Source organism: Thermobia domestica, chromosome 7 (assembly GCF_964235325.1).
Source record: "Thermobia domestica chromosome 7, izTheDome1.hap1.1, whole genome shotgun sequence".
NCBI classification, from domain to species: Eukaryota; Metazoa; Arthropoda; class Insecta; order Zygentoma; family Lepismatidae; genus Thermobia; species Thermobia domestica.
In genome coordinates, this window is record NC_137460.1 from 283,524,095 (window position 1) to 283,668,273 (window position 144,179).

At 36.5% G+C, this 144,179-nt stretch overlaps 1 protein-coding gene across 2 annotated transcripts; it reads right to left on the reverse strand.

Moving 5' to 3' along the window:
- Positions 1 to 56,318: 56,318 nt before the first annotated feature.
- On the reverse strand, positions 56,319 to 120,243 carry LOC145690984 (uncharacterized). 2 transcript variants are annotated; one of them, XR_014132315.1, is made up of 3 exons: positions 119,724 to 120,240; positions 63,099 to 63,203; positions 56,319 to 61,411 (listed from the first exon to the last, which is right to left on the reverse strand). XR_014132315.1 is itself a non-coding variant. In XM_081766459.1 (2 exons), exons 1-2 carry the CDS (start codon positions 120,086 to 120,088, stop codon positions 88,202 to 88,204), a joined length of 1,446 nt encoding a protein of 481 aa, XP_081622585.1. In that variant the 5' UTR covers positions 120,089 to 120,243; the 3' UTR covers positions 86,109 to 88,201. The 2 variants fall into 2 exon arrangements, 1 of the variants encoding a protein (XP_081622585.1); XM_081766459.1 differs by lacking the exons at positions 56,319 to 61,411; positions 63,099 to 63,203 and adding an exon at positions 86,109 to 89,282 and having other exon boundaries at positions 119,724 to 120,243.
- Positions 120,244 to 144,179: the final 23,936 nt, after the last annotated feature.

Genomic DNA, 144,179 nt, shown 5'->3' on the forward strand with positions numbered 1-144,179 from the left:
TTATTTTATATACCAACGAGGATCTCATTTATCTTTCGTGAAACAGTTGCAGTGATTTTTCTTGATATCCGATTCCAAAAACTTTAAAGGAATTGCAGGATTCTGAGAGATTGTTCCACTTATAGACCATCCATTTAATTGAAAAGAGACGAATTTCCTTTTCTATTTTCCTCTTGATTTAATTGTATTTCGAAACTTTAACCTTCATTTCATTTTATACAGAAGTAATTAATACTCAATGACTAGCTTCAAAATGCCTGTCCTTAATTTTTCAGCTATCTTTTTCGCATTATTGATTCATAGAATTTACTTAATTCACATAGCATAGATTCTAAGTTTTTGTGCCTTCCAACCTCTCGCCTTACACTTTTCTAATCTCGTCCCATACCACCTCTTCTTTCTTCTCGAAACCGCAATTCTAGCTACAGTCATTGCCTTTATTCATAGTAGAGGTCTTAATTAAAAGGATAGCATATCCTTTTAATCTCCATCATATTAATATGTTTACTTAAACAACATTCAGAATAATTATATTCAATGTCAATATAAGACAATAATTATATTTATTGAGAACTAGCCTTCGGCTGGCTAAGGGCCTTCACCCCCAGACAAGCCCGTATCGACGGGGTGTCTTGGAGCCCGGACTCCCCTACATTTTTGATGCCCCCCTAAAATTTTCAGGTAGACTTGCAAATGAACTATAATACGGTGATAAACTGTAATATGGTTGTATCGGCCCCCCTAACTTCTACCGCCCCCCAACATTTTTAGGCTGGCTGCCGGACTGCCCCCAGATCCCCGCATTTGCTAGGCGTATGGCCTAGTGATGGGTAAATTCCCGGGAAGATATTTTTCGGGAATCTTCCCGGGAAGATTACCAAAGTGGGAATTTATCCGGGAATTTATGTTCAATCAGACAGAAAATTGCATTTTATTATTATATTATGATTTCAAAGTTGAATTAATTTTTATATCAAAACATATGATTACTGTTGTCCACAGTGCATTCTTTAAAATGTATATTCTGAACGGTACAATGTTACTTTATTAACACTTTATTATATTTAGAGAGTACGCATAAATGTATATTTATTTACAATATGTTCTATCAATTAAATATGTGTGAAAAAATTATATACTAACAATTTAAATTTATATCTAAGTGGATTTGCTCAACTTGACTCTATTACGGATATTATAAACATGTTAAATTTATAAATGTTATAAACCAATTTGATTGGGTAAATGGTAGAAGATACATGTCTCACCAATTTGTCAACATTTGCGCATACATATTTATGTTCACAAAATTTGCAAGATACTTACTTATTTTTATATTTTAGCACGAAACATTGCTATACACGACCTTTTATTCTACCTATTTCTCGAAATTCCATACGTTAATTCACATGTAAAAGAAGCCCGAGTACGGTACCTCTTTAGAAATTCGAGTCAGAGAGAGGAGACAGACAGACGTCTATTACTAATGGTGGTTCAGGGTTTATTAACAGTACTTCATCTCTATTTCTATATAATTCTAAATTACTTTACAAAATGGTTCCTTTTCATCATTTGTAAATTAGTACTTTGCTAATTTTGGCTGTTCTTTAGCATTGGGGAGCAGCTTTTGCACCTACATTTTGCGATATTCTATTCCGATGCGGTTGTTTTATGGTTTCATACGTTAAGTTACGTTACCAACATGAAATTCAGACAGCGTTGCAGAGCGAGCGTTAGCGAATGAAGGCGGGTGAGAGCCTCCCATGACACGTTGTTTTCTATCTTCGTTACCAGCAATTCACTTTCTTTTCTCATATAAATCACTTCCACTTACCTTTCCCTTTTTTATAAATCCCCTACTGCCCTAAAAAAAATGTGTTCGATACTTTCTTGACTACTTGAACATCACTATGAATTCATTTCTTTCGTAAATCATCCTACTTTTTGCTAGTTTTACCCCCCTCAATTCTAAACAATTACCTTACTTTTTGGTGCAAATGAAATGGAACTTAAAAATCATATTATTAGTTATATAAAGTACCGTCAAATAATTTTAAATTTTTTAACCTCCATATTCTTTAAAACCTAGAAGCAGGGCCGGATTTAATATTTTGGCGCCCCTAGGCCCAATAATTTTTTGCGCCCCCTAGTCTGGTTAAAGTTACTCTCCTAAAAACCTTTATTAAAAAAATATATCAGGTCTATATGTTAATTGCTTAAACACCTCTCCACGATGCAAATAGTTTAACTTTAACAACAATTATTTGTTCCAATGAACTTCAAAATCAGAATGCTTTATTAGCCTGATGTTTTAAAATCAATTCAAAAAATATGTTAAGTTATGGCTATTTATTTTTATTTCTAGATATTTTTTTATTTTTTTCTCTCGGCCGTGCGCCCCCTGGGAGCTTGCGCCCACAGGCCCGTGCCTACCGGGCCTATTGGGAAATCCGGCCCTGCCTAGAACTAAACCATAATATATTAAAATAAATAATTAGTCATATGGTTCTTATAATTTGGAAGATAAAATAAAGAAATGAAAATAAATTCCTTCCCGGGCATTTATAGGCCAGGGAAAAAAACCAGGGAATATTCTCACTGCCCATCACTTGTATGGCCTAGTGATGGGTAAATTTTCGGGAAGATATTTTTCGGGGAAATTCCCTGGGAATATTCCCGGAAAGTTCCCAAAGTGGGAATTTATGTACAATCACAAAGAAAATTGCATTTTATTACTATATTATAATTTCAAAGTTGAATTCGTTTTTATATAACAGTATATTATTGGTGTTGTCCCCAGACCCACAAAGCAATGAAATATTTTCAAAACGTTTCTAAAACGTGCCATCATTTTCCTTCAGAAAATGTATCCTACTTCCCTTAAGGAAATATATTCAATATGTTGTTGAAAACATTTTCTACATAATACCGAAAATATTCTCTGAATACACTCAAAAACGTCGTAGAAATATTTTATACGCCATTGGAAAAGTTTTCCTAAAAATGTTTCCTGTACGATTTCCAAACATTACTGAAAAACTATTTGAAACGTTTTATACAATGTTAACGGAATGGTTTTTAAAATGTTTCTCATTGAATATTTTAAAATTATTTACCAATAACGCAGGCAATATTTTCCTACATATGCCAAAATATTTTCTTTACATGACAAAATATATTTAGTGAATATTTTTGTATTATCTGTCAGGAAAGTAAATGTACACCTATTTTTCGAGTCTGGCATTCCTGCGCTCCATCCGTGGAGAGTATGAGAATTAAATCAATCAAATGTTTACTGAGGGGCAAAAAGAAAAGTTTAATCTGAATAAGACATTGCAAGGGGCACAAGATATGAATACGAATAGTGCATAGTGTAAATAAAGGACGACACCGAAAGAGAAAGCCGAAAACAGCTGTTAAACTTAGAAAAAAGAGTAAAAATTGTCGAAGTGGGAACATAAAACACAAATACAACAAATACGCCGACAACTAAGCGTTCACCATGCCGTGATCTTGGTGTAGTGGATAAGATGCTGGGTTACAAATGGAAAGGTCCCCAGTTCGGATCCCCGTCAAGGACATTTTTAAAAATTTTTGTTGATAATACACAAAGCTTATGAGAGGGTAAAAGAGGTCGTATTTAGTTTTACTTATTGGTAATGTTTAGTACTGATAATACTTTTTGTCTTTGCGTATTGCTTTTATTCTTTTCTTCATTTCGAAAGAGAAGAATATCCGAACAAATGCCACCAAAATTTCTCTTATTTTGAATGTAAACGCCATTTGCGATCAGTGAAGAATAAAAATTGAACGTTCCGAAGTAGCTGCAAAAAGTAAAAAGAAAAACATGGAAATGGACCATACTCATGGTCATTAAAAATACAATTTCTACATGCCTTACATCTCCCGACCACATTTCTACGTTAGCAAGTAAGAGGCTTGTATTTAGGTTAGGCTGGTCAAAACGTTTTGCAAAGGGGCCCGGTTTAGCTCTGATGCACCACAGGTGCGGGAAGGGAGCAAATCACTTTTTCTCTCTCCCTCTGTGTGTCTATTTATCTATCTATCTGTGCATATATATATAACGCTATTTGTGAATGCCATAACAACCCTAATTTTCAGCGGATTGAGACGAAACTTGGCACAAACAATAATTGTTGAAATATCTTAATGAGTTCGTTAACCAGAATAATCAGATGAAAATGTTCAAAATGGCGGCCTTTCAAACTCTTAAAAAGTTCCAAGGGTACCAAATTTCGCCCATAAATAAGTATTCAGAAAATTTGAATAACTTTTCCTCTTTTACTGAAATATTTGTGTGCAGGGACTTATTGAAATATTGGACCCGATTAATCGCCGAAAGAAGGTTCACGCCCTTTCGCTACGGTCAGGCTTTTTTTTCTTTTTGCAGGAGGGCGTTATTTCGTATCGGAACAAGATGATTATTAGTGATGATAATGAATTGCACATTGAAAGTGAAGTAACTTGTGAAACGTGGTATTTGAAAGAATAATATAATAAATATGCTTTCCTCTAACACAGAGAACTGTAAATCATGTATTTCGAGTTCGGGAACGTGAATGGCGAGGAGTGTTATTTGATTTGCTTTTTAGTAACACTTTTCAATACAAATAAAGGTAGGCAACATTAGTGGTAAGTAAAATAATAATAATAATAATAATAATAATAATAATAATAATAATAATAATAATAATAGGAAGTATTCTACTGTCTGTTTTAAGGAAAATAACTGTAATAAATATAACTGAATATTACGCAACGGTAAGGCATATGATAAACTAATTTTTAGGATATGCAGAAGTAAATATAAAATCTTTGCTACATAATACCTACACAGAGCATAATTTAATGAGCTCTGAAATAGAATGTAACGAAATAGCCTATGAGATTCAGTCTACAGAGCAATTGTTAGTTAAAGAATGGACATACACTATTTCGAGAATCGAGACAAGACGGAAAATGTTTACGATACTTTTCGTCTCGTCTCGATTCTTATCTCCTAAGAGAGACGAAAATTTTGAGTTAGCCTTGACCTGTCTCGAATGTAAAATGCTAATTCTCATGTTATTTTATTTATTTTAGAAACAATATGAGAAATTCCCCTTCTCATGAGCAACATTAAACCAAACCAAAATATTATTTCCAAATGTCACGTTTCTGCTTGTAATGGTATGACCTGAGCGATAATTAGCTCCTAGCTTTTAATCTTCTACGAGATAATAATAACTATTTTTAGTTTATTATTATTACTATTATTATTCCTGAAGATTTGATAGTTCAAGTATTGAAACATCTGAGTATTCAAATATGTGAATATAATAAAACGTATGTTATCGCTGATCAATCGCCATCAAAATTCCTAAAGTAAAAAAAAATTACAACGTGCATTCGCGCAAGTACCTCGACCACAGAACCGCGATCGCTACGCGGTAAACGATTAGTTTTTAGTCTGGTTACGTTAGGTTTCTTTGTCTCCGCTTGCAAACTTGTATGTTATATTTCTTCGATTCAAAATGTCTTTCGTATTTCTTTTATGATGTCGGCAAAGTTTACATTAATAACTTGAGTTGTTCCTAAACCGTTGGTTCACAAGTTTTCGGAAGCGGAACTTTCACTTTCCGGATTTCGGAAAATTATGGAATTCAGTTAAACTCCCTAATACAGAAGAATTCCGGAACTCGTTAAGAATTCGGAATTTAGAAAATTCCGGAGTTGAGAAAAACTTCTTGAATTCCGGAATGTTAACGAAATCAGAAATTTCTAAATTCCGGATTTTTCAAATTCCGGAATAATTCCAAAATCGGAATTTTCCGAATTCCGGAATTTGTCCGGTTTTACTTTCGGGAGTTCGGAAAGTAATAATTCCGGAATTGGCTATCCTTAGTTTATACACAAACTTTCAGAACACTAAGCTAGTAGCTGTCTACAAAGAAACAAGTAATGCAAACCATTTTGTATTCTGCAATACGTCATGTATTAAAATCCGACAGAAGTTTCAGTATCTAACCAGAAATTGCATATATCTAGCTACTGGAAGTTGAGTTATGAAGAATTGTATTGTGTCTTATACAACCCTGCAAACCACTGAATATCTAAACGGCTTCGTTAAATCCAAGTTGTAGTACTCACAGTTACATCCATTTGTGTCTATATGATCGTGTTACTAAAGCTTACTATATGTTAGCGTCAGTAAGTCTTTCTCTGCTCTCCCGTAAAGTTGTGATACGCTCTACTACAGAATAAAGAACCAATTATCAATTTAACCAAGTTGTTATATTACTACACATCTGCTTCCGCCTCTGTCAACTCTAGTCGGTCTCGTTAACGCGACATATTTGCTTTTTTATACCCCTTTCTTCGTTTACTGAACTAAACACTAACTATTCTGAAATATACTACTGCGCATGCCTCGTAGATAAATATTTCTGATGCCAATAGTTTCCATTTTGTCCAAGGAATGTTCTTTTTCTTATTCTCAGCATGACCCTTTTATTACATTATATGAAGAGCATGTAGGTCTAACTACCTCATGTCTTACATAGATAGTAGGTTTAACTCTTCCACCAAAGAAGAAACATGTGATCAGTATACAACCCACAGAAGTGATAGCTGGCAATACAGTGGACGTAATCCCTAACGACACAGAGAGTGAGCGATGCCCTCCCCGCTGGTCTAGTGACTAGCACGTGCGCCTTTGGTGTATGGTGTCCCGGGTTCGATTCCCGGCAGGAGAGAATCTATGATTTTTAACTGTTCTCGATGTTTCTGTGTTCGTGTCCCTGTCTTTATAAGTTATTAGATAAGCAAGTTAAACGAGTGAAGCAATTAAAATTAGCAATAAGTAAGTTACTGAAACACGTTCGGTGAGTCAGTTAAAAAAAGAAAAGTGGACAAAGCACTGGCTTTTCGCGCCGTCCATGCGAGTTCGAATCTATCTCGGCTTGATTTTTTATCCATTTGAGAGAAAGTATTGTTCCAGGTAATCACTTTTTTCGTATTTTTCGCTGTCGCTCACAGTTAAAGACTATTCTTATTCTTTCTACGAATGATGGATGTTCTCTTTGGCTTCATGTCAAACATGCTCACGTAATGAAAAGAAGCTGTCGATAATAATAATAATAAAATAATAATAATAATAATAATAATAATAATAGTAATAATAATATGAAATATTAGTAGCTAACTCGTGTGTGTATTTCGACAATATAATTTTATATTATCACGTGGAAATAAGTAAGGCTCGCTGGCGTCCGCCCCCGAATTTTTTCGATGCGCCTTATGGGTCCATGGTGCCAAACGTTGGTCCCATCCCGCCACCTCCTGTTCTCTCGATATAAGTTATCGACATTTTGCCTAAAGAGGGCTCTGCCGTGGCCCCATGACTCCCCATGACAATGACTCTTTGTTCATTTTGCATTGAAATCGCTTATTTTTCTGAGTACTATGAGTGGATACTGTCCAACGTTGCTCCCATCACTATACAATTTCACGTTCTCCCGATATAAATTGCTAATATTTTGTTTGTAAGGGAGATATGGCGTTACAATCATTACGTTTGAAGAAGAATTGAGGAAGATATTGCCTTGCAACAAGCAACACTTATTTATTATTATTATTATTATTATTATTATTATTATTATTATTATTATTATTATTATTATTATTATTGTTTTACTTACCACTAATGTTGCCTACCATTATTTGCATTGCAATGTGTTACTAAAAAGCAAATCAAATAACACTCCTCGCCATTCACTCTCCCGAAGTCGAAATACATGAGGCCCGGATTCGATTCCCAGCGGGAGCTCATGTGGTTCGGATTATACGTTAATCAGTAGGTCTACGTCTCATATAGCCTCGCTGCTGAAAAGGGACGTTAAACTCAAACTCAAATCAACTCAACTCGAAATACATGATTTACAGTTCTCTGTGTTAGAGGGAAGCACATCTATTCTCTTATTCTTTCAAATACCACGTTTCACAAGTTACTTCACTTTCAATGTGTAATTTCATATCATCAAAATAACCCCCTCTTGCAAAAAAAGCCTGACCGTAGCGGAAGGGCGTGAACCTTCTTTAGGCGATTAATCGGGTCCCATATTTCAATAAAAGAGGATAAGTCGCTGCACATAAATATTTCAGTAAAAGAGGAAAAGTTATTCAAACTTTCCGAATACCTATTTATGGGCGAAATTTGGTTCCCTTGGAACTTTTTAAGAGTTTGAAAGGCCGCCATTTTGAACATTTTCATCTGATTATTCTGGTTAACGAACTCATCAAGATATTTCAACAATTATTGTTTGTGCCAAGTTTCGTCTCAATCCGCTGAAAATTAGGGTGGTTATGGCATTCACAAATAGCGATATATATATATGCAGATAGATAGATAAATAGACACACAGAGGGAGAGAGAAAAAGTGTTTTGCTCCCTTCTCGCACCTGTGGTGCGTCAGAGCTACACCGGGCCCCTTTGCAAAACGTTTTGACCAGCCTAACCTAAACACAAGCCTCTTACTTGCTAACGTAGAAATGTGGTCGGGAGGTGTAAGGCATGTAGAAATTGTATTTTTAATAACCATGAGTATGGTCCATATATTACTTAAAAATAAATAAAGCTTCATTATTAATTTATATTTTTTTGACTGATAATTGGTTGTTTAATGGGGACGTCATCAGTGAGGATATTTGTCCCCGTCACTGTATACATTTTTCTCTTCATTGCTTCTCATATTATAGGTAGTGTTTTTTTTCTTTTCTTAACGATTTTCTGCTGATTAGTATATATTTTTAGTGTATTATACAGTATTTTGTACACTATATATATCTCAAAAATATTTAAGTAGCTGTTTTTTTTTCAAAAAACCAACTGGTTTAAACCAAAAATAGAAAACAACAACAACGAAAAATTCTTTAAATCGTATGAGGTTAATGGTGACGTTTCCACATATCAAATTATGTGCATTAGTTTTATCTCCTTTTCACCTTTTAATCAAGGCGTCCCATGTTCAGTTCTCGGTCGAACCACAACCCTTCTTTCAAGTGTAAACCAAGTAGAGGTTCGGATGTCACTTAATCGAAAGTCTTCTTACCTCAGTATTACATTAGGATGGTATTAGGATGGCCTAAATACGTAACGAAACGAAATTGTATGGCTGAATGCCTATTGTTTTATAAAGAAGCCAAGGTTGCTTAAATGTATTGGTAGAAATTGGCAAAATTTATCGATTGCCTATATAGCTTCCAAATATTAGCTGGGATTGGACTTTAAGTTTTAATTTAATTGAATGATATCTACATACTAAATTTGTAATTTAATACCTCAGTTTTAGCGTGCTGCTTATGATACGTTCACCATAAAATTTTACATGCCAAGCAATAACGGGACTTTTCATTATTACTTTACATTTAAAGTAATAACAGGATTTTCCCAATGGCTAAGGCGGGAATTTCCCGATTTATATATAATTCTGTATAATCGTTTCAATTGTGTAACTGTGTATCTTTTTGTCCTTCTGAAATGACTCTTGAATGTACAGGAATGTAAAGATCAGTACAACGTTTTTTTTTTCTAATCCGGAGTCCTTCGTAAGAGTCGGCAGACTAATCGAATTTATGACCAATTAGTCCCTGTTTCAAGTCCGAATGGAGAACAATTTATCTCGGATGTAAGCCGAGAAGTGGTTTGAATTCCGCTTTAAGCTTATGTGTCTTCTTCCAGCGTTGCTGCATAATAACACCAAGGCGAAACAAAACTTATTTCTGTTCGTATGTAATATAAATATATAGAGTAAATTATTTAAATCAAAAAAAGTTTTTTTTTTTTTGGTTTTTTCAATAAAAACCATGGTTTTTGCCAACCCTGGTATACATATTTCTTTGTAGATTTTACAAATTTGTGTCCTTTGTAACGAGATTTATATATGTATTGCAATCTTAATTTCAGGTGGAAATAAAGATAATGTAAGGATTTTGTTTCTGTAAAATAGAATAAAGCAAAGTAAAGCCAATAGTAATATGTAAAAAGTAAGTTTAAAACTATATTTTTTAAAAGTGGTTTTGTTATATAATAAGTGTGTAGTGCTAATGTGAAATAAGAGGAACTGTGTTAATTTTGATTCTTTTTTACAGTCGGTCCTGTCCCCTGATCATGATTTACTCGAATAAAGGATATTTATTATAATCTAGGTGCCTCATTACATAACAATATTCACAGAGCTTGCGGATTGCGAAACTGCTCTATAGATTATCGCAAGAAAAAGCTCAAAACTCAAAAATGACGTTAACGTAAACCAATAGGTAGGAAAGAGCAAGCATAAAAAGACAGTTTTAGGTGAGGCTTTTTTAATTTTTTTTTTTTTACATATCATGGTTATGCACTAAGACTAACGGAGGCACTGATGGTAATGGTTTAATGAAGAAATGTATGAAACAAGACAACTCCGAAAAAAAACGATGTCCACCAACGAAGTTCGCTTAGTGCGGGTTGGGATCAAACCATTCACCCCACGCACTAGAGGTGAAAGTCTACCACTCAGGTACCGCATCACTCTGAGGAAATTTTCAACACAATACGATGATGCTTTATAAGTGATAAAATTTACGAATTTATCAGCTGAGGTAAGATATTCTAAGTATTCTTATCTATAGGACAATTTGTTCCTTGTAGACTATAGATAATACAAGTGCTTTTAGGGAATTATTGTCTAGCAATTATTTCAGTGTTGGGCTGGAAATCTATTGATTCCTGGCTTCGGGGCGCTATAATGATTATTTTTTGTAAAAAAAAATAGAGATTTAAAATCAACACTCCTGCGTGTTCGAATGGAATAGAGTGCGCCTGAACAAGATATACCGAAAATATTATTGTAAGTAGAGTATATATTAAAAACTGTAATTTTAACTAATGTTAAATAGCTACAACTACCTCCAAGTAGTTCTAATTTTAAAATTGTTCCCTTCACTCAGATTTCGAACGAAAGTTGTGTTAATATTATATCATAGTGTAAATGTTTATTGTATATAATATATGTCTTCATGTATTAAGAAATTGGTGCGAAAACTGAGGTGCGAGATCGATAAAATTGAAACAGTGAAAATGTGTGGCTGGTTAGAAGGTCTTTGACTTTACGTTTTGATAGGCTAATCAATTCCTATCCAAACCAGTCATAATTCAGTGTTGAGCTCCTCCGTGGCTAAGCGGTTAGCGTACGCGCCTTTGGCGTGGGAGACCCGGGTTCGATTCCCGGCGGGAGCTCATGTGGTTCGGATTCCACATTAATCAGTAGGTCCACGTCTCATATAGCCTCGCTGCTGAAAGGGACGCTAAACTAAAATCAACTCAACAGTGTTCAGGGCTGTGCAGAGCCAATGGGGGAGGGACTGAAAGCATATTATTTGCTCACCGGCGTTGTAAGATAAAGGTCGGATTTCATTGCCAGGCTTTTTTTTTTTTAATAAGTTAGCATTTAAACAACGACGCGAAATGAAATTTCTCCAAATTATCAGTACACAAAATTATACGTATAGTGTATACACTAAACACCTTTCTGCTCTTACTACTATAACTTTGGATTGAAATAATTGATTGAAGATAAAATCTTGAAAATCACATGGTTTCGAATTTTGAATTTTATGGGGAAGTATTTATCTGGTTCGTGGTAGCTTCTTTTTCTAATGGAAGATATAAATAACAGAGTTTCTAAGCAGATCACGATGTTTCTAGGTAAATGTCAATGTATAACAGTTTCACCAACTAAATAAACCTCTGGCTTCATCAAATATGTCATAGATAAGGTGTTTGATGAAGTCAATGATTTAGTTGGCGAAACTATTATACATCGATAATTTAATAAAAACATTGTGAATTGCTTGGGTACTGTTTTATTTCTATTTTGAAATATTTATAAATTGCGCCGAAATTCTATATGGATACACTGCCACGATTGGCGACTAATTTACGGCTATGGATCTACTGCAAAGTTTGGTGAATAGTTTAGATGGATGGTTACACTGCTGGCAAGTAGTTCCGTTTTCCTACCAGTGAGAGTAGATGTCACTGCAAGCGCATCAAACGTGATACGCTTGTTTTTCCACGTAGTTACCAATCTCACCGTTAGGGTATGTTGATCTGTGGCGCAGTGGAACAGCAGTGTCCAGTGGCTGCAGCAGACGGAGGTAGTGTAAAATGGGAGACCTCTCATATTTTCAAAGAGGGCAGATTGTTGGTGCGCGGTTATGTGGAGTGAGTGTGACGGCAGTGGCTACTGCGTTAGGTGTGTCGCGTGGGACAGTGTCGAAGGTGATGACGGCCTACACAATACACGGGAAAACCACATCGGGGAAGCGGAACAGTGGGCGGAAGAAAATCATGAGTGAAAGGTCACGCCGGGTATTAAAGCGCATTGTCACGCAAAACCGTCGTGCCACTGCGGAGCAAGTGACGGAGGAACTCAGTCAGCACCTCCCCCACTCTGTTTCGACAATCACAGTCCGCCGCGAATTACATGACATGAAGTTACGGGGTCGTGTTGCACGGGCCAAACCACTCATCAGGGACCATAACGCTTTCGCACGCCGCAAATGGTGCCGCGACCATGCAACTTGGACCGTTGAGGACTGGAAACGTGTGGTATGGTCGGATGAGTCATTCTTCACCCTAATCCCAACCACGGGCCGTGTTTATGTGTGGAGAACGCCCAAAGAAGCTTATGATCATCAGTGTCTCCGCCCAACTGTGAAACATAGCGGCGGCTTGGTGATGCTGTGGGCCGCTATATCATGGTTTTCATTGGGTCCTGTGGTCACACTTAGCGGACGACTCACTGCCAATGATTAGGTCGCAATTTTAGGAGACCACTTGCATCCTATGGTCCGGATGTTCTTCCCGGACAATGACGCCATCTTCCAGGATGATAATGCACCCATTCACACAGCTGGCATTATTGCAGCGTGGTTTGAGGAACATCGGGATGAAGTTCAACACCTCCCCTGGCCCGCCCAAACCCCAGATCTCAACATAGTTGAACATCTGTGGTCCGTGTTGGAAACACGACTCCGGCGACGATTTCCACCTCCATCCTCTCTCACAGAACTGGCCAATGCCCTGCACGAGGAATGGTGTAAAATTCCACTTGCTACCATTCACGACCTCTATGCCTCCATCCCACGTCGCATCAAGGCTGTTCTGAAGGCGAAAGGTGGCCCGACACCATATTAATCTGGTAAGTTGCAATTTCGTTCAGGTGTTTCCATTTTTCAGATCACCATCTATCTATATATATATATATATATATATATATATATATATATATATATATATATATATATATATAAAGGAAAAAAGTAAATTCTATCGAATTGGTTGATTCCCGAATGTCATAGGGGTCATGGATTGTGTACATATACCCATACTTTGTCCTTTTGGAGCACAAGCAGAACTATACAGAAATTGCAAGAATTCCTTTTTTATCAATACACAAATCATTTCTGATGCCAATATGAAGATTTTGAACGTGGTAAGCCATTGGCTGAGTTCCACGCATGATGCACGCATTTCAGACAATAGTAGAATTCCTTCAGAATTGAAAAGCGAACAGTATAATGGGTTGCTTGTTGGAGATAGTGGATATGGTCTCTCCAAACATCTTATGACTCCTATGTTTCGACCTCAGACAGGAGCCGTAGGGCGCTACAATAAAGCCCATGTTGTTACAAGATGTGTAATAGAACGTACATCCGGTGTTTAGAAGAACCGTTTCCAAATTCTCACTAAAACAATGAGATATAAACAAAACATGTGTGGGAATGTTATTGAGGATATTGCAGTTCTGCAGAACTTTGTAACAGAAGTAACAGTGTTGTAACTTGTTTAAACGTGTGTGTTTAAACTTTGTAACAGTGTTTCACCCTGATGCTGTGCATTGTTTCTTTCAGAAAAAATGTCCCGGAGGGAACACTTAGTATTCGAAGGGGATAATATTATTTTTACATGGTACTATTCTATTATTATTATATTATAGAGGTATTATTTTCGTCTCCTCCCGAAGAACACTCTCAGAGCTTCCAAGGGGCAATTTTCCCCCCAAAAAAACATGCCTAGAAGAAACACTGGTGTTGTGGATGTGAATGGCATGAACCAATGTACATTTCAGCCAGAAGCAGATGCTGCAGGACAAGCTGTCAGAAAAATTGTACCTAATTTGCTAATAAAATAATAAATTAGTATAAACACTTTTCCTTCTTAAATGAATAAATAAGGTACTGGATCGTCATTACTGTGGTGAAATGTCACCCATTTTATTTATGTATAATTTTAGTTATGTTTCTCTCTTTTTCTTTCTTTTCTTCCTTTCTTCTTTATTTTGCAATTAGGGGATTAAGATTTTCATTTTATTTCTTTCTTCAGTACACAGAGTTATAAAATAAAGATGTTTTGATTATTTCTAACAAAAGTAAGATGTCTACTTTTATAACTTCGCTGATACAAATAAATATTAGAATGTGGTAATTAGAAAAATTAAATGTACTGATGCTTAAACACAAATATTATGTCATGTGAAAAACAAGAACATATTAACCATTGGAAAATATATCAAGCAAACAGAATATGTTTCATACATATAAAATATATTCACATTCATTTATAAAAACATAAATTTCTGGAGCCCATTGCCTGAAGAACCAGAACCTGAAGTCTGTTCCATTTCGTTCTTGAATTCGTTCTTATTCATAACTTCCATTTTAAGGTTATGGTCTTGCACGATTTCTCTTTGTCTTTCAATTAACAACATTTTTGTATTATATTCCGCTCGTATTAAACACATTTTTAACGAATGAAGCTCGTCTGCTTTTTCCAACAACTTGCTGTTCTTCACTACAACCGCATGTTCTCTGCCTTTTTTCATGGGTACTTCTGATAATCTTCAGCTCCCAATAGGAAACGAAATGCACGTGTCAGCAGTGGGCACAAATGGCTTACTTCTTTAGTAAAAAGGCGTTACTACTTTAGTTAGAACTGAAGAAGTAAATAGAAATTGAACTCGCCAACAGTTACTAAAATAGTATATTACTTCGGAAGTAATTTAATAAAGTAGTCCAGACTAAAGAAGTAAGAGTTACTACAAGAGTAATTTACACTAGTTTGGTGTTCGCCACCCTAAGAATGCCAAGTGTTCTAAATAAAAGAAAAAATGAAACGAAATCTTTGAGTTTTTAACGTCCCACGGTTATGCCGGTTAGGCTAAAGGAGACGGTGATGATGAATAATGAATGAAATGGTGGAATGAAGAAAGTGGGATGAAACGGGAGAGCCCCGAAAAAACCCACACACACGGTGTTTGTCCACCACAAAGTTCACTTGGCGGGGGCTGGGATCGAACCCGGGACTCCAAGCACCAGAGGTGAACGCGCTTTACCACTGAGCCACCGCGGCCCTCTAAATAAAAGAAGTGTTCACCCATAATAATGATATACATCTTTACACAAACTAAAAAAAAAACATATTTTTATGTCCAGGGGTGTGTGTAAGGAAATTTGGGGGAGTATTGGGTGTGTTGGATGTGTGCAAAATACTCCCTCGACATAATAGGCCTATCTATTTTTACAACAGAAGTTGTAGACGTATAAAAATTGAAAAAAAAAAACTACTGCAGCATTAAATTCAGAAAATATGTACTTATTCCCGGGACCTTAATACAAACTATTCATTTACTTGTTAGGGGGAGCCCATACCCTCCCTTGTGGAGTCCATGGATGTACCTGTATTGCAACACGTTGTTGTGTGTACTTGACAACCGAGAGTAGCAGAGTCATCTTAACGGTACCATAGCCACTTGGTCGAGAACCCCACGAGCAGAATGGCATGTATTAATTACATGTTTTAGGAGCAAAATTTAGTCATAGAGAGCAAAACACACTTGTTTGCTCTGGGGTTTAATATACTGTTAAAACGGCACTATAGAAGATTATACTGGATAGCAGAGTAGACAGCATTAGCGCGGGGCCCCCTTAGGCACGTGGCCCGACTGAGAGCAATCGGTCCAATAGTCTTAAGCCGGCCTTGCCGCCTTGACTGTTCACAAGAATATTAGTTGTCGCACACCTTTCCCACATTTTTCTGTTCCTCCTGGCCTTTCTGTTTACTAAAATTTTCATTTGGCACCCTTTTTAATTGGCCCCTGTCTGATCTGCGATCGCCGCCTAGCCACCTGGGCCAGTCCGGGCCTGAGAGGTATGTGTTCTTCCGACTTTGCCATGGAGGCGATACAGAGTACCTAGCTTGTAGAGCAGAATTGGCGTGGGTCAATGAAATCTTGACCCACGACCCACTGACCCACCGTGACCCACGACCCACTGACCCACCACCCACCGTGACTCACTCTGACCCACCACCCACAATGATCCAATGTGACCCACCATGACCCACTGTGACCCACCACCCACCTTGAACCACTCTCATCCACTGTGACCTATTCTGACTCACCAAAATCCATCGTCATCAACTCTGAACACGGTCCACGACCCCTTCTGTACTGACTAAAGAGTTTACACTTGTAATAAAACAAGACTGTGTAATTGTCACTAATCGGAGTTTGAATTTCTAGGCAATCGCTCAAGCACCAACCACTCTGTTACAATAACGGTGGATCTGACCTTTACAATATCAAATGGTAAAGTTTTTATCAGTGAAGAAATTACAGGACTTCGAGGCGGGGCAAATTAGTGTGTGCCTAAAATATACTTGTACTAAGAGAGTATTCTTGCAAGTGTTCATTTCTAAACGCATTCCAAAAGAAACTTCTATTTGCAGGAAAATACCCCTGTACAATATGGAAAAGATTATGGTTTCTTAAATTTAATTTTTGTAATTACACATGAAGGTTTGATGCCATTACCAAGTTCCCTCCGCCGTCTAGAAAGCGAAAGGGAACGAGGTTCCTGGAAAGTGTTCAGAGATGAATGGGAATTTCCCTCCTTCTTCCCCTTCAATTACCACACTGCTGTTTGCCATGGGCCAAATTACAATGAACTTAAATTAAATTATCATAGTATAATTATTTCCTTGTTGAATTATCAATACTTTTCAGTGGGAAAAGGATGAAATTTGAAAGTTCCAAATCAAGGTAAGTAGACCAATGTAAAGGGGAAAAAAGTGTAAAATTTTCCACGTAATTATGCGTACAATCCAAATTTAAAATTTCGTGTAATTAAGCTTACAGTACAAATTTTATGCCTATTTTAGTCACAAGTTTTTGGGTTGATTGCCCTGTGCTGTATGCGCTCCATATAATAAACACATAAGATTCAGCAATTATTATAGTAGAAAGCAATGGATATATATAGCCAAGCATTGTATTTTTTGTTTCTGATTTTTTTTTCTTAAATAACATCGATCGTTTTCGATCATTTTTACAAACCAACTCACTACCAATTTACCATATATAGAAAGTGCACCCCCCCACACACATAAAGGAGTATTATAAAAAAAATGCTAGGACACATTCTGTTTATTTTCAATAAAGAGTTAATACACTGAATTTCAGCGCCATAAGTTTAACAGCTTGCGAGATAATATTTGGTTTTCGCAAATATTCGGATCCTCACTACCTCCTTAGGATATTATGCATTATAATAAAAGCAATATAACATCCCAGTTTGGATAAAGGCCTAACTATATACCAAACGTCATTTCATTTGGCTTTGCAATGTGACCGTGATGATCAGGGACACATAGTTACATCCAATTTTTTATATAATAATTTATATATTACAGTGATTCAAAAATGTATTTTTTCCACTAATTAGCTTCTCTAAAAACTCACAGGTCTCGAAAGCCAAATAGTAGTATAAGTCCTATTGCTATTATTACAATTGAAAATATCAATATCCAAAAGTGCCTGAAGTTCTTTTTTCACTTGGTTAGATATACTCACCTCAGGTAAGTAGACAGAAACAAGTGGAAAAGGAAGCGAAATGAAGGACTTGGAAGTAAAACGAAGACAAATTTACCAGTCTTCAGAAGATACTGTCTACAATGCAGTGAGCAGAGAGGATCGGTAGATCATACTGAGTCAGTGGGTCGCAGTGTGTCACGGTGGGTGGTGGGTCACATGCTGTTGATCCACGACCCACTGACCCACTCAGAAAACTTGACCCACTGACCCACTCCATCTCTGTTGTAGAGGAATAAATCCTTGAGGTCTTTTTAATTTGACTATAAGAGTGCTTCTTTAACTGTGTATATTCAACGATAAGGGCTTGGGATCAGATAAAATGCGTTCCCTATGTAATCTATTACAAAATGACGCGCGTCTATTTACTTTATTTCATAGTTCACCCATATTCACTTTCTAATGATCGACGACAGTTGCCATCTAAATTCTTACAATTATACGCACTCATCTCAAGATTTTTCACTTCATGATGTAGAGGCAGGGGTTACTCTTGACTCCCGCAGGTCACTTTAGAAACAATTCGTCAGGAAAACATAATATATAATAATAACCACATGCACATGACTGGTGATAATTCGTGTTGGTGTGTTCGCGATTCGCCGCGACGAATCGAAGGAGCGCGGACCAAAATAGTCCTCGCTGCTACGCGCTGGTAACTTCAACACCTCGTCTCTAGATATCTGTTTCGACTCGACAAAATCCTGCTACCAGTGGCACACTAACGGCAATCTTTCTACGCGTCGCTATATTGATGATCGACATTTACCACCAAGTGGGCCATTAGGTGTTGGCGACGTATACGGTATAGGGAGTACTCAAAATGATGTCAGCAAATTCGATTCCCGCTAGACTTTTGAAACTACATGCATACTTAAAAGTTTTTTGTTTCGGATATATATGGTTAGAAAATGCTCTCCAAAGATCGATTTCCGGCATGAGAACGTTCGATTGAGATTCTACTTTGAAAAATGGGTCTAAGTTTCGTTGCTGAAAGCAATAAGCCAATGAATTACATATATATATATTTTAGAAGTAGGTAATCGAACGAATGCATGCTTAAATTTTAATATATCATGAAAACATTATCATATCCCTATTTTACTTCTCAATATGTAATATACATATACAAGACAAACCATTCAGCATGATTTAGTTTCTTTTTAATCAAAAGATCCAATATAACCTATTTCAACCAAAAATTTTCTTGTAGCTCTTATATTTGGAGAGTAGCCAAACACAAATTATCACTTAGGCTTAACTCAGTATGATGTGCTTGTTCTATAAAAGAAAAGAAAAAAAACGCTAATTATCCTAAAGCTAATTATTAGCCAAGATCGCAACTTTTCATGCATTTTTAAATCACTCCTAAAGTTCTTGTTATCTATTTGAAATCCCATTTTTAATAAATATATGGGTTATGTTCAGTTGCGTATTTAGGGAGGGGCTTCCGGGCTTAAGCTCGCCTCCCGAAATCTTACTTACTATAGTAAAGTATATGAAATATCTTGCAGAATTTTCACATTTTCAGGCAAAGCCCCCGAAAGTTAGCAAAGCCCCCCGAAACAAAATCGTAAATACGCCACTGGTTAAAGCGTATGATAACGAAGAATTGTAATGTGTATATACGAAAGTTTAGTGCTTTAGCTGTACCACTTAAGTGTACAAGGAAAGGAGGGACTAATCAACTTTTTCAATCCTTTCAGGGAAAGCAATTGAAAATGTTGATGTTCCCTGCCTTTCTATGTATGGCTTCTTTTCTCTGCAACGAGTCTTGTTTTTTTCTTCACAATATTCATAGTGCGTTTAGAAGTACAAACTAGCGTCAACAGGTGGCGCTAAATCGGCTTTTTTTTTTAGCAAAAATTACGATAGACCTCTTTTTTTTTTTCGTATAGGCCTAGCCTTCGTTTAATATACGATTAGTCCTGCGTATCACCTAAAATTATCAAACAACTATCGAATATGGGGTTGTATAAATTAAAGCTACATTTAAAAACTGCCGAGCGTATATCTAACAAATTTTTAGCTTTTCATCAATGTGTGTATCCCAACAATGGGGAAATTCAAATTACACAAGATGTTAAACAGTTTACGTAATATCAATTATTTTCCATTTCCAGAATACAGTAAGTTAACAAGTTTTTAAAATGAAATTCAATTATTCCGTATGTAAGACGAGTAGTAGATAAATGAAATTGAATTACTATGTAAGACGAGTAGTAGATATAATATTGTTATATAGAATGCATTGTGATGAAAAGGGCCATAGGGCCGCAAGGAGGGGGCCAAATCCTCTGCGTCTGTGGTGTCTTCCTTTCCTTTTTGCAATAGAGCTCTGCAATTGACACTGCTCTCACAAGATGCACAACAAATTCGAAGAGGAAAGAGGTCACTAAATGATGACGAATGTAATAGTACAGATAACAATGATAGATGGCAGCACATACACAAAGACATTGCTTGGAAAGATTTATCAGTGATTGTAAAACAGTTTATAAATAAGTGAAGCAAATAGTTTACAGTTAATATTAATTCCGGGACGTGTCAAAAAATATTAAGTGTTTACACCTATTTCATTGTAAGAAATTGAATAATGACAATAGTCAATGGTTCTACCTTTCCTTTCAGGTACATATACGTGCGTGAGAGGAACACAAAATTGACGGATAAGCGGCAGAAACAACCTCCACCACCTCGGAAACCACCATTTCTATCAGTCGTTATTAGAGGTGTCTCTCCAGAGCTTACCGATGCAGAAATTCAAGAGGAATTAAAGCAAGAAGGAATCTCAGTAGAAAAGTGCATTCGTATTAGGAATAATAATGGTCCGACGTACATGGTTCGTGTCCTTTCTAAGCAACAGGACACTATTGATTACCTGTTACGTTTTGGTGCACCCATTTACAAGAAAATACATCGCGTTGAACCATCCAAAACACAAGGACCATTACCTATTCGCTGCGAAAAATGTCAGACGTACAATGACCATACCACAGCAGCCTGTTCCAACCCATCTAAGTGCGGTTATTGCTCGGGTCTACATGAAACCAAAGCATGTCCCAACTTACGAGGGCCACCTAAATGTAACACCTGTGGCAGTGTGGATCACCCTACATATAGCTATCGTTGCAAAGCGAAACCAGTACCGAAACCAGAGCACCCGGAGCTAACAGTACCACTAAAAACGACCGATACAACAACTCAACCTAACCAATCAATCTTACCACCGCTAACAGTCGAAGATCTTCTTCGCTACATCAGTTTGGTGCTTCAAAATATCTTTCCCTTTCAGCGAACCAATATCCTTCACCACATTATCACAGCCGCAAAATCCATCTTTCACATCAATCTCCATGCCACTTATTCAAACAATTATGTTCATTTTCATATTGGATCACTGGAAACTACTGTTTAATACAATCCGCATAATATCCTTCATTATGGGTATTAATTTCTTATTTGTTAACATCCGATCATTTTCGCAACATAAACTATTATTAGAGGCGCTGTTGTTGGAGGAACATATTAATGTTTTTGCACTGAATGAAACCGCTTTAAAACCAAACATGCCAGCTCGCATTCCGGGCTATCAACTACAACGCCAAGACTATCATAATCACTTAGCTCGTGCACAAGGCGGAGTTGCAATAGGCTTTTCTCCAAAATATCCAACTAGAGCGTACAATCCGCCAGCTTTCAGTACTTTCCCGGAATATCTTCTTTACTCCATATACTTTCCATCTATAATCATCAATTTTAGTACGATTTATATTCGTCCACGTCAACCTATCCCGCTAGAATATTTCCGATACATTGCCAATAATTATCGAAATATTATTATCATGGCGGACATTAATCTCCATAGTAGAAGTGATCGTGAGAAAGCAGATTTTCAACAGTATTTAATTAACGATCTCCATCTTCATCTACATGTCCTTCCATCGCACACTAGACCTGTCAGTCAGACCACGCCTGACGTTGTCATTACTTCTCTAAATCTTCTTTCAGACTGTCAGCTAGAAGTTTTGGACTCGATTGGGAGCGATCACCATCCAGTAAAACTCACACTAACTCGAGGGCAACGACCACGCCAAGAAATCGCCCCTCGTCATGTTCCGAGATATGATAAGGCTAACTGGCCTCTTTTCCGGCAAGATCTTGAACGCATTATTCATTGTGAAAAGCCTCCAACTAATGAAACTGAGTTAGTTTCCTGTGTTACAAATGTCACTAAAGCCATCCAAATAAGTGCTCAGAACCATATTCCAACAGAGCAAGTGCACGCACACAGACCGAAATTACCGCCAACCTACATTCCACTTATACAGCAAGCTCGAAAACATCTTCGAGAATATTATAGGACTGGGAATGATTCATATTTACGGCTTCATCATCAATGGCAAAGAACGGTACGTAACTATCTTGTTGCGTATAAACGTAGAAACTGGATAAAAGCTTGTAACACCTTATCCGAAGAAGCTCATCCTTCTCGCTATTGGAAGCGATTTCATCAGCTTGTTGGTAAAAGCACTACAATAACCTACCCTCTCATAGCTGACGGTACACCTCTCTATTCTGACGCTGAAAAAGCAAATGCATTTGCTACCCAGTTACAGGCCGTTTTTACACCATCAGCCGCTTCCAAGCGTTGTGAACGGACAGACATATCATGTCTTACTGCCTTACAGCCTTCCACGGAGCACGCCATTGACCCAGACCATCCTCTTACTTCACCCATCACAGTCGATGAATTCCGTACGGCACTAGCACGAAAAAGAAATACTGCACCTGGGATCGATTCGATCTCTTACCGACACATCAAAGAAGCCCCGCCATCACTCCTGCTACTCCTAGTAACAATATACAATTTCATTCTTAAAACTGGTTTCTACCCTTCAGATTGGAAAGTCTCCAAAATTTGCATGTTTCACAAACCTCATAAACCTGTACATTCAGTATCCTCTTACAGACCCATCCAGCTCACCTCAGTCTTCAGTAAGCTACTGGAAAAAATTATCGTTTGTCGACTCCATAAGTACCTTGACACAACTTCTCTGTTACCTATCCATCAGGCGGGCTTTCGCCCTGGATATTCTTTAAATGACCAGCTACTTCGTCTTAGTACAATAATTACTAACCAATATAACAAAGCTTTACCATCATGTCTTATTCTCATGGATTTAGAGAAGGCGTTCGATAAGGTTTGGCATTATGGCCTCATTAAAAAATTGCAGTCGTTCAAACTTCCCGTGTGCTATCTTAGGTTAATATATTCTTTCATTTCAAATCGCATTGCATATGTTACAGTTGGTACAGCCCTCTCTTGGCCGATTTTTCCTCTAACTGGTGTACCACAAGGATCAGCTCTCAGCCCTTTATTATATATCCTCTATGCGTCCGATATCCCTTCTGTACCACGCAACGTCTTTATTTTTCAATATGCTGACGATACAGCTTTTCTTGCACTCGGCAAAACTGTGCACCAGCTTAACATTGCTTTACAAGCAACACTCGATAATTTCGTCAAATGGTGTAAGAAATGGCACTTAATGATCAACTCCGAGAAAACGCAAGCTCTAGTATTTCTACCGCCTAAATGTCGTTCCAAAGTCCATAGAAATCCAACTCTCTTGCGCCTAAGTGTTGATGGGTACCCAGTACGCCCTTCCACCACTGCTACCTATCTAGGCGTGGTTTTCGATTCAAAGCTCAGTTGGAATGCACACTTGAAAAAACTAACGGACAAAGCTAATCTTAGATTAAATCTTTTGCGACGCCTCACCGGAACAACTTGGGGACTAAAAGCCGATATTTTGCTTCATACTTACAAAGCATTCCTTCGTCCGATCCTTACCTTTGGGCATACCGCTTGGTGCAATGCCTCCGTTTCTTTCTATGAAAAGCTTAGCATCCTGGAACGACATGCCATTCGACTGGCGCATCGAATTAAACTTCCATATCCGACGTGGCTCACGTATGAATACATAGACTTTCCAAAGATCACCGAGCATCTCGCACAACTTCGCCATAGATACATAACCTCTCGCATCCAAACAGGCCATCCGCTTTTCTTGGATATACTTCACACTGACGCACTTACCGACGCAGCATACCGATACAAGCACTCCCCATTAAATATCTTCGTATCTATGTATGTGAAACACGAACATCTTCCTGCGGCTGAAAGGGAAATATATGCATTATATGTCATTAATCATCATCTTCCTCATCTCTTTCCATCTTAGCACATATATCCTCATCACTAACAAGGGCTTCCCAATGTGTTCATTAGTCCTGAGCCGCCCCGGGACAGAAGATCTAACCCTGCATCTGTCTCACTAATCAAACTCTGTGTTTGTGACGTGTAAGCACTTCACCTCATTTTCATAATCATTATTCTTTATTCTATTATATTTCTTATGTACTGTAATTCCTATTAGTATCCTAGCACCTCAAACATATATCTGCACTTTTCTATTATATATATATATTTTTTTTTTTTCTTTTCTCTTTTCAGAAATAATCTATGGATTTATTTTGCATTTACTAATCTATGTGTTCATGATTACTGCACTTTGCCCATATATCATTACCTTGAAATCAATAGTGATACTTTGAACTCCATGCCAAAGAGAGGGCGTAACCCTCTAATGGCTGGGAGTAGGAAGTTATTTTATAAAACTAAAATTGATGAATAAAGATGTATATATGTTACCCTATTCCCGTACCCCCCCCCAGTCCCAGTCCAACACAGCGCTCCCTGGCTTTGACCATATCACTTATAAATTCATAAAGGCCTCTCCTCCCGTCTTATATACACTTCTTGCAGCCATATACAACTTCATTCTCCGCACCGGCTTTTATCCACCGCAATGGAAAATCTCAAAAACTCTGCTTTTAGCCAAAACCAATAAATCACCTACAGAACTCTCATCATACCGTCCTATACAATTGACATCAGTACTCAGCAAAATCTTTGAATGCATTCTTGTCACTCGCCTTCATATCCATCTTTCTGAACGAAACCTCATTTCTCTTCATCAAGCTGGTTTTCGCCCAAACATCAGTATTTCCGATCAACTCTTACGCCTCACGACCGCCATAACTAATCATTACAATACCTCCAAACCTTCTGCCCGTTATTGTTCGATCTAGAAAAGGCTTTTGACAAAATTTGGCATGCCGGCCTCATAGCAAAACTTCACTCTTTTCATCTTCCTTTCTCCTACATTAGATGTATCCATTCTTTCCTGTCAAATCGTATGACTTACATTACCATCAACCACTCACTTTCACATCCGATCATTCTTCACTGTGGTGTTTCTCAAGGCTCTGTTCTTTCACGCCTTCTTTATATATTATACGTAGCAGACATGCCCCCTCTACCACAAAATGTCTCATTATATCAATATGCCGACGACACAGCTTTTTTCACGACAGCCAACACTGTTCAACACATAAATCGAACACTCCAACAAGCAGTTGATGCCTCCACTTCTTGGTGTGACAAGTGGCGCCTAACCATAAATCCCCTTAAAACACAGGCTATCATTTTTCTTCCACCTCGCTGCCGATCACGAATTTATCGAAATCCTGCTCTTCTTCATATTCACGTCAATGGCACTTTCATACGTCCATCATCACAAGTAACATACCTCGGAATCATCTTTGACTCAAGACTCAGCTGGAAACCTCACTTACAGAAATTCCGATCACAGGCTATAAATCGATTAAACCTTCTCCGGCGGCTAGTGGGCACCACTTGGGGCTTACACGCTGACACTGTTATTAAGACTTATAAGGTTTTCCTTCGACCTGCTCTCACTCATGGCCATATATGCTGGATCTCCGCCCCTGACGAACTATATACTAGACTTGCAATATCCGAACGTCATACTCTCCGCTGTGCTTATCGCATAACACTACCAGCACAACTGCCGATCTCTATCGCCGTATCAACTTTCCCACCATCTTACAACACTTGGAAACACTCCGCACAAAATACATAACAAAAGTCACTGTCGAAGGTAATCCGCTCTTCCGCGTTTCCACCTTTCACCAGGACATCATTCATGATACCCCTCCTCAACATCAAGCCACACCTCTTCAACATCTTCTTACGCTTTACCATACCACTTTAGACGATAATGACCCCCATAAGGCCGATTTTGCTATATACCGTCCACCTCACCTTAGTCCATGCATTTATCCATCTCTGCACTAGTGTTTCATCAATGTTGTTAGCAGCGGGCTTCATCTGTCATCATCAGCCCTGTGACGCCCCAGGGCAGAAGATAACCATTCATTTGTCTACACTAACCATATCCCTGTGTTTGTTGTGGCGTCTATCAGCACTTCACCTCATCTCTCATTTCCCAACCATAGTCCGGCCTCCTTAATGCAATAGTGAATAATAAACAGACCCTACGTATACTGATGCCTTTCCTTATAGGACTGATGCCTCCAAAGCCATATTGAAGATAAAAAAATGATGACCACAAAAAGAATAAAATAAATTAATGCTCCTCAAACTCTCAATGCCCAACTATCAATAAAAGTAAAACCCTATACCTAGATTTCCTCCTACCGAAGAAAGGGCGTAACCCTTTGATCGGGTTAACCTAAAAAAAAGCGCTCGATCGGCTTTGCATACGGCAAAAATATTTTTTTTTTGGAGCAGCACAAATGGGTTTTTTTATGCCCGTGCTGTATACCTACTTTTGATTATTATGAGATTGTGAAACAAGTTCCGTGATTTTAAAGGAACAGTGAAGCCATTTGGTGCTACATGTGGCATAATGCACACACATAACGATTTCATCATTTTCTTTGGATAACAAAAAGAAAAATCCAACATTTGCATGATAGTGATGGTTGGAGTAATAAAAACCAATCCATATTTCCACTGTGTTTTGTTGTTGAATTCACAGAAATGTTTTGAAATAAATTCAAGTAGAAATGAGCCTAGAAATAATATGCACTAACCCACTATTTTTATCATAATCAATCAGGGGTAAAAGTGAGGGGAAATCGTCCTCTCGCTTCCAAAAAAAATCTATGGCGTACCTCCATTTCCTAAAAAAAAAAAAAAAAAAAAAAAAAAAAAACAATGGGGAAAGATAGGCACGGAGAACAGTGTGACATCATGCGTCACCCTACCTTTTCAGATGCACTTTTAACACTGTCATCAGTTGAATCCTGTGTGTGTGGTTAAGTTAAATGTGACTGTCCCTTTCCTCTTTATAACCGGAGTTGCAGTGGCGCAACCAGCTATGAGTTCAGGGGGACCAGGCCCTACCCGAAACTAACATGGTCTATCTTATACAGCAGCGCTGAAGAAAAATTTTGCTGAAATTTCCAAAAAAAAAAAAATCATTACTGCATGTCATTTGTCCAGTATCTTAAAAATATGTAAACTGACACACACAGACAATGCACCGTGCGTGGAAAGTGCATTTATATCTGGATTGAGGCATGAGATATCACGTTCGAAATATTGTCTTGAATAGTTTAATGCTGTCCTTGAGATTTTTTCGAATAATTGCTTCACCTCTCTAGCCAACAACTCTCCACAGATAAAATACAATGTTTTCGTGTTTCTGGCTTTCTGAATATTTTTCTGAATTGCAACCGGTTTTGTGCCATGATCCGTCCCTGCACTCTAGGTGTAGTTAGGCAAGTTGTAAGCAGTCAGAGACAAAAGTTCTTATCGTTTGGTTAAATTTAGTTTCGGAACAACGGTGGTATGTTTGGAACGTACAGAGAATTACATAATTAATCTTTCTCACATAATTTTGTGAAGTTTTGTACAAGAACAGTAATTAAAATGGATAGCCTATACGTTGTTCATAATGTCCCAGCATTTAGGGTCTAACTGTATTTTCATAGCTATTTAAGTGTTTGATCTTGGAAAACACCTGCACCTGTATCATAGAGTTTGAAAGTTTCAATTAGTTCACGACTACATTTATAAGTCCCTCGTTATAAATTATAAACAATATGTCTTGTACTGTACATTTTACTCAATAGTATTGCAAAGCTTGTAATATATCAATAAATAATGCAGATCAATGTATAAGTCAAAGCACTGTACAAAAGAAAAAAACAAGTGAAAATCTTAAATTAATTTCTTAGAGTAATAAACGTTAGGAAAGAGTGCGTAATCATATGTAAAAATAAAGATGTAGGAAAAAAATAACTTTACTTTCAGTTTCAAAACTTGTAATCGTTAATAGTAGGGAATTTGTGAATTCGAATTTTTATTTTAAGGTCTTTTAACGTGTTAATAGTGGCTATAATTATTTTTTTTTTTTTTTGTAATGGGCAGAATTCAAACTTTCAATTTTGTCAATATCAGATGGTGCAGCACGTCGTTTGCATACTAGTGTACTAAGTAGTATTGGCCCCTTCCGAAATAGAAACCTGGCTGCGCCACTGCGGAGGTGCGAGGAAGAGACGGAAGGTCAGACCAGAATTTAAAACCCTAGTAGCAGAGACAGCTTGCAAACTGCTTAATGTAAGCTTGAATTGCAAGTCGGCCAAGCTTGCATCCAGCTTGATTGGAAAACGTGCAACTATGCAGCAAGCGAGATTCCAGTAACAAAGTTACATGGGGGCAACCTTGCATTTAGTGTTCCATTCAAACTTGACGCAAGCGTTTTACAAGTTAAGTGAACTGAATAGCCAATGAACGACAAGTGGTGCTATGATGCTCTGCAAAGGGTCTGGAGCATTGCTTGGAAGTACAACAAAAGGCAGACTGTATGAAAGCATGCGTTTCAAGTTCAAGCGTAGAAAGCCAAAAGCCAAGCCTAAACCAAACAGCCGAAAGCTTTTTTGCTATTAGAAAATATACTGCTAAAAGAAATTCTTAAATGCTGTTCAACTATTATAGACCTAAGCCTGCGTATTGCTTACAACGCTATCTATTCATAAAATATATATCCCCTCCTTTCTTTCCTTTTTCCAGTACAGAGAAACAACCCTTTTGCTCAAGGAAGACCCTGAAAGAGAAGTAAAACATTTGTGTCTTAAATTTTCTCTGAAGCGGAGTATTTAATATTTGTAGTCACTCACAAGTCAGTCCTCATATCAATATGAAGAGAACGCAAGCTCAAACACACACACACACACACACACAAGTATGCGGGAAATCGGGGTTGAAACCAGCTACATCTCATCTAACACCATTACACATACATGGATACTCACAGAGTGGTTCTGGCCTGTTCTGGATAGTTTTATAAAAGCACACTGCTTTGTGTGAAGCAAGGAGTGAATGCTAAACGAAGTGGGAGCGACAAACGTAGTGAAACTGAAAGACACAAAATAATCCTCGATCTTCCAGAAGAAGCTAAGGATGGCCACAAAGTTCCGGTTCCGACGGAGGAACCGGTTCTTGGATATCCGGGTTACAGAACCGGTTCTAGACCTGGATCCGAACAATCTGGTTCCGGAACCTGATCTTAGGAACCCGTTCCAGACCTGGATCCGAAAACCCGGTTTCAGAAACGGATCTTAGGAACCGCTACCAGACCTGGATCCGAAAAACCGGTTCCAGAACCTGATCTTGGGAACCGGTTCCAGAACCAGATTTTAGCAACCAGTTCCAGACCTAGATAAAAAAAAGACCCGTAAAAGAGGCACAAAGTACACCTTCAAAACACTGAAAAGAGAACCACACGCTTGTGTACTCCCCACCCAGACCCGCTTGTGCACCCCAGAAAAAGATTTATAGTCCACCAGTGGATGTTTAACCAAATGAGTTTGCCAGTTACCCAGTTTATTTAGCCAAATGAGACAAGCGGCCGCTGCCTGGGCGCCTGTCTATCGCTTCCACCATTTGATCTAGAAACTGAAAGACACAAAATAATCCTCGATCTTCCAGAATAAGCTAAGGATAGCCACAAAGTTCCGGTTCCGGCGGAGGAACCGGTTCTTGGATATCCGGGTTTCAGAACCGGTTCCAGACCTGGATCCGAGAAATCTGGTTCCTGCACCGAATCTTCTAGAACCGGATCCGTGCAGAGCCGAAAACCGGTTCCAAAAGGAACAGGTTCCGGCCATCCATAGAAGAAGCTCGATGGACTTTGAAAGTCATATCCAGTGGTGCTATTCAGCATATTCCTACCAGTTCCGTAGAACCGATTGTTAAAACATTTCCCAGAACTGTTGTTATATTCAGACGTAAACACACATACGCATACGCATGACCTAGCCAAAAGTGAAAGAAAGAAGCCAAACAAACTTGTGAAAACACCTTTGTACTTTTCCTCGCTCGCTTGTATTGTGAAAACAATCAACTTTCAATTGTTTCAATTCAATAGGCAGACAGAAATCTGAATGAGCAAATATAAATTTGAACATGAATTCCAGGACACTGGAATCTGTGAGTTTAATGTGGTACATATCTAATGCCTATTACGTGTGCTAGCTGCTGTTTTTGAATGACTGCGATGTCTTCTTTAGTTTTGGAGATATGTGCCCTCCAAGCAATGTGTACATAATAAAGTAGCCTTTTCATCTATATCTCGACCACTTGCTTCTCATGATTCATACTATCATTCCAAAAAATATGGCACTTTCCTGATGGGATCATAGATGTTCATTTTACTCCGACCTCACTCACCCTCGCCCTCACAGTGGCAGTTGGTCCTCGCCCTCGCGAAGAGAGTTGTCCGTCACCCTCTCGAAGGGAGTTGTCCATCACCCTTGCGCACCCTCGTCCTTGCAGTGAAAGTTGGCTCTCGCCTTCGTTCACCCTCGCCCACGTGATACGAGTTGTCCATCGTCCTCGTTTGCCCTCGGCCTCGTCCTGGAAACTTTTCTCGCCCTCATTCACCCTCACTCTCAGGAAGGGAGTTGTCCATCGCCTTCGCAAGCCCTCGCCCTTACACCATTGAGGGTAAGGAAGCCCTCGCGAAAGCCCCCTTGCGAGGATCAGATCCTCAATTTTACAGCCTATTTGCGGAATTATTTCCTTAACGTTAGTGATGAGCGCAAGGGTCTTGGTCTTGCAGTTTGTGCAAGAGTCTTGCATGCAAGACCAAGACCAAGGGGTGCAAGACCAAGATTCTTGCACAAATAGCAATTCAGTGGAATAGCGTTTACCTATGGTGCATAGGGTCCCTGGTTCGATCCCAGGTTGCGAGATGTCAGATTTTTGGTGGACAAACACCCTGCGCGTGGGCTTTCTCGGGGTTTTCCCGTTACCTCCTACTTTCTATTCAACCCAGCTAATTTTCTCCTTTTTTCTCCATGCCAACGTTTCGAAAGCCCACGTCCACAGCAATTTTGCCAACGCAATTTGATTCATTGCTTTTGCGTACTGTCCATGTTTCTGCCCCATAGAGTACATATTGGAATCAGTAAAAGAAAATTTAAATATTTAGACTTAATTGAAAGTTTGTTCAATACAAAGATTAGCTAGTCGTGGTTGAAAAGAAAAAATCTGACGCCTTTAGAGTGTAAAAATAATTTTGCAATTTATGGTATTTCAGTAATCTGTGCCGTCATGACTTTATTTCATGCGTCTCAGGAGTAGCCTCCCCAGTTTGGAAATCTGTGGAGTATCGGATCAGTTGTATATATATATATATATATATATATATATATATATATATATATATATATATATATATATATATATATATATATACAGTGGCGGATCCAGGATATGATCAAGGGAGGGGCTAAACCATAGTTTGCAGTTCTATCCAGTGTAAAGCAGGATTGAAGCCCATTTTATCCAGTGTAAACTTGAACGTCAAGGGGGGTGGCTACAGCCCCTATAGCCCTTCCCTTGGATCCGCCACTGTATATACATATATATATATATATATATATATATATATATATATATATATATATATATATATATATATATATATATATATTAGGGTGGTCCTTATTTATATGGGCAAAAATAAATTTAATAATTTCCTTGGACTCACCCCCTAAAATGGTTCCATGTGGGACAAAATTAAGCCAGGAGAAAAATTAGATCCATTGAATAATTTTAAATGGTGCTCCAAACGACCTAAAATTTTTAATGTGTTTACAATACATAGTATATGGGAAAAAACTGGAATAAACTCTTGTAATTTACAAACGGCTTGAGGGAATGAAAAGATATCTTGGATAATGGAACTAGAGGTAATGACCAACCTAATTTTGTACAGCATTATTATGGCGACCATCTTGAAGTCCGCCATCTTGAATTCAGGTCAAAATTTTCAAATGGGAAGAGGGGTCATGTTACATATCATTTTGAGGTGGCGTTTTCCCAGAAGAACAAATCTCGTATTATTTTCAAGCTACCAATAATCTTGTAAGAGTTGTTACGTTTGAAAAACGAAATGCTTCGATGTAATGTTATTTTATTGTAGTTATGGACCACAGATTTGTAAGAATTTTGGAAGTATTTTACATAAACTGGAAACAAACTGCTAGAGAAAGTTAAATCTGTGTTTCCCCATGAACTACCAATGAGTTTTTCCATCAAGATGATTCATAGACCATTATGAGGTAAAAGAAAAAATATAACATGAAAGAAATTGAAATATTCCTTATTTATATAGTACTGTAGCTTTGGGGTAAGTTTTCAATAGGTTTTTAATCTTATATACTACACAGTTCACTTTTGTCACATCTAGGAATAGATTATTTATGAGAATTCACTATGTGCAAAATAAACTTTTTCTGATACTCATTTTTCGTAAAAACGATGATGTAATCTTCTGTTAGTTTCACTCCCCTTTCTGGTGCATCGTTTATTACGGAGATAAATTTAACTATTGTCTTTCCTTGAAGATAGTCATTGTTATCTGACCATCAAATCGGATCACACTCAAGAAACCCTTTGGGTATTCTAAATCTCACGAGAAAAAATTGTTTGTTGTATTAAAATCACTGATTTCTCTTTTCGCAAGAATTTTTATGATATTATCCTTGCGTCAAGCCTCTTTGCTGCTTCACGGTCTCTCCTTACAGTTTTAATTCTTTCAACCAATTTTTGTTTTTCCACTAAGTTAACTTCATCATCAAAAAACTCGAATGCTACGTATTCCTCCTCCAAGTACCAGAGATGCCGAGAAAATTTAGAAAGAGTCACTTCAAATAATTCATTGTCTATTTGCCTATAACTGTACAAAGCTTTCAAAAATTGCAGGTCTTGTAATGATGAATGGGATACTTGATCACATTTAAATGAAGCTTGAACATATAGTCGTATCAGAAAAATTCATGCTCTCCGAAGACCCGTTTCTATTTGATTCGTTAAACGAAAATGTTGGCGAAAGAGAAATATTTTTAAACAGTATATTGCTTTTCCCATTTACCTTGCATGGTGAATTGCTCCAGGCAAACGAAAGAAAACTCTTCGAGGAGGTATGCCATCCAAGAATGTCAGTTCTAAAATTTTACTGTCATCTTCTCTGCGGTGTCCTGCTTCTACAAGTTTGATAGCAAAATTCAATACTTTATTTCTTACATCTGAAATGTTCCTTACGTCATTATAATCATCAATTCTGGAATAAAGTTAGTACAATCTATTTTAGACCAATCGTTCTGAAAATGCTTAAATAGTTGAACGTCCGGTCCAGATGCAAACGAAACACAACACTTGTCAAATAGACATTTTAAAATCAATTCATAAATGTAGTGTCTACAAGGAAGGTATAGAAAATAATTTTGGAGCATCTGCTCTAGCAGAATGAAAGCACCGTTCACATGACACATATTGCAGGAAATAATGTGACAACAAACTGCCTGCACGAACTTTACCAAGTTCCATTCTTCAAGCTAATGAACTGTAGTAGAAATAATTTGTTCGTTCTCCTCTTCATGATGACAAACTGAGAACACCATTAAGCCTCTCATAAGCATCTCCTGTAATAAATATTGATAACCCGTCGATAGTCTCTCTACCAGTCAAATTCGGCAGTAGTTTTCCGTCTCATTGCACAACTAACGCACTTAATGTACTCCAAAATTGTTTTTGTGGTCTTATGCAACTTCGCTACGGATTTTCTGTCAGCATCGATGCATATTTATTACTAGTTCCTTTATATTATGGCCTAATGTTTCTGCCTTCGCTGTCAGAATATGTATTATCGTTCTATCAGTGGACTTGTATCGATCAAGAGCAGCAACCTGTCTTGGAGTTTTAAAATTAGTTTTTCCCCTTTTACATCTCTTGCAGGATCCGGACGCACACAGGCACATATTTACATTTTATCTTACATACTCAACTGGGTTTTCCTCTTCATTTCTTGAAATGCTTACCTCCGTGTATTTTTGTGTAAAATTCACACAAATCATTTTCAGAAGTGCATTTTTCTTTTGCGTTCCTCTTTCTAATGAAGCCGCGCATATCCCTCTTGTTCTTTTCGAGCCAAACTCATGTCTTTACATTTAGTTGTGTAAAAGTTATTACTTGTAAAAAAGAGAAATAATTTCACAGGTAATAATTCTTAGACGACTAAAGCTATCTTTAAAATAGTGTCAGACTTGTGTTTGTGGTGAAACGCCACCTCAAAACGATATGTCACATGACCCTCTTCCTATTTGAAAATTTTTATCTGAATCCAAGATAGCGGACTTCAAGATGGCTGCTGTGACAATACTGTACATTAGGTGTGTTTCTTCCTCTAGTTCCATTATCCAGGATATTTTTGCGTTCTCTTAAGCCGTTTCTAAATTACAAGATTTTATTCCAGATTTTTCCCATATATTATATACTGTAATCGGATTCGAAATTTTAGGTCGCTTGGAGCACCATTTAATAATATTCAATGAAGTTAATATTTCTCCTTCCTTAATTTAGTCCCATATGGAACCATTTTAGGGGGCGAGTCCAAAGAAATTAGGAAATCAAAAATTAAGGACCACCCTTATATATATATATATATATATATATATATATATATATATATATATATATATATATATATATATATATATATGTGTGTGTATGTGTGTGTAAAAATTACGAAACGTGATTTATCTCATAAGTAGTGAAGCTTGGGTACCCATTGAAAACATAAAAACAAAAAGTCATCGCCTATGTTTTACACTATCATCATACTTAAGCGAAGATAAACTATATTACATATAGAAATATACATTAAATTTCCATTACTATTGACACATTGTAGATTTTGTTATCCCTTATATCGAAAGTAAATTTTACCTATGAAAAGCATAAAATTTTTTAAAAGCAAAACTTGCAAGACTCTTGCAAGCAAGACCAAGACCAAGAGCAAGACAAAGACCAAGGGTTCCTGTGCAAGACCAAGACCAAGAGCACCCGGGTGTTGGTCTTGCATTTGCTCATCACTTCTTAACATACGTCTTGAACAAAGAGAACTAAACATACCATGGTATAACTTACTTCGGATCACCTAAAATGGACGAGACGAGATGAGACGAGCAATAAGGTTTATGATATCGTCTCCTACGTCTCGTCTCAATTTTCGGAAACTTCTTTATTGTCTCGATTCTCGAGGACTCACTTCTCATCTCGTTCTGTAAATTTACGTACAAAATGTATTCCTTTATCTAGAAGTTCTCAGAATCCTTCTGTGTCACGAGAGGTATAATCTAAGAACATTTAAACCATATTTATTATTGGAATATATTGTGATTTGGGTATCTTTTAACGTTCATAAATTCTCTTCATTATGAGGTTTTTCAAACGGATCATTTAGAGCTAAAATAGAGTTTGAGACAAAAGATTTGGGTGAACTAGTGTTGCTCACAAGACTCGAAAAATTTCTCGTCTTGTCTCGTAGTGTAAATTATAAGAGTGATAACGGTGATGAGATTTAAAAAGTGTTGTTTTCAACATATAGTTTCTCTAATTACACTATGAAACACTTTTAAAAAAGTTTTGTCCTTAGGTTGCTATTGTTGATTCCTTAGTCATATTCATAAAACATTTACGAAAATGTGCATAATTCTCATGAAACTTCGATTTTGTAAGTTGAACATCGATTTGTTAAAAAAAAAAACTCTATGAAATATATTAGACATTGCATTTAAATTGATTAAAGAAGTTTGGTAGTAAGTTTCTCCACACCCCTATTATAACATCAAAAGAGTAGGCTACTTAAACTATAACTTGGGTACACAGATATCAGGGGCGCCCGAAGAATTTTTTTAAGGGAGCGATCTCCATGGCTGTTATATTACATTTGATATTTCTGGTATATAATATGCATGGTTTGCTATATTACGTATACATTGTCGTGAGTCAGGAGGACCCTGTCTGCCCCCTTCGTGCAACCACGATAGATATCCATGTGTACCTGGGTATACCTTAGAAATGTCTTTTTCCTACATTTTCGTTTATGCGTATCATGATTTTCATTAATTAGCCCGCAGATGTAGTTCCTCATCATGTTCTCGTTATATTGTCCTTGGTAACCGCGTTCGAAAGTCATAATGTCTTTGTAAAATCGCTCACCGTTTCCCCTGTATCCATATTTTCCTCAAAACTTTCCAGATGAGAGGCAAGTACATGTAACTTAAGTGACATCCTACAACCCGTTTCGCCATAGTATATCACAATGTTCATAAGTTCCACATAATTTTCAGCTCTGTAATTTCCTAAGAAACACTGAACGACTGCCACACAGTTGCTCCAGGCTTCCTTTGCAATCTCAGTTAGCAACATGAAGACCTCAGTAGACTGGATTACTATCATCACTTGCGGTCCTACAAACACTCCAGCCTCCATCTTAGCACGAGATAGCTGCAGAAACATGTCTTGTTAAAACATGTCTTGAATGTGTTAGAATCTCTATCAAAAGCTTTCAGAAATTGCTTGATAATGCCAAGTTTTATGTGTAAAGGTGGTAACAATACCATTTTAGGGTCGTATTTTACATTATGTGTCCTCACAGTGTACTCCTCCCGTTGTGGCCAGTACTTCCTCCGGCAGTGGGCCTGGGCGTCACTACTGTCTCACAAACAAAGGTAACACGAGAATTTGGTGACACCGCCCTGCAAACCCATGAGTAAGGCAATAATTTCGAAGTCCCCTATTACTTACAACCCATATTTTGTATATTCTAAATTGTCCAATAAGGTCTTCAGCTGTTAGTCTTCCTTTGTAGAGACGGAAAGAATCACAGGAATAGACAGGTGCTTATTCCCATTGTGTAGATACACACCTTTGAGACTTCTAAATGAGCTGTCTATAAACAAACGCCACTCTTTCAGAATGCAGGGTATCTGTAAAGCATAAACACTTATAAGCACAATCCAGCTTTCATACAAAACAAATTAGAAAACTGTTCGTGGCGTCTCCTTTAAGCTGTTGCGTTTACTGATTTATCAACTATGTTCCACTATTTTACCTATCATATTTCCTCTGACTTAGATTTCGAATAAGATAATTCAAATCATTTTGGTTGGGATGGTAGGGTTGTCTATTAGTAGTTCATATCTGCAATGTTTAATAAGAAAGGTATGCTGTGACACAATTGTAGTATAACAGGATATTCTAGGGTTATAAATACACAAGGTGGCTCAAAAGTAGGTATGTAGTACCGTAGTGATCAACTCTTGCATTTTATATAATTTCTTATTATTATCCATGTGGTAGACTTAGTTTCTTTATTGTTCTTAATGTGTTTTTACTTACATCTTAAGCTCGGAACAGCCGAAGCAAATACACCCATATACTAGAATGTTATACTTGATCAGTGCAATACATATTTTTGGGCATCCTGTATATATATATACCTTTAAATCCTTACAAATAGCCTTTAAAAAAACTGCCCAATGCATGTTGATTCTATCCCGAATCTCTCAATGTTGCCAGGTTCTTCAATCGAATTTAAATGCAACTTAACGCATCAAACATTGTAGGATGTGCATATAAATTAATTAATATAGCACAAATTCCATATTTTCGATGCTACTACTTACATAAGCGAAGTTTCATGGAATAAATATTCCATTTCTAGTTACTATCAAGGTAACAATACAGGAAATCGCTATTATAAGACAAGGACAAAATGAGTGTTGCATAGTGTTATTAACACATAAGGAGATATATAAAATTTACGTAAAAGATTGAGTTAGTTATTAGCACGAAATTAGTTTGATGAATTTTGTTTACAATTCCAGCAATAACACCCTTTGTAATATGTGGTATATATTTCTTATGCCCAAAAATCATTGATCCATTTTTTAACGTTACTTTTGTGTGTAGAAGTTAGTTTCTATTTTTACTAAGGTGATGAGGAAGACACCACTACTAAATTCAAAGAAATCTCTGCATCAGTACAGCACGAAGTGATGTTTGCACCTCCCCCCAGCGGCAGTTTCAGATCATCAGAGAAATCTTTCACTGTCCCTCTCTCCACTCCTAGAAGTCCCGTCGTGATTCCAGCCCCGGATTCCAGTCCTAGATTACCTGTAGGCGTTATAGCTGCAGATAAAAAGTTTCCTTCTGGTACCGTAAATTGAAGGTTCGTTCTGACGACTTTTCCAAGAAATGCATACTGATTCGTGAGTACATAATATTGTCTATTGTCTAATAATAATAGGAATGATAAAAAAATGTGTCCGACCAAAATTTATTATTACTGCATAAGAACTAATTAAGAAACTATCATCATTAATGTATTTTTTGCAGGACGATATGTCTTCAAACGCATAATTAAAAGTAGAGGCTGTTCCTGAGGGAAGTCATATAGTTAAAAAATTTAAAGCTTTTTCTCTTCAAAGTAAAGGATAAAAAGATACGGTAATCTAATACTTAGAAGGTTCAGGGCCCGATTGGGAACAGTATTCCGGGCCCCCAGGTTTCCAACAAATTAGCATATAGATATTGCATGTACTATATTGCACCAAGACACATACACACACACACACACACACACACACACACATATATATATATATATATATATATATATATATATATATATATATATATATATATATATATATACAGTGGCGGATCCAGGATATGATCAAGGTAAAGGCTAAACCATAGTTTGCAACTGACCTATAAATTCCCGGGAAGGAATTTATTTCAAACTTTTTACTTTGTCCTTCAAATTATAAGAACCATATGACTAATTACTTTATTTTGATATATTATTATTTACTTTTAGGTTTTAAAGAATTTGGAGGTTAAAAATTTAAAATTCTTTGATTGTACTTTATATAACTAATTATATGATTTATTAAAGTTCCATTTGAATTTGCACTAAAAAGTAAGCTAATTGTTTAGAATTGGGGGGCGAAAACTAGCAAAAAGTAGGATGATTTACGGAAGAAATGAGTTGATAGTGATGTTCAAGTAGTCATGAAAGTATCGAACACAATTTTTTAAGGCAGTAGGATATTTGTATAAACCATAAATGTAAGTGGAAGGGATTTATGTGAGAAAAGAAACTGAATTGTTGGTAACGAAGACAGAAAACAACGTGCCCTGCGCGGCTTTAACCCGCCTTCACTCGGTTACGCTCGCTCGGCAATGCTGTCTGAATTTAATGTTGGTAACGTAATTTATCGTATGAAACCATAAAACAACCGCATCAGAATAGAATATCGCAAAAATGTAGGTGCAAAAGCTGGCCCCCAATGCTAATGAACAGCCAAAATTAGCAAAGTACTAATTTACAAATGATGAAAAGGAACATTTTGTAAAGTAATTTAGAATTAAGTAAACTTATGTAGAACTAAAGATGAAGTACTATTAATAAACCTCAACCACCGTTAGTAATAGACGTCGGTCTGCCTCCTCTCTCTGACTCAAATTTCTGAAGAGGTGCTCGGACTTCTCTTACATGAGCATTAATTCACGAAATTTCAAGAAATGGGCAGGAGGAAAGGTCGTGTGTGGCAATGTAACCTGCAAAAACATACATTTTAAGAAAGTATCTTGCAAATATTGTGAACAAACATATTTATGCGCAAATGTTGACAAAATTGTTTATAACATTTAAAAATTACATGCTTATAATATCAGTAGGAGAGTCAAGTTTAGAAAAGCTACTTACATGTAAATTTAAACTGTTTAGCGGTTTAAAAGTATGTGGACATACTATACAATTTTTGAAATATATTTACTTTCATTGGACCCTATTGTAAATAAATATCCATTATGCGTACTCTCTAAATATAATAGAATATTAATAAAATAACATCATTCAGGATATACATATTAAAGACTCCTCTGGGGACAACAGTAATAACATACTGTGATATAAAAAAGAATTTATCTTTGAAATCATAATATAATAATAGAATGCAACTTTCTTTGTGATTGTACATAAATTTCTTGAAAATTCCCATTTTTGGGAATCTTCACGGCAATATTTTCGATAAATATCTTCCCGGGAATTTACCAATCACTATCTCTGACTCTAATTTCTGAAGAGGTACTCAGACTTCTCTTACATGTGAATTAACGTATTACATGTCAATTTCGAGAAATAGGTAGAATGAAAGGTCGTGTATGGCAGCGTTAGGTGCTAAAATATAAAGATAAGTAAGTATCTTGCAAATTTTGTGAACATAAATATGTACGCGCAAATGTTGATAAATTTGTGAGACATGTATCTTCTGGCATTTACCCAATCTAATTGGTTTATAAAAATTATAAATTTAAAGTGTCTATAATATCAGTAGTAGAGTCAAGTTTAGCAAATCCACTTATATATGAATTTAAACTGTTAGCGGTTTAAAAGTATTAGGACTTAATATATAATTTTTTCACACATATTTAATTGATAGAACATATTGTAAATAAATATACATTTATGCGTACTCTCTAAATATAATAGAATATTAACAAAATAACATATCATATTTCAAAATATTCATTTTAAAGACTCCCCTGGGGACAACAGTAATAACATACTGTGATATAAAAACGAATTTTTCTTTGAAATCATAATATAGTAATAGAATGCAATTTACTTTGTAATTGTGCATAAATTCCCGGATAAATTCCCATTTTGGGAATCTTCCCGGGAATATTCCCAGGGAATATTCCCGAAAAATATCTTCCCGGGAATTTACCCATCACTAATTTTATCCAGTGTATACCTGAGGGTTAAGGGGGGCTCAAACCCCTATAGCCCCACCTTGGATCTGACCTTGTATATATATATGTGTGTGTGTGTGTGTGTGTGTGTGTGTGTGTGTGTCTGTCTGTCTGTCTGTCTGTTTTTGAGCAAATAAAACTTGGTTTTTGGTGGGAGAAGAGAACAAACATACAAATAAATCTCACTGGGGTTATACCATTCGGGTGTTCATGGACGTAAGTAGGGAGGGGACACCTTGGGGTGTTTTTCCTACTGCGCATGCGCAAACAAGCCACGCACCCTTCACGCTGATTGGCTGGCACCGGTCACGTGACCCCGCCCACTGGTCACGCCCACTTGGCCCCGCCCACGTTTTGCCACGCCCCCTGGCCACGCCCACTGGACTCACGTAATCGTTCCCTTTTATGACCTACAGCGCAAAGGCCCTTTCTATACGGGGATTTTCGAACATGCCACACTTATTTTACCTGGGTCTTATATATGACAATTAAAACCCAATCACTCGTCAACGAAGCCGCATATTGAGGTGGTGTTTCCACACACACCAACAACTACATGTTCCATAAATACCGACCATCGAGGTTAAAGGTCAAAATATTTAAAACCCAATAACTCGAAAACGGAGTCACATATTGAGGTGGTGTTTTGATCATCAACCACCACATGGCTCAAAGGTCAAAGGTCAAAATACTTGAAACCTAATAACTCGAAAACGGAGCCACAGATTGAGCATACGCGGTGAAAAAGGGCGGAATCCACATGTCTGTGGGGAAGTATTCTGCACAGGGTGTAATAATATGACGCCGTCAGGACATTTATGTTACATTCAACCGTGCCGAACGCGTACTTCACAGAAATGGCTATTAGTGTTTTATGACATTGAGTGCCGCCAGGATAAAGAAGTAGCCGGTGGTATTTTTGAGCATGAGCCCAACCTGTTAGTTAGCCAACAGATATGTTATGATTGTAGAAACAGTGCGAGTGAACGGTGTGGTGTATTAGAAAACGTGTATTTTATGGGGACAAATGCATTGTAGAGTTTCTAGATTATTTAGCACAAAGGCGTTCTGGAATAAACAAAATAGTCGCTGTAGCTCATAACGCAAAGAGGTATGACGACCATTTTGTTTTACTCGCGATGATGATTGATAAAGAGTGGACGCCGCGAATAATTATGCGTGGGTGTAAAATTTTAGCGATGGAATATTTGTATTTAAAATTTATTGATGGACTAAATTTCTTACCAATGCCATTGTCCAAATTAAGCGAGGCGTTCGATTTGCCCGTCTCGAAGGGTCATTTCCCTCATTTATTCAACACAAAGGCTAATCAGGAGTATAGGGGTCCTTTACCAAGCATTGAGTATTACGATGTTGGGGCTTAAAAAAGAAACAGAAAGAGTTTTGGCGTTGGTATAATGAGGAAAAAGAAATACTTGGAGATACGGGCTTCATTTTAAAAGAACAGCTAATTAAATACTGTGTAAACGACGTGAACGTGCTGCGCAATGCGCGCATAAAATTTATGAACGAATTTGAAGTTATATTGAGTGTCAACCCGTTCCTAGAAATTATAACCATTGCCAGCGCGTGCAATTTAATGTATAGAAAAAAGTTCTTGCGAACATACACCATTGGTATTATCCCACATAGTGGGTACAGATGGCGTGATAATCAAGCTGTCGGTGCCGTGCAGTGGCTCATGTACGAGGCCGACCGATTAAGAACACAAATCCAGCATTCTGGTAACGGACGAGAGGTTGTGGTGCGTGGTGGGTATAAAGTGGATGGTTATGCGCGATATAATGGCGCAGAACATGTTTGGGAGTATCAGGGTTGTCTATTCCACGGGTGTCAGGCGTGTTACCCCAAGGTCGTGATAACACCATATATAACGATGCATACAGTACTTTTAATATGCATTATGAGAAAACTGTAAACAAAATTAATAGATTAAAACTGGGGTATATAGTGCATGAAATGTGGGAATGCCAGTGGCGCGAGTTTCTGAAAGAACACCCGACAGTGAATATATTTGTAAAAACCACCGCATGGCTAAGAAATGCCCAATTCATCCGCGGGATGCCTTGTATGGTGGCAGGGTCGACGTCATGAAACTTTACAAAAAGGTGAAAGAGGGAGAACGTATCATTTACACTGATATAGTTTCCCTTTATCCTTATTGTTGTAAGGCGAAAAAATATCCTGTGGGTCACCCGAAAACTTATGTGGGAAATGACGAGTGTCCTGATATTTCGGAGGGAATAATAAAGTGCACGGTATTAGCCCCGGGCAATCTCTACCAGCCAGTGCTGCCCTATCGGAGTGGTGAAATGTTATTATTCCCCTTATGCCGAATATGCGCGGACACCCTTAATGAAGAAGAATGCACGCATTCGGATGAGAAGAGAGCTTTGACTGGAATATGGGTTGTAGACGAAATGCGGGTAGCTGTTGAGAAAGGATACAGAGTGCTCGAAAAACATAAGGTATGAAGCTATGAGATTGTAATGTATGACGCTGAAAAGAAAGAGGGCGGTATCTTCAAGGACTACATTAACCTGTTTATGAAGATCAAGACTGAATGTAACGGTCGGCCTGCAGGATGCGTCACGGAACAACCAAAAGACCAGTTCATACACGAGTATTATGAGAAAGAGGGTATCCAATTAGACCGAGAAAAGATTATGCACAACAAACCTAAGAAACGAATTTCAAAGCTAGGGGTAAACAGCTTGTGGGGTAAGTTTGCACAAAGAGAAAACATGGAGCAAATCGCTATCATTAAAACTCCCGAGGAGTATTTTGATAAATTAACAAATCTGTATATTGAAGTTAAATCATTTATTCTAATCGGCGACAAAATCTGTGTGCTCAACTGGAGTGTTAATGAGAGCGTTATTGCTCCTGCTCAAAATATTAACGTGATAATCGCCGCATACACCACGACAAACGCACGCCTCGAGTTATTTCGTTATTTGGATTTACTTGGCGAGCGTGTGTTATATTATGATACCGACAGTATTATTTACACTCAATTGCCTGATGAGCCACAGTTAAAAATAGGAGTGTATTTAGGGGAATAGAAGAATGAGTTAGCAGAATATGGTCCGGATGCATATATCGAAGAATTTTGTGCTGGTGGTCCCAAATATTACGGCTATACCGTTGTTAACACTCTTAATGGTAAAACAAAGACAATATATAAAATCAAGGGAATCACACTGAATAATAAAACATTAAAATATGTTAACTTTGAACAGATGAAAGATATGATTTTAAATAATTCACCATCTATTAGCGTTCCTCTCGGTCGACAAATTGTACGTACTAAAGATTATAAATTGATTACTAAGCCGGAGGCGCAGGTTACTGCTAGTTACTGCTAAAATCTATCAGGTTACTGCTAGTAAAAGAAAACGAATAGAAAATTTTGACACACTTCCATACGGGTATAAAAGAAAACGAATAGGGTAAATACAGTATTAGTAGAAACGAAAGTTTTTAATTAAGTAGAGAGAGAGGGTGGTGAGTAAAAAATGGATAATCAAATTTTAAAATCATTATTATTATTTTAATGAAATCGAGGTATGTGTTGGTCTAGCATACGATGATGGGGGAGAATTTTCTGTTATTATCACTTTGCATAATTACTATGATCGTTATCCACCTGATTTACAAAAATCGCTACCTACACTTATGTATATTTACAGTGATATTATAGAACCACAAATGGTAGGCGATACTATAGCTCCATTGTTACGTATTATATATACAAATATTACAGAGTATGGTAATAATAATGTACATATTCTTGACAATCCTCATTATGTCCCCGTTCAATGTTAACAATTTGATCAAATTATTATTGATTTAAGAGATAGTACAGGTAATCCACTTCCTTTCGAATATGGCAGTGTATGTGTAAAATTACATTTTCTCAAACGTAATACGGTATTGTAAACTTTAACTTGTGTGAATATTAATAGTAAGGATAAGAGAAAAAAATCAAAAATGCAGTGTGAGTGTATGAAATCAGAATTAGATTTATTTGCTGGTTTACCTACTCAAACTAGTATTATAGGTAATAAAATAGTTCCATATAAGCCTGTGGCTTCAATATCTGATAATGCACCAATAGAGTTTGTTGTCTCCGGTCATGGGGATGACTATATGGACTTACCGCACACAATGTTATATATTAAAGGTAAAATTAGTAAATCAGATGGTTCTAATTTAACTTCTGCCGATAAGAAAATTGGTCCTGTAAATGATTTTCTCAATGCAATGTTCAGTGTAGTGCAATTATATTTGAATAATCAACTTATTTCCTACTCTTCACATACATATCCATATCGATCGTATATTGAAAAACTACTAAATTATAATGCTAATGCTAAATCAACGCATCTTCAAACATCAATGTGGTTTAAAGATACTACAGGTTATATGGACAGTGTATCCGATGGTAATGTAGGATTTAAACAACGTTTTCTTCTCACTACTTTAAGTCAGTCATTTGAATTATTGGGTTATATTCATTCTGATATATTTAATCAGGAGAAATTTTTACTGAATGTTGTACAACTGCGTATTAAACTAATTCCAGCTAAACCTGCATTTTGTTTAATGTGAGACACAGATGCTGATGGAAAAGTTGTAATTACAGATGCAACATTGCTTGTGAAAAAGGTTGATGTATCACCAGCAGTTAAAATAGCAAAAAATAAAGTATTACAAAATGTTAAATTTAGAATAAAATATCATATAACAAAAGCGCAGGTGAAGACAGAAACTCTGCCACAAGGAATTATGGATAGTACACTTCCAGATCTGTTTTCCGGCATAGTGCCTAAACGTATTATTATTGGGTTTGTTACTAATACTGCTTTCAATGGTACTTTTCAGACAAATCCGTTCAATTTTCAACATTTTAGTATGTCATTTTTTACATTGTATGTTGATGGAACGCATGTACCATCCAAACCACTACAACCTGATTTTGATAATAAGCTATATATACAAGCATATTCTACGTTATTTACAGGTTCAGGTGTTTATTATTCTAATCAAGATAATTATATTCCACTTGCCGAATATCCTAATGGTTATACTCTACTGGTGTTTGATTTAAACCCCGATTCTAGTGCTAGTGCTGCATTTCATACTAGTCCACAACGGCAAGTAAGTGTACATTTAGAGGTTCATTTTAAAGAAGCACTGCCATCTCCTGTAACAGCAATTATTTATGGAGAATTCTCCTCAGAATTAGAAATTTGTTTCCAGAGAAAAATATATATTAATTAATTAAAAAATGTTAAATACAATTGAACTTTATGAGGCACTACAACAAAATCTGCCTAAAAATCATTTTATTGGTGTATATGCTGCATATGGGTTACCTCTGTTTATTCATACATTTCCAGCAGCCATAATAAATACTGATTCTAGTGATAAGCCTGGTGAACATTGGGTTGCTGTTTATATATCTAATATACGTGTGGGAGAGTATTTCGTTAGCTATGGCATACCTCCCTATATACAAAATCATATAAGGTTTTTAAAACGAAACTGTCTGTATTATACATGGAATAATAGACGTATTCAAGGTGATTTATCTCAATTTTGTGGACATTATTGTTTTCTATATCTAGCATGTCGTGCGTCTGGTTATTCACTACGCCATTTCTTAAAAAATTCTCACTCACCACTACTGATGCTAACGATATTATGCTTTATTCATTTATTAGAGTATGATGATGATGATGGTCACTGGCTCGAGATTAAGTTCTCCGTAAACCATGTATGTGTGTGTGTGTATAACCAGACATGTTAAATGGTGTTTTATTTTTTTTAAACTCTGCTAAAAAGGCTAATATTTAACTCCGCCATTGCCGAACCCAAGAGTGTTGGGGTAGCTACTACCGTAAAAGAAAATAATCTCTATTGTGTGTGTGTGTGTGTGTGTATTCTATGCTATGTTAAAATGAGTTGAAAAAGAGAACGACTGTGCTATGTTAAATAGTCCATACTCTTTACTAAATGTGGAAACAGCACCGTAGAAACAGCACCTCAATACGTGGCTCCATTTTCGAGAAATTTTTGACCTTTGGCCTCGATGATCAAATACCTAAAACCCAATCACTCGTAAATGGAGCAACATATTGAGGTGAAGTTTCCACATTTAGTCAGTATTTGATGACCAATGACTAAATGTGGAAACAACACCTCAATATGTGGCTCCGTTTTCGAGTTATTGGGTTTTAAGTATTTTGACCTTTGACCTCGATGGTCGGTATTTTTGGAACATGTAGTTGTTGGTGTGTGTGGAAACACCACCTCAATATGCGGCTTCGTTGACGAGTGATTGGGTTTTAAGTGTCATATATAAGACCCAGGTAAAATAAGTGTGGCATGTTCGAAAACCCCAATATAGGAAGGGCCTTTGCGCAGTAGGTTATAAAAGGGAACGATTACGTGAGTCCAGTGGGCGTGACCGAACGTGGGTGGAGCCAAGTGGGCGTGGTCAAGTGACCAGTGCCAGCCAATCAGCGTGGAAGGGGGCGTGGCTTGTTTGCGCATGCGCAGTAGGAAAAACACCCCAAGATGTCCCCTCCCTACTGACGTATCATATTACTTAATATTTATTCTGCAACAGAATTGGAAACGTAAAGAAATAAACTACTGCTCAATCAACTTCAGGACATATTGGTTGTTTCCAGAAACTTAATACAAACTATTCAATTAACAATTAAGCACAAGCGAGCGTGAGCCGAACTGAGACCGAGCGCGAGCCCAGTTGAGAAAAGTTAACGCGAACCTGAGCGAGCCCAGTGCAAAATAGTCATACGTCATTCCATCAAGTGTTTTTCCACCTGATCTTGTGCATTCTGTTGGTTCTCTCAACGTCATTCCATCAAGTGTTTTTCCATCTGAACTTGTGCATTCTGTTGGTTCTCTCAACATCATTCCATCAAGTGTTTTTTCATCTGATCTTGTGCATTCTGTTGGTTCTCTCAACGTCATTCCATCAAGTGTTTCTCCATCTGATCTTGTGCATTCTGTTGGTTCTCTCAACGTCATTCCATCAAGTGTTTTTCCATCTGATCTTGTGCATTCTGTTGGTTTTCTCAAGTCATTCCATCAAGTGTTTTTCCATCTGATCTTGTGCATTCTGTTGGTTCTCTCAACGTCATTCCCTTAAGTGTTTTTCCATCTGATCTTGTGCATCCTGTTGGTTCTCTCAACGTCATTCCCTTAAGTGTTTTTCCATCTGATCTTGTGCATTCTGTTGGTTCTCTCAACGTCATTCCATCAAGTGTTATTCCATCTGATCTTGTGCATTCTGTTGGTTCTCTCAACGTCATTCCATCAAGTGTTATTCCATCTGATCTTGTGCATTCTGTTGGTTCTCTCAACGTCATTCCAACAAGTGTTTTTCCATCTGATCTTGTGCATTCAGTTGGTTCTCTCAACGTCATTCCATCGAGTGTTTTTCCATCTGATCTTGTACATTCTTTGGTTCTCTCAACGTCATTCCATCAAGTGTTTTTCCATCTGATCTTCTGCATTCTGTTGGTTCTCTCAACGTCATTCCATGAAGTGTTTTTCCATCTGATCTTGTGCATTCTGTTGGTTCTCTCAACGTCATTCCATCAAGTGTTTTTCCATCTGATCTTCTGCATTCTGTTGGTTCTCTCACTGATTGTGTTTGTTCAGATATAAGCGCTCTGAAGATTATGTTATTTACTGCTGAATGACGTCAGTGACTGTCTGTCTGCCAGTACTCTAAACATGACAGTGTAGACACTTAGGTCCACGTCTCATGTAGCCTCGCTGCTGAACGGGATGCTAAACTCAATTCAACAACTTTTTATCTAAATAATCTCCAGTGTAACAATGAGACAGACTCGCTTCTAAACATAGAGCTATTTCTATCCGGAAACTTTCATGAGAGACAAGCAAATATTATATTCGTTTGCATTATTATTTTTAATAATTATGGAGGAGTACACAAGATAAATTGTTTACTGCAATTGAATGAAAGGAAGAATAAGACCAAACAATAATCTTGTTATGACATCAACTCTTCATCCAGGGGACATGGCAGATGTTATTTTAAATAACATCTTCCTCCAAAAATGGTTAAACAGCAAATAAAAAATAGTTGTTGTTAAGGAAGCTTGTCCTTCTCCCTCACGTGCCCTCGTTCTCGCATAGGAAATTAGTCCTCGCCCTCGCCCTCGCGTAGGGAGAGTTGTCCGTCGTCCTCGCTCGCCCTCACCCTCGTGGTGATGACTTGTCCTCGCCCTTGCCCTCGCTCTCGTGTTGGGAATTTCTCCTTGTCCCTCGCGCACCCTCGCCTTTGCTGTCGAAGCTTGTCCTCGCCCTAGCGTCATTGTGGACGAGGGAATTTAAGGTTGCGGATGCCCTCGAGAGGGCCACCCTCGCGAGGGTGAACATCTCTGGATGGGATACACCCTATACACATGGGTGCCCGAAGGAAAGGGCAGGATGGGGCCCGAGCTTCCCCCTGTCTCACGAAAACTTATTAAATTTCTGAAGATTTTCGTAATACAAATAAAAAATATTAAACTAGTATAGCAATCAGGGATTTGAGGCCCACACCCTAGAAAATTTTCTTCGGGCGCCCATTCCAATACATATATATAGAACCAGTTGTTAAAAAATTAGGATAGCACCACTGTCTATATCAATGTGTTATCTTAAGTTATCTTAGCTCAGGGGTGTCGATTGAGAAGTGAGGGGGAATTCCATGAAGAAACACTGTTAGAAAACAAATAGAAACATAAAACGAATTTGGTGGATAAATTCAAAACGTAATCTTGGTTAGTCATTATTTTTAATAACAGTAATTATAGTATTAAATTAGAGTTTAGTGTGCCTCTCAGCAGCAAAACTATATGATACATGGATCTTCAGCTTAACAAGAGTTATACCACATTAGCTTCCACCGGGAATCAAATCCGGCTCTTCTGAACCAAAGAAGCGTACATAACCATATAGCCGTAAGAGACAAGGGCGTCCATCAGGGGGAAAGGTGGGGCGCTCGTCCCCCCTAGAGGAAATTGTACTAGGGAAAATCGAAAACCCAACCTAATTTTTACATTAATTACAGCAAAATTTGAAACTATGTTTGAAACGTCGCTTATACTTGCCCACCCTTGGGAACCACAGCATCGCCGCCCTTGATAAGAGAGCTCAATATTTAGTAATAGTGCTATTCTATCTCAAATCAACCAAAGTAAAAGCTTTTTAAAAATTCGTGGTCTCAGATTTTGATAATATTTTGTACATTGAAAGACATGTTTGAGAATAGTTATTTCCCAAAATAAAACTTTCCAGCCCTTATAATTAATTAGTAATTAATTACGCAATCAGCTTCAAGGTTACGAGTCAAAAACGTTTGACTTGCATTTTATTGTTTAGGTATTTCAATAACCATAAGAGCTATGAAGCTAAAAATTTGCATCCGCATGTAATTTTAAATCTGCAACAAAGCTAATGAATATTGTATAGGTGTAGAGTTATAGCAGCATTTATGGACCAAAGTTTGGGCCACGGAATGAGCATGTGGTGGAAGTTGTACATGTGTGAAATTTTAACAAAGTTAAGAAATACCTATATTTTGTGTGAACCAAATTTGGTTTTGGGTATTTGAAATAAGCCCCTCCAAAAATCTGAATGTGTCTTTTGCCTCTTAACGAGCTTCTGAAATAATGATATAGGCTATTTGATGCGGTATAACTTCTATTACAATTATTCCACACAGCAGCCTAAAATCGTGGTCACCCGAAGGGGGGCAGGCTCCCCTGGCTCATAAAAATGTATATGTAATTAGCAAACCACGTATATTAAATAACAGACTAATATAGCAACCATGGAATGGTCCCCCCTAGAAAATTTTCTTTGGGCGCCCCTGCCTACAATTATAGCAAAAAATAACAGTCGCCTTATCTACTAATCATCAGTATTGTACAATGTATCAATGTTAACTGAAATTCTTGGATAAGTCGTTAATTTTATTAACAATCTAATGTGACACACTACGTGATCTTCCACTAGCTATGATAGAAATGTGATCTGTTTCGTCAATAAGAATGCGATCGGCTGGCACCCATATGATATCGTCGGTTCCAGGCCAGTGGAAGTGGGCCCTGCAGGGTGTAAGAACTTTGTGTTGTAGTCCTGATATTCCTCAGAATGTTCCAGCACCATTCCAATCCACTATTTGCAGTGATAGACACACGCTACAAATTTTCCTGGATCCAAGACTTTTAATTCGGATGTCTTCTGTTTTTGTTTTTTGTCTACCCAAACTGTGTGTAGATGTTCCATTGATATAGAGGAAATTCGTCCAATTTTTAAATTTATTTCACTATTAGGAATGAAAGCATGAATACTTCTTGTTCCAGGTGTTGTTTTCACAGAGATAAACCTATTTCTTTGAGTCGTGCGATGCTGCTGAACATTTTCAGTTGATACAAAAAATATCTAATGAATATGATATTGTCCACAGCCACTATCGTGCCATGAAGGGGGTGACTGGGGTGATGGTCCCGGACTCCGAAGTAAGACGGCTCAAAATTCGGGAGGAAAATAGAAAAGATATATATAAAATGGAAGGAAAAAGTAATAAAAAGTGATTTTCCACAGGACGGCACTGTCAACAGCCCACTTATAAAACTGCTGTACATTTAATATTTGTTTCGCAGTTGTCTTCTGTAAACTCGCACGAGTAACTATTCGCTTGTTCCACCTACGCCATCGCAAACATTTTTACCATGTGAAGTACCAAAGAAATGCCATTCACATGTAAGACCAAAATCTGATTTGTGCATTCAAATGTTCTTGAAATTTTTACATTTTTTATATTGAGCCGCAGAGATGGAGTGCGTCAGTGGGTCAAGTTTTCTGAGTGGGTCGTGGGTCAATAGCATGTGACCCACAACGACCCACCACCCACCATAACCCACTGACTCACTCTGACCTACCGACCCACTCTACTCACTCCATTATAGGCAGCATCTTCTCAACACTGGTGAATTTGTCTACGTTTTACTTTCAAGGCCTCCATTTCCTTTCCTTTTTCATTTGTTTCTGTTTACTTACCTGAGATGAGTGTATGTAAGTGAAAAAAGAACTTCAGGCATTTTTGGACATTGATATTTGTAATGTAATAATAGGAATAGGACTTATACTACTACTTGGCTTTCGAGCACACAGTCTGTGAGTTTTCAGAGGAGCACACTACTGGACAAAATACGTTTTTGAATCACTGTAATGGGTCGTTCAAGGTTGATCGTGATTTTCGTACGTAAATAATAGATGAATAGCTCGATCATGATGAAACTTACGGGTGACGTAATGTATTCCTTCTCGAGTAACTAGCGCAGTTACAGCGAACATGGCGGCAAGCAGTGTGTCTGTGGTTGTGGAGCAGCGTTGTGTAATCAAATTTCTTGTGAAGGAGAAAGTTAAACCTCGAGTAACTAGCGCAGTTACAGCGAACATGGCGGCAAGCAGTGTGTCTGTGGTTGTGGAGCAGCGTTGTGTAATCAAATTTCTTGTGAAGGAGAAAGTTGAACCTCGAGTAACTGGCGCAGTTACAGCGAACATGGCGGCACGCAGTGTGTCTGTGGTTGTGGAGCAGCGTTGTGTAATCAAATTTCTTGTGAAGGAGAAAGTTAAACCTCGAGTAACTAGCGCAGTTACAGCGAACATGGCGGCAAGCAGTGTGTCTGTGGTTGTGGAGCAGCGTTGTGTAATCAAATTTCTTGTGAAGGAGAAAGTTAAACCTCGAGTAACTAGCGCAGTTACAGCGAACATGGCGGCAAGCAGTGTGTCTGTGGTTGTGGAGCAGCGTTGTGTAATCAAATTTCTTGTGAAGGAGAAAGTTGAACCTCGAGTAACTGGCGCAGTTACAGCGAACATGGCGGCACGCAGTGTGTCTGTGGTTGTGGAGCAGCGTTGTGTAATCAAATTTCTTGTGAAGGAGAAAGTTAAACCTCGAGTAACTAGCGCAGTTACAGCGAACATGGCGGCAAGCAGTGTGTCTGTGGTTGTGGAGCAGCGTTGTGTAATCAAATTTCTTGTGAAGGAGAAAGTTAAACCTCGAGTAACTAGCGCAGTTACAGCGAACATGGCGGCAAGCAGTGTGTCTGTGGTTGTGGAGCAGCGTTGTGTAATCAAATTTCTTGTGAAGGAGAAAGTTAAACCTCGAGTAACTAGCGCAGTTACAGCGAACATGGCGGCAAGCAGTGTGTCTGTGGTTGTGGAGCAGTGTTGTCTAATCAAATTTCTTGTGAAGGAGAAAGTTAAACCAGTTGAGATTTTCAGAAGATTGCAAGCACAGTAATGGTGAACAAACGATGTCACGGACAAGAGTATACGAATGGTGTGAACACTTTCGCGAAGGACGGGAGCTGCAAAACTCATGTGGACATGAAAGGTGTTATGCATGTGGATTTTCTGGACAAAGGGAGCACAATCAATGCCTAGTATTACTCCATATTGTTGAGTTGCGCTGTACGAAAGTCCATTGACATCATTTCTACAATACGCCACCATCTCCTGCAGATCGTACTCCTCGCCAGCTGCAGCACGTTCTTGGTATCAGGCGATAGGCTACTGTCTGTCTTCCGTGCTTCGCGAGTCGGTCAAGATATTTAAAATCGGGAACCGGACCTACATAATTTTGATTTTCTAAAGTGTTAAATAAATATGGGAAATCTCCCTTCTTCAAATTTCCAGACAGGCCTAAAGTCCTGTGGAGTTTTGACAGCCTAACTCCATATAAATACGTGTTACGGAAGTAAATATTTTGTCTTAAACGCAGTTCGACAATTTTTTGCCTTGATATTATTAATTGAGGTGTATGATGATGAGTCATTATCAAAGTTTTAGCACAGAACTGTATATAATTACTTCCATTATGGGAAAGTACATGATGTTTTTAAACATTGGTCAACTTATTAATTCATGATTAACAAATCCATCAATGTTTTGGAAATCAAACGAACGGAACCCATTTTTATCTCCGCATACAAAGCAAGGATCATGTATCTTCGTGTTCTTAAACTTGTAGCAGGCATGAATACAATTCACGAAATTCACGTGATGTTGTTCTCCCCGTTCATTTTTAGGGACCAACATCGCTTCTACATCAAAGATGATGTAAAAAAAAAAAAAGTATCTACATGCTGCACCGTAGCAGCCTGGAAAAATCAAATGTGGTCATCGTTCACATGAATATAACACGTTTTACAATAAGATTCACCACATTCGTGTTCAAACTTACGGCCACGCATGTCAACAATATCACCACATCAGACACAGATTCTTCTTGTTTCGCATAAACCCTTCCCGCGAACAATCACCGTTTTATGATTGGCAAAATATTCCTCTGAAGAAAACAATCTGTGACAATCACCGCACTCGCGTTTAGTACCATCATCATCAGAAACCTCGTGATAGTTCTCGCATATCGCGCATTTGAAGTTGCTTTTACGGTTTTCTATATGACAATACCATTCCAAACAATACTGACAATACCCATGTTTGTTAAATAGTTCTAATATTTGTAATTAATTCGTAGTGTCCTTTAGTATACAAAATCAAAATTTTCTTTGATGCATGTATTCCCGGATATATTACATTGTAGTCTCAAATTAATCGGTTCTTCTCGTAGATAATAATTTGGTAATGAGGCGTTAGCTTATTCTGGAACTTTTTCGTATCCTCATTAGTACACTCATCAAAGATTTCAATGTCAAATTTAGCCCTGACACACTAATCGTTTGCTTGTTTTAACAATCGTTTAGGATGATTTTTCAATTCGTACATTTGCGCACGTCGGCGATCAGCTCTAGTCTTCCCAAGGATAATACTCTTGAGAAGACAATACACATCCATTTCCACTGGAATAGTACAGTGTTCCATGTGTGTCACAAGACTGCTATATTTTGCTGAGCCAATGGTTCGTTCCTTACATTTACGTGAATCGGCAATGTGAATTTTGAAAGTTACACTGTCCCCAAATAAATAATTTTTATTACTATTTAAAACATTTTCAATACTTTGAAACCGAACCTTGGGGCTCAATTGTGACTTTGGTTTCTTAATCGTGGATGCAAAACTTTCCAATTTGATGCTAACATACATGTGATTGTCGACGTCGTTTAACGTATGCTCCCTTACAAATTCAAATAAGGAATAAATATATTGTCCGGGTTATCAATTCCATTTGCGGGAATACGTTCAATGGTAACTTTTTTCCAGTTAGTCCAAAATAAGTATAATGGTAGGTTGTACTATTAACATTACGAAAATATCATCTGTTCCAGTACCATACATGACAGGTTCTGGTGCAGAACAAGTGCTAGGCTCCGGAAGAATACCAACGAACTCATTCGACTCATCTGCAGTTAAACCGGCAGTTTTCTCTGCAGACACAAGTTTCATAAACTTTTCACAGGCTAAATTTCTCATATTCTCTTTGCAAAAGAAGCCTACATGATATAAATTAGTAATATCTTTTGCAGACTTACAATTCTTCAAAACATGAGAATTACAACCAAAATGCAAGAACACCGCATGTAATAGCTTGAAATAAGCTTCATTGCTTACCTTCACATTCGTAGCATTACATTGCGTCAGCACTTCCCATGTGAATAAAACTTCATTAGGATTACCGTATCCGCGGGCTTTGTGAGCAGCCAGCATGGTACAAATCACCGTACGTCCTTCCATTGTATCAAATAAATTAAACGAATAAAAATGTCAGCAAATAAAAAAGCATACATAATTAAAATATAAAAACAAGGAAAATACTGTACACGGAAAAAACTTAACAAAGCAAAATAACAACAGAAAATAAAAGAAAGAAAATAGCAAAGCGTAGCAAGAACATATAAAAAGAAAAAAAGTTTAAACAAAAAATAAAGAAAGAAAACGGTTAACTTAGCTTCGATGGTTTAGAACAGAGAAATTCAACACAAAAAATAACAAATAAATAAAAAAGATTAGCTTAAGTTCGTTAGTTTAGAACAGAAATTTGACATAAAAATATCAAATCAATTAAAAGGGGTTAGCTTAGGCTCGTTAGTTTCCAAGAGAGAAATTAAGAACAGAAAAATTAAAGAAAGAAAATAGAATAACTTTGTTTATTTAGTTAAAATATAAAAAGCAAGAAAAGATTTAACATACGAAGTAGTATACAAAGCATTAAATAATAAACAAATTAATGTGCCCGGTTTAAAATACCATTATAAAGGAACTGATTTTTTTTCTAATTGTTAATGCATAATTTATTTATTACTAATTTTTTCATTTTTAATGCTAGTTTCTCTTCATTCAGTAACAGTTAAAGATATTTTATTTTAATAACAATAAATTTGTTTCTAGTTAAATACATTTGATTGTCATTTATGGTTTGACTCTTAAAGTTTATTACTGCAAAATACGAAAGTAATGTGCTACTAAAAAGTTTAAGTGTCATGTATTACTAAAAACCCTTCTCATATTTGTAATTTTCTTATAACAGTACTTTGAAATTTTTATGTTATACAGAAACTAAAATGTAAGTTGCAATTTTTTTGTATGAATTTTCCAAAACATAAAAATCATTTATTTGAAATGTAAAATGAAATATGCAAGTTTCAAAATTAAAAATACATGTTGCAAAGCCGAAAATGTAATTTTCAAAACTAAAAATGCAATTTGCAATTCTTAATATGTTTGTTTCATTACATGTAGCTCGTTATTTCTAAATTGCAATTCTTAATAGTATCGTTTTATGTTAGACATTAATTACAATTCTTCATTCTTATATTTCGTAAAATGAAAATCTTTCATTATAATTCTTCGAATGCTATTAGCTGTTCCAGCCCCTGTAAAGTAATCTTTGTGGTGGACAAACACCGTGTTCGTGGGTTTTCTCGGGGTTATCCCGTTTCCTCCCACTTTCTTCATTCCACCATTTTATTCCTTACTCATCATCACCGTCTCCTTTAGCTTTACATGCATAACCGTGGGACGTAAACCTCAAAGATTTCATTTCATTTTTTTGCTATTAACTGTGTTAAATTCGTGTAGTGTTAATCTACAATTCTTGAAATTGTAAGTTTCAAAAGAAAATGTAAACTTTTATACTTTAATTACAATTGTTTAACTAAAGAAGTTTTGAAAAGTATCAAATATAATTTGTATTAAGCAAATGTAAACGTTAACACTTAGCACCGCTGGTCATACCTAGCAAATTTGACTGTTGCTTTCACAGTTGAGTTATAATTGGGGATAAAACACTTGGACCTTTGATAATAAAGAAACACAATATTTACATGAAAATTATATTTCAGTATACAAATTTTGCAAAAATGTGTATTAAGTGAAATTGCATGTTCCTAAACTATATGTTTGGAAATTAAATTGCATGTAACGAAAGTATTTGCAAACATTAAATGCATGCTGTCAAAAATTTTGGTATGTTTAAATTAAACGTGACATGTAATGAAAGTATATGGTGCGAAGAAAAATGTTTTTGACGGATCGCTTCTTTAAGAAGCTAAAAAGAACTGTTATGCTGTGAACCTAAAGATAATTTGTTTCCTTGGAAACTCGTTGTTAAAGTTGTTGTGAAGTTAAAAAAAATCGTATTATTTACAATAACAGGGTGTCTAGCAAATTTCTCTAAGCAATTTCCTGACATTTTCCCGACCATTTCCATATTTTTCCCGACCTAAGAAAAAATCGCAAAATTTAAGAAAGATCAAAATGTAATGAAAAAGTGTACAAAATCTTACCTAATCAAAAACTTTCTCCTTATTCATGTATACAATGATGTAATCTAATCACGCAACTTCTTCTTTTATCTATAGTAGCGACTTCTGACAACTGATTCACGATTCTGTTTCTTTGCTTCAAGTTACTTTAATCTCATCTGCTCTTTTTTCAGCGGCTCTGTGATTTTTTCTGACATCACTTTCCTATGATGTTCTTCGGCTTCCTTGAATCGCGCGTATGCATTTCTCATTGACAGTATCATCTGTTTTGGGATAGGTAGGGCCTGTACGCCACCAGCTATATTAACAGCATCACACACTACACGCTGTGCCACTCAAGAATCCTTTGAAATTTTATATTATTTTTTCGTTTACGGAAAAACTCCTTTCTAAGGCTGCATTGCCATAGGAAAGAATTAGGCACATCCTTACAATCTTGCACAGATATACATCATTTGGTGACAAGACACTCATCCAAAAGTCATAAAGTCTGTGTTCAGTTCTTGTTTAAGACCCCATTTTCTATCGCACATATCTGACCTGCTAGAGCCTTGTATTCTCTGCCTGCCTTTTTTTGCATCGAACGCTGAGACAATATACTCCGCACTAAAATTTCGAACGTTGCTTACATTTGCTCAACAGTTTCTTCCTGTGAATAGCAACGGTGAAAAGATTAAAAAACGTCAGTGCATTTGTAAGGAAATACTTTAGCAGAGACTTTTGCTGCAGTTTGGAAACAAAAAGCTGATAGCATTCAAGAATTTGTTTACGAAAACACAGTATTTTCTTTTCACTAACCTCTGTATATTTCCTTACTGCTGATTTAGTTGCATACCCAAGGTCAATTTTCTTAACACGTGCTAAATTAACATAGATGTTTTCATTTTTCTCCATAACATCAATCTTACCCTGTCCATCGTTTCTTTTGTAACGAAGCTTGACATCAATAATTTTAATAACTGAGTGAGGATGCCATGAACAAATGAAGTCATAGAGGTGTCTGACTGATATTCGGTCAAGAAATACCACAGTCCTCAGCTAGGGATTGAAAAGAAGCTAATTTTGCAAGGAGCAACTTTTCGTTCAAACTTTCAGCTACTATTCTGAAACTGTTACAGTTGAGCTCTTAGTCTGTTCTTTTAACGGTTTCAATATACGTTCTCACAAACGGTTATATTTCTTGGCTTCGCTTTGCTACTTTAGCATTTTCTACCCATCGAATGTGGCAAAATGGAAGAGAAGATAATGACGAACCTATTATTTCAGAATACTGAGCACGCCCTGCTGGTACCATTTCGAACAAGTTATACAAAGCACTAACGAAAGAAATCAAATCCATCCAGTTTTTTTTTGTATGTCAGTCTTAAAACCACCGTGAACAACGTGAAGACTACACGAACCAAGTTCAAGAAGTCGTGGAGCATCTGTGCAAGGCTGGCACAATGTTCCTCTTTAATTAGCCTTAAAAGTGCCAAGTTTATGTTTGGCCCATCCATTGAAAGTTGCAGAAGCTTAGATCGCATAAGCAACTGCATTACATTCTGAAAACCATACAGTACGTCTTAGCTGCACTATTATCCATAAAAACAGAATTTAAATACCATGTTCTGACTCTGTTGTTGTTGTCGTCTCAGAAGTATACTCTCACATCCATTTGAGTACTTTGCGCAACAGGATTTAAATTTTCATCAAATCCAACGACATAATGTTCGCATTCTTGCAACAAAGATTTAAGTTCATGTTGAAAATATGGACACAATCTACACACGATGATATATGACATTTTGTCCTTGCGCAATTTCATGTCACTAGCAATTGCACTGTCTGGAAACATCCTACTAAAAAGAACAACACTATTTCCAGCACTGCGTTTATACACCACAAAATCTCTGCCTGTGTAACACTATCCTTCTCTTTATATTTGTCTAGGGTCGAAGTACTAGTTGGAGAGCGTGTTTCACTTGATGAGCATGTAAGAGGATCAGTGCTGGTGCCAGGTACGTCTACATGTGATGCTAACACAGGAACAACTGAACTTTCATTAGGTTTTGTTGGGAAATGATATGTCATTGTAAAAGTCTTGTCGAGATGCTACAAGGTTTGGACATCCGCCAGATTTTCAAAAGTATGTTTATTCTTTTTCTTCTAAAAACAAAACTCGAATCCTAAGATTATTATAGACAGATGTTATAATTTACGAATGGAAATTATGTTTAATAAAACAAACTTACCTGCCTCTTACATCATACACACAGCCACCTTCAATCTAACGTATACTACAAACAAATGACTGACGAGTTGCGTTCTAAACAAAAGAATGGCGAAATGCGATTTTGTGAATGATTATATTGGAATTTTCAAATCTAAATGTGGTGACACAAAGTCTTCATCTCAAGCAAACAAGCACAATAATTGTCAAAACGTAAATTCAAATTTACCGACTTTTTTCGCGAATTCCCGACAAATCCCCGATTTCCCTACCAATTTTTTAATTTAAGACGAATTCCCGACTTTCCCGATTTTCCCGACTGCTAGACACCCTGAATAATCTTGTATGGTACTAAAATATAATTGAAAGTGTCTAATATGTAACAAAATTATTAGCTGATATAAACATTAAATGTATGCAGTAAAACAAAAATTATTTGTAAAAAAAATTAAGTGTATGCAAGGACGAAATAATATTTTTCTCTCGTATTATTAACAATAATATTCGTCGTTTAAAAATTAACTGTGAATTACAAGTACTTGCATGTAAGTTAAAAGTATTCTCTATATAAAAATTATAACTGAAACAAAACAAATCTGTATGTCTGCGTCTGCTGAAAAAGTATCTTGAATGCAACAATCATTTAACATTGTGCTAAAAGTTTTGTATATGCTGGAACTATACAAAAGTAACGTACATATAACAGAAAAGTTTACAAGTGCATGTTCGTAGAAGAAATAATTGTAGGTTATATCTATTTGCATGTAAGTTTAAAAATTTCAAGAAAAACCTCAGAACATGGAGTGTTATCCATTAAATTAATTGTTTTGCAAACTCAGTTGAACAATTTAGGATTGTGAATGGATAAAACAGTGAATGGATAAAAATGTGAACTAACAAAATTACTGCATGCTTCAAAAACACACGTATATTGTATACAAAAATAAATTCAAAACAAAAAATATGCAAGAAAAAACAAGCACGAACACAAATTGCATGGCCTGAAAAAGAACTGTGTATGTTGTAAATGAAAACATAATACAAAGAACTTGTTACGCAAAAGAATATGCATGCTCTTAAAAAGAAATGATGTCAATAAAATTAATTCTTTGAAAAGTAATCTGCATGCTACAAACTTTTGTGTTACAAAAATTCATGTGAAAATAAACTTATTTAGATACTATAAAGTAAATGTGTGCTATGAAAAAATTTTCTTAAGCAAAACTTTCACACGTTCGTCGTCAGTGATGCTTACTTTACTTCTGTGAACTTTTATACTTTGGAATTCTGAAGTCCGTTGTAACTTCCACTTCGTAGTTTTTCAATCAGGGGGATCTCCAATTATTGCAATGCAGCCCTGAAACAAAAGAAACTTTACTAAGTAACACTTATAATTTATTTTCGTATTCTTCTAATAATTTTTATGCATCGCTTGCATAGGAAGGTCAAAGCAATCTTTGATTGCGAACTTAAAAAAATAATTTGTTATACAAACTCAAAGCAACAACGTTGCTAAAATACTAAAAATTGTGAACTTGTAAATAATTTGTTTTAAGTAATGTGTGGTTTTCGAACGAATTTTTCTTATATGTGAATACTAAAATGTTTTCTCAATCAAGCTAACTTAACCTAAATTATGCTAACCTTTCTATTTTACTATCTATTTTTCCTTTCATAAATATTTCTCCTTTTGTTCTTTCGTATTTTACTTCTGACGTATTAAATGTTATGGATCGCTTCTGTAGCAAATTTTGTTCCTTTTTAGAACGTAAACTTTTAAGAGCGGCTACACTGTGAATCTAGAAATAATTCGTGTTATTCGTAATAACACTCACTGTTAATTTCAATCGATTCCTGGTGGAATCTCTGCTTACTTTTCTTAACATAACACTATAAGTGTGAAGAAACTGATTTTTTTGGAAACTCGTTTTTTTTTAAATTCGGTTGTGAAAATAAAAATGTGCAAACTGCTAAATATTTTTTAAATCAAACTAACTCAACCTAACTGAAACTAACCTTTCTATTTACTTGCTACTTTTCCTTTCTTAAATGTTTTCTTTAATTCTTTCCTTTGATACGCAAACTCTGCTTATTTACTCTCTTGTTTCCTTTTGAAACTCGTTGCTAAAAAGCTGTGAACTGTTAGTTAAATTGCTAAATTTCTACTTGCTACTTTTTTCTTTCTTAAATGTTTGTCTATTTCTACTTGGTCTTTAAATGTTCCGTTCCTATCTCTTACGTATCGTTTGCTCTGCAAACTCTTAAGAGCAGCGATGCTACGAATATTTACCAATTACGCTTCCTGCGGAAGCTCATAAAAACAGGCATGCTTTGAAGTTACAAAAAATATTTTTCTTTCCTATCTTTTACGTTTCGTTTGCTGTGCAAACCCTTAAACGCAGCTATGTTGCCAATTTTTCATTCGCTTGTTCTAGAAGGTCTTAAGAGCAGTTGCAAACATACAAATATTAGTTATTTGTAGAAAGTCATACGAACACTTAAAGTTTGATCCTAGTAAGAAAGCTCGTTGTTAATTATTTAAATACTCCTAATGATTACTCGAACACTGTCTTTTACCGTCTCCTTTCTTGTAGAAAGTGGGAAGAGTAAATTCCATTTGCGAATTTGTACATAATTCGCTTTCTCCTGAAGTTGTTCTTATTCATTGCTTCGCATGAATAGCAAGCTCCTAAGAGCAATAATAAATATGTGAGTAATAATTTCGATTATTTCTTTGGATCGTTTTCGTAGAAAACTCATCCTGTTTCTCCTAATATTATTTATTATACTGTTCTGGAAGAACTTAATTGTTAAAATTGAGTGTGATTATTTATTCGTTCTCTTCTTGCAGAAGCTGTGCTTATTTTGTGAATCGTATGTTAAGCATACTCGTTGAAATTGGTTGTGATTATTTTAATTAGATCATTTGCAAGGAAAATTCATAGCAATCTGTGATTGCGATCCTACTAATAAAGCTCGTAATCATTTACTCGATGAACAATGTAAGATTGTGATTCTACTAAAAGAAATGCTAAGGAACATACCTTTGGTAACAGTAGCACCAGGTATAATAATAATAGTAGTAGTAATACTAGTTGTTGTTGTTGTACAATACTACTCATGTAGTTCTCCTAGAAGACCAGGATAATCTGAAATAGAAAATAAGTATATATACTAATTGTCCATATACCTATTCAAGGATGAATTAATTTCCGAGTTCATAAAAAAGTATATCGTAGAAAAATGTAAGAATGTCAATACAATAGTAAATATTCTTTAAGTAAAATGTAGCTCGAGGACCAGCGTTAATATACTAGTACACAAATTTGGTTTGACAAGGTATAGTGACAGATTAAATAAAAACAGAACCAATAGTTATAGACTACAAACAAAAGATAAGAGAAGCAAGCACACATACAGAAAAGGCAATAGCACAAACTTTTTAAAATTTCTTCATAGTATTATTCACAAAGATATGATCCTATTACGAGGCATAAATAATAGAAAAAAGAAATCATAAAAATAGAAATACATTAAGGAGAAAAAGAGTAGTCATACATAAAAGATAATAACGATCAATAGTAAATAAAGTAGCTTAGCTTATCATGTACGAACAAGATAAACTTTCAAGAAACCATAGTTCATTAAGAATACAAATAAACAAGATAACCATAGTAAAGTAAAAGAAGAAAACTTCAGTTGCACACTACTAGGATCCATAGTAAGACATAAGTTAGCTTATTGGTATTAATACAAGAATAAAGAAAGTTTCAACAAGAGACAACAAAGTACCATATAACATAACTTTAGGTTAGGTAAGGCTAGGTTAGCTCGCATAAGTTTTAATAAGTTCATATTACTTTATCAGTAATCAAGAAGTAATAAACAATAGAAAGTTTTATTTACAAGAGAAAGCGAACAGAAGGAGGAGCAAAAAATAAATTATTTAGCAAGCAGAAATAAGAGTAATAAGTTAGGATATTTATGTTAAGAAGTATGAAGCGTACAGTCAAATACACGCTTATTAAAGAAGTGGAAACTTAATTAGGGTCAACATATTACAAAGTTTAAATTAATTCAAAATAAATTATTCAGATCATCTGGATACTTAGGTTAGATTAGAGTGGCAGAAGTTAGTTCATACCGAAAGGCATCAAATACGAGTCAAAGAATACGACATGAGTTCAAGTACTACTAACAACAGTAAGGAAAACAATCAGAAAGATAGAACTATCAAGAATCACGAATGAGGAGAAACATAAATAATAGTAAGCAGAGAAATAAGTTAGGACATCGAGCCAATTTAAAGACATACTACTAACAAAAAAGATAAACAAAAATAAGTTAGCTAAGAGCTTGGTTAGGAAAACAAACAAAGATACAAAATATCAAGACGTAACTCAGATGAAGTTTACTTAGAAATCAGAGATAATACCATGAAGATTAGAGTAACACACAAATTAAATTGAAATTTTGGTTAAGTCTGGTTAAATTAAGAAGAATGAAGCAAACATAAACCATACTACAAACAAAAGAAGAAAAGCAAAATAAGTTAGCTAAAAGTTTTGTTTAGTTTAGGTTAGGTTAGCAGACGGGTAATCAGTTAAAGGAGATACCTAAACAAAAGGAAGAAATTTAAATTGATAAAGTACAAAAGTGAATGCCAGATACACAAAGTGAATCACTACTAGTGAGTTGAGCCTGAAGTACAAATAATACAGAAACACTAGAATGCCTACCGCAACTTAATTCCAAGGAAACTTAATTGATGACACTACAAATAAAGGTAGGTAGCGTATCATTTTAGTTTGTCTGACGGATTCTTATAGTAAGTATTTTCTACCGTATACAATAGTAACAAACAAAAAGAAGAATAAAGAAAAAAAACAAGAAGAACCAGAAAACACACAAAAAATGAAAAAAATCATTAATACGCAATCTCTCAAACAAAACTCAAACCCACAACCAACTGAAAGTACTGGGAAAAGACTTTCAACTTGTTAACACACGAAACATTTTAGATTGTTCTGAAAAGGAATCCTAGAAACTCACACAGAAACTGAAACATAATTCTACCAAATAGCAATAAAAGACACAACAAATACTCCTCAAAGAATACTAACAGCTCAGAGAAATAAACCCCACAGACCTTCTATAACCACAGACACCAAAATTCTACAACCAAGCATGAAAAGAAAAAAAGAATAGCACTCGCACCAAACCACCACACCTCGAGACATGCTAGGAAAAGAAAAACAATACGAGGGAGAAATTCTGTAACCACCAGCCTCATTACTAGACAGGATACGGCTGGATAGTCTTATGTATATTATTACATTAGACTTGGTGACAAAACATTTCTCCTGCGCAAACATACAGCCACAGGGGGACCGGTTGTCGAATACCCATGCGAACGACTACGTTCACATAGAGCTAATACAGACAGAAACGGGCCCTAAGAAACTCTTATACGAAAACAGAACTGAAACCCATCCTAGGTACAAAACAAAGACTTGAAACAGAAAAACCTGCCAAAAACATAGGTGTGTGGGAACTCACCATGGAAACAAACCAAACCCGATCAAACTACCTGGATGTAGCAAGATAAAAGACAATGCTGTCTCCTAGACAAAAATACACCACAAGCCCACAAACAAACAAGAAACTCTGGGAGATGAATCAAAAAAAGGAAAAATGAAAAAGGAGAAATAATAAAGAAAAGAAGGAAAATCAGGAGAAGTAAATAGAAAAAGGAAAATTCCAAACGAAGGGATAAACAGAAACCTATCCAACCAAGGAAACTGGAAACACAGAAAATAAAAAATAAAAAATGAAGCTAAAATCCAAGAGGAAAGAAAAAACAACCAAAACTGTCAAACATCCCAACCAGAAACCACAGAAAAGAGATCGAAAACAAACCACACACACACACACACACACAAAAAGGGTTTAATGCAGACCGAAAGATCGGACCAAGAGATCAAAGAAACAAGAATTAAAAGCAAATGAAACAACAATAACAACAGAAAAAAATACCGAGACACGAAAGACGAGACATAATAAAGAAAATGGAAAGAAGAACAACAAAATTATGAAAGAACAGAAAAAAACACATTTATAGTGAAACAACCACACGTGTGGCCATATCGACAAAAACCAAACTATTCAACGAATAACAATAACAACAATAATAATAATAACAGTAATAATAACGAAAAACAGAAGGACAAAGGAAAAGAGAAAAGGACGATATACAGGGCCCCTCTGATTTTATATACATCACACACATATACATCACACATATATAAATCTTTTCACACAAACGCTGCTATAAAGGAGAAACCAAGCTCTATTGAGCAAAGGAAAAGGATGCTAGGTGAAAATGGAGGAACCGGGCTGTATGCCTCGCCTGCACACTTGGATATAAAGATTATAATTGGTGTAATTCACCGTCACCGCTCCTTGTTTCTGATGAGAGTTAGTTTTTAGTAAGATAAGAAGCAGACTTCAATACTTCATTTATAATTCAATGTCCACCAAACTGGAAGATTCTTCATGATACAAGAATTCTTTCAACTAAAAGATTTTCCTCCTCTTAAAGGGCAACTTTTAAACACCTTACGATTCTAAGTGAGTACCGATGGACTATGGTCTTTGATCTAATTTTTGATTTCTTCTTCATACCCACATTTGCAATATGTTCGTTTCATGAATTAATATACGTTTCCCTCCGCGACGCTATGTGAACAGCTAAAATTGAAAAGCAGGGAAATTGAGACTCCCTTAGTTTGATCTAATTTTTCTACACCCGTTCGTTTGCGATATGCGCACCGAAAAAATGACAATCACAGTCTTCCTCTACTCGCCACACCCACATTTGAAAGGTTTGCCTTATATCCAAAGATTACTGTGTACCTTCTTTCACTCCACTAGAAGAACGCATAAATCTGACAATCATTACATTAGATCTTAACCTAATTTCTGAATTCCTACATTTTTAAATCGAGCTCTATCGCTCACAGAAATCAATTACTTTCCAAACATAGGCAACCTTTCTCTTCAAAAACTACAGGGTTATCCCCGTAAAATGCCATTAACACCGTGGTAACGCGTGTTTCCGTCTCATACAAGTGAGAACTCTGTTGATTCCCTACTCTAACAATTACTTAATAGTTTAGGTAGCGTTTTGGTGCGAACGATACCAGGTTCGCGGATCTCTAAGGGATTCCTAAATATTACCAAACTTCTTACGTGAACCGCAGAACAAATAATGGTTGCCGATCGCAATACTAAATTGTTTTCCATTGCCATCAAGTGTGCGCTTCGGTTCTAAATCAGTTCCAAAGAAAGAATATTTTCTTCTCTTTCTTAGTATTGCCTAAAAGGAGTATATAAGAACATTAGTTTCCAATAATGACTTGTTTATTCGCACACAAGAAAATAACAAATTTGTGGTAGACGCAACACATAAATCATCTCCTCCCAATTTGTGTTCACGCTCCTGCCTTTTGATACACTCGAAAGTGCAAGTACTCTTCAAGGCAGACTTTCTAAATTTCGTTCACATTATATTACAGCACCACCGTAATTATAATAGTACAAGTACTAGTAATATTAATATATATATAATTATTCTAATGAGTTCAGCTTAATTAGTAAACAGAATGAAAAGTGAAATCATTAGTACGAAAACTTTCGTCTAAATACCATTCCTTCTAGGTTTCCTGTAGGCTAAATCTGATTATTTCCTGCCGATTGCAAAACCTTCCAAAGAAAAATGTACTGAAATTGAGTTTTTATTACACTGATTAGTCGTCAAATAAACCATCTCGAAAGAAATTCATTTATTATTCAGGATTTAAATAAGGAGTGGTTAATACGCAAATAACAACACTTTCTTCCTAAATTTATGCAACCACATCAATCAAGTAAGACAACTTGTCATTCCTGTAATTCCTGATCCTGTTAAAAATTATCTTTCTTCTCCATACAATAAACAAAGAAGGATCCCTCCCTTAAAAAAAATCTACGAAAACAAATATTACTCGTGTAAAAGGGCGCCCATCACGGGGGGGGGGGCAAGGTGGGGCGCTCGAATCACCCTATAGGAAATTGTACTTCGGAATATCGAAAACCCAATAGAATTTTTAGAATTGTTACATCAATATTTGAAACTATATTTGAAATGTCGCTTATACTTGCCCCACCTTGGAAACCACAACATGGGCGCCCTTTCTCGTGTACTTCCCTTTTCTACTATAGTTTGCCATTATTTAACTTTCAATGTCAGCGTCAGTATCTCTTCGAAATCAAGTAGCCAAACTATACAGAATGTTGCACATAATTAACTTAGGCAATAGCAATAGAAACAATATTATTTTTTAAAGCAACTAAGTCACACAAGTGCGACTCCCCAAAATGTATAATATTAAAACTGTCCTTTGTGTCTGCAATGCAGCGTTGTGCTGTCGGAGTAACACAGCACGTAACCTGAAACACAATCTCACGTATATTACCTAAAAAGAAAAATCTTTCACGTAAGTACCATAAAGCGCTTTCCTACCAAATCATTACTGTCACATTAAAATGGAAACAATACTAAATATTACCAATAAGTTTCTCTCTCTCTTCATCTCTTTCTGTTTCTGTATCTCTTTGTCTTTCTGTTTCTATTTGTCTTTATTTATATCTCTTTTGTCTCTATTTCTACACCAGTCATTGTAGGCAGGGGGACGGATTAAGATTTTTGGGGGTTCTGGAAGCTGGCTATTTCAAGGGGGCCCAATGTTACGAATAATTCCAGCGCATAAAATTTCTTTCCTGCCTCATAAGCTTATCCAAACACCGAAAACTATGCGGTATTATTTTAATATGCTCCAAGTTTACAATAATTAGTTTAATTACATTCATTATTAACAGTTAAATGTTCATATACTGTAGTGTAACACGCAAATGACAAATAAAAGTCGAATGGTCAACCTCACAAAAAGTATCGTGAAGACGCTGGTGGAAGAAGACTTAACTGTATTAATACCGCCAGCGAGAAAAAAACAGCATGGGCATGAAGCGTATAATAAGTTGATAGCTATATTTAGTAATAAAGAATGGGATTTGGGGGGAGAGCCTGGGCTCCATTGGCTCGGCCCTTAATCCGCTCCTGCCCTAACAGCACAATTACGTAGCAGACATATGCCTATGAGGTTCCTTCAAGTACATGCGAATGTGTCCAGTGTGTGCCTTATGTACATATCAGACAGAAATCACATGGATGGCAAGTGGTAGTGACAGTTTATATCTGACATGTACAGTCGAAACTTTAATAAGTGGAGGTTGGATATATAAGAAATGATAGCTTTTTCCAGTAGCAGAATAGTTTCATTGTGTCTGATAGTTGGACAACCAACATGACAGCAAATACATGCAAGAAAACATAACGTGCCAGGATATCCCTTCACTTGGAGGGAAAAGTATTTCTATCTGAGAGCATCACTTAGAGAAACAACCACAAGGTAAATCTGCAGAAATTCCATTCACGTTAAGTTCAAAGAGATAGGAATTAATGCAAAGGAAACGAAAAGAATAATACGCATCATGCAGAGACAGAAAAAGTATGGAAAGCTAAACAAAAGGAGAAAAGAAGGAAAGAGGGAAAGGAAAGAGCAAAACACTTGGGAATAAATTAAACTTTAACACTTAAGGATAAACAGTCTCCGTCTATCCCCTTTTACCATGTATTGTCTTGTTTTTTCTCCCTTCATGGGATAAATCTCTTTCAGTATCAAATGCGAACATCATTTATAGTGTTTAATTACTTGAAAAAAATGTAACTCACAAGGTTCGCGACACAGTTGTCCCGTCCCTTTTCGGACCAAACCTAGTGGACATTGTAGAACTTGACTCCCGATGTGCGGAATGGGTTGGTATTCGCTAGACTAAAGCCTGGTTTAGCAGTAACCGCCGTTGGAACGTCGCCAATCAGTCCGCCAAGGCCGACCGGCATGCCTGTGGCTACAGAGAAACTCACCGTAAAGTTAGTTTGTGAAAGCGTTGTTTTGTGCTGTTTCGCGCTGGTTCTTGCTGTTTCTTTGTATGTTTGAATGCTGTTGTAGTAGTATGGCAACGGCTGGGAAGAGAGTTTTGTGTTACATTAGCAGTGTGTTTGGACTGATTGTGTGGACTCTGCATCCTGTGAGTGTGGATCAAGAGTGACTGATTATAGTGGACTCTCCTTTAAGTGTAATATGTTTGACAGATAGACTTGTGCGGGATCCCGAATAAGCGACATGGCTTCCCGAGTGACGAATAAAATCTATACTGCGAACATTGTTCACCTCCTCTAGGAGCGCCTGTGCACATGGGAATTTGCGCAGACACGATCGAATCAACAGGAAATCGAACTGGCCAATATTATTTGGGACATGGTCTTGGTTGCAAACTGCAGTGATGTTTCCAGTCATGGAAACATTGGACATTGGATCTGTTGGGCGTGACATTGATGAGAATTTCCAAATTGTGGTTGACGATTCGCATACCGCAGCAACTTCTGTCGATTCTCCATACAAGTCAAGTCCTGCAAAGTGGCGTAGAGCATCTAGTGAAGGTCCTACTGCCAAGCAAAAGTTCAAAGCCATTTCCTTGAGGGCAAACGACTTTCACCAAGACAAGAAGACTTGGAAAACTGTCAAGTGCGTCATGTCAAAATGCTCGTTCCTGGACAGTAATGAAGACTCGGCTCGGAAATCACTAAACCGTTGGGTCGAAGCACATCAAAGAGGAGGTAGTCGGGAGGAAAAGCTGCGAGATGTCTACGAGCATGTTTATGACAAGTTCATTAAAGCCAGAGACAGTCGCGAAATCATCCATGACACTCGAATCAAGTACAGGACAAATGCAAGAGCGAAAGAACTCGGTGGTATTCCAAATTTCATAGCAAGTGACCGCTGGATTCAAAGATTCAGGCGCACCTACAACTTGACATCACGTAAAATCATGATAATCATCACACGTTCAAAGTTGGTCAAAGAACCTAAACGAACCGAGGAATTGGAAGCATTCCGAGTGCGGGTCAATGGCAAGATCGAGCGGTACGGTGTCGATAACGTTTTCAACATGGATCAGTCTGGTTTTCAACTGGAAATGCACACAGGGCGTACTTTGGCAATCAAAGGTTCACGGCACATCGAAGTCGGTGTCCAAAACGTTGATTCTACAAAGCACAGTTACACAATTCAACCGATTCTGTGTGCTAACGGAATTTTACATCCAATGTTATTCATCGTACTCAAGGAAACATCTGACAAAATTCCTGCCAATCCAAGACCACTTCCCCCACAACATTTGCAAATCTTTACGTTGTCGCCTCAAAAAAGCGACTAAGAAGCTCCTGGAAAAGTGGTGCAAAGATGTTTACCCCAAGGCAGCACGAGATCGAGTGTCGTGTCTGACCATCGACTCGAGGAAGCCATACGCGGACATTGATATTCATGTTTCCGACTGGAATGACTGTTGACATCTAACAAGTTCCCGAAGGATGTACGGACGAAGGACAGCAGCTTGATGTTCGCCACTTCCATCAACGTAAAGTTTTCCAACGATACATCGAGGACCACATCTTGTGCGATGAGCCTGACATTGATTTGAAACAGCGGAATCAAATAATGAAACGGCAATCTTTAATACATCATCAACTGTGCTCTCCTAGATTTCGTGAAATGAATCGATCGGCTTGGAGAAAGGCTAGCTTCGACGTCGGCGATGCTGGGGCATTCATCACTCCCAAAAAGTTCTGCTTCGATCAAATTACAGGTGAATATTTCATTTGTGATGTAGCTACTTTTATTGTATGTGCTTGGTGTAAAAAGAACTTGTGTTTCAGACATTATGATCATCATTACCATGACAATCTTGAAGATTATGTCGAGTAGAATTACTGGATGAAATCCTGTACTCATTTTCTTTGCAACCGAAATTAAATGGCTTATGTTAGGCCTAGAGTAACCATAATGATCGTGTTTTTTAGCTATAGTGTACTACATCCTATGAAACCTACAATGTTAACTTGCGCCTTCTAGGGGTCGAGAAGGAAGGGTTAGAACTTTTCCGCATTTATTCTTGCTCCACCTGAACCGGAAGTCGGACGGGTCAAATTGGAGGTTACATTACTGTACTCATAAGAGTATTATTTGCGAATATATAGAAATGAACCCTAACCACCCTGGGGCGGTCAGAATCGAACAGTTCTACAAAAGTTCCAACGACGTTTACTCCTAAACCAGGCTTTAGTCTGGCGAATACCAACGCATTCCGCACATCGGGAGTAAGGTCTACAATGTCCACTAGGTTTAGTCCCAAAAGGGGTGGGACAACTGTGTCGCGAACCTTGTCAGTCTGAGCTGAGACTCGACCACAGAATTCTTAGAACGACAGTCACACACGGTACCCACTTATCTACACAGGCTCTATCAAGTATGTTTATAAATCAACCAGTACACGCGCTGTTATCAAACATGTTAAATCAGCTATTGTCGGTGAGTTACCACAGTTACACTTGAAGTTTGAATTTTATTTACGGCCTTTAGCCATCTACGGCAACAGGCAGGTAAAATGTAGGATCAATCGGCAAGAAGAACGGCAAGTTGTGCTCTTACAAGGAGAAGGCACACTTTGGTAAGTGAACTTCAGGGCCATTTTTTGCGAGGTGGTAGTGCACATTTAAAGAGTTAACATTACAAACTCGGAGAGCGCAATGGGCAAAAATGACGGAGAATAAACGTCTTAAAATTTTCTACTCGCCTCATTTATCGTACGACGCCCGAACTTATGAAGTGACGGCGTTGCAGAGTTGAGTTCACCGGTGGTCGTCGAAAGGTGTGGAAGTGCTTTCGACCTGCTCCTGTGGTGTTACGATAAGTGACTAACGCTTGTGTGCTTTACAAGCCTTTTTTAGTGTGGATTGTGGTTATTGAAAAAAACATGCTTTCTATTCGTAAAAGTACCGTGAAGTTTGAATTCGACCCCACTATACGATATATAAAAATTAGTCCAAGTGACATACATATTTGGTTATCTGAGAACTTCAGTGACGTTATGAACCAAGCAGTCGCTTTACAGCTGCATAATGAGGACTTTGCAATGTATGTGAAATTTGAAAATTACATCGTATTTAATGAAATCTTTTCTTTTTTTCTTCTTGTTTTTTAAGTTTTACGTACCACGGTTATGCCGGTTAGGCTAAAGGAGACGGTGATAATGAGAGATGAGTGAAGTGGTGGAATGAAGAAAGTGGGAGGAAACGGGAGAACCCCGAAAAAACCCACGAGCACGGTGTTTGTCCACCACCAAATTTACAAGGCGCGAGCTGGGATCGAACCACGGACCCCAAGCACCGGAGTTGAACGCTCTACCACTGAGCCACCGCGCCCCCATATTTAATGAAGTGTTGACTCAGTTACCTGAAATTGTTCCCTATGTGCATTCAAATGGAGTACGCAGCACTGTTCGTATTTGGAATGCTGAACTCAATTACATCAAAGTTCGGGTATTTGATTTGCCTCTTGAAGTCGACAATAGTTTTCTTCAAGATGTGTTGAGTGAATGTGGTGAAATCAAGCAAATTATTAACTAAAAGTGGATTGCTACTTATAAATATGCTATTTTGAATGGAATTCGCTTTGTATATATGATTCTAAAAAAACAATTCCTTCAAAACTTAAAGTGATGTCATACACTGCATACGTTGCTTACTCTAATCAACCTAAAACGTATTTCCGATGTCTGGGGACTGATCATTACTCTCTCAGTGTAAAGTACCCTCCCGTGCTTCATCTCGACCAGCTTCTAGACCGAGTGCCTTACAAATGACTGATTTATCCACTGGCGGATTACCGACACAACGAAAAATAGGAACGCATGCTTTCGGGGATTCTTCTAACCATTTTTCTCTCTTTACATCTACCAATCATGACTCTCATAGTATTCTGCCTGCAATTGCCGATCTTAATGCCTTTCCTGCTCTCAAACCGCCGTCATGTGAAGAAACTGCCCCAGAACCTCTGTTGCCGGCTTCGAACCCGAACCCTTTAGTGCATATATCAGATATTGAACCGACGGCTGCCTTATCACTTAGTGAAAATACATATGCCATGTCACTCCAACATACGAAGAATCAAAATCTACTTCGGCTTCCCTTGATATTAATGATATCTCCCCTCGTTCCGAGAAACAATCGAAGCTGAGTTCTTTTCAAATACCTAGACGTTCTTTAAGGAAGAAGAGGAAAGTGTTGTCCAAGAACAGCAGTACAGTTACAGACAGTGAAAGTGAAATCGAGTCATTGACTCAGAATAGCGACGTTGAACCCAGTTTGGAAAACAACGAGACTTCGTCAGGCGATACACAACACGTCCAAGCAACGAAGCAGTCTGTTACCTAACCAGCTTTGGAGTGTTTCCCTCCCATTTTTGTGCGTGTCTGTTAGAGGTGTTTTGCTCCCATCCTTTTGTTTACAACCATGGAATGCATTTCTGTGAACCAGTGTTTTTTTCTATCTTGTATTTACTATTATTGATTTTTCTGTTATGTCGATTTGGAGGGAATTACGTTTCGATAATGTCAATTATGATTGTTCTACCGAAGTTTACATCCGATATGAGGATCCTCAGTTCAATCCTGCTGTGATGTCAGACTCTCCCCCTTTCCTTCACACAAATGCAAGACAATTTTGTTCTTTAAATATAAATGGTATAAAGTCTGACCGTTATAAGCAGAACCTTAAACTATTTATTCAACAATATAATTTTGAATACATTTTACAACAAGAAGTCAGTTTTTCTGACTTCAGTTTTCTTCCCACATACAGTGCGATTGTAAATGTAAGCACCAATGCCCATGGAACTGCGATCGTAGTGAAAGAAGGTATTGACTACTCTCAGGTGAAAAGAATTCCATCGGGACGTGGTTACACTGATGGCATCTATGTGTTAAATCTTTATGGTCCATCAGGCAATAACAAACGTGCTGAATGTGAACGTTTTTATAATGAAGACATATTGTCCCTATTACTGGCAGATTCTAGTTTCGTTCTTGTGGGTGGTGACATAAACCCGTTGGAACAACGACGGGACACGACTTCTCACTTCCGTCCTAGCATAGCATTTCAGAATTTTGTTAAATCTTTATCGCTTCGAGATGTATGGTGGTTTCATTGGCAGTTTCCTAAATTCACGTACAAAAATTCGGAAATGATGTCCAGGCTCGATAGGTTGTATACCACGGATACACAGATGTATAAGGTCATCGAAATTGATATTCTTGTTCCACCGTTCAGTGATCATGCTGTCCTTTATTGTACTATAAAATTTCAGAAGTATATAAGACCACCATATGGATCATGCTTTTGGAAATTAAATACTACCCTTTTACAACATAGTGATGTGCGCACAGACTTTCATATGCGTTGGACATATTGGCAAAATCAAAGAAAATATTTTTCAAATATCATCCAATGGTGGAATCGTTATGTAAAAACCGAAAATAGGTGTTTTTTCAGGTCTAAAGGTCGTGAAGGAAAGCAGGATACACACAATACACTGGAATATTATTGTCGTGTTTTAAATGACTTCTGAAATCATCCTAGTAGCCCTACCAATCGTCAACAGATCAATCATATTAAAGCACGCATTCCTAGTGTACAATCACAATTACCTCAGAAATATTATGGCACAATGGACACAAATGATGTTATTCCCAATGATCAACCGTCCCTTTACCATTATGTGTGTCACCAAAAACAACGACTTTCTCAATATGTGAACTATCTTCAGACAGAAGATGGTAAGCTTTTCACAGACACTCATCATATTCACCAGACTATTTTTAATCATTTTAGCGACATGTATGGAAAAATTACCAAGGATCAGCGGACTATTAGTGAATATTTCCAAGTATCGCTCCCTCAAGTACCTGCACATTTATGTAATACGCTTATGTCACCTATAGAGAAAGAAGATTTATTGTGTGCTTCAAACTTGCGAAGATTGAAAATGCGCAGGGCCTAATGACATCCCTTATGAAGTTTACAAGCAATATTGGGGATTTTACATCATATTTTATGCGAATTATATGATGAAATGCTCCGTCAACGTAACATACACGATAATTCAGGAATAATAATACTAATTCCAAAGAAAGGGAAAGCAGTTACTATTCACGATTATCGTCACATCACGCTACTTAACACATATATCAAAATATTCCAAAAAGTTCTTGATAATCGCCTTAAAGCGATCTACTCTTTGCTTATAAGTGACTACCAAGCCGCATTAAATCCGAAGTATAATTTTTTTTGCAGCGCTTAGTAAAATTCGTGATCTCTCAGCATACTATAAGTCTAAACAGAATCCTGTTTTTCTCTTATCCGTTGATTTTAAACAGGCTTTTGATTGTCTATCTCATGACTACTTATTTGCGGTCCTTCGTGCATATGGCTTTCCTCATTCATTTGTCCAGATTGTACAGTCAATGCATACACATGCTACAGCAAAGGTTCAAATAAATGGTCATCTCACATTCGCTCTCGATATCAATTGTGGCATACAACAAGGATCTCCGTTATCTATGGGATTATATTGTCTTGTTGTAGACGCTTTACTACGGAAACTGATGCTACTCCATGAACCTCAGTTACATGACTTTCAAGTACTCAATGTGCAAACTTTTGCCAACGATGTGAGTTTAATGGGCATGACACCGAAGCAATTTTGTTATCTCCAAGACTACGCGACTACCAAAAAGGTGAGTGGAGCTAACATTAATTATATGAAATCAACGGTTATGTTCTATTATGTGGCTGCCCACCTGGGCTATTTTCCTTTAATGGATACTTATACTATAGCCGATAGTGTTAAAATATTGGGAATACCTTTCTATTGTGATTTACGGTGTTCTTACAATTTAATATGGGATCCAATCGTACAGCAGATTTGCTTATTAACTAAATAACATAAGTATCGTCGACTAAACTTACTGTAGAAAACTTGGTTCCTGAATATGTATATTTACTCTGAACTTCGGTATGTCGCACACATATACCCGTTACCAGAACTGTATGCAAAAAAAAAGAAGAAGATTCTTTATGTGGTCAAACATGTTCTTTCGAATTCATAGAAATACTCTATATCTTCCATGTTCTGCGGGGGGATTCAATTTAGTGAATATTAGAAAAAATGTCAGACACTGTATATGAGAACAACCTACCGCTATTACATGGACCAAAGGACTCATACGTATCTGTAGTTCCACTTTTGGGCAGAAAAATATATTTCCGAATAATTTGCCTTTAATTCGTTTTTATAAATTAATCCCAGATTATGCGCGTACTCTTATTCAATACTTGGCTTACAATGGTATTCAAGATAATCCCAGTGATTTGTCTTCCAAACAACTATATTCGCTGTTAATGAAACCAGTTCATGCGGGTACTAGTCCAATAGTGTACAAAAGATTTCCGCAGTACAATTGGCCACGTACATGGAAAAACTGTAATTCAGAGTGTCTCACAGTTGTTAGAAGTGCATGGTATTGCCTTATCTATGACTTATTGCCGAGAAATGAGAAATTATTTGCTATCCATCGTGTAGTGAAAGAGGTGTGTTCTTTATGTGGTCAACTTCATACTTTACTACATCGCATCACGTCCTGTATTTCCACAGACAAATTTGGGATGCCTTGTGTCGGATGCTGGGACTTGTTTGTCGACAGCCACCATCTACATTCTCTCCCTCCATCTTACGATTTCCAGACTATCACTGGTACACGCAGACCAAACTAAATGTGATTAATTGGTTGAATGGACATTATATGTACTATATGTTACAATATCCTACCAAGTTGTCATATTTGGATTTTATTTGGTACTTACAAAGTCGGAGATTGCATTTGTTTAATGCAACTCCTCAAATAGACAAAATAGTTTGCAAATTTCTTACGCACCTTGCTTGTCCAACAATAATTTAGTATTTTAATTTTTCTCTCTATAGTGATTTGTTTCTCCTGATTTGTTGTGTTATCCAATGTACTATTAACATTCATGAGAAATAAAAAAAAATTAAAAAAGTGAGAAAAAACAGCGACTCAAGTGAAAAGGGTCCCGAGTTCGATTCTCATTTGAGTCAAACCTTTTTTTTAATTTTTTGCTTCAAGCAATAAAGTAGGCATTTCTAACTATTAGCAAAATATTTATTCACTATATGTTTGTTTATAATGACTAAAACAATAGAGATTTTAAAATCACTTGTAAAATCTTTCAATGTTCCATGTTAACTAGCAAGAAAATTTATCTATTCCGTAAATATACTGATATCACGAGTTATGGTTACGACAGTCAACGGCGCTGATTTCTCTGTAAATTTGGGGGGGCATTCATAAAAAATACCTACAACAATACATGTAAAAATAAAAATACATATGAAAATACGTACATATTCATAAAAACACATGGGGCTCACATGAACTTGGGGCGACGGGCCTTCCAGCCTCCCATGATCGGCGCCCTTGACTACAGTCCTTATGTAATAAATGTTTTTGAGGCTTCGTGTCTACATCTGTTGACAGTGTGCGATTTACAAAGGAGTTAAGGGGGGAAATCCTCATTGCTAATACTGGATGTTGCTATAACCAAAGCAGATTTCCCCCTCATTCCCGTTGTAATTCTCACACTGTCAACAGATGTAGACACGAAGCTTCAAGAACATTTTTTACACAACGACTGCAGTAACAATAATACTTACGGAAGATATTAAATTTTCTTATTAGTTAACATGAAACATCAAAAGAATTTAGAAGTGATTGAAAATTTCTAATGTTTTATTCATTATAAACATATGTTGAATTAATATTCTACTTATAGTTACAAATGCAGTTAATATTTTACTTATAGTCACTTTATTGGTTGAAGCAAAAACAAGAAAAAAGGTTTGACTCAAACGAGAATCGAACCCGGGAACCTCTGCATTTTCAGTCGCTGATTCTTCTGACTCTGCCACGCCGTCACTCGATAAGTTTGCGTGTCGTACGATATATGCGGCGGGTACAAAACTTAAAGACGGTTTTTCTCCGTAATTTTTCCCATTGCGCTCTCTCAGTTTGTAATATTAACTCTTCAAATCTGCACTACCACCTCGCACAAAATGTCCCTGAAGTTCACTTACCAAAGTGTGCCTTCTCCTTGTTAGTCTGTTTTTGATGCTCTGGACTCTATCGCCTAGCACGCCAGTCTACACCATGACTCATACGTCTTTCATTCAGTGCAGGCACGTAATTAGGTTTTCTTTTCGGAAGGGGTAAAACACGAATCCTCATGAACACGTGATTCTAATATTTCAAAATTATCAATAATACGTAATAATAATAACAGTAGTAGTAGTAAGGGGTTACCTGACACTTTTGGCCCTGGGTCCCTGCCTCAGGACCCATGGTCCCTGTCCCGGGGTCAAGACCTAGGGGTACTGAGGACCACGCCCTCTAGATTTTGGCAGGGGTACCTTGGCCTACCCCCTAAACTTTGGCAGGGGTACATAGGATCATCCCACTTAAATTTTGGAAATTGCCAAATCTAAAATTTGGGCATGGTAGCCTAGAACCATAGTATGTACCTCTAGTAGTATTAGGGGTCTATGTCGTTCCATTTCATGGGTAAAAAATTACCAAAAATTTTAATTTCGGAGGTTTTTGACCAAATATATCGCCATTGTTGAGGTGTTATTACTCAATATGTTTATATGTAATGATGGGTAAATTCCCGGGAAGATATTTTTCGGGAATATTCCCAAAAATGGGAATTTTCCGGGAATTTATGTACAACCACAAAGAAAATTGCTTTCTATTACTATATTATAATTTCAAAGTTAAATTTGTTTTTATATCACTGTATATTATTACTGTTGTCCTAAGAGGAGTCTTTAAAATGTATATTCTGAACGATGTTATGTTAATTTATTATTATTTTATTATATTTAGAGAGTACGCATAAATGGATATTTATTTACAATATGTTCTATGAAAGTAAATGTGTTTCAAAAATGGTATAGTAAGCCCACATACTTTTAAACCGCTAAACAGTTTAAATATACATGTAAGTGGAATTTCTAAACTTGACTCTACTACTGATATTATAAACTTATTAAATTTTTAAGTGTTATAACAAACTAGGTTGGGTAACTGCCAGAAGACATATGTTCCACCATTTTATCAACGTTTGCATAAATATGTATCTTCACAATATTTGCAAGATACTTTCCTATCTTTATAATTTTGCATGTAACATTGCCATACATGACCTTTCTTCCTGCCCATTTCTCGAAATTTCATGGGTTAATTCACATGTAAAAGAAGTCCGAGTACCTCTTCAGAAATTTGAGTCAGAGAGAGAAGACAGACCGACGTCTAGTACTAACGGTGGTTTAGAGTATATTAATAGCAGTTCATCTCTATTTCTACATAATTCAAGATTACTTTACAAAATGGATCCTTTTCATTGTTTGTAAATTAGTACTTTGCTACTTTTCGCTATTGTTTAGCTTTGGGGGCCAGATTTTGCACCTACTTTTTTGCGATATTCTATTCCGATGGGGTTGTTTAAGATTTCATACGTTAAATTACGTTACCAGCATTAAATTCAGATAGCATTGCCGAGCGAACGTTAGCGAGTGAAGGCAGGTTAGAGCCCCGCAGGGCACGTTGCTTTCTATCTTCATTACCAACAATTCTCTCTCTTTTCTGACATAAATCACTTCTACTTAGCTGTACGGTTTGTACAAATTCCATACTGTCCTAAAAAAATGTGTTCGATACTTCTTGACTACTTGAGCACCACTATCAAATCAATTCTTCCATAAATCATCCTACTTTTTGCTAGTTTTGGGCCCCCAACATTAAACAATTACCGTACTTTGAAAAAATGGAAATGGAACTTAAAAAATCGTATTATTAATTTAATAAACTACAGTCAAAGAACTTTAAATTTTTTAACCTCCAAATTCTCTAAAACCTAGAAGTAAATCATAGTATATTAAAATAAAGTAATTAGTTATATGGATCTTATAATTTGGAAGATAAAGTAAAGAAATGGAAATATGGGAAATGGAATTCCTTCCCGGGAATTTATAGGCCAGGGAATATTCCCATTTTTTAAATTGGTTCCCACCAGGAATATTCCCACTGCCCACCATTACTCCCAACCCCAGAAGCCAGCAATGCAACTCAAAACGGAACTTTGTACCTGACTAAAGGAAGGTCTCTTTGGGTAAAATTTTTGAAGTACAACAGGTGTTACAGAGGACACTTTTACTAGATGGAACAATAGACGAGGCACTGGTTTCTTTCGCTCATGTTCTTAATGCAGCAATAAATACTTTGTACTGTTCAAAAAAGTAAAAACAATGAAATTTCCAACAAGGCACGGCGAACAGAATCACCACCCATTACGAAATAAAAAAAAAAAAAACAGCTTTGGAAACTGTGGTGTGCATTTCCAAATGAATACGTATCTTAAAACGAATATCTGATGTAGGACATAATATAGAAAATCTATTGAGATGCAGCAAATATCTAGACTATATTTCTAAAAAATCAGACACCAGCATCAACAACACTAAACAATTTATGTATTTTATCAGATCTAGGTTTAAAACTTCTAGCATACCTCTTGTAAAGTACAATGGTGTATCAGGTGCACAAGTTGAGGGAAGAGCAGAAAATTTGAATGAATTCTTTTGTAATAAATTTTCAACTACATAATCAACGTACTTACCTGTTCAATCCGTTTACTCGTCCACTATATCTCATTTATCTATTATGAGGATGAGATACTCTTATTTTCTCTCCGTCCAGGAGAATATAAGCTAGACCTCCCTTCGTTCGATATCATCTATTATTTCTTTTTCCACTTTCGCTCATTTTTAATAGATGTTTCAGGAAAACCTGTCTTCCCTGTTCTTGGAAAACAGCCCGTTTCTCTGCCATTTGTAAATGTGGATTAGAAAGTTCTGTATCATCCTAAAGCAATTTTATAATTAAAAAAATCATAAAAATAAAAATATAAATAAAAATGATGATGTGTTTTCCTGCATGGTGTTCACTTTCCTTAAGACTATGGTTGCGTGAATGTATCACTTACTGGTGACCGCGAACCCACCAGGCCCAGACGGGTAAGCTGTTAACACTCACTGACTCATCCACCAAACCAATCATCTCCGGAAAATCGAACTCAAATTGACTTAAATGTGAAGATTTCCAAGCCTCCTTCATTCTCACTCACAGTCCAGTATCCAGATCTGCAGTTCATCATCTGCCCTCCATCGCGAGATAGGTTGCAAATCACAATCTAACCGATACAAGACACTGACCCAAGAGTGAAACTGACAATGAGTACTTCGGAGATCTGAATGTTTGTATTTACTAGCCCAGATAAAGAAAGAAAAAAATCTCAACCTGAATTCTGAATAGCGCAACGGAATTGAATTTTGTACACTGAGTGCCTAAAATGAATTTAGTTGATCTTAACGAAGTGAATTTTCTGTGAGATCTGTTATTTGAACCCCAGTCACACTAAGTGAAATCAATTTTGTATGTTTTCAAATACTAAACTTTGATTTTGTCACACTGTTCACGTACTGCTTTTCAAAACTCTGTATACTACATACTAACAATACCACTGAATTTAATTTACTACATAATTCTGAATAATGAGCTTTGCACTGGAAAAGAAAAGATTTTGTTTCGGCTCGTACCTTTTATTTACACTAATTTTCTGTATGACAAGAAACTAAACAAACAAAAAAATAATAAAAAAAAGTCGCAGTAGTTGGAAATGTGAATGAAAACTTTAACACAGCTTAATGGGTAAGTGTGCATACAAAATTGAATAGAATCACATTCTCTCTTCACATCTCGTGAGTAACTTTTACCTGTATTCAATTTCTGTCGACTGTGAAACAACTTGTATATTATCACATTTGCTACAAGGAAACAGACTAGTCACATAAACTCTATACTACGTACATGTATTACTAGTCGTGTCTGTGTGCTATATACTAGACTTTTTTTTCTTTCGTATTTCTCTCTGGTCGATGTTGTGCAAGTGGGGCCAGCACAGAGGATTTATACCCGTAGGGTGACCTCTTTGTATAAGCTTAGGCCTATCCACATTTACCTTTCACAACAAAATGTTTGAGATACAGAGAAAATACACATTAGGAAATTTAAATAAAATGTATACTTAACCTAACACATATAAAAATCACTTCTCTCAGACATATATTGTAGTATATTGCATGCAGTCTTTACTAAGGACGTATAGAACGCCTATCGTTTAGTTTTAAATTCTTTTTAAATTCTCTCTAATTAAAAAGAAATATCCATATATGTTCTTAAAATCTGAGCTTTGTTTACTAGTTATGCGAATTCAAAATACAAAGCGAATATTTCACCGTTGATGAACTTCTCCCATTATCAATAGCCGTACGTGGCACCCTTGTCATCAATGTGAGCCGAAACTTTTCGTAAACATTTGTCTCATCGTACCCAATCTAAAGTAAAGGTGAGCCGAAAAGCAGAGAATGGATTTGCATTGTAGTATCTAGCAGTACGGAAAATTTCGAGGTTTACACATCTAAAATATAATTTTGGGAAGAATATATGTACTCGAAAAGTACACACATTTCATGGACTGTTTATGACAATCGTCAACACTGAAACTTAAAGAAAGAAAACCATCCCATTGAACGAGCTGTTCCTGTCACATCTCGCTTTTATATACTATGTAACTTAGGGAAAAACGACGCAAAGTTAGCATATTATGTTAAACATCACAACACCAAAATAATCATCTTCCCTCCAACGATAAGATTTACCAGGTTTAGTTCGGCCAAAACAATAATAATTTGGATTTACCTTCTATCACACTTACTTGTTGAAATCTTCCATATACAAGAAACAGATGTTAACTTCCTGGTCTGTCAGTCCTTGCCAGACTTCTCGAAGAAAATATTTTTTACCTCTACTCGGCTCAGTAGGTCCCAGGTGATCCCAAAAATAGCATTTTCTGGCCGCTGCTTGGACTCCGGACAACGAGGCTTCACCAAGATGGCTTACGTCAGTCACACACGCTCTGACGTATTAGTTTGCTCTCACTGTCACAACTTTATAGTCCATTGAGCATAGCAACCAACTCACTGCATTCATATTCTGTCCACGGACATGGCTAGCTTCAACTATTGTGTAGTTACTTTAAAATTTCTGTTTTCCACGTTTTATGGCTACAAAGATAACTTTACGTCCACCTCTTAACACTGCTTCCGATAAAAGACAAAGACAATGGGAAGAAGATCCCTAATTGGAGGATTATTCTGAGGTAACTATATGATGGTAGGTTTATGTCTCGAGATGAAAGAAAGCCGAAAATCTCAACCACAACTGTGATTGCGGAAGATCCAATCATAGATGATTTAGATTAAACAAAGAGATGCTTCAAGAAGCTACTATGGCTGGCTTTACAAATGTAAAATTTAGGAGAGTTTTTTAAATAAAAATTTTGATTTCTTTTGAGGATCCCCTAAGCCAAAAGTATCCATGAAAATAAACTGGAAAGGATTCAAAACGACCGGATATGACAATATTTTCTAAAATAACATTAGATTTTGGGCTAAGTATATGAATATTGTCCAATATAGTTACATAACCATATATTTTCATCTAAATACACTAAAATCATCATTTCAAGTAACTTAACGCAAAATTTGCGATCTACCTAAAATTGAGTAAACGACTAATTATTATTTTTTTTTTGCAAAAGTTCAATAAATATAACATTCCTATACATACACTGGTTGCCCAAAATTTCCGGGCCATTTTACATTATACCATGTATAAGGTAACAGCAATATCTTGCTACTCTGAAACATATCAATCCTCTGCGAGAAAATTATAAAAGACAATACTTCCTGTTCAGTAAAATCCCAAAGTTGGTAATGAAGGGTGGGCAGCCAATAGGCCTACAGAGCGAGCCAAAACGTGATTTTTTTTCTCTCGCATTTACAAAAAAATGTAAATAAAAGTTTCATTATTTTTCGGCCGCTGTTTCATTTTTAACTGCCTTAACATAAAAAATAATAGAAGAAGAAAATATCTGTACGAGTTAACATTAGAACTAATAAATGAAAACCTGAAAGCTCCTCCTAAAATATCAACTTATCAAAAAAAATTGCTGGTGTGCTTGAGACAATACAGAAAACAAACTACCGATGATGAACAAGTCTAACCAATTCGAGATATTTGTTACATCTGCAGGTCAAGGGAAAACAACAGAACTCGCCTGGAATGTAATAATTGTGGAAAAAACGTGTTCAAAAAACAGTCAACAATTATCGCTACATGCAATACATGCCAGCAATGACAGAAAGAAGGCAGTGACGTGGATGTTGATTAACTTTGAACCCTCCTTGAGTCTACATATTGCGGAAAAACATATTTGCAAAAAGTACTCAATCATTAGTGCTCTCTGCAATAAATATCAGCATTATCACAAGCTCAATGACATGGATGTTGATTAGGTTAGATTCTGTTCTTTTGTGATTTGTTGAGTGTGTTCACTCATATTTAGCAGTATGGTAATTTAATTTAAACGTATATTTTTGGTCAACAATGGTTTGTCGTAATTTACTAAACCTAAATGCTCCAAACATACAGTTTGCACCATGCACAATGCTGAAAAATGTGAATCGATCACGGCCGAATTGCCGCCGTCGCGAGCGGAAACGTGAATTGGCAGTACGTGAGATTGATAAGAGATATTGAACGAATTAAATCGCACTTTTGACAACTAAGATGCTTAGCATTCGTATATTTTATCACGTGTGTACCTTGAATATAACTTTTTATGAACAAACATGATTTTTCAGTAACTAGTTTCACATATCTTACAATGTCTTTCCACTAACAAAATATGGACTTCATGTAAACGCTTTTCACAATTATGCACAGGCATCTTTTACGTGTATGAGATAGCATGTTTCCCCAAAATTGATCTTCGAATATACCATTCTTCATAGTCTTGACACGAATAGTTCCTCCCATCTGTATTAACACATCTGCTGAGAAATATAAACTTTAATAAAGTTGTTTCTGCGCACTTGGAACGCTTTAGTTTGTTTCTTAATATTAAATAATATGTTTTCTCCTGTGTGTTTTAACATGTACATTGTAAAACGTGAGCTGTATATATATATCCTTTTCACCTGTATGTTAGAGTTTCATCTGTGTATTAAAATGTCCTGCCAAACTTGAACATAGACCAAATACATTTCCACACTCGTCGTATGTGTGAAGTTTTCCCCTTGCGTATATTAAAATTTGTCTTGCCAAGCTTGAACGCGAATGAAATGTCGTACTAGAATCAGAAGTTGCTAACTCATTATTCCCAGATTTTACAGGATCGCGCTTTAAGTTTTATAGAAATGTGTTGAAATACCGACATATTAATACAGTGATCTAAAATTTTATATGCTGGTGCGTTTCGCCAGGTGTGACATTGTCTTACAGTACCAGATACTTATAACGAAAACAACGTTTTTGAATAAATCTTAAAACCTGATTTAACAACTTTTCTTATAAAACGAGTGAAAAGTTGGTGAGTATACTCAACAACTTCTGAGTACACAATAAAGAATAAGTGATAAATACGAAACATAAGCACGAACTTTATTTTTAACAACCCACATGCACATTCACTTTACATCATCATCCCGAGCTTCAGAAACGATTGTGAGCGAGAAAGAATAGAATATACTGTGTGACGAACTTTTGGTACACACCCTCTTTCCGAACATAGAGGACGAATTCCGGTAAAGTCATTAACACTTCTGATAAGAGTTCCGTTAATGTCGCTTTGAAATCAAAGACGTCAGCAAGTGAAGTGCAATTATGTTCCCTATTATTAGTGAGTTACTTTTGAAAACATACAACCTTAATACGATTTTAACCTAAGGTTTGTCTGATTAGTTTAACCGATTTGGAAGGGACGGACTTGATTTTTTCATCGCTTCTTTTCTTTAATTTGTCCAAAGTTTCTGTCAATGAGAATAAAAGAATTTCCTGGAAACAGAAAATATAAATATATGCGGTGAAAACGAAACTGTGCAACCATGTATCGGCCAGCAAGATGCAGCCAAAACGCAGATGATCCAGAAAGTCTTAGTTTTGGAAGACATGGAACATGTTTTTACGTTGGATCTTCACTTGTAGCTGACGAGGAGGGTGCACCCTCATTATTGGTGTAACTTGTGAAATCGTCACTCGAATCTTCCTGGGCGCCAGTCATCTTTTCTCTATGCAGCAATCCGTGTGGCGGCAAAGCAGGAGCGCCATTCGTAGAGTAGATGCGGAACCAATTTGCCGTAACATATGCCCCCAAAATACGGACTTGACGACTTGTCTTCCAAAACTCACATTCCATTACAAAGGGCAGGTAGGACATTTCAAGGGTTTAATGTGGTCTGCTACCTTAAACATTTAATTCCCAATTAAGCCTTTTTAGCAGGATATTTATCGTGCACTTAACATTTCTTCCAAACACTGACTTAACAAATTGTGACTGCGTCAAATTATTTTCTATATGCTTTGTCTAGTTACGTGTCTTGCCAAAACTTATTTCAAACTATATCTTATGGAACACCCTTCGCTTGGTGTTTGGTTATTGAACTGTGTGCTTTGACATGCGATTTGCTATATGTGAACCATGAGTAAATGCCATGCTAGGTTTGAGCGTAGACAATATCCTTTTTCACATCTATCACGTGTGAGGTTTTGGTCCTGTGTGGCTCAGCGCATATGAACGCTGAATAAATTCCATTCCAGGATTTTCCCCCTGTGTGGATTAACATGTGTCTACCCAAACTTGAACGTCGGTTAAATACCTTACCACACTCTTGGCATGTATAGTGTTTTCTCCTGTATGAACTAACATGTGTGTAGCCAAATTTGAACGTCGATTAAATGCCCTACCACACTCTTGACATGTGTGGTGTTTTTCACCTGTATGAACTAACATGTGTGTAGCCAAATTTGAACGATGATTAAATGCCTAACCACAATCTTGTCATGTGTGATGCTTTGCTTTTGTGTGGATTAACATGTGTTTTGTCAAACTTGAACTTCGATTAAATGCCTTACCACACTCTTGGCACATGTGAGATTTTTCTCCTGTGTGGATCATCATGTGTCTAGGCAAACTTGAACGCTGACTAAATGCCTTACCACACTCCTGGCACGTGTAAGGCTTTTCTCCTGTGTGGATTAACATGTGTTTAACCAAACTTTGACGTCCATAAAATGCTTTACCACACTCTTGGCATGTGTGATCTTTAACTCCTGTGTGAATTAGCTTGTGTGTAGCTAAAGTTGAACGTTGACTAAATACCTTACCACAGTCTTGGCACATGTGAGCTTTTTCTCCTGTGTGAATTAACATGTGTATAGCTAAAGTTGAACGTAGATGAAATGCCTTACTACACTCTTGGCATATGTGAGCTCTTTCTCCTGAGTGGATTAACATGTGTGTAACCAAACTTGAACGATATTTAAATGCCTTACCACACTCTTGGCATGTGTAGTGTTTTTCTCCTGTGTGGACTGACATGTGTCTAACCAAATGTGAACGTACACTAAATCCCTTACCGCACTCTTCGCACGTGTGAGGTTTTTCTCCTGTGTGGAATAACATGTGTGTAGTCAGAGTTGAACGTCGATTAAATGCCTTACCACACTCTTGGCATGTGTGAGCCTTTTCTCCTGTGTGGATTAAAATGTGTGTAGCCAAACGTGAAGGTCGATTAAATCCCCTACCACACTCTTGGCATGTGTGTTGTTTTCCTTTTGTGTGAATTAAGATGTGCGCAGCCAAACTTGTACGACATTTAAATGCCTTACAACACTCTTGGCATGTGTAACATTTTTCTCCTGAATGGACTGACATATGTCTTGCCAAACATGAATATCCTCTAAATTCCATTCCACATACTCCGCAGATGTGGGATTTCTCACCTGTATGAACTAACTTACCGCTAGACAAAGTGTAATTTTGCCTAAAATTTTTAGATTCCTCATAAGAATGAGAAATGGCATTCTTTAATGTAATAAACGCATCATCTTCACCGTGGAAAGCTAATACGTTATCGCGCCTGTAAGAAATTCAACAAATAAGGAAATGTGAATGAAGATGATGATTAAGTAGCAACAAAAAAATGTAATCATACGTGATATATTTCATGATAAAATTAAGCTTAATATGTTTTATTACATGAAATATTGTAGAAATATGAAGTGGAGTACCACACAGATGTCTCCATATTTCTCTATTCTCAAAATAAGAGGCTGTAATTTGTTTCACTATATCAAATTGAACCATTATTTATATCGTGGTGGTCATAAGTCTTTGACCAGGTAATGGCGGCTGCTTTGAAACAAATGCACAGTATGAGAATTAAATGTCTTATCTGTAGTTTCCGGTGGAGAAAGAACAAACTTGCGAACCAAAAGTTTAAGAACAACTACTCAACTTATTAATATAAAGTGTACCGAATATCATTCACTTACATCATCATAAGAGGAACAAGAAAGGCTTTTTGAAACGAAGAAAAAAAATAACATACAACTTTCCAAGGTGAGGCAGAGAAAGTTAACGTAACCAGACTAAAGCCGAATCATTTACAGCATAGTGATCGTGGTTCAGTGGCCTTGGCGCTTGACCAGTAATTTGGAAGTTCTTCGATCGAGTGCACGTCGAGCATTTTTTTTTGTTTTACTTTAGGAATCTTGATGGCGATTGATCGGCGATAACACACGGTTTATTACATTCAAATATTTGAATACTCGTTTTTTCAACACTCGAACTATCCAATTTTCGGGACTAATACTACTAACAATTATCTCGAAGCGTAAAAATTAAAAACTTATTATCGCTTAGGTCATACCATTACAAGCAGAAACGTGATATTAGGGGAAAAAATACTTCGGTTTTGTTTAATGTTGCCTATGAAAAGACGATTTCATCATCTCGATTCTAAAACAAACCAAACAAAATCGGGATGAGACATAACATTTTAATGCTAGACTGGACAAGGTTAACTCACACTATCGTCATGCTTTGGAAATGAGAATCGAGACGAGACGAAAAGTGTCGTAAACATTTCTCGTCTTATCTCGATTCTCGAAATAGTGTATGCCACTCTTTAAGCAACAATTGCTCTGTAGACTGAATCTTATACATTATTTTGTTACTTTGTATTTCAGAGCTCACTGAATTATGGTCTGTGTATATATTTTTGTAGCAAAGCTTTTATAATTATATCTGCAAACACCACAAGTTAGTTTATTACAAGCTTTAGTGCTCAATTGTATACAGTTCTTTTTATTAGTTATTTTCGTGAAAACGTACCGTAGAATATTTTCTACACGAAATATTAGCGGAAAGCTTTCGTTTAAATTTGAGTAGCTGTAGAGGTGCCTCATGAAGGTACGGAACCCCTTCCCCGATACCCCAACGTTTAAATAGGTTTCGCCAAATTTTACGGCAACTTTAAAACGTTTAATAGGATTATTATTATTATTATTACTGAAGTGTTGTAAATTTAATGGTACAACCTGTTCCACCCAGCTACTGCCTAGTGGGCATTGTGTTGAACAAACGTGTTGACAGGTTTTCTCCGTGTTCTGCCTCCTCTCACTTCATTTATTCCAATATTTCTTTCATTCTCATCATCGACATCTTCTGTAGCTTAGCCGGCATAACCATTTCTTGAAAACAAATTTTCTTACGGCTCTTGAGAGTTCAGAAACCCTACTTTCTACGCGAAAGTATTCTTCCCTACTTTCTTTCGAAATATACCGTTATAACATTTAGCTAGTTGTAGGGAAACTTTCCGTTATAACATTTAGCTCGTTGTAGCAACATATGGAGAGGGTATGTCCTGTTGGTCCTGACAATTTTCTCCAATCCCGACTATTTTGTAACTTCTGGCTTACGCTACGGGTGATTTTACAGGCTTTAATACAATGTGTCCTCATACGGAATTTATCTATATTATTATTATTATTATTATTACTGAATAATTGAGACGTCCATATTACGTCCTACTGCAATGCAAATTAACATACTGAAGTTACGAAATTGAAAATAAATTCTTTGGACCCTATATAAGGACGAATTGAGTTATGAGAGATACTTTGCAAAGGAAAGATAAGAAAAATGTGTCAGCTACTGGATAATGTGAAAACCGAAAAATGAAATGAAATGAAATCTTTAAGATTTACATCCCACGATTATGCCGGTTAGGCTAAAGGAGATGGTGATGATGAGAGATGAGTGAAAGAGTGGAATGAAGAAAGTGGGAGGAAACGGGAGAACCCGAGAAAACCGACGAACACGGTGTTTGTATATCACAAAGACCACAGGGCGCGAGCTGGGATCGAACCAGGGACCCTAAGCCCCGGAGGTGAACGCTCTACCACTGAACTACCGCGCCCCTAATGTGAAAATGGAAAATTCGGATGCCTTAAAAGAAGCTAAGTAGGATTTGTCTTCATCACAATACCCTTTCGAAGTAACACCCCTTCTTTGGATAAAAGACATTGGACTATGTATGCGTTAAATTGATATATTCTCAAAATATACAAAAAAGAATAGTTATTATTAATCAATTTTTCTTCAACGAATATATGGAATTTGTTGAATATGCCGAACTAAAGCGCTATTATTATTTCTAGTAACACTGGAAGAACACTTAGTAACAATTACACAATAACGTTTCAGGCAAATTTATGACTCATACTAGGCCTGAAGAAGGACCCGTTTGTATTAATGAATTGATTGCGAAACAAGCGAAGTTTTCAGACAGGAGAAATCGAGATTGTAGACTATGAAATCATGTAATTACTTTTTGTAGGAAGTCGTTTCAACTCTAACTTGTAAGAACGAGAGAAATTGGTATTTCTTCATTTTATTATACATCAGTAATATGAAAATTCTAAATTATAATTTTTTTTCTGAATATCCTCGGAGGATCGAACCGCGGGCCCCTAACACACGAAGCGAATGCTTAAGCCAATACCCGCTCTTTTAAGTAAGAGTCAAGAATCACTCGTCTATATACGAAATTCCAAACGCTTACGATTTCAATGTTTTATTAACCATGAATCACTGATTTTGGTCATGATAAAATAGTGCAGTCCAGAGAATTCAAGATTAAATTTTAAAAAGACGGAAAATATCTCTGTAACTTATCTCTATTATATTCGGTTATTCTAGTTTTACAGGTAATTTCAATAACCTTGAACGACAGGGACACCAACACAGATACATCGACGGCTTTTTATATTTCAAAGGCTTTCCCATGGGGAATCGAAAGTGTGACCCCTCCTACTAGACAATCTGATTGGTGGGGTGCCTGATTCGTTCCCAGGGCAAGTAAGGTTGAGACGGGCAACATAGTGCTCGCGGAATTTCTCGGGACACTCCCAATTCCTCATTCCACCAATTCGTACATCATAATTCACTTCCTTCAGTCATAGTCTTCCTTAACCTAACAGATATAATCGTTGGACATTAAGCGATTTCATTTTCATGCTGTTAACCCAAACCAATCCGAATCAAAAGCAGTTGTATTTTCTATTGCTCTTTAACGTTTTTTCACAAAAACAGTATGTAGAAAAAGTCATGGCGCATCGTACTTGCATTCAAAAATGAAACAACAGACTAGCAATACCTTAGCCTACAATGTAACCATTACATATCGTTTGGAATTTTTCCAAAATCTGTACGGATATTCTGAAAAGTGCCACAATTGGAGTTAGTCATTGAGTCGGTGGGTCAGTCGATCGTCGGTCAACAGCACGCGACCTACTGCGATCCACCACCACCATGACCCACTGCGATCATGAACCAGAAGTATGTATTTTCTGCACACGAAATTACATATAGAACAGATTTAATTCTCATACTCTGCATTTGTTTCAAAGCATTCGCCATTACCTGGTCAAAGACTTATGTCCGTCACGATACATACGTTATCAGAGTTAACTAAGGTACATACAAAAATACTTATATTGTGCTATGTGGAATAAACACTTCATTATTATAAGTGAAAGTAGAGGCCCGTTGTCACTAACATTTTTTATATATCATTACTTTTTGTGTCAGAAAATTTAAAAATCAGAAGAGATTTTTGCAATTGCAGCTAAAAGAATCTGTCACTATGATTACAAAGAAACAAAGGGACGATATAACAACTTCTCAAATTTTACACAAGATACGCGGTTTCATTAAGTATACCAATATATTGTTGCGTTTTTCTATAGTCTGATACCTTGAGATAGTAAAATTTGCGTATATTGATATGTAGCTACGTAGTTACATCTGATACATTCTAATAAAATATATACTTTTGAGAAGCATAGAGGTTTCAATTTCTTGTAATCTTTATGTACTTATTTGAAATGCATGATATAATGATTCCAGAATTTCACGTTAAGTTAATATGGACAACCATTACCACCTTCGTTACTCTTAGATTTTTACTAGTGCTTTTATGTTTGTGCTCTGAACGTAGAATTTATCATAACCTGTTGTAATGCTATTCGCAGAAATCGAAATATATATATACCAGGTTTGGAATCCTGCTATTACAGGATTTTTGTAAACAATACCTCTCGAGTTGTATTAGCATCGTCACACACTCGAGTCATTATTGCTTTTTTTACGTTAAAAGTGAAAAGGGCGTGCGAAGATAAATGCTACACACTGAATACCGAAAAACTGAAGAAATATGTTATGCATCACATTATAAAATGCAGGGAGCTGAACTGTTTGAAATATATAATTTAATATTTATTTATTTATATGTTTATGACTTCTTTTACTTGGGGAAGTTAAGGCTCTGCAGCCTTCTCCGAGCACTTAACCACGTGCAAACATTCTTTTTTTTTTAAAAAAAAAGCACCAATATGTAGAAAATATTAACAATTACAAAAGAAAAGTATTGAACCACATAAAAAAGGAATATACTACTTAAATAAAAAAAATAGTTAAACACTTCAAAAACAAAAATTGAAAATAATATACAATATAGGGAACAAAATAACATGGAGAAACTGAAATTGCATATTGCATGTAGCGGTACCAGAACTATGCATATAAGCTGTACAAATTAACATAGGTTACCAATTGGTTATGTGTTCATATTTAACGAAAATGACTCATGAGCTACCAGTATCTTTATCTTTACTTAAGAGAAGGGAAATGACAGATTTTTTTAAGTTTGGCAACTGTGAAAACGTTGTGTATTAATTGAGGTAGACTGTTCCAGAGGCGTGTAGTACTTACTGTGAAGGATTTTGAAAATGAAAATGAAATCTTTAAGTTTTACGTCCCACGGTTATGCCGGTTAGACTAAAGGAGACGGTGATGATGAGAGATGAGTGAAATGGTGGAATGAAGAAAGTGGGAGGAAACGGGAGAACCCCGAGAAAACCCACGAGCACGGTGTTTGTCCACCACAAAGTTCACTTGGTGGGGGCTGGGATCGAACCCGGGACCCCAAGCACAAGAGGTGAACGCTCTACCACTGAGCCACCGCGCCCCCCTGTGAAGGATTTTGAGTATCAATCAGAATTGTGACTGGGTATGGAGAGCAAGAAATTATCTTGTGCTTCTAGTATGAAAGTCTGATAAATATAAAATTCTACTGGCTAGATACGATGGTTCTGACGTAGAGCGTGTTCATTTAAGTGGCATTTTATTACGTTACGTTCATTCAAATGGGTATCATAAAGACGGGAAGAGGATTAAAATTATACGTCAAATATTATAATCTGAGTGGTCTCTCTTGTTAGAGAAAGGACAGCTGGCACAATAGCTTTTTATTTTTAAAAAAGTATTGCGTGCAGCAGAGTTTTCGGAAATAAACATTCACGAGAGAAAAGACGAAAAATCTGCATACTATACCTCAGTACAAAAAATTTGACATCAACCTAATCTGGTGTTAGTTACAAAAACAGCTGAATTGATTGAAATTAAATTTTACATGTCTGCAGTTAGCCGAGTGGGGTGCATTGTTATAAAGTGAACACACGTTATAGTATTATGAGTGCTCCAATTGTACAGATTGACCTTCGCAAGCTAAATCGCAGTTTGCATACGTGAGAACCAATATTTTTAGTTTATTCTTAGTGATTGTGTGATTGTACTATATTTCAATACGCCTCCGTGTAAAATATTTTTTCTAATATTGTCCAGAAATCAGCAATGAAGTGACTAGTACATATGTGTTAGCACCCTAACATTCGTTTGTAATCTCAGTTTTGTGTGACGAACTGTGGCTCCAAATCATTGAAGAGGAAGAAATAATTGTGCCGGCTTGGACGATCGCTTATTACTATCAGCAGAGGGCTCCAGCGGACCCTCGGGATTATCCGACGTGGAACGCCTGAAATCTTTACAACTGCAACGTCCCTGAAAGAGTTGACCGGCCGAAGATTATTGTGAGTAAGTGAAATCTTAATTTATCAACTGTGCCACACATACAGTATTAAAAGAAAAAAAAAGATAAATGGGGAAATAAAAGGGGTTAAAACGGCCAAAGATATATACAGTAAAATTTACTTTTTCATTTGTAACCTTTTGATGTTCTTTAAATTTTTATGAAATACATTCAGTATTATGACATTGTCTGTACAGTTTAACCAGGTTTTCTGATTTGCACCGCAAGATAATTTTAGTGTTGTTAATATTTGATCTTAATTTGATCATTTCTTCACTTTTCCATTTTTAAGGTATGTATGTTTTGTCTACCGTTCTCCCCAACTTCGCTTTACGACAAAACGTATGTACGGAAGAAATTGTGATTTGCCGTAGCAAAGATGAGATAAACGCAATAAACAAGTGACAGAGAGAGAGAGAGGATGTGTAAACTTTTGGGTAAAAAGCGAAAATCAATGTGAAGGTTACGATTATATTTACAAGATTCTAACAACAACAAAAAACACGATTTCATGGCGACAGGAACCCACGAGGTCAAAAGAAAGAAATAGTAGTGTAAAGATATTTGATCAACACTAGCCTCCACTAACCACTGGCCAGTAAAATTTAAGATATCTACAAGAAATGTAGAAAACAAATTATTATTAACAAAATCATGTTTTGAGAGTATATAGCTTGTACCAGCTGATACTTGAGCGCGGGTATTTCAAAAACACGACCTAGTTCCGACATATTCATGCGAGAGCTTGCAAATATTATTTTCGAAGTTTTATTTACGGTGCCCGAACATTACATAACAAAGCTAAGAAACGTCATTCCCGCATGGATTATTGGTGGGTACACCTCCTGCACGAGGTAGGACAGGATTCGTGGGTTTATGAAATCAACTTTCTAATCATTCTTAAAGAACTAGTGTGAATACAGTAAATTTGCGAAATCACTCTGTAGTGCCGGAAGCGCCATGTCAATTGGCGCCAAAATTTTTGCCACACTCCACAATTAAATAAACAATTAACGACATTTATCTTTGCTAATTGCGTATACAATCTTATTTTCTTAAAATCTTAAAACCGGAAAAAGCAATAGAACAAAGGTGTTGGGCATTCCCTTCGCGCTGATTCACTTCCTTTCAGCTGTCTTTATTTTTTTGGATGAAATATTGTATCTACCCCATCCTCTTTCACCAAGCTGACTGTCTGCTTCTAGAGGCAGTTAAACTATAACCTTTCTCGTCTGAGAAGATAATATTTTTCTTTTAGGGGAAAAGTAACATATTCTTACTTTTGGTTCTCACTACCTTAAATAAATAGAAATGACAGGAATAATCTGAATTTAATTTAGTTAACTCAAAGGTTAAAAAGGTTATTTTACTAGCCAGCAATATATTCGATAACTCTGACACAAAGTCCCATTTCCTCGCAACACAACCACAAGTGCTCAATTTTAAATTTGATCACTCACTCTGTTTTTGGACGTTTTCGTAATACAAATTGTCATAGTGCTTAAGTTATTATTTTTACAGCACACTTGTAAAGTTTGAACTTTTAAACTCTTTAAATTTTTTTGGAAATATAATGTCTCTCTCGAGTCATGGTATAATTAACCTGTCTTAGTAAATTGTACTTTCTGTAACCAGACGTGACTCTTTGTACACATGAGGTCAAATGTCAACCTCCTAAGGTTATCAGGGTTTTGTATAAAGAAATTTTCCCATGTAAAGGAAACTTTTAGGATACGCCCTCCGCCTGCTTGCGCAGCCGCAGAAACTCAAATTCATTTCGTAAATAATTAAAAATCCAATCAGGTAACACCCTGGCTTACCCCTGTATTCACACATCCCACCCTGGTGCCGTGTGAAAATGAGAAAGGCAAACAAAAAGTGAGTACATCTCTCTTTTGGGGGGGATTCCAACATAGTTTTTCGAGGAGGCACGAGCAACGCGCTCGTAGCCCCCTTTGGGGGATTCCGATATAGCTTTTCGAAGAGGCACGAGCTCCGTGCTCGTTGTCCTCTTCGGGGGAGTTCTAACATAGTTTCTCGAAGAGGCTCGAGCTACGTGCTCGTTGCCCCCTTCGGGGAAATACCATCATACTTCAAGACATGGACCTACCGTCCACAGTCTAACTTAGAACTTACGCCGGAACATTGACACTGTAAGTGTTGGAAATAGAAAAAAAAACGTTCGTATTTTTTCAGAAATGTACGTTTTTTTAGAAAAAAAATGCCTCTCGTTTTTTTTTTCATACAGTCATTTGTAATGCATCTTACGTCTATTTAAGTGTGAAATATTTTTATGTAGGTGTAATCGCCGTAAAATGCAACATAAATTAAACGCTAGATACTGATATGCTACAAATATTTTACAATTTACATGAATACCATACCTATTAACAATTCGGGCTTCAACAGTTTTCATGAATATCAACTAAGAAATAAAAGTAGAAATGAAATTTTGTTTTTTCGTGAAAGCAGGTCTTTAATAAGTATGAAAATAATATCACGAACAGTATAAAATTAAAATAACTTGTCTAAAGGTAAAAACTAATACTAATTTGCCTAATAGTATTTTTCTAAATATCATATATAAATAATTTGTCAAGTAGCTATATATGATAAGCAAAATCGGCTCTACCATATATGCAACACGTGCATTTGCACGGAGCGGTAAATTTGGAGGGTTTGGCAAAATCTGTCTTAAGTATATTATTTAAATTAAATATTTCTTGTCGGAAACAGACTTCATGATGATGGTAGTTACATTTACTAAGCTGACATATTTGAATACTACATTCATAAATTACGTTTAGGTTGCATTAGTTTAAGATCACATGGACAATCCTAAAGCAAATGGTCGAATAAATCCGAGCACAAATTGCTTGATTGTTGACAAATGCAAAAATTCAATTCTCGAATAGCAGTGAATATCTATTGCATTTAGTAAGTTATCACAATTTTGATATGACAACTAGTCTTGTTTTTGTCAGAAACAAGTTCCTTATAATTGAAAATAGAAACAAATTTTTAAAGAAATGTTAACAGATGCAGAAGAAAAATCAAGAAATAAAGATAAAAGAGCTAGTTGCACTGGAATTGCAAACAGATACATTGAGATTGAAGTTCGATATTGAATTCTATAAAAAGGATTACCATCTTTCCTCTGCAGGTGTGTTTGCTTTATCTTTCACTAACATAATACATTAATATTTAAAGAAAAAAAACAGACACAACGGGATTGCATTTTTAGCAAGTATCTAAACCTTTCTGAGTGCAACTGCACTTACCCTACCCTTTGTTGTTCATGCTAGAGTAGCATACTCAAAATCATAACTTTTAAGATTTGTTCTTTCTGGAGAAAGGGAGAGACGCCAAATTATGCCATTGCACGGGGCGACAAATTGTCTAGGGCTGGCCCTGATGATATGTATATACAAAACATGAATATAGGATGACACAATTTCACGTAATGCAGAGTGTTTCAAAATTAATATTAGGGTTTTGAAACCTTGTAGTATTTTTCACAATTAATTTACAATTATAAATATTATGTTAAATGAAACAGCAACTCAAACAGTTTTGTACGCACGCATGTACATGCATTGTTTCTTCTGTCTGCCGTTAGAAGAGCAAGCAGCAAAAATGGAGACTAGAGAGCAGAAACCTTTTGTGTTTTAATAAAGACTGAATCTGTACAGTGCAACCGTCTGTGTGAAGAATAGTAAGGAGACGCTTGCAACTACGTCCTTATTAGGGACGCGCACGAGCAGGGACGTAATGGGGTGTATACAAGAGTATACGGAGTATACGCACCTAAACTTTTTATAGCCCAGCGTATGCTCACCTTAAATTTACGAAAGAAGGAGCATATATTGAGGTGTGTATACACCAAGTAGTCTTGCGTATACGCTATACTTTTGAAAACGATCGAGCGTATTCCTACCCAAAATTCTAGCATTACACCACTGCGCACGAGACAAGATTTGTGGCCGTCTCGCCTCGAAAATGCGCTGTAAAAGTGATGTATCGACTCGAAAAATGTATATTTCTCTATTGGAAGAGCGGTGTCTCGACTTGAATTTTGTCAGGAAAATCCTGTTTCGACTCGTCTCGTGCGCATCGCTAGTCCTTATCGTTCGCAGTTGCTACAGGTCTAAAGCCTACAGACTATGGTTTACGTCCCAATTTCGCAAGTGAAATATTGCTGCATAACAATGAAGATTTTCTGGATCGTGTCGTCTTCAGTGATAAATCGACATTTCACCAAAGAGCTAATGTGAACACTCATAATGATTGCATCTGGCCGTCAGCAAATCCTCAGGAGATGGTACAGTTGAAACGGGACTCCCCTAAATTGAATGTGTTTTGTGCCATATGGCAGAAAGTTTATGGGCCTTTCTCGCCTATCGACTAGATCAGCGTTTCCCAACCTTTTTCACTTGCGGCACACTTCAGGGTAGCTTGAGTTCTCTCGGCACACATATTATTATTGTTATTATTATTATTTGAAAATATAAAATACTGTAGTATTTTTTCTGATTACTGACATCCTTCTCACGGAGAAGAAAGCTCGATCACTGGTGTTTCCCCGTAGTAAAACATCATGTTTATTTTTCATTTTAATTTAAAAATAGAAAACCATTGCAATCAGATTTAGGACTCAAGTTGTTAAAAATACACTTTCTTTTTCGAAAACTGTATCCAACCTTTCATTAATAAGGAGGATTACTAAATAACGAACGAAGAAGCAAATCTCTTTTACTTTTAAAACACAAATGTAGGTAATTCGTATGTATGTTTACTATGCCGGAAGGATTGAATAATATTTTAAAATTTCAAGTTACGAAATAGTCTGCAACAATAAAGAAGCAATAATGGTCATAACATGATAACAAATACTTTTTTTCAAAATTAGAAATGTACAGAACAGTGTTCTACAGAAAATTAAAAATGTTCTACAGAAAAGTAACAGTATGAAACTTTAAATTTTAGATTCATAGTAGTAATGTAAAATACAAATATACCTTTTTCTCTGTCCTGCAATGTGATTGCTATAAAATTAATAATTTTGTTTCGATTTCCTCGCGGCACACCAGCGACCCATTCGCGGCACACCGGTTGGGAAACGGTGGACTAGATGTATGCCGTGTGACGAATGAATCTCACATCGAACACTTGTAGCAAATGCTGTTTGAGGTGCTCTTTTACTTGATGCATTGCTTATAATTGTATGTAAAATGTAATAAGTACTACGAGGACTAAAAACCTCGATATTAATTTTGAAACACCCTGCATTTCTCAACAACAATATTGGAACTAATATGTAAAAAGAAGAGAAAATTTTCCTATAAAGTGCTTGTTTACCACAACGATATTATTATTAGTCGAGACTATAACTACTACAACGAGTTATTAGTAAAGAAAAATGTAATCAAATGTACAATAACCCTTTTGGAACCAGGTGGTCAAAGTGACACATACGGGTGTGTCACTTTTTTAATCCGCTTCTGTGTGGACAATAATTAAGATATCGAGATATTATTTTTGCCGAATATGGTTGGACCATAGTTTATCATATTAGTTTATTTTTCTTCTCGGGGTCGAATTTTCTTTTCAAATTTCAGCCCAGTCAAAAATTCGCGAATTTTCGAATTTCCTTTGCTCCTTTTTCCCTTGTAGCTTCCTTCGTTTTAGAAAGACCTTTAAGACTTGCCAGGTAGACACGTCGGATGGATGCCTAACTGTTGACATCAATTGGATGGGCCTCTGCGCAGTGTTGCCAATTAGGGAATGTTTAATGTACTGAATTTGGGCAAAAAATTCGAAATTTTTGTTTATAGATCCGTACCTATACGTCCGAGTGCAAGCCAACTTACGCCAATCGAACACTTATCCTAACTTAACAAACGCAAGTACAGATCGTTACAATGTGGTAATTAGGGGGCGCACGAAAAATCTGTATTTAGCTTCTAACCCTTGACTTTTCTAGTTTTTCCTTACTTTTATGTTTACCGTAATATATTTTTGATAATTAGAAGGTTTGTTCCTTAAATATCGCCATAATACTTGTAGGTTATATTAGTGGTGTACCAATGTTTAATTTAAGATAGTTTGCGTCTATCTGGTAGCAGTGTTACCAGCTACAGAAAATTTTAATTCCAGATTTTAGGGGGAAATTTTGTGAAAATTATCTGTTTTGTCTATTATTTCCCTCCTGTTGGCTACATCGGAACAAACGTACCAGTATCTGGAAGTCTCGTCTTTGCCCTACACAACGCACTATAGAAACTTTCAATAGGATAATTAGGGGAAGTACAATAGACCTTGTTCTCTAATTTGAAAGATAACTGTGATTTTTTAAAGGTAGAATGAGATTTTTTATTGACATGCTTACTTTATTAGATATCGTCACAATAATTGTAGGATATATTCGAGGAATACCAAATCTTATTTTAAGATAGTTTGTGTGTGTGTGTATCTTATAACATTGTTGCCAGCTACAGAAAATTTTAATTCCAGATTTTAGGGGCAAATTTTGGAAAAAAATCCCTTTTTGTTTCTATTATTTCCCTCTTGTTGGCTACACTCAAACAAACTACCAGTGTCTAAAAGCCTCGTTTTTAGCCTACACAGCGATTCGTAAAAAGTTTCACTAGAATAATTAGGGGAAGTACAGTTGAGGTTTATAATAAACCATGTTCTGGAAATGGTAAGAAAATGGTGAATTTCTGACGTAGATTGATATATATATATTTAATTTCATGCTTACTTTGTTAGACATCGCAGAGATACTTGTAGGATATATTCTTGGAGTAGTAAGGTTTATTTTTAGATAGTTTTTGTCTGTCTGATGGGAGTGTTTTCAGCCAAAACAATTAATTCCCGACTTTAGGAGAAAAATTCGGAAAATTTCCCGTTCTCCCTCTATTATTACCCTCTTGCTGGCTACATTGAAACAAACGAACAATTACCTGAAAGCTTCTTGTTTTCCCTACACAACGCACCATAAAAAGTTTCAATAGGATAATAAAAGAAGCTGTAGCCCCGGCATATCTCTTGATTTTTGCTTCTGAGGCGTAAAAAGTGTCAAAATTTCATCTTATGATGACAGAGAATTTTTCTTTCTCTCTTTGAATGGAAGCCAGCGACTTAAGGATTTCACTGTACCTTGTCAACACACCAAAGACTTTTTTAGGTGACCTGAACCCATATAGCAGCAGTGGTGCTAGATACAAAAAATTTTGAAATTCGATTAGGGATTTTTTAAAATTTTCACCAATAGGTTTCCCTCAATAATTTCCCACCTGTTGGCAACACTGCAATGCAACTTACACAAAAAAAATGGCACATTCATTTTCTAAAAAATAAGGCCTTAACCATGCCAATCGAATGAATGATTTTTGAGCAATAAGCCACTAACTGAAAATGTAGGAAAACGCCAAAAATGACCTGGGTCCGAAAGAAATAATCACACAATTTTGCTCGCATAAGTACAAAGAAACAAACGATTTGTAAGTTACGAGGGCTTTGACTCAGGTTCTGTTGATTATTTCAATAATCTGCAACATAAATCAATAAGTAGTTGTTGCCAGAACAAAAACAGACATTTGAAAAAAAAACATGAAAAACAACGTCGTTTTTTTATTGAAAAAAAACTTCACAGAAAAAAACTGTTTTTTACAACAATAGACACTGTTATTCTAACCCGTTTTTCGGTCGGGAGAAACTTTGTTACATCCTTCACCGACCTTTGCTACTTTGTTATGTCGGCAGTGACTTTTAGTTAAATCATACGGCGTATGAACGGTACTCTTTCGCTACGGTTACTTCATTAAGATTCATCATCTTAGACGAGCAGTGTGTGTTAGCGCCAATCCATTCCTAAGTGTTCACTTCAACTGGACAGTACCACTTGTCTCATTGTGAGTTTCTGTCTATCTAATCTGAGAACTGGCTCTGCACGGATCTCTAAGATCTCGCATTAGCTCTAAATTTTTGTGCTCCTGAACGCTTCCTAATGCAATAGTAGTTAACCTACGCTAACGCTGATTTACGTATTCCTAGAAGACCTCATGTAGGAAGTCACTTCTGTTGTATCAAGTCCACAGACTTACTCGAGCCAGCCTTTAAAACTCTTTCTAACTCGAACTTGCGTCGTTTACGTCATTTATACTTTCTCAATACTTCCTTTTGGTGAACGTTTCATAATCTTTCTTAAGAACTCTACTAACGCCTTAACATCAACGTGCCAATGTTGTAGTCTACTGGAGAAAGCAGATGACCTGTGGAATGAAATCCTCTGAGACATAGTTCTAATTGGGTACTGCGTTCTACCATTCGACTCACCTTTATTCCATCACCCATCCAGGAGAAGACCAGCCTGTGCGAAGTTCCAATTTTCCGAAGACTTCTAGTCCTGTACGAAGCTCAGTGACGACATCGGCTTACACGAAGTCCTGACCATCCTCCGTCTATCCTGCTCTTGTATTTCAGCTACTCAAAGTACAATTGAGTAAAATTATCGCAATAGTGTTCTTGAGTGTTTTTAAGTGATTGTGCTACCTGGTGTGTACGAAGTGGCTACAGCAACGTCGAGTTAACCCCAGAGTCTTCCCATCTCGACTTGGAGTGTCTGGAGGTAGGACCACGGACCTCAGGTGGATTACCACTGTTTATTTAATATTTTCATATATCTGTCATTTGCATTTCTTTTCCATCAAGTCGCTTAACTGTAAAGGGGATCACCTCCCAAGTAGTTTCAAAATTACTTTCAAACCTTTTAGTTGTTTTAATATCGTTTGTGTGAATGTTGACAGAGCGAATCCTAATCGCTTTTCTCGTTTGGTAAATTGTTAATTACATTTGATTTCCAAGATCTCTTTTAATTCGAGCGGTAATCTCGTGTTTAATTGTAACGATATAATATGTTTTGATATGATATTTTTTTAAGTATTCTAAACTGGCTGATAGCAGTGGTACTCCAACTCGCTGAAGCCCACTCACTCACATATTAGAATACTCGTAATCATTAAGTATCTTGCGTACTGACTACCCCTCGTCCTCATTCTGACGAAACCGCCTTGCTTTTATTATCTGTATTCCTGTGGGACCCTGAAGCTGTCCCCTTGACGAGTGGTCATTCGATAGCCTATTTGCTTGAGATGGACATCCGCGCCTTTGTGCCCTGACTCGGTTGTTAATGAAATTGTATGCTATTAAATCATCTCCCATCCGAGCTGCACAGCTCGCCTTTGGTACGGACTAGTGTTGTAAATAGAAAAAAAAAACGTTCGTATTTTTTCAGAAATGTACGTTTTTTTAGAAAAAAAACATTGCCTCTGGTTTTTTTCTAAATTTCGTTTTTTTTTAAATAGTCATTTGTTATGCATTTTACGTCTATTTAAGTATGAAATATTTTTACGTAGGTGTAATCAACGTAAAATGCAACATAAATTAAACGCTAGATACTGATACGCTGCAAATATTTTACAATTTACATGAATACCTTACCTACTAACAATTCGGGTTTCAGCAGTTTTCATGAATATCAACTAAGAAATAAAAGTAGAAACGAAATTTTGTTTTTTTCGTGAAAGCAGGCCTTTAATAAATACGAAAATAATGTCACGAACAGTATAAAGTTCAAATAACTTGTCTAAAGGTAAAAACTAATACTAATTTGCCTAATAGTATTTTTCTAACTCTCATATATAAATAATTTGTCGACTAGATACATATGATATGCAGAGCCGGCTCAACCATATATGCAACACATGCATTTGCATGGAGCGGCAAGTTTGGAGGGTACAGCAAAATCTGTCATAAGTATATCATTTAAATTAGGTATTTCTTATTGAAAACAGACTTCACGATGATGGTAGTTACATTTACTAAGCTGACCTTTTTGAATACTACAATCATAAATTATGTTTAGGTTGCATTAGTTTAAGATCACATGGGCAATGCTAAAGCAAATGTTTGGATTTATTCGATCATAAATTGCCTGATTGTTGTCAAGTGCAAGAATTCAATTCTCGAATAGTAGCGAATATCTGTTTTATTTAGTAAGTTATCACAGTTTTGATATTACAACTAGTCTTGATTTTATCAGACACAAGTTCCTCATCATTGAAGATAGAAACAAGTTTTTTTTTAATGTTAACAGATGTAGAAGAAAAATGAAGAAATAAAGATAAAAGAGCTAGTTGCACTGGAATTGCAAACTAATACATTGAGATTGAAGCTCGATATTGAATTCTATAAAAAGGATTACCATCTTTCCTCTGCAGGTGTGTTTGCTTTATCTTTCACTAACATAATAGATTAATATTTAAAGAAAAAACAGACACAACGGGATTGCATTTTTAGCAAGTATTTAAGCCTTCCTGAGTGGAACTGCACTTACCCTCCCCTTCCTTGTTCATGCTGGAGTACCATACTTAAAATCATAACTTTTAAGATTTGTTCTTTCTGGAGAAAGGGGGAGGCGGCAAATTATGCAATTGCGCGGTGCGACAAATTGCCTAGAGTCGGCTCTGATGATATGTATATACAAGACTTGAATATAGGATGACACAATTTGAAGTAATGCAGCGTGTTTCAAAATTAATATTAGGGTTTTGAAACTTTGTAGTATCTATTACAATTGACTTACAATTATAAATATTATATCAAATGGAAAACAACTCAAACAGTTTTGTACGCACGCATGCACATGCATTTCTTCTTCTGTCTGCCGTTAGAGAAAGCAAGTAGCAAAGATGGAGACTAGAGAGCAGAAAGCTTTCTGTGTTTTAATAAAGACTGAATCTGTAGTTACAGTGCAATCATCTGTGTGAAGAATATTAAGGATACGCTTGCAACTATGTCCTTATCGTTTGCAGATGTTACAGGTCTAAAGCCTACAGATTACGGTTTACGTGCTAATTTTGCAAATGAAGTATTGCTGCATAACAATGAAGATTTTCTGGATCGTGTCGTCTTCAGTGATAAATCGACATTTCACCTAAGAGCTAATGTGAACACTCATAATGTTTGTACCTGGCGGACAGCAAATCCTCAGGAGATGGTACAGTTGAGACGAGATTCCCCTAAATTGAATGTGTTTTGTGACATATGGTGGAAAGTTTATGGGCCTTTCTCGCTTATCGACTAGATGTGCGTCGTGTCATGAATGAATCTCACATCGAACACTTGTAGCAAAGACTGTTTGAGGTGCTCTTTTACTTGATGCATTGCTTATAATTGTACGTAAAATGTAATAAATACTACGAAGACTTAAAACCCTGATATTCATTTTGAAACACCCTCCATTTCTCACCAACAGTGTTGGAACTAAAATGTAAAAAGGAGAGAAAATTTTCCTTATAAAGTCATTGTTTACAACAACGATATTATTATTAGTCGAGACTATAACTACAACAACAACACGGATTAGTAGTCAAGAAATGTAATCAAATGTACACTCGGTGGCCTAGTTGACCAAAGTGGCACACACGGGTGTGTCACTTTTTAATCCGCTCCTGTGTGGACACTAATTAAGATATCGGCATATTATTCTTACCAAATATGGTTGGACCATAGTTTATCATATTAATTTCTTTTACTTCTGGTGTCGAATTTCCTTCTCAAATTTCACCCCAGTCAAAAATTCGAGAATTTTCTAATTTCGAATTTCCTTTATTTCTCTTCTTTCTGTAGCTTCCTTCGTTGTAGAAAGACCTCCTTAAGATTTGCCCGGTAGATACCTCGGATGCATACCTAACTGCTGACATCAATTGGACTGGTCTGCGCGCAGTGTTGCCAGTTAGGGAAACTAAAATTTCCCTAAATTTGGGCAAAAAATTCGAAATTTTTGTTTATAAATCCGTATCTATCCTTACGAGTGCAAGTCAACTTATGCCAATCGAAAATTTGTCCTTACTTACCAAACGCAGTACAGATCGTTACAATAGGGTAATTAGGGGGCGCACGAAAAATTCGTATTTCGGTTGTAACCCTTGATTTTATCTAGTTTTCCCTACTTTTCTGTTTACCGTAATATATTTTTGGTAATTGGAAGCTTGGTTCCTTAAATATCGCCATAATACTTGTAGGATATATTAGTGGTGTGCTAATGTTTAATTTAAGATCGTTTGCGTCTGTCTGGTAGCATGTTGCCAGCTACAGAAAATTTTTAATTCCAGATTCTAGGGGGAAATTTTGGGAAAATTATGTTTTTTTTCTCTATTATTTTAGTCATGTTGGCTATATCGGAACAAACGTACCAGTATCTGAAAGTATCGTTTTTGCCCTACACAACGCACTATAGAAAGTTTCAATAGGATAATTAGGGGAAGTACAGTTGAGGTTTACAGTAAACTTCGTTCTCTAATTGGAAATAACTTGTGATTTTTTTAAGGTAGAATGAGATATTTGTATTGACATGCTTACTTTATTAGATATCGTCACAATACTTGTAGGATATAGTAGAGGGATACCAAAGTTTATTTTAAGACAGCTTGTGTGTGTGTGTCTGATAGAGTGTTGCCAGCTACAGAAAGTTTTAATTCCAGATTTTAGGGTCAAATTTTGAAAAAAAAACCTTTTTTCTATTATTTCCCTCTTCTTGGCTACATTCGAACAAACGTACCAGTGTGTAAAAAGCCTCCTCCTTAGCCTACACAGCGCACCATAAAAAGTTTCACTAGAATAATTAGGGGAAATACAATTGAGGTTTATAATATAAACTATGTTCTGGAAATGGTAAAAAAAAAATGGTAAATTTCTGAGATAGAATGATTTTTTTAAAAATTTTATGCTTACTTTGTTAGATATTGCCATTATACTTGTAGGATATATTCTTGCAGTACAAAGGTTTATTTTCAGATAGTTTTCGTCTGTCTGATGGCAGTGTTTCCAGCCAAAACAATTAATTCCGATTTTAGGTGAAAAATTCGGGAAATTTCTCTTTTCCCCTCTATTATTACCCTCTTGCTAGCTACATTGAAACAAACGTACCACTATCTGAAAGCTTCCTCTTTGTCCTACAGAACGCACCATAAAAAATTTTAATGGGATAATTATAGAAGCTGTAGCTCCGACATATCTGATGATTTTTGCTTCTGCGGCGTAAAAAGTGTCAAAATTTCATGTGTATGATGACAGAGAATTTTTTCTTTCCCTCTTTGAATGGAAGCCAGCGAGTTCAGGATTTCACTGTACCTTGTCAACATACCAAAGAAATTTTTAGGTGACTTGAACCCATATAGCAATAGTGGTGCTAGATACAAAAAATTTTGAAATTCGGTTACGGAATTTTTTGTAAATTTTCACCCTTTCATTTCTCTCAATAATTCCCCATCCGTTGGCAACACTGTAATGCAACTTACACCAAAAGTTAGCCACATCTATTTTCTAAAAAAACAAGGACTTAACCATATCAATCGAATGAATGGTTTCTGAACAATAAATCACTAACTGAAAATGTAGGAAAACGCCAAAAATGACCTGGGTCCGAAAGGAATAATCACATAATTTTGCTCGTATAGGTACAAAGAAACAAACGATTTGTAAGTTACGAGCGCATCGACTCAAGTTCTTTTGATTATTTCAGTAATCTGCAACATAAATCAACAAATAATAGTTGCCAGAAAAAAAAACATGAAAAAGAACGATGTTTTTTATTGAAAAAAAACTTCACAGAAAAAAAAACGTTTTTTTTACAACACTAGTACGGACTAATGTAAAGTCCCAATATAAACAGCCTTTTTCAAGGCTACCTTTTGCTCTTAATTATTATTATTGTGCTAATAACAACCCCCACCACCAAGACATAATTGGTGGCGGCCGGTGACATGCGATACCCCGCGTCACAGACATATTTTGGTAGCTACAATGAGATTAGAACCCTGGCCAATATAGATGGTGGCCCTGATGTGAATTATTCTTGTGCGATATTTATCATCTGGCGGTATATAAATACTTGTTGCTCTTGGCTATCGTTCTCTGTCGGTGTCTTCACACCTTGTTAGTACGCCCATAAATTAGTTAAGCGCTCGTGCATATAAAATCAATATTTTGAATTCTACCAGAGCTTACTTGGGAGCGTGAACAAACTATTCGTTGTACTTTGAATGCAAATGATAGAAGCGGTGCTTTTACAATTTCCTAACACTGAAAATCCTACCAGTCGACCACGAAGGTCAAGTGCACCTTGAGACCGTTCGTGGGCGCGACAACTCTTTAAATTCTCGATTTCTTCCTGTTCACCCCAACCATAGGTAGGTGGGCTACATGGAAATTTGGAAACTCTCCTCTACCTTGGGAGATCAGTTTTAAAACTTGATAACGTCTCTTCTTCGTAACTCTCTATATATTGTGTCCCTGGTCTTCTTCTTCCTGGTATTCGTATTGGATTTCCCGCTATCAGCATGGTGATCCAATTGGAGTGTCGAATAAGATGGCAAAACACAGTGTTTCTTCTTTTTCCTATTATTTTCATGATCTGTGGTCCTTCATTAGCGTCCCTTAGTCCTTGTTCATTTCTTTTTCTTTCCATGATATACACAACATTGTACGCCAATACCACGTTCAAAGTGCTTCTAGCTTGAATATTTTAGCTTTTCTCAATGGAAATCCTCGATTAATCCTACATATATGTAGACGCAACAGTAAGTTCTGAAGATTGTGGATTAACTTTTGCCTGACCTTGATCTACACATGCAATGTTTTTTTTTTTTCTGAAGCCAGATGTTAACCCATAAATATCTAAAAGCCATAAATAAAATTAAAAATTGAAATGGAACCGGGGGCAACTATATGGCAGTGTGGAGTTTTATAGCTGATTTGAAAATATGCCTTAGATTGTGCACGTACTTAGACTCATTCTAAATATTCTCCGTTCGATTCGCAGAACGAAACTACAGTTTGTTTTTCAGGGAATTGAGCATTGTAAATTATGTTCATTATTGCAACTAAAAGCAGTCTATTCCTTAAAGGAAAGAGAAAAACCAAAAACAGAAAGATGGGACAGGAGGGAAATGCAGACTTTCTATACTTAAGAGTTAAAATTTTGTTGTTCTGTCTATGCTTTCTCTGTCTCAGCACGATGCATATTATTATATTCATTTTGTTTGCATTAAATTTCATCTCTTAGAATTCAACGTGAATGCAATTTACCAAATCTATCTAGTGCGTCTCTAAGTGATGGCAAAATATTCCTTCTTTCTTGCTCCAATTAGAGAAATATACTGTCATGTCATATCTCGGGGCATGCGTGTTGCCATGTTCGGTGTCCAGCTATCAGACATAAACTGAAACAATTCAACTGAAGAAGGAGCTACTAATTCTTAGAACGCCAGTCTTCTTAAATGTTAGTGGTTAGCTGACTAGGACAAGTAACAAAAAATTGCATTAAAGAGAAATAAGTGAACAGTTAAGAAATATTTGAAAAATTCCGAGTATGTAGCTAAACGCAATCATCAAATGGAAATGCATATCATGGTAAAACTTAACCATAAAATAACAAATTGGAATAAAATATACCGGGAATTAAAACTAGGAAAGGGAAAAGAGAATTAAACAAAGAAACGAAGGAAATGTTTACAGGTCAAGGTTTCTGTAATTCTTATACTAGAAGATTAAATACCGAATATGATTAAACATGTTACTGCATGGTAAACCAAACGCCGGAAGAAATCAACGTCGGACTAACCTAGCGGTCAACGGTTTGCGCTTCCTACAAGCAACGGCTTTTGGGTCAAATATAGTGAAATGCCATATGATCGTTTTCCTGAAGTTTGAACCCACATGGATAAAATAATCAATCTATGTGACTACTCTATCTTTGAGTTGTATTACATTCAACTTTTCAATTTAATTTCAGGGTGAAATTTGTACGTTTAAATATTTGTTCCTCTAGCTATATTTTGCACATTTCAAGTTGGTAATATTGTTATCCCGGATGTGTAGGCCTGAATCAGAAATATTCGATTAAACTTTTCTTTACAAATGTAAAAGTTATAGAATGGCCCTGTGGCAATTTTGATGACTCACTACGGTACCTGTCTTTCGAGCAGATGGGTTTCCAAACCTAGTAACTTATTATGGAAGAGCCATCATTTCGCTGCGTTTTGTTTTGGAAGAAGAAGCTAAGATGAATACTGTGTAGAAGCTATACCGTATACTGTATGAATACTGTATAGAAGCTGTGCTCTATAAGAGATGTAAAGAGTATTTACCAAACTTATCTCTCAAGATTTGTGTGTTTCTAATATTCGTGAAGGCAATGGTTTTATGGTAAATTCAAGGTCAAAAAATAATAGCGGCTGGAGAAAGGTAAGATTATTATGTCGTTTCATTAAGTTTCTGGTTTCAAGTTTGTTAAAGTTGAGTTCTGCGCTTAAATACAATTACTATTGATGCGAATACAGTTACTGTTCCTCTGGACATTCCTGACTGGGTATATACTATTCATTTCACTTCATTTGCTTGTTTGGAAATAGTTCCACAGGTGTGAGTTCGTTTTGCTAATGATTACACTAGGAAAGTAGTACCCGAATCATGTTCTGCCATATCATGATATTATTGCCACCTCGCATACAGTTTTGATATTTCGTGACTTTTCTCGTCATACTCAGTTAAAATATAAATTAATTGTTTAGCAAATTGTTCATTACCATAAACAAGTAACAAAAATTTCATTTAAATTACCTTAACGATTCTCATATACTGCTTGGATACAACATTGAAAATATGTATGTTGCATCCGTTGTTGTATAATGCGCTCCAGTTTGAAACTGAGATGTTGATCATGCAGAATTTCCTTATGGGTCATCTCACACTAGGTGTTGACAATAAGGTAACACTGGTATAGCAAAAAGAATGTCGTTGTAAGCCACAAGGAGCGTAAGAGATTGGGTGTCGCGCGTAGCGGAAGGTTGTAGGGGTAGGTGCCTAGGAAAACAGGAGGGGGATGCGTTTTGCTATGGTATCATATAAAACATGCCTACCTTTCCCTGAGATAGTGTAAAACTTTTCTTTCCATTGAATGTAATCGTTCTATTGTAACGTTATAATTAAATTTAACGTATTTTTCGTCACATTAGCCCAGCTCGAGTACTAAGATAAGTCACCACTATCAGGCACCTTTAATTTATACTTATATTTGCAATAACTAGTGATTGCATAACTTTCAAATTAGACACATCACATTCACCACAGCTACTTTTTATTCTGTAATCTCCATTAATAATTACCAGTTGCCATAGCAAACCGAAACAAAAATTCTGTGTTATAATGTAACAACAATTACAGATTATCTATCAAAAATTAACATATATTCTATATATATTTTTTTTCTTGTTCTTAGCAACAGATGTGCACTTTTAAGTTGCACTTTTGCCCAAAATAGCTACAAGGAAAATGGAAGTAATTCACAAATATATAATATCGTTGCATGATCTGAATTGGCATGTTACGAAATCAGGGAATACAGAAGAGAAAAGTTTCAGACTGTGTGATTTCAGAGATGTCCTTAACAAAATCATTCAAAGTGTGACTAACCGGGTTTCGAAACACGAAAAACTTTTCCACGATTTGGTGTGGTTCGATCCAAGGCGGATTTCTGATTTAAAAGACGATCTACCCTCAAATGCAATGAACAAAATCTGTGGCATAGACAATGGGAGAACTATCGAAGAACTAAAATTTTATGCAGATATTTAATCCAAGTCATCGCAAGATGTGAGTGGATATGATATTGAATATATAATTATTGAGTATGAAGAGGAAGCATGGTGATGCGATATTGAACCAGGGATGTTGGAAATCAAAGTAAGCTTGCAAGTCTTGCCTCACGTGTGGGTTCCAAATTATATATGAATATCACATGTATGCCTTATGTTATACATACGTCTTTAAAATGTATAAGTTCCTCCTTACTATCCATCTTACACAAGTAAAAGAGTTGTAAACGAGCGATTTTGAAACTCAGCATTATTAAATAAAGGTTATGGGCGAACCTCGGGCAAGACAACATTGAATCGTTTATGTTAATACAGTATAAAAGGATATACTAAATAAAGTGAATAAAGATGTCCTAATTAATAAACTATGTCATGATAATGCAGAATTGAAAAAATTTCTGATATAAGGTAAAAATTTCCTTGCTTCTTGTCATGTAACCAGATCAAAGTAATAAAAGTTACTATATATATATCATGCACTGCCACATTATATATATATATATATATATATATATATATATATATATACATAGTGTAGCAGTGCATCAATTGTAATTAAGCTGTTTGAATCCAAAGTGAACTATCATAACGCCTTTTGTTAATGTTCGTTATAATACATGTTTGTAATTCCAGATGTTCTACAGCAATAGACCATATGGATAAGAGAAACAAACCATAACAAAATGATACTCGGAAGAATTGAAAAGAAAGCAAAGAACAACAAACTTTCAGATGATACCCCTGTTGATTGCCAGCAGTTTCTTCTTGTTTTAATTAAATTTTACTCGCGCTTTATAGTATCGATTTTAAGACAATACTAATGAGAAGTAATCGCGAAGAATTCATCCAAATAGTAACATTATATTTAAGAGAAGACAAAGAACAGAAAGCAGTTTTTTGATTCACTCCCAGCTCTTCTGGATTTCCATTTTTGTAAGGTATATCCTACTAGAGTAATTTTTAAATTCAGAAATTATTTTAAAGTATAGAAGGAAACGAAGGAGAAAGAGATTGAGTTTAAACTTCCGAGACGATGCAACATTTAAAATGGATAATCGTAACCTACTGAGTTATAACTACCCATAAAAGAGAGGCAACGGAAATAGAACATTACAAAGAAGAAAACGGCAAAAGGCAAGTGCCCTAGATAAAACTGTAAGTAGTCGACAAAGAAAGGGAGAATGCAGGCTATAATCTTAAAAGAAAACAATAGTACAAATTAAAGAAATCCAGGTTTGATAATGGAAATTCTTGTAAAGGGTGATGAATAAGTTTAAAAACGATACCCAAGCCTGTATCTTATGGACTTTGAGCAATCAGCAAGTGCTAATCAAACTAACATCAATTTCATTTGAAACGTAAAACCTAACTTTAATTTTTAAGGCTTAACTCGTGAACTTCTGATTTTATATGGAATAGCTCAGCGTTTGAAGCTTCAAGTGCAAAAATATGGACCTGTCCAAAAGGCAGTATGAAGTATGGGAAAAGCTATCAATACACAAAAGTACTGACAAAATTATACAAATCTCATATCTTGGTAGAATTCAATCGAAAAAAGTGCGAAAAAATATTTAAAATTGAGAAAAGGTGCAAATTAAACAAAAGAAAAAATATATGGAAGCCCAAAATATATCAAAAAACTGATACACAACTATAAACCATTAGCTCCACAACCTTCTCGTCAGACTTGGTTTTTTGTACTCTCACGTTCCTGCACTTTCGATTGGATCATAGAACATATTCCCCGGTGTAAGAAATATAAAAAAACTGGACAATAGTTTTCCTTAAAGCAGTTTATATCTTTCTCTCATAAAACCTTGGATTCATAGCCATTATCATATTTTCCTAATGGAAACCTGCATTCAAGAATGAAATGCAGCTTAGATGGCGTAGTTTTCTATGCTACTAAGAAATGTTGTTCGAAAGGCGGGATGTACTTAATGATATCGTATTTAAGATAATATTCTTAATCTGGACTGTACAGGGCTAATTTATAAACAAATAAATAACGCTTCATTGGCATTTTATGAGTACATCTCATGAGTACATCATCATTAACCCACAATGAAATTTGAATTAACATCGGTCTGAAATGAATTTTGAATAATAATGATGATGTCAGCCTACAGGAGTTCTATACAGAAGAACGAAAATCCTTTATAAAATACCGTTTTCGAAGGTACAACGAGAAAATTATCTGACAAAATGCTACTCCCCCATAAAAAAAATTGAAACTAACGTTACTTAGAAATCGATTTGTAGTTATAATGACCATACCCCTTTAAAGGAAACCCAAGAAGAAGAAACCGACGTCGGGCACAATTTTTTAAAGATATTAAAATTCTACTTTGTAAAAAAAAAAGATACTTTGCATAGTAATTTTGTATTGATAAATTTATTCTTAATCTGCTATTCCAAAGCTTTCCTTAAATAAAAAATACAAAATCCTGCGGGACTTTTATGTATGGCCATTCTCACTTCTGTCTAAAATCTAAAAGCAGAATAACAAAATTCGTTTCGCTCACCTAATAAGAAAGACGTGATCTCAAATTACAATCTCTGCAGTTAGAAGCAAAATAACTGGCAATAGCTGTTAAAGTTCGAAACGTGTTTAAATAGAATGGTCGGGAAACTTTTTTACGATTTGTACTTGGGATATTCTTACATTCCTTTATATTCTCAAATAAGATTTCAATTCATTTCACTCGCCTAAAAGAAATGAAATGATCTCAAATTATACCATCCGCAGAGTAGGAGCCGTTCTGATCACCAAGTTTGAAACAAGTTTAATGCTACGATCAAAATTTCTTTCATTGTTTGCCAGTACGGACATTAAAACTTCCTCCTTCATTAAAAAAAAATACTCACGGGTTAGTTGCCTCTTCTACAAGGAATGGCAAGATGCCAAATATATACTTGTAGAGGTATTGAAAGCAGTCACGGTAAAGGCTTATAAAATTTGAAAGATATCATATATACGAATTTGCGTCAAAGTTAGTTTTGTAGAATACTACCATGTATAGTGGGACTTTGAGGCAGTAGTGTAACGTTGAAATTGAAATGTGTAACGTTTTAAAATCATAAAAAACGTAAAATTGGGATAAGACGTTTCAGCCTCTACTCGCGGCTACTTTGCACCGGTCAAAATGACGCTTAAATAGGAAATTATTACCACTGGAACCTCGTGTGTTTTAAATTTAGGTAAATTTCCTATTTACCTACACGCCGGAATGAGTTTCTTGTTAGAAAATAAATTATGAACAGTGGCGTATCCATAAAAGTAGTTTGACAGGGCCGTGATTCTAAAAGACTGTTTCCTTAAAAAAATCACTAGACTTTGGAAGTGGGCTTGCAGCTTATACAAGTAGGAATCAGTAACAATATATTTTTAGGCAAATCTTTATTTTCAGTCAAACAGTAACTGCATCCGATTCATCTGATCCGGTTACCGGAGCAGTTTGCGAATCATTCCTAAACTGCTCCCGGAACCGGATCAGTCGAATCGGTTACAGTTACGGTCCGAGTCAAAGTAATGTAGAATGTTAAGAATTATGCTATAAGTACAAGGGCCAAAATTTTACTAAACACTATACCTAATCAATCCAGGTGAAGCGGTGACTATCAATATTGGTATCTAAATGGGGGCTACCGCTCTCCCAACCCCGCAATCAAGTACCATAAAAACATCCCAAAAAACAATATTTAGTCAAACCAGTACTATAAAGCTAACGTAAGGAAAAATTAAAAAAAAATACTCATCACTAATTATAATTCAGTGCAGCATGACGAGGAAAAATAAATTACATCTCACCAAGATAATGGAACCACCAACAGCAAAACAAATATTTTGCCAAATACCCAAATCCAAAGCAAATCAAGAATAAAAATAATATCAATTAAAAATGGAAAGCACTCACCGTTTCGCCATACCAGAACACTCATGAGTAATGAACTCATAATTGATTATTCACGAAACAATAAGACAGCAAAAACACATTCGCAATACTCAACTTCACATTACTGGAAAATGTTCCTTTCCGCACATACGTCGATTTATTAAAGCGAGTACACTTGTTATTATTACAAACAAGACTAACCAATGAACGCCCACTTTTACCATACGTCGGAAATATCTTCAGCCTTCGACCACAACCATGACAGGTTTTCTCTAACTCAATTAAACCATACTGTGCTCCAAAGTGGTATGATATAAAATCCGAATCTAATACAAACTTATTTAAAAACGACAAGTTCCAATTCTTTGTATTAAATTCATTTTACGGTTTCTCAATCGCAGTTGCTACTTCGATCGTCGCCATGAAACGAAAATTCAATTACCCGCTCACTCCATTCCACACATACAATCAGACAGAACATGTGACGTCACAGTAAGAAACTACCATTTGACTGTAGACACCTAATGAGAAAAGTATGAACTACCACCAATTTTTCAAAAAGGACGTCACACAAAAGGCACGAACAGTTCCAACAAGTGACTCAGTCAGAAACAGTTCAAGGAAGTGACTGAACCGATTAAAGTCACTGTTTGAGTCTAATTAAGTACTTGCCTTAAAAAAAAAATCATGCTATTTTGGGCGGGCTTCAGCGTGAAAGTTAAAAACCCCGTAAATCTTCCACTGATTACGGTTCGAATGATAACCTTGGACAAAAGGAAACACCAAATCAAATCTGTTCACGAGGATCAATTTTTCTGTTCGTGAGTTGGCACTTTTGTAGGACATATGCTAAACTATTAGAATGTGTTTCCTGAGTCGATACCAGAAAATATATAATTTTGTTTACAAATATCGATAATTCAAAATAAGTACTGATACCGGTACCATCATTTTAATATCAATATTAATAAAATGCACGCAGTTTTCTGTAGAAAGTAAAATGTTTAAATACTGAAGGAAAAACATTGCACAGGAATGTATATTCAAGATACTTTTTTGTATGTTGTGCAAATAACCCCACCTATGAAACGTTTCACATTTCAATTTGAACAATTACATCACAGTCCCATTATGCACACTAGTATTCTACGAAACTGATTTAACATTGACAGAAATTATTTTAAAATTTGGCGGTCTTTACAGTGACTGCTTTCCATACCAGTACAACAACAAACCCTCCCGGTAATTAGAACTGATGCTGACCCCCAACATAAACGCCAAAATACAGTTACATGCTCTATCGTACAGGGTAGTTGAAACTTCGTGTTTACAGTTCATGGTTTTACCAACAGAGGATTGTGAAACTCTTTTCATATCTTGTGGGAAGTAATGCTCCATGTGCAAAGAAACCCCTTGTTACGGTACCTAGTAACCACTGTAAGCGAAATGAAGTATCAAAATTCAATGTGGCAAATCGTAACACGGAACTAGAAAAATGTTTGGGAATGAAGGAATCCATATAATTAAGAAGTTACGTCCCTAATATATTGTGTTACTCTGGAACACAAATATACAAGCAAAGAAAGCATTTCAGGATGTTACCTATAAAATACTTAGGAACGTACAAGAACACATTCAAAACGTAAGACATATAAGTTATCCTAAATACAGAATTTTGCGTTATCCCTAATCTGAATAGCAAACTTCATTGTACCGGCCATCTAGCACATGCTGGTTAGCGTTGTTTTTACAATAATTCATAAATCATGTAGGTTCACTAAGCCCCTAAAGTGACACTACATTGAGAAATGGAGGTCCATACTTCACAAATGATTCCTGGGAATGTAAAAAGTCGACTTCCTTGAAAGAAATGAGTGCAGCTATAAAATGGATTGATGTATGGACCTCTACAATTAATGAAAATCCACTGTTGGTTAAAATATTCTTTATCTTGTATTTTGCTTATGTCTTTCGAAGCCCTCCGGAAAAATGAGGCTAGACCCATTTGAGCTAAATCCTAAGTAAAAACACAAACGTCCATAGTTTTTGTTCCAATATAATACATTCCACGTTTAAATTTGGAAAATTTTAAGATAATCACCACTCTCACAATTTGTTATTGTACATAAGTCTCTATATAAATAAAACAATATCGTCGAGCACCCATATTGTAAATATGTGCTACAATTAGTGAGAAATTTGTAATCAATAATAAACAAATTATTTTATCAAGATATGAACTACATAAGATTTGTATGAGTGGTATCGATCTTATTATTATTTTTATTTGGTATACAGCTAGTCTTTGGTGCCATGCTATTTCCAAATTGTAGGTTACTAAGTTACGTTCGAGATATCTCCCATACTAAAAAATTTCTCGTGAAGCATTGCTTTTAAGCAACAAAGTTTCCGAACGCATGTAACTGTATTATCAATCTGAGCCAATTAGTACATGTAAACTTTAACATTACCTTTCTGGCCGAACTGAATTTAAAGTTTTTGTTGTTAATTGTTGGGAATCATTAGAGTACGATGCGCAAGTCTCCTGAACCACTATTTTTCTAGGCGTTTCTATATCCCTTTCAAATTCAGGATCTTCTTCTACTGCTAATTCTGATTTCACCCTATCAACGTTTAATTTCACATCCAAAGAACACATAGCTGTATCCTTGTCCATTGTTTCCTCTCCTTCCGTTGTAGATAATATTAACTCTTTGTTGTCTGTCATCAGTTCCAATGTCCACCCTTCCTCTTGGAATGGATCATCCTGAGGTAAATCATAAGCTATTTCTTCTTTGCACATGAATTCCAACTTAACAGACGCCTCACCAGCCATTGTGAATTGAAATATAATAAGATTCAACACTGTTCTTACACTCCACTTATATTTTATGTTGCCAGTGTTAATGAAATGATTTGTAAGAACGTTCACAAAGCAACTTCATATTTCCAATCTTCTTCTGCAGTTGCTTACATTGTTGTCAGATTCAGAACAACAGATTTCCCGCTCAAAGCCCTCAAATTTCCCGATCTCTTGCAAAATTTCCCGCCAAGAGAAATGTCATTAATTAATTAATTAATCTTAATTAATTAATAATTATATTAATAGCTTCAAATAAAAATCAAATAACTCTGAACAATCAATCAGAAGTACATCTATTCCTGTGCGACGAGAAATCTATTATACTACCATTTTTATTTCCTATCTGTGGTTTATTTGGTAGCCTATAGAAATAAATTTACATTTGTGTGTGTGTGGTAGAGTGTGCTAGGTACTTCCAAGCATTACATTCTTCTCTCCTTAGCCTCACTTCACCCTAAAATTCCGTGAATGACTGACCATAACAAAATAGTAAGCAAAGGGCCACAAACCCTCCCAACCTTCTTTCTTCCCGCAGAAAACGGGTATTGGCGTGATTAACTATCAGTTCCATTTGCTTCAATTTATAAACCTCTCTTCCTGTTCTGGTTCTGTTTACCTACAAAAACGCTTGAAAAGGAAGAAAAGTTGACAGAATTTCCTATTTTCAATCAGAATTTCCCGAATTCCCGCCAATGCTAAGAATTTCCAATTTAGCGGGAAATTTCCCGTCATCTGACAACTTGCTTATTTCCTTAGCCACGACGCTTGTTTGTTTCTAGTAAGCATAACAAACAAGCAGTGTGACCACCCAGTAAAAATATTTCGCACTAACCTATGCAGAAAAAAGTACTAGATCTGAGGGAAAAGTGCTAAAATTTTATCTGCTCCCGTTTCACCCTATTTATTACATTTTACGCTTCTTGTGGGTAGGAGAATTCCCCCCCACATTCTTGCAAGAACCCCAACTTAGTTTTTAGTCAAAATTTGATACAAAGCGTGCAAACCACGTACACACTCCAAGTTTTGTCTTTACACCCCCCAAACTAACAATCCTGGTGGAAATCCTGCTTAATTGTCGTACTAGAACTCACTGTAAAACCACTATAGTAACGCAAGTATGATAAATATAGGGGATGTCGAGAGAAAACAAAAATCATAAAATGGTCTTACTGAGAAAATCGAATTTTAATTCATTAATAGTCTACTGTTTAAACGGATAAGCAAATATGTAATACTGTTTACTGTGTGGTCATTAATTAGTTGAGTGAACTTTGTGGCGGACAAACACCGTGTACGTGTGTTTTCTCGGGGTTTTCCCGTTTCCAGACATTTTCTTGATTCCACCATTTCATTCATTTCTCATAAACACCGTCTCCTTTAGCCTAACCGGCATGATCGTGGGACGTAAAACTCAAAAATTTCATTTCATTTATTAGTTAAGGAGGCGACTGGACAACGCTTCGGCTCTCGTAAATACCACTGTTGAAAAAGATATGTAGAAAATGTTACCAGAAACAGTGAAGTTGTACATTGCCAAATTTTCATGATATTTGTTTTTTATCTCTCAAATGTATTTAAGATAAAAGAAGAGGAGAAAAGTACTAGATTTGTTGGTGAACGTATTAGAGACACTAAAATATAGGAAAAGTGCTACATCTAGTACGAAAGTACTAACAGTGGTCACACTGCAAACAAGATTATTAGAATGAATAAGGTTGGGTTATATCAGAAACGGGACGCTGATTGGCTGGTGACATGACGTCACTATAGGAGCAGCTAGGCTGACGAGAAAGTCTCGAGGAGCAGACAAGAGAAGCGCACAGCCAGAAGCAACGCAAGACAAGGTTTGCACAGGAAATAAACATTAATAAATAATTTTAAATAATAATTCTACGTACCTTTCTCTGCTTAGTTGTTTGTTGTAGGCCTCACTGTGGCTGAAGGATGTCATTGTCGAGATTTTATTTTTGGGGCATTTGTTGATTTTAGAATTTTGTTTCTATTATTCATGTATTTTATGCGAATGAACATCCTAGTTCTTACATATATCCTAATTAACTGTTCATTCACATCAGGATACTTTTCACTTATTTTCGAGGTTAGTCTTTTTACAATTTTTTTTTCACCGGACATTGTGCTGGTACCATTAATGTCATTGAAAATAAGTTCAAAACCCTTCATTTTTGACATCCATTCCTCTGATGGAACGAAGAGACCACCACGCGACAGAAACTCGATCCAACCTTCAGATGCTGGTTTCTTCCATTTGATCGTACGTAACCCTGCTCTCAATATTCATTTCATCGAATGAAATTACACATATACGTTCGATAGTGGAGAATCTTTCCGCCTCTGTTTTCATTAAATGAATCGCTTCTGATAATACACCAGGGCGACAACGAAATGAACGGGAAATCAATTTCTTTAAAGTAGAAATTCCAGGTAATGGAATCCCCAACTTACTCCTTAAGAATAAATAACGCTTTTTGCTAATAGCACGCAGCGTAATCGCTCTACATATATCTTCTGTGCTCCACTTAGTTCTTTTCCTGCCATTCACTAAGCATTTGATTTGATTTTCGGAGAAAACAGTCCCTAAAATTCAGTGTACCTCAGATTCAACTTTCATTTTTACATTTTGGGAACGCTTATTAAGATTTTGTTGTACGGCTGTAAGTTTCTTAGAAAGGCACTTAGTTTTTAGTTTCAGATTTGAAAACTGTTCATTTAATCTTCGATTTTTCTCCTGCAATTGTTTTACTTGGTTTGTAAGAGTTTTAACTTCTTCAGAGACGAAGTCATTTTCTGTAGACGTACAATGGTATATTTTTCTCTTCTTGGGAGATAAATTATTTCGAGTTTCAATTGCTCTCTTTCTAACATCTGTGGCATGAGACCTATCAGTTCTGTCTGTTATCTTTCTGATATTTGCGGTGTGAATTTGAAGTAAATCCGAACTGGTAGTATTAGCCCTTAGCAGATCTTGGCTTTTTGGGCTATTTTTGAGACTTTCAGTCAAGCAGCTACTGCATCGTCACTATTTATCCTAAGATCATGGTTCATACCTCATTCTCTTTAGAATAGAGCTGGCTTTCAAATGGTACCACTTGCATGCTCATACCATACACCAGAAGCGGGAAAAAGTGTCAAAGTGAAAATTTCGGAGGGAAAATTTTTTCTCAAACTTTGCCCCCCCTGGACCCCCCTATGTGACGTAGCCATCTAAAAAATTTGATAAATAGTACTTGGTATACTGAATGTGTGTGCCAAATTTCAAGTTTCTATCTTGAATAGTAAGGGCGGGAGAATTTTTATCAAAAATTCCCACAATGCCCCAAATCACCATAAAACACTATGATCTCAGGGGAAAAAAATCCTGAGACATCCCTAATTACCCTAAGACTATAATCCGCCAATCATTTTCTTCAGAATAGAACTTTCTTTCAGGCGGTACCATTCACATGTCTCCATCATGTACCTAAGGCGGGAAATTCCTGAAAAAAGTGATGTTTTGGGCAAAATTTCCCTTTTTTCAACATTTGCCCCACAGGACCCCCCTGTTTTTATTCAGAAATCGAAAAAAACTTCTGGTAAATACTACTCGGTGGGATGAATGTTTGTGCAAAATTTCAATCTTCTACGAGAAAAAAATAGGCCCGCCAGAAAAAATTTCCCTACCATGCCCCACTTTTACCCTATACAGAAGTATATTTGGATAAAAAATCACTGAGACGGCCCTAATTACCCTAGAATAATAATTCGACCGTCATTCTCTTCAGAATGGAACGGCCTTTCAGACGGTATGACTCACGTGGTCCTATCGTGTATGTGAGGCGGGAAAATGACGAAAAACGGAAATTTTAGGGGTAAAAATATCCCTTTTTTAACCCTTTGCCCCTCTGGTTACCCCCCTGTTTTAACACTGACATCGGAACAAAAAATCTGGTAAATACTACTCGGCGGACTGAATGTTTGTGCAAAATTTCAATCTGCTATGTTCAAAAATAAGCCCGCCAAAAACATATATACCGACAATGCCCCATTTTCCCCTATATAGAAGTATATTTTTCAAAAATCCCTGAGACATCCCTGATTACCCTAGAATAATAATTCGACAGTCATTCTCTTCAGAATGGAACGGCCTTTCAGACGGTATGACTCACGTGGTCCTATCATGTATGTGAGGCGAGAAAATGACGACAAACGGGATTTTTAAGGTAAAAATATCCCTTTTTTACCCCTTTGCCCCTCTGGTCGCCCCTGTTTTAGCACTGACATCGGAACAAAAAATCTGGTAAATACTACTCGGCGGACTGAATGTTTGTTCAAAATTTCAATCTTCTACGTTCAAAAATAAGCCCGCCAATAAATAATGAACATAGGCTTAAAAAGGGAAAAAATACATTTTAAGATTATGACGTCATCACCTCCCATGTCTGGACGCAGGACGGTCTGAGACCATACGTAATGTCTTCTACAATGTCTCTGGACTTGAAAAACAAAAAAAAAACGGACGAAAAAGCTCAAATAGAAGAGAAATAACGCAATGTACCATGAAAAACGCGTATGGTACAAAATGTACCATAAGATCCCCAAAGGGTTAGATGGCATAACACCTGGTATATTTACATTTGGTACAGCATCTGGTTTCAGAACTTTCTTAGGAGGAAGGTTAAGTAGTTCTGCTCGCAGATCACGAACGTAATCATTAGGTTGGAAATGTTGGGAGCATTCAAAATCCAGTTTTTGTGTGTGTGTGTGTGTGTGTGTGTGTGTGTGTAAAAGAGGGTCTTTCGGAAATGAATGATACACTATATTTGTACCTTTTGTTTTCCTACTGTACGGAGCACAAGCGGCGACCGCGCAACCAGGCATTTTTTAAATGTACACTTGCTCTATATAGAACGCACTCAAAACAATAAGAAATAACACTTACAAAACAAAAACAATAAGAAAATTCCACTTAAATTTAACATCAACATAGAGAGTACCACACGCACATTCACACACAAAAATATACAGCAATGGAACAACAATAAGAAAACTGAATTCCTAAGACACTTACCCCAGATCTCCGAAACAAGCAGCTTAATAGTTCAATAACTAAGAGAAATGTGAACAAGATAATTTTCCCGCGTCTGCTATAGGTGATGGACTATGTCCCCAAACTCAGCGTTGGGGCGTATTCGTAGAAGGATCTCCGAAACAAGCAGCTTAATAGTTCAATAACTAAGAGAAATGTGAACAAGATAATTTTCCCGCGTCTGCTATAGGTGATGGACTATGTTCCCAAACTCAGCGTTGGGGCGTACTCGTAGAAGGATCTCCGAAACAAGCAGCTTAATAGTTCAATAACTAAGAGAAATGTGAACAAGATAATTTTCCCGCGTCTGCTATAGGTGATGGACTATGTCCCCAAACTCAGCGTTGGGGCGTATTCGTAGAAGGATCTCCGAAACAAGCAGCTTAATAGTTCAATGACTAAGAGAAATGTGAACAAGATAATTTTCCCGCGTCTGCTATAGGTGATGGACTATGTCCCCAAACTCAGCGTTGGGGCGTATTCGTAGAAGGATCTCCGAAACAAGCAGCTTAATAGTTCAATAACTAAGAGAAATGTGAACAAGATAATTTTCCCGCGTCTGCTATAGGTGATGGACTATGTCCCCAAACTCAGCGTTGGGGCGTATTCGTAGAAGGATCTCCGAAACAAGCAGCTTAATAGTTCAATAACTAAGAGAAATGTGAACAAGATAATTTTCCCGCGTCTGCTATAGGTGATGGACTATGTCCCCAAACTCAGCGTTGGGGCGTATTCGTAGAAGGATCTCCGAAACAAGCAGCTTAATAGTTCAATAACTAAGAGAAATGTGAACAAGATAATTTTCCCGCGTCTGCTATAGGTGATGGACTATGTCCCCAAACTCAGCGTTGGGGCGTATTCGTAGAAGGATCTCCGAGACAAGCAGCTTAATAGTTCAATAACTAAGAGAAATGTGAACAAGATAATTTTCCCGCGTCTGCTATAGGTGATGGACTATGTCCCCAAACTCAGCGTTGGGGCGTATTCGTAGAAGGATCTCCGAAACAAGCAGCTTAATAGTTCAATGACTAAGAGAAATGTGAACAAGATAATTTTACCGCGTCTGCTATAGGTGATGGACTATGTCCCCAAACTCAGCGTTGGGGCGTATTCGTAGAAGGATCTCCGAAACAAGCAGCTTAATAGTTCAATGACTAAGAGAAATGTGAACAAGATAATTTTCCCGCGTCTGCTATAGGTGATGGACTATGTCCCCAAACTCAGCGTTGGGGCGTATTCGTAGAAGGATCTCCGAAACAAGCAGCTTAATAGTTCAATGACTAAGAGAAATGTGAACAAGATAATTTTCCCGCGTCTGCTATAGGTGATGGACTATGTCCCCAAACTCAGCGTTGGGGCGTATTCGTAGAAGGATCTCCGAAACAAGCAGCTTAATAGTTCAATAACTAAGAGAAATGTGAACAAGATAATTTTCCCGCGTCTGCTATAGGTGATGGACTATGTCCCCAAACTCAGCGTTGGGGCGTATTCGTAGAAGGATCTCCGAAACAAGCAGCTTAATAGTTCAATGACTAAGAGAAATGTGAACAAGATAATTTTCCCGCGTCTGCTATAGGTGATGGACTATGTCCCCAAACTCAGCGTTGGGGCGTATTCGTAGAAGGATCTCCGAAACAAGCAGCTTAATAGTTCAATAACTAAGAGAAATGTGAACAAGATAATTTTCCCGCGTCTGCTATAGGTGATGGACTATGTCCCCAAACTCAGCGTTGGGGCGTATTCGTAGAAGGATCTCCGAAACAAGCAGCTTAATAGTTCAATAACTAAGAGAAATGTGAACAAGATAATTTTCCCGCGTCTGCTATAGGTGATGGACTATGTCCCCAAACTCAGCGTTGGGGCGTATTCGTAGAAGGATCTCCGAAACAAGCAGCTTAATAGTTCAATGACTAAGAGAAATGTGAACAAGTTAATTTTCCCGCGTCTGCTATAGGTGATGGACTATGTCCCCAAACTCAGCGTTGGGGCGTATTCGTAGAGGGATCTCCGAAACAAGCAGCTTAATAGTTCCATAACTAAGAGAAATGTGAACAAGATAATTTTCCCGCGTCTGCTATAGGTGATGGACTATGTCCGCAAACTCAGCGTTGGGGCGTATTCGTAGAAGGATCTCCGAAACAAGCAGCTTAATAGTTCAATGACTAAGAGAAATGTGAACAAGATAATTTTCCCGCGTCTGCTATAGGTGATGGACTATGTCCCCAAACTCAGCGTTGGGGCGTATTCGTAGAAGGATCTCCGAAACAAGCAGCTTAATAGTTCAATAACTAAGAGAAATGTGAACAAGATAATTTTCCCGCGTCTGCTATAGGTGATGGACTATGTCCCCAAACTCAGCGTTGGGGCGTATTCGTAGAAGGATCTCCGAAACAAGCAGCTTAATAGTTCAATAACTAAGAGAAATGTGAACAAGATAATTTTCCCGCGTCTGCTATAGGTGATGGACTATGTCCCCAAACTCAGCGTTGGGGCGTATTCGTAGAAGGGAAGTGGATAATTGTTAGGTTTCTTGTCGCCACACTTTTCCTTTCGTGTTTTTTCTAAGTTCTTTCTCTTTTTAAAGTAGGAAAGAACCTAAATGAAAATTGTATTTTATGGATTTGGTACTCAGGGACGTTATTTGGAGGGGGGAGGAAGGGTAATTACCATTTTAAATGGTTTTCTAATATACTAATAACTCTCTGTTACGTGAGCTCCCTTCTTCGATCCTAGTTAGCATTAAGTGGATTTTGTGGTGGACGAAAACGTGTGTGTAGGTTTACTCGGAGTACTGCCATTTCCTTCCCCTTCCTTCATTCTAATATTTCATTCATCCTCATCGCCTCCTTTAGCCTACTCGTCATAATCGTAAGACGTAAAACTAAAAGGTTTAAAAAAGCGTGGAAGTTTTATAGTGGAGAATTTTGCTCCTCATCTGGCAAATTTGAAATGACACTGCTACTTGTAGTACGAGCAAACTGTTGTAGAACCACATCATATATATAGCCTGGTTTTCATTGCTGAAGGAGATTAGAGCTCCTTCGTGGTTAACTGGTTAGCGTACGCGCCTTTGGCGTGGGAGACACGGGTTCGATTCCCAGTAAGGCTCATGTGGTTGAGATTCCAAAATTAATCAGTAGGTCCACGTCTCATATAGCCTCAGGGCCGGCGTTAGAAGTTTTGCTGCCCTGGGCGGTATTTTCACATGCCACCCCTTTATTTTCTTTTTCAAATTTTGCCACCCTGGGCAGTAGCACGGCTCGACCCCCCTTGCGCCGGCGCTGTATAGCCTCGCTGCTGAGCGAGAATTTAAAATCAAGCAAATAAGCTAAAGAGATTGGTGATAGTAGTGGAATGAGGGAAGTAAGACGAAACTGGAGGACCCCGAGAAAACTTACGTAGACGGTGTAATAATCAAATACTCAACTTCATTTATTACAAAGCATCTAAATTTGCATAGCAATTTATATTATGTATGACGGTTTCAACAGTGGATAATAATAATAATAATAATAATAATAATAATAATAATACAACTTTGTCTTTAATAACCAAGAACAACTCAGAACTGTTTATGTTAATGTCCTAAGCGGGTTCCTTCTTTCGCCATTTAAATGAAAAATACTTAAGGTTCAATTCTATGAATCAATTATGTATTAATAATCAACAACTCATTACATTATGAAAAGAGCTATTGCTAGAATCCCATTATCTTTTGCTAGTGATATTCCCGAAACGTAACCTTGGCGGTTATATATGGAAAAACTACTGTGGGGTTTTATTTTCAGACGAAATAAAATGTCACAAGTGACGGTGGTGTTTCTTTGTCATCGTTCTATGGTCGATCTTTTATAATAGCTATTATGTGTATTCTCTGGTTCAGTGGTTAATGTTATTGAGAATATAAAAGGCATCTAATGAATTGAACAAATATTTATCACTGAACTTCAACTATATGTGAAATCTAAAGATAACCATATTTCTTTCTTTTTTCTTTCAATAGTAGGTCACTTCGGTAATAAATTATTATCATAGGCATCATATTTGGCCATGTAATTTACGTTTATATCTAAATACTCTCGATTTTGTGCAGCAAACTGAGATGTGATAATGCTTAAATAAAACACTGATGCCTACATAATACATGCACGGACAAGGAAAACACATCAATAAAGAAAGATGAAAATACAATAAAAATATTATTTAAACCATGAATATTCTTTTGAAAAACGCAATAAATAAAATAAATTATTGTAAAAACTTTAATATACACACATGACCAAAAAGATAAACGTGGGGAGCGCTTGCATACCCGCTTGATTTTTTCCCCGCGCGAACGAAGTATACTCACTTCCTGCTATCGTTACGTCATGTGCAGAGAAAAAAAAAATAAATGGACGTGCGCATCACGCAAGAGAGCCCCCTGCATAACAAAAGTTGTGCATAATACCATTATTAGTGATGGGCAGTGGGAATATTCCCGGTGAAGGAATTTAAAAAATGGGAATATTCCCGGGTTTTTCCCTGGCCTATAAATTCCCGGGAAGGAATTTATTTCCCTTTGTTTCCTTTATCTTCCAAATTATAATAACCATATGACAAATTACTTTATTTTAATATATTATGATTTACTTCTAGGTTTTAAAGAATTTGGGGGTTAAAAAATTTAAAATTCTTTGACAATACTTACATAACTAATAATATGATTTTTTAAGTTCCATTTCCATTTGCACTAAAAAGTCAGGTAATTGTAATAATAATACTAATATTGGGACAAAAACTAGCAAAAAGTAGTTTGATTTACGGAGGAAATGAATTGATAGTAGTGTTCAAGTAGTCAACAAACAATCGGACACATTTTTTTTTTAGGGCAGTAGAGGACTTAGACAAACCGTAAGGGTAAATGGAAGTGATTTATGTGAGAAAAGAAAGTGAATTGTTGGTAAGGAAGATAGAAAACAACGTGCCATGCGGGACTCTGACCCTCCTTCACTCGCTAACGCTTGCTCTGCTGTGCTGTCTGAATTTAATGTTGGTAACGTAATTTAACGTATGAAACCATAAAACAATCTCATCGGAATAGAATATCGCAAAAAAGTAGATGCAAAAGCTGACCCCCCAATGCTAAACAATAACCAAAATGAATAAAAAATACGCAAAAAAGTAGTGTCGCAATCGGGAAAAAGTCAAATTTGGAGAGAAGTATGATACAAAAGGAAAAGGTCAAAATAAGGAGAGAAGTTCGAACAGTTAAAGGGGGCTGAAGGCCAAAGTAGTATGGGCCCCACCACCCTGCCTAACTCTCGACTATCCAATTTTGGGGCCACATGGACCATAGTGAATGAATTAGGGATGCTTTGGCCCGGGACTTCGTCACCTATTGAAATTTTGCTTATGCTTATTCAGGGGCCGCACGCTGGTACGAATGAGTCAGAGGTACCTTCAGGGGTGGATAACTTAACGTAACTGTAACGTAACGAAAATAGTTCTCTGTAACAAAATTATTGGTTATTTAATGTAGGTAGGTACAAGGTATACCACCAATTTTTGTTACGACACCGTAACGTTATTCGAGCATGTAACGTTATTGTACCGTAACTAATTGAAGAAACAAATCTGTTTCGGGTATTCCTTTCACGCTTGGTGGGAGAAAATCAACAACTGGTACCAGCTGAATGAGATTCTTTTCTCTGCGGGTATCTAATGGAACGAAAATGTGTGGAACAGAAGCTATTTCGTTACAAATACTATTTGCCACATGAGTAACACAGTTGACCAGACAGGTTTGGTAAAGGTATTGTGTTCATCAGTTACAGATCTTATCAGATCTTTGGAGAGTTCCTCGGACATGGTATCTATTGTATTGTTCTTCAGAGGGTCACATTGAATTTCGTTCTTCAGGTGGTGAAGCAGAATGAATATTTCACTTTCATATGTTGTTATTGCAAATATGAAGTAGAGACAGGGAGAAAAAAAAAAGAGATCGATTTCTGTGAATATCATAGGAGGAAGTCAGTCACATACAAGGAAAAAGGCAGGTGGAAGGGGATAGCAGGGTCAGGGGGAAGCACAGAGTGAGACAAAAGTAGCAAAGGGGAGGGAAAATAGACAATCTCTTTCATTCTTCATCTTGCTTTGTTTTCATAGCGCTCTTAGCTGTCCACAACAAGAGTAGGATTAAATTATGTTAGAACTGTTCCATGAATAGTGGGCGCAAGCCTGTGAAAATCATATTATTATTATTATTAAAACAAAGCCCACAAAATAGCTAGGAAATTGTGTGATGCATGGCCACGTCATTGGCTATCAATCTGCAATATTTTTGGAATATTTCACCGTTGTTTGCTGATTCTTAATCCAGGCACATCCCCAATTTGTTCACTATATTGAATCAAACTATATTATTATTATTATTATTATTATTATTATTATTATTATTATTATTATTATTATTAAAATTATCCAAAGATCCAAAATTATTTTCCTATTGAAGTTCATAGAATTTGTATGTGTATGTTAAACAAACAATTGATTTAAACCAATAAAATAATATAAATGGTTCAGAACCAGAGTGAACTCAATTGATTCATATCTTTATTCACTTCTTATATTTATATGCAAATTAAATTAGGTCGCTAAATTTTTGACTCTGTGAACTAACTTGGGGGAATAAAGTATATCTTCTGTACTTTGTACTGATTTAACTTGTGCAGTTTTTTTTTCTCTTCTTGTAAAGCGATTCTTAAAATATTCACAAGTACAGTACATGCAATATCAGTACAATATATCTTTATCAGGTGTTCTCCGTGGATGAGTCTGTAGAATTGTCACTTTTGTAATCAGGCAGGGGTCCCAGGTTTGAGCCCAGCTAGAGGACAATTTCTCTCCGATTCAAACCGAGTAATGGTTTGTAACCCACTTTAAACTGTAGGTCCCGTCCTTCATAACCCCCCTGTTACATAAGAACGGGCTAGAAAATACTTATTTCTATCCATATGTAATCTAAATAAAAGTTTTGTAGCCATGGCCCCTTCTTTAAAAAAAAATGAATAACTGCAACTTGAGGGTGCTAATTCGACTGATCTCGGTCTCAATCTTAAGAAGTGACCGCAAACCGGTCCAACTCGAGGTCAAAGATCAACTAGCTGTTTTCGCTCAGAATCAAGACTTTCATTACAAAAATGTGTTTTATACTTCCCGCTTTATCCCAACTTAGGCTCTAGCCCAATCTATCTTATTCTCTTATCAATTTCTTAACTGTAACTGTGTGAACCAAATAACCTCTCAGATGTTTAAGATTTTTTATCCCTTATTACAAATCTAAAGTAGGTTTTATTCATGCAAATAATCTTATGTATTAGCTTCCCTAACTCACTTCTTTGTTCAGACACGCTACTCGGTTTGGCTTATTCAATCTTGAACAGTAATGAATGGGGAGACTAGTAAATAATTTGTGCTCTACTGGTAAATCATTTGTAAAACTAGTTTACATATGACCTCGAGTTTGACTTATTTTATTATTTAAAAAATAGAGGCCACGATTATCCACAAGATAAAGAAAATGGTTCAAAAACAAGTAGCAGTGCCACGTGTACATCACGCAGAAGAGTTTGGTGTCTGTGGTACGATATTTTCACAATTAATATTGAAACTGTAATAGATTGTAGTAGATTTTTACCACTTCCGGTTTTGGTAGAGAGATTAGACTAGAGACGAAATATATTCTTGGAACGCCTAATAAATTGCAGAAACCGCTTCTTATCTATTACAGTTTTTATTCTATAGCCATCAAAGTTAAAATCGGTAGTAGTTGATTTCCACATCTTTTGGAAGACAGAGTATAGTAGTTATTTTTAGAAAGCTGAATAGAAAGCAAAAACCCGCTTCATTCCTGTTCTATGGAGATCACTATTGAAACCGAGCTTTCAATTGAAGATCACAAGAAGAGATGAAAGGTACACCTGAGACGCTTGAGAGCTGCTCCATTGGAAGAAACCATTTTCATCTATTTTTTTACCGTTTTTGCTATATATAGATCAATATTTATTGAAAGCAGAAATTATAGTTGATTTGTACCATTGTAGGTTGTAGTAGAGTTAATAATATATTCTTACGAAGCAGAATACCGGATCTCACTACATATTGCCGTTTTCGATCTATGGTGATCAAAGATCAAACCAGAAATGGTTTATTTAAATCACTTCCGGTTTGGGTAGGTGGTTTTAATGACAAATAAAATTCCTTACTCTTGACTATATTTTGAGCAAATTTGGTGATGATCCATCAAGCAGTTCTTTAGTTTTTTCTTTTACTTTTTCTTTCTTTTTTTTCACACACGTGCACACACAGGTATGGTAAATATATAAAGGAGTAGGTAAACCAAATTCTAGTTATTCAAAAACCAAACAAGGAAAACTTGGTTTTTGCCACCCCTGCATACAATTAATCCATTCTAACCACAGAAACGTTGCACTGTCTGTTTTCTATGATAAATAATATAAAATGAAATGAAACCTATCCTTCCAGAAAACAAAAGATAGGTAAATAAGAAACATTTAGACTTTTCTTCGTTGTATAGTTTTGAGTGGCAGAGAGGTGAAAGCTACTGCTTGGAAGAAGAATCCATCCGTTTAAAGGCATGGGCGCCGATCCTGGGGGACCAAGGGGACCCGGGACCACCCCCCCAAAGCACATGTGGGACCCCTTATTGTATTTAAGAATATATAATATTTGGGATAATTTGAATGCAATTTGTTTTAAAATCCTCATATATGGCTTCTCCATCTAAATGAGGCCCCCCATTGTACAGAGAAATCGGCGCCCTTGTATACAGGCACGGATCCGAGGGAAGGCTATAGGAGCTATGGGTCTAGGAAAATTCGGTGTAGGAAAATTCGGTGTAAGAAAATTCGGTGTAAGAAAACTCGGTGTAGGAAAATTCGGTGTACAGAAACTTCGGTGTACGGAAAACTCGGTGTGGGGAAATTTTGGTGTACGGTAGATTCGGTGTAATACATATTGAATATTACTACTTACAATAATTTACGACATTTCATATTGTGAAAACGGAAACCATATAATGTAACGAATAAAATGTTATTACCTATTTCAAGAAAAGCAAATTTATTTTTCTGCCTTGAGTCCAATACCTCTTGCATGTCTTTTGCGGGGTATTACTATAAACTACTTTTCATCACACAATGAAGCTGACACTTTTTGTCAGAAATAAAACAATTACAACTATAAGTTCAGAGAATAGTTATAGGAACAACTAAAAACACCTTTCCTATATAGTACATCATAGAACATATACAAGGTGATTCTTTTAAAACTCACGGATTTCATTTGGGGGTCTAGATTTTCTAACTGAAGTCCGATTTTCATCCGGTTTGTGGCAAATGATCAAGGAACGTTGGAAGATTTATGGAACTATGCTTACTGGTTTACATTCATTTGGGGTAATATAGGCCGCGCCTCTAGAAAAGCAGCAAATATTCGCCACTGTACCGAATTGGAATTAGGTGAGGTGCGGTATGGAGATTTGAGTTTCTTCGTTAGATGACAACCTCGCGACGGTCAATAAGAAACAGGAAACTGGGCCTTCGTATTGAGAATTATGCTGTGCTACTGTACCAATATGATCAGGACGCAGTTACAATAATGTACTCTTTGGAGCAACGTGATTTTATCGTTAAAAAGATTTTAGAGGCCGGGATCTGTTGTTGCTACGCAAAGGGCAGCTACACGCAACTTTGCCTCACGTTCTGCCCCAAACAGGAACATAATATGGTCGCTAGTGAATAAATTGCAGGAAACAGGATCTCTTCTGAGTAAGGCAGGAAAGCATCGGACACCGCTGGCGGATGTTGTTGGACATAAAACTTAAAGATTTCGTTTCATTTCACTAACACTTAATTTGTATTCTTCAATTTCGCTTCAAATATCCAATATCTCATTCGAACTGTAACGTACAATGGCGAATATTTGCTGTTTTTCTTGCGGCCTGCTCGATATTACCCCGGATGAATTTAAACCAGTAAACATAGTCCCATAAACCTCCCATTCTCCCTTGATAATTTGCAACAAACCGCATGAAAACCGGACTTTAGTTGGAAATTCTAGAGCCCAATGAATCCGGGAGTATCACTCTGCATATACATATGTAAGATGCAAAAATATATTGATCAAAAAAGTCTTAGTGGAAAGGGCAATATAAAGCAGGATGGTTTTATCATATAATATTTGTACAAATAGTTTAATTCTCCTCCAATCAGACACTTTAGTTTGTTTGCCTTAAGGTAAACAGGTACTGCAACCCTATTGACTCCTTATTGACTTCTCCTCCAATCAGGCGTAGATACTTTAGTTGAGGCATTTATTTTTACACCTTTGAGTAACATAAATAAACTATGTCGTTTTTGAAGAATTTAAATTTAAATATTTATTTATAAAATATACATAAAATCGTCAGAACATTTTTGAAAAATCTACAATTTTCAACTTTACCCGTCTAGTAACCTACTTTTTTTTTTTTGAAATATAAAATTCTAGGAGACATCCTCCAAAACAGCATAAAAACTTAAGTTTTAAATGAAATGTCGATTGGTATCGATGATCGCTTCGCTAAATCACACAAACGGACATCAATAAACAAATTTCTCGTCATGTAAGGGCCATGAAATGCTAAAATCCGTCGAAATCTAGAATTCAAATTATTTCACAATCACAACTTTTCAAAATTTGGTATAGCAGACAGTAAAAGTACGTTCTACACAAAGTTTGAACTTAAAACTAATACGCTCATTTATGCTCAAAGTTAAGTTTTTAATAAATACTACTGTCTACTACAACGAATCTTTACACCGAACATTCCCCACACCGAGTTTTCCGTACACCGAATTTTCTGTACGCCGAATTTTCCTACACCGAGTTTTCTTACACCGAAATTTCCTACACCGAATTTTCCTGCTCCCAGGAGCTATAGTCCCCCCTTAACGATCAGGTATACACTGGTTAAAATGGGCTTCAATTCTGCTTTACACTGGATAAAGCTGCAAGCTATGGTTTAGCCCCTCCCTTGTTCATATCCTGGAACCGCCACTGTATCTATTTATCTATCTATCTATCTATACATCTATATATATGGCCGGATTTAGGGACTGCAAAGGTGCACTTCCCCCCTTTGTTGTAAATATACACTATCTAAAATGAGAAGCGAGCAGTGAAAATAGCAACACATTCCGAAACTTTTTGCCATCATGTATCTGTTTGGGGCTTAAAAGAAAGCAGAGCTTTGCAAAAGCATGATTTTCTGAAGGTTGAAGGAAAAGAATTCACCAAGCAAAATAATATAACTTTTGTCAAGCAAGTAAGAAAACATAAGGCAAGAGGAGAGAAGGACATTTTTGTCCTGCATTCCACTTGCGTCCCTGTTTAAAATATTTCGGCCAGTAGTTACTGAAAAAGAAGATACAACGTACAAGACAAGTCGAGTCGAGACTGTCGGCGACCGAGCCCAGACATAATATATAATGATCTTTATTCCTTAAGCGATACTTGGAAACGAAATTTGATTTAAATCTGACCAATAGTTACCGAGAAATAAAGTACAACATACAAACAGAGCCGAACCGAGCCTGTCCTTTGCCGAGTCGGCCACCAAGTATAGAGATGTTTATTCTTTGGATAATGGGCTATCTGCACACCAAATTTCGATGATATTTGGCCAGTAGTTACGGAGAAATAAAATAGAACATACAAGGCAAGCCGAGCCGAGCCTATCGCCGACCAAGCTCGGCCATCACATGTAGTGATCTTTATTCCTTAGATGATTGGGTACTTGTACATCTAATTTGGTTTAAATTTAGCTGGTAGTTACCGAGGAATAAAGTGCTACATACACACATACTTAATTACATCTGCAGTAAAACTACAAGCTCCCTTATGCTTACTAAGGAAACTAAAAAGAAAAGTTCTAACATTACAAATGGAACATACTTCATGTAAGCAGAATCCACTTTCAACATTACAACACTAATGGGGAGAGCTTGAGGCGGGTGAGCTCCCCTGACTACGCCACTGCACTTTTGAGACACTTGAGAGCTATCCGAATGGAGAAAACTGCTTTCATCTACCGCTCTTGCTCTATGTAGACCAATATTTATTGAAACGAGAAATTATAGTTGAATGAACCACTTCCGATTTTATTAGAGAGTTAATAATAGAGATTAAATATGTTCTTACGAAACTGAAACCCGGATCTTAATACGTATTACGTTTTTCGATCTATGATGATCAATGATCAAACCGGAAATGGTTTCTTTAAACCACTTTCGGTTTGAGAAGACTATTTTAATAACAAACTCACTTCCTAATTCTTGACTCTTTGTATTTTTACCAAATTTGGTGATGATCCATGAAATACTTTATTTATTTATTTATTTTTGTCACACACTAACACACGCGAATAAGGTAAATATATAATGGAGTTTTGATAAACCAAACTCTAGTTATTAAAAAAAAAACTTACAACGAAAACTTGATTTTTGTCATCCCTGCACACAATTAATCCGTTCTAACCACAGAAACATCGCACTGTGTGCGTTTTTGTGATAAATATTATAAAATGAAAAGAAATCTATCCTTCCAGAAAACAAAAGAAATAGGCAAATATATAAGAAACATTTAGACTTTTTTTGGTTTACATTTGTGAGTGGAAGAGATTAAAGCTATTTCTTCGAAGGAGAATCCATCCGTTTCAACCAACAAAAGATGTAGAAAAGCAATTGGAAAGACATTCCATACTGAGGTTTCAAAGATCATTATCTTTGTTCTACGAAGTATTTTGTTGACACCTGAATCCTACCAACTTACGCCGAAAAAGCACATTCAGATAGTTGTGTCGTAAAGTTGAGGGAAATCAGTGGGAAGTGGGAGGTGGGAGTGGAAAGGGAGACTGCTCAAGGCATAAATGATTATGAAACTGGAGGGGTAGACACGGGTTTCACTTTTCAAATTGTCATAATACATCCCTCCTCAGCATTTGTTCTTCAAAGAATGTCATCCATAGTAATTCATGAGATTTGCAAGTGGTCTTTTGACTCTTTACCTGCAGTAACTCAATACGGAAGAATGCATTACAATTAATCCAAGTAATTAGGTGCAAAATTGTGACAGTCATCTGAATTGTATTACTCTTTGGCAACAAAATTATCAGTTCCTAGTATTTTCTAAGATATTTATGAATTAAATTTTACATGTTATCTTATGAAGATTCTGAAGCCTCTGATGATGGGAAGACATCCCCTTAAGCTGTAGGTCATGTCTGGCAGTGGCGTAGTCAGGGAGGATCACCCGGCTCAAGCCCCCCCCCCTTCCATTAATATTGCGATGTTGAAAGTGGATTCCGCTTACATATAGTATGTTCTATTTGTGATCCTGATGTTAGGACTTTTCTTTTTAGTTCCCGGCGTAAGCTGACCGGATGTTGTACTTTTACTCCAGATGTACTGTAATTATGTGTGTGCATATGTAGTACTTTATTCCTCGGTAACTATCAGCTAAATTTAAACCAAACTTTATGCGAAAATACCCAATCATCTAAGGAATAAAGATCACTACATGTGATGGCCGAGCTCGGCCGGCGATAGGCTCGGCTCGGCTTGCCTTGTATGTTCTATTTTATTTCTCCGTAACTACTGGCTGAATATAATCGAAATATGGTGTGCAGATAGCCCATTGTCCAAAGAATAAAGATCGCTATACTTTACAAAGCGACAGGGCAAAGGACAGGTTCGCCTTTACAACAACAAAAGAACTACGAATATATTTTGTTTGATGGAAGGTGAAGGGGCTGAAGTATAATCTTGCGTGTGAGAATGTGTTCATTTGGCCCTGTACATTGTCAGTTATTCGCTTCAAACGCCATATTTCTTACCTTTTCATGCCGGCATATGTAATGACTTCTCTATATTGATTTGCTATATATTACAGGCACGCCACGAAACCTCGTCTGAATCCAGCAACAAGATCATATAGTTTTTTTCTTTTTTCTTTTTCCTTTTCTTTCTTTCTTTTTTTTTCAAGATATAATTTATGCAAATGTCTATCGCCAAACTGAAATATTCAGTCATCATTGGCGATCTGGCGATCGAAAATTCCAACCTGGCGACCAATTTGGTACATGGTTTTGTTTTATATTACTTAGGCACCAGACAAGGGTTGGAAAAAATAGTTTTATTTTTTTAAAAAAAAGAACAAAACATGTGTTTAAAACATTAAAAAAATGTTCAAAACGTTTTAAACATGTTTTAAAACACAGACAAAAAAACATGTCAAACATTTTGAACAGTTTAAAACACGATTTTTAACATGTTTCAAAATCATGTATAACTTATTTCTTAGGACTTTTTGCTCTTTACTAGCAACCGACCTTTTCATTTATTTTTATCCTGATTAATAACACTGTGCTGGGTACAAAATATTTCAGTACAGATTAGTAATTCTCAACTTATTTCATATTCCAACCCCTTTTTATTACACCTTCTTGCCAGTGATTCTCGTAAGTACTTTCTTGGTTGTAATTAGCTTTTTAGGTAGATTTTAAAATCTACCTACTGTGGAGATTTCACACAATCTATCAATATGCATGGTGAAACAAAAGTCCTCACCACCCTTGTGCGTTAAGAACGGGTTGAGGGAGAATGATGAAACTTTTAAGTGGTCTGACACATCAGATAGTGCTATCAAGCAGCATGGCTGTCATTTTTGATTGGAATTCAAAATTTCAAATACAAATGGAGTCATGTTACGTGTTTTAAGGCTAGAACTTTACCAGAAATACGCTTGTGCGGTTACTTTAGCCTTAAAACAAGTCATTTCGGAGTTACTGCTTCTGAAAATTTCCTAATTATGCTCTTAGGGGCTAAGATTGTGTTTCATGGAGGCGGGTGTGATTTTTAATTGCAAAAATTTGATTACTATTTCAGAACACTCATACTAATGAAATTATCTTAAAATAATAAATTTTCGAAAAGTAATGATAGTTTGAAGCACACTTCATGTTGTGCTAACTTTAGAATATTTTCTGCAAGCCTATGTAATTGGTTGTTTTTTAAGTCAATAATTCATTGAAGAAAAGTAATATATGAGGCGTTCAGAGCACTATGGATCCAAGTCCATTTTCAATAAGGTTCAGGTTTGCTCAGCAAATGAATTCTATTTCCAAACGTAATATTTTCGCAGTCAAGAGTCCGCAATAAGTATAACTAAAAGCACGTTAAAGGCCGTGGGATAGTTTCATATGACAGCCGCTAGATAGGGGCGTTAATGGGGCAGGAGGGCATCCGCCCCCACCCCACCCTGAATTTCAGACTTTGGGTGCAGTAAGGCAGTTTTAAAAACCTTTCGATAAGCAAGATCCAACAAAATAAGTTTGAGGTCCTTACACCGAATAAATAAGGAGGAAATACAGATGATCAAAACTGGAAAGTTGTTCCAAATGATGTTTTTTTCTTCCCGTAAAACTAATGTTAAGCGATTCCAAGTTGTACGGAGACTGACAAGGTACATTCGCGAAGTGTCCCCTCGGAATTCGTGTAACATTGGTTCAAATGCAAAGTTCTCCGTGGCCCAATGTGTATTGCACTAATTTAAGCGGCCCATACCGGTAATTTCCATATTTATGGGCCTTCATATATCCGGAATTCAATCATACACTACTATAACACTCGGACACAAAGTTGCTTTTAGTTTCTTTAGATTTCACTGGACATGAATATGGGCATATGCAGAACAAATTGAATCAAGTACTCCTTCTCTGACATATGTTACCCACCTTGGCCGCCATCTTGGATTTAACTTTCGGTTTTTCAAATGGCAATAGGTTCAAATGATACATCAAATTAATGTAAACTTTTCTCGGAATTTCATTGGTGTACTGAGTTTTATCGTAGCTTGTATATACCATTAAATGTCAAGCACTTCATATTGAACCAAATAGAAAGTTGTGCAGGGCCCCGTGTGTATATGCAATCTTTTATGTGTTATCGTTGATGAAATATTCTCTGAACTTATATACATGCAGACACAAAGATGTCAATACGGAAATGGTAGGTCTTCACCCAAATCTGGGCGTATCTGGATCTACATTAGGCATTTTGACAGTAATACAATACTTCCTTATTATAGTATAACATGGAAGTAATAACAATCACTCATGGAAATGTAATAAGATTATGACACCTATGTTGTAAGGAGTTTACCAGTTAGAAATTGTTTTGATTTGTCAACACCAAAAACGTAAGCGTAACTGATATTAACCTGCAATGTCTATTCGCAAAATGGCTGGAGGGAATGAACATGTAATACCTTCCAAATGGTACAAGCTACGGTAAAATACATTACACCAGTGAATGTAAACGTAAATGTCCGATGTAATACTTGCACCTATTTCCATTTGAAAAACCAAAAGTAAAATCTAAGATGGCGGCCGGGATGGGTAACATGTGTCAGAAGCAGTACTTGATCCAATTTGCTTTTCATATGCCCATGTTCATGTCCAGTGAGTAACATCTAAAGAAACTAAAATGAATTTTGTGTCCGAGCGTTATGGTAGTGTATGATAGAATTCCGGATATATGAAGGCCCATAAATATGCCAATTACCGGCATGGGCAGCTAAATTTAGTACAATACACATTAGACAGCAGAGAACTTTGTATTTAAATCAATTTTACACGAATCTCGAGGGGACACTTCACGAATGTACCTGGTGAAAACCAACATATAGGCTACTATATCAACGAATGCCTGCGATATATTAATTTCAGAACCGCAAGAACCCTATGTTTGTTTTCTGAATACAACATGAAAAAATTGTTTCCATGATAATTCTTTTATTTACTTTTTAATATCAGTTCTACAAGTAGTACAACCTTCGACTATGATACTTTCTCGCAAGTTAACTTATAAGCATTTAAACAATACAATGAACATTAAAAATCAAAGGGAGAAAAAGAGACAAAATAAACTGTAGATTACCATATTGCCACGAGAAGTCAAAACATTCACATGAGAAGAAAACAGTCTTCTGAATGGGTAGCACTTTTTGACAATTTTCTTTCTCTGGCAGATTTTTTTTTTGTTTTTTACAAAAATAAGATAAAATAGAAATATGTTTAAAGGTGCAAAGGTGCACGTGCACCCCCTTCCTTGTAAATATACACTACCTAAAGTGAGAAGCTAGGAGTGAAAATAGCAACACTTTTCGAAATTTTCCTCTGTCATGTTTCGATTTGGGCTTAAATCAAAGGGAAGTTTTGCAAAATCGATAGTTTGTCAATTTTCTAAAAGTTCAACAAAAGGATTCACCGAGAACAGATACTTAGGATATCCAGGGCATTTCCTCATTCACACCACAGGTGCCTAAAGGCATTTTAAAAAATCCAATTCAATTCAAATGTAGGCCTACTGGTAGTTATTGGTGCACCCCTCAGAAGATCCTTTCTACCAAATCTTGTGTGTTGGTCCCCCTTGATGATTTTCTCGCTACGCCACTAATGTCTGATATGTATTTGATTTATAAACTAAATTGCTTTCAAGCAAATGAAATGTCCTTCCTGCTTCCCTGGGGGTCAGTATATGTTTAACTTTGGTGAATGTAGCTCCGGGTTCGATCCTTGTTGGGAAGTGAGCTCGAGCTTCAACCACATTGGTCAGTGCAAGACTGTTGTAAAATAAACATATATGCTGACTACCGGCAGTGAACTCCTTCATGCCTAAGCGCTTAGCGTACGCGCCTTTCGCCTGGAAGACCAGGGTTCGATTCCCGGCGTGAGCACATGTGGTTTCGATTCCATGTTAATCAGTAGGTCCCGTCTCATAAAGCCTCGCTGCCGAAAAGGACGTTAAACTCCAAATCAACTCAACTATCGGCAGTGTCATCACAAGAAGTAAAAATCTTATCAATAAGCTTACATTAAAAACTTCACTCTTTGATCATTTCTCTTTTTCCTCTTTTTAAATACAGAGCAATCAAAGTAATGCTATTCTCAAAAAACATGCACCTGAGGGCTTAAGGCAGCGTTTCCCAACCTTTTTCAACTTGCGGCACACTACAGGTGTAACTTGAATTCTCGCGGCACACCCATATATATATATATATACATATATATATATAATTACCGTGGTATTTTAATGTGATTACTAATTTCCTTCTTACAGAGAAGAAAGCTCGATCACTGATTTTCCCCCGTGCTAAATCATTATACTTATTTTTCATTCTAATTTTAAAATAGAAAACAATAGCAATGAAATATAGGACTCAGGTTTTTAAAAATCCACTTTCTCTTTCGAAAACTGTATCTAACCTCTAACTAAAAGGGAAGATCACTAAATAACGAACAAATAAACAAATCTCCTATACTTTTAAAACACAAATGTAGGTAATTTGTATGCATGCTTGCTTTGTTGAATTTATTGAATGATATGTTAAAATTTCAAGTTACGAAATAGTTTCCAACAATAAAGAAGTAATAATGGTCATGACAATGATAAATACGTTTTTCAACATTAAAAATGTACAGAAAAGTAACACAATATGAAATTTAAAATTGTAGATTTATAGTAGAGGTTCATAGTAATGTGAAATATAAATATACATTTTCCCCTGTCTTGCAATTTGGTTCGTATAGAATTAATAATTTGTTTTGATTTTTTCGCGGCACACCAGCGGCCCATTCGCGGCACATCAGTGTGCCGCGGCACACCGGTTGGGAAAATCTGGCCTAAGGTGTTTACTGAATCTTAAGTATGAGGAAAAAGAAAACAGACTGAAAAACGTGGAATTTATTTACTAGTATAATGGAGATTCTTTTAAAGCCAACCTTAGACTCCCTGTCGCCAAGGATGTTTAAACGTTACTCAAGCGTAACTCCAAGACCATCAGAATTGAAGAAGATGAAATACAGGTACAAAAGGTAAC

What these genes read in the sequence shown, in the direction of transcription:
- LOC145690984 (XM_081766459.1), bottom strand. Translation starts at nt 120,088, where the DNA reads ATGGCTGGTGAGGCGTCTGTTAAGTTGGAATTCATGTGCAAAGAAGAA. An exon ending in AATTCAGTTCGGCCAGAAAG is followed by an intron (nt 89,283 to 119,723) that starts GTAATGTTAAAG and finishes AATTTCTTACAG; the next exon opens with GCGCGATAACGTATTAGCTT.